This window comes from Mustela nivalis (genome assembly GCF_964662115.1).
Source record: "Mustela nivalis genome assembly, chromosome: 2".
In the NCBI taxonomy this organism is placed as follows: Eukaryota; Metazoa; Chordata; class Mammalia; order Carnivora; family Mustelidae; genus Mustela; species Mustela nivalis.
Window position 1 is genome coordinate 8,331,362 of NC_139021.1, and position 141,062 is coordinate 8,472,423.

Sequence of the window (141,062 nt, forward strand, 5' to 3'; positions counted from 1 at the left end):
ATCACTTCATTTAAGGACATGGTAGTCTTGGACTGAGAGATCTGCAGGTAGATACGTGGATGGGTTTATTGTTTTATTTAATACATATATCTTCTTAAGCTCTCATGTTAAGCACTGGAGACCTAGCAGGAGGAAAGGAAGACAGTCTCTGCCCTCCTTATGCATTGTTTAAAGAGAAATGCAGAAATGGAACTAGTGCTCTCCCCCACCAACCAAATTCCAGCTGGGATTATGCCCTCCCAGGATGCACAGGAAAGGGCGCATCAGAGGAGAGCGTGGTCTAGGGGAGACCGTGCTGAGTAAATGTTCCAATCACCAGCTCTGGGTCAGGGACAAGGCCGGGTGTGCACAAAGTGATGGAGGCAACATGCACCCTGCCTGCAAGAGAGTCACATCTGCCGAGCAAAAGGGAGATTATGTGTAAGGTGCAAGGGGCACGAGGAAAAGGGATTCAAGAACATTCCACTGGGGCGCCTGGGTGGCTGAGTTGGTTAAGCGACTGCCTTTGGCCCTGGTCATGATCCTGGAGTCCCGGGGATTGAGTTCTGCATTGGACTCCCTGCTTGGCAGGGAGTCTGCTTCTCCCTCTGACCCTCCCCCTTCTCATGCTCTCTCTCTCTCATTCCCTCTCTCTCAAATAAATAAATAAAATCTTCAACCAAAAATTAAACAAACAAACAAACAAAAAAGTACATGCCTGGGAAAGCCAGGGGCTGTTTCAGGGACCACGGCCCGCCATCTGAGGCTTGAAGCCCAGCAGTCAGTGCTGGCTGGGCAAGATGGCAAGAAGGCAATACACAAAACTATGGCGGCCTGAGAAAGCAGAGAACACGCAGCATGCAACGGGAGTTTGGTACTTAGGAAATAAACTACAATGAGGAGAGAAGGAGCAGGATTTAGGATGGGGAGGAGGCCAAGGGCAGTCCAGGGAGGTCTCGGTGCCCTGCTGACGTGGCGTCACTTATATCCTGCTCATGAGGGGGATCACAGAAGAACACACTGAGTTGGGGATGCCCGAGGGGTCCCGAGATGCTGCTGCTGACGGTGTTCGCCTCCTCCTCCTCCTCCTCCTCCTCCCCCCTTCTCCTCCTCCGTTCTCCTTCCTTTTCCAATTGACCCTTCCCGAATATATTATAAAATTATAAGTTTATTCCATTGTCTTAACAAGAAGAGATTCTAGGGAACATCACAAATACATTTGCATATTTGTCCAGACTTTGAGGTCACGACTTAACACATAACTCTTAGGGCCAGGACTGCAGGTGTAACCGGAGAAAAAAAATATCAGAGCACCTAGACCGAGGAGCCCTTGACGTGACTGGATCTGGTAGGTCTCAAGTTGTGTCCATGATCTATGGGGAGGATGTAAGGAAGGTCCAAGAGCTCCCCTTCCCTTGCACTGAGGATATCTCTTTTTTTTCTACCAGGGTTGTCTCCACCAGAAAATGTTGCTTGCAAGTAACAGAAACAGTCCACAGTGAAAAAGTAAGGAGCGCAAAAGGAATTCAATGAAAAAAATGTGGGTTCACTCTACATAAATTAGAGGAAGGCTCAACAACTAACAATAATAATAAACCTATATTGAGCACCTACCATCTGTCTGTTCAAGAGCTTTACGTTTGTTAACATACTTAAGCTTTAGAATAATACTAAATACAAAAGTGGACACTATTTTAATGCCGATTTTATAGCTCATAAAACTGAGATTCAGAGAGGTTAAGTAATAAACCCAATGTCACACAGCTAGGTAGCTCCTGAACCACGATGTGAACACACACGAGATCTGGTTTCCGAATCAATGCTTTTGACCGCTATGCTGAAAAACAAGAAGCAGGAAGGCGATGTTTAGTGCTCTGGGTGGAAAAAAGTAAGGAACGGTGGTGTCTTCAGGGACGTGGCATGCATGACAAGCTTAGTGTGTGACGCCTGCCACCTGTAACTGAGGAAAGGGACGGTCTCATGGCTGGAAGTCTCTGAGAACTACTTGGAATGGGGGAGAGGCATTTCTCGGGACACAGGGCAACAGGGGGTTCCACAGAAGACTTAGTGTGAAGCAATGAGCAAACAAAAAAGAGTTCCACTACAAAAAAATAAAAAATAAAAAAGGAACTTGTCCCCAGAGCCTTCTTATTTTGTATATAAATAAATAAAAACAGGAAAAAGTTCAAGTTGGCATTGTGTTATTATTATTATATTATTATTGCTATGAGGCTTTTGTACATTGAAAAATGTATTTTTTAAATTTGTTAAAATTTTATTTGTGTTTCATTTATTCTTTTCCTACACCCCCAAACCCCTCATGTTGCCTCTCAACTTCCTCATATCAGGAAGATCATATGATAGTTGTCTTGCTCTGATTGACTTATTTCACTAAGCATAATACCCTCTAGTTCCATCCATGTCGTCACAAATGGCAAGATTTCATTCCTTTGGATGGCTGCATAGTATTCCATTGTATATATATACCACATCTTCTTCTTTTTTTTTTTTTGGAGATGAATATTTTATTTTATTTTATTTTTTTATTATCTTGTGGAAATTTTTTAATTTATTTTTTATTTTCAGCATAACAGTATTCATTATTTTTGCACCACACCCAGTGCTCCATGCAATCCGTGCCCTCTATAATACCCAGCACCTGGTACCCCAACCTCCCAACCCCCCCTAAGAAAATCATTCAAAAATCCATTTTGGGCGTGCCTAGCTGACTCAGTCAGAAGAGTTTGCCGCTCTTGATCTTAAGATCATGAGTTCCAGCCCAAATTGGGTAGAAATTACTTAAACAAAAAAACTTTTAAAAATTAATAAAAATGTTTTTTCCTTAGGTCTTTCTTTGAATTCAACCTACAAATCTCTTTCAAGATGGACTATATTTTAAGAACTACTTTCAAGGAGTCTCTTGTTCAGTGTTGGAAGGACCCTAACTAACTTCAAAGGACTGGCCCAGGTAAGAGCTCCATTCATTAAATCCCCTCCACTGTTTAAAGTGATGTGACAAAAGCCTGCCTAAGGATTGAAAACATCTAATGAAGTTATCATTCAACTTATAACTAAGTTAAGACTCTCCAATTCTTCTAAACAATCAAACATGGTAAACTTTCTAATTTTTAAAAAAACTTTTCAATGGAAATTTACAAGTCTAAATTACACCACTGCTCAGTTACATTTTAAAATGGCATTATCAGGCTAATTGGACTCCAATGTATCAAAACACTTTCTTTTTCTTCTTATTATACCACACACTTCAAATACCAAACATATGCTCATTTCCTCACAGACATTACTTCTGGGATTTCCTTTCTCTTCACTCTGTATAATGTGTTCCAAACCTTTGCCAGGGTGGAGAATGGTCAGCACTAGCAGAATAAACAAGTTGTTTCAACATCACAAGGAGGACCGATCTAAACTTACGAACTTATCGATCAGATTTCTGGCCAGAACACAGGGTCTGAGGGACAAGGACAATTTTTTTTTTTTTTTTTTTTGTCATGACAGTTGGCACCTTCAGGCTTTTTCTAGTTACTATAGCAACAAGCTATTCCAAGTCCACACTGAGCACCTGGGATTCGCTTCTGTGCTCTTGCCCCTGCATCTGGATTGAGTGCTCTAACCCCTTCTAACCTTGCTTCAGGGACTGCTAATTGTCCCCAAACATCCATTTCCCACAGCATGCATTCCCAGGATAAGGACTACATTTCCCAGTGTCCCTTGCAGGTAGGCAGCTGGGAGTGGCTTGGGGAATGAGCTGCTAAGTGGAAGTGCTGTGGGCTATCTGTAGGAAAATGTCCTTAAAGGTGAGGGCCTGTTCTTACCTCTTTCTGAATGACTGGAATACAGATTTGATGTCCAGAGCTGGAGCAGCCAACCTGGACTAGGAAGTCCTTTGGGGCTGGGTGGTGTTCCCTACTGTGGAACCAGATGGATGGAACCTAGGACTCTCACTGTAGAATGCCAGGTAAACCTTGTGTCCCAGGACTTAGAAAAAGGAAAGATTAACTTCTACCTGATTAAGTCACTGTGACGTGGTGTTTTCTGCCATGGAACCCAATCCTAACCACTAAACACACTCCTGCCTGGTTTGCATAGGTGAAATTCCAAATCTTTCCCCAGACAACAGGATTCTTTGCCAGCCAGCTGTTTTACCACCTGATGGAATTCTGCCTTCTCCCGTGTCTGGTTATAGACTAAAGTCCTAAGGTGCCCCAATGCCTTATAGGATCTTACCAAATCGACACCCCAAATCCATAGCAGATGTCGCATCTTTTAAAACTGAGGCCATGGGGCGCCTGGGTGGCTCAGTGTGTTAAGCCGCTGCCTTCGGCTCAGGTCATGATCTCAGGGTCCTGGGATCGAGCCCCGCATCGGTCTCTCTGCTCAGCAGGGAGCCTGCTTCCCTTCCTCTCTCTCTGCCTGCCTCTCTGCCTACTTGTGATCTCTCTCTGTCAAAATAAATAAATAAAATCTTTAAAAAAAAAAAAAAACTGAGGCCATAGGTCCCAACACAACATCAAGGTCGATTCAGCTGCCTCCAGAATCATTACATGCAGATCATTAAATGCAAGAAACTAACATTAATTTATATTTGATGAGTTTGCAGTTCGACATATACAACCAAACACCAAAATATCTAATACATCAATACACATGAAAATAGTGATAGTTAGCTTACTGTGCACTTATTATATGTGCATGACTGTCTAAAAGCCACCTTATTTAAGTTTTCTAACAGCCTAGGGGGGGACATCTGTCATTACTCTCATTTTAGACAAAAGGAAGCTGCAGCCCCATGTTTCACCCAAGCTCAGATGTGCAGCTGCTCTCCACAAACCGGTAAGTGTTAGAGGGACCCCCCACCTGGGTGCAGTCTCCCTATGGCTTTAATGATCAAGAGAAAAGAGAACAAAAAGATGCTTGCTGGTTTAGTCTTAAGGCAAGTTAGCCTATTCGTCTCCAGAAAAATACAAAGAAATTATTTCAGGGCTTCTTTGCAATTTCTCAACAGTCTATAAGGCTGTCATCGTTATTCTTATTAAATATGGAAACCCCACTATCTCAAATTTGGATACAGGCTTGGTTTTTACTGAGCAAAATAACTTGCTCTCCTTGGTGGGGGGAGGGGAGGATGTGCAGGCAAATTCAAAATTGTAAGGCCAGCTCCAGGGGCATGTAATTTAGAAAAGAGGGAATTATAAGGCTTTCTTCCCCCAGAGATGCTATTGGCCTGGCAGAGCCCTGATATTTGGCAGCTCCCACACTGAGTACTTTTCCATTCGCATCTATAAAACATTTGCAGGAATGTTGACAAGTATAATATGCATAAGAAAGATACTTAAATTAATAATGGCCATCATTTATTGAATACTTACTAAGTATCTCACACCGAACTAATAATTTTTATATATAATCTTTCTCCTTAAAACGACTCTGGAGGCAGGTACCATCTGCCCATTCTGCAGACAAAAACTAGAAGGCTCAGAAAGTGCAGATCATCTGTCCGGCTGGAGCCCCTGTCCTACCCTCCCTGCTTTGCTGTTTCCTCCAGCAAGCACACAGAGCTTCCTTTCAGTTTCGCTGTCACTTCTTTCCTTCAATTTCCCAGGTAAAGGAGCTGGTTCTTCAATATCAGAAAACCATGATATAGACCATTTTCAATCCCTAAAGAGCCCACAATTTCTTTTCGAGAATGAAAGTGTTAACCTTGGGGTCCTTGACATATTTCAAATACAGTAAATGCATTCTGCTTGTTTCAACTTTACTCAGAAATAAGTTCTTTGAAAAACATCATGGAACAAAAGGTTTCTGGTTATGAGGACACTTAAGATTATCTAAGCCAGTAGTTTCCATCCTGACAACAGTTCGCCCAAATGGCATCCCAAGTGGAAGGGCACGCACAATTTAAGTCATCTTTGTCAGCTCCCTCGTTCAGCCCGTCTTGTGCTTCTCTTTGGAAATAACTACCATAATGATAATTAATCATGGGTACTATAATATTTCCAGGATCCAGCCAGTCAATAAATATTTGCTAAATGGATTAATGGAGGTGGATACCCAGCATGCAATCCCCTTGGGTCCGACAGAGCAGGAATTGAAAACATTGCTCCGGGCACCTGGGTGGCTCAGTGGGTTAAAGCCTCTGCCTTCTGCTCAGGTCATGATCTCAGGGTCCTGGGATCGAGCCCCACATTGGGCTCTCTGCTCAGCGGGGAGCCTGCTTCTCTTCCTCTCTCTCTACCTGCCTCTATACCTACTTGTGATCTCTGTCAAATAAATAAAATCTTAAAAAGAAAGAAAACATTGCTCCAACTCAATCTCCTAATGGTACAGATAAGAAAGTCATCAGAAAAAGGAAAGTGTCCAAAGTCAGATGGTTACAAAGTAGCAGAGCCGACACTTGGGACCAGAACGTCTTATCAAAAACGCTTGGTCCGCAGCTCTGTTGGGATGTCGCCGGTTGAGTGCTGTCCCCCAGCCCCTGTGGCCATTATTACAAAAGGGATTTGTTTAAAAAGTCAGAGTCCTGGACCCCACCGCAGGTCTAGTGAGTTTCAAATCACCGTGAGTGAGACGCAGGACTCTTTGTTTAGAATAAATGCCTGCTGGAGGCATCCTTGTGCACACTGGAGTTTGAGAAGTAGACTCGAAGGACTCCTTTTCTGGCTCCGGGAAGTAACTGGAGACTCCCTTAGCTGTGATCCTTCTCCTGTTTGGGGTCAGAAGGAAGAACCACTGACCTGGGGGGCTATCTATAAAGGTATATTCTTGAATGAATTACTGATTCCATAACCATTTACTGACAAGCACCCCGTCCTCAGGCCTCCGACCTTGTCCCTTTTCCTTTTCCTCAACGTCCCCAGGTGATCTCCCATTCATATCTGGTTTCCACCACCACCTGTTGCCTGCGAATCTAACAGCCTCAGCCATTCCAGTTAACCTCAGCTTCCCAGACACGTGGGGCAGAGGTTAGCCCACCCTGTGCGGTTCCATCCAAACTCCTGACCCCCCCCGAACCCTAAGATCCAATGCAGTGCTTCTACCGTTTCATGCCTCTGGTTTGGGGGACGATTTTTGCAGGATAGGTGAGCAGAACAAACCACAAAGGAAGGTCCCACAAACACGGAAATGTGACAGGTGGGAAAAGTACTCCTTTCTCCTCCCTGAGGTGCGGTGTTTTGGAGATGGCTGCCATCCGCCATCCACAAATCTCACTATGGTACTTTCAAGAAATAGGGCCAGGATTGCTGTGTGTTTTCCTTTCATAGACCGAGGGATCCGAGGGAAGAAGATGTTGCCAGCACTGAATCCGTTCCTCAGCATTGCCTTCAGGGACCAGAGATTTTTTTCTAGCTTTTAGCCCTATCACATGCATGCTGGTCTTCCCATGAAAGATAGCTGTCATCTCCTCAGATGTCCTGTGCCCCTCCGTGTGTGTGTGTGTGTGTGTGTGTGTGTGTGTGTGTGTTAACTATGTAACTCTTGCAAGAAAGAAGTAGGGGATGGACGTTGGGAGAGCGTACTGTCCCTGCCGGATTTGTCGCCAACGCAGAGATGGAAGGGCTCCTCTCTTCTCATGGCCCCTGACCTGTCGTGGGAGTGTCCTGCTTGTTTTCTCTCCTCTGAAACGTATCTGCCTCTGCCCAGGCTTTTGCACCTTCTCAGGTCAGAGGCCGGACACCTGGATTATTGGAACTTTTCCTCCAGTCTGAACAAGGCTGCCCGAGTGGTCTGGCCGGCATGCTGACATCCCTGTGTCCTCAGTGCCTCTTTCCAAACGTGAAGTCTCCGAGATGCCAATGGCTCTCTGGATAAAGCCCAGACGACTCCGCCTGGTTTTCAAGGCTGTGGGTGACTGGAGGAGCTTATGCGTTCCGCACACCGCATACACCCTAGTTCACCCGGAGATCTCAGAACACCTGTCTCCAGGAGCTACCCCCGGGTGGAGGAGGTCATCCAGGGGACATGACCGCCGGCTGAAAGGACAGCTGGCCCAGGACAGGTGGAGGATCTTCACCCCGCCCTTGTCCTCGGAATGTACACCCCGCCTCAACCACACCCTGTTCCCATAATGGGAGCTCTTTTCCGGGGCACAGCCGTCAGAGGTGTTGCTGAGACCACCTGGACAGTGTCCTTCACTGAACCTAATTAAAGAAGTTTATAGACTTCTAAGATTCTAGAAGGTAGGTTCAGAGGTCTACTCATCTCAAGGCCCCCAAGATAAGATTTACAAGTAAATTCTCTTGCTTATTAAACCCGACACTCACCAGCCTCTTTCTTTCATCTGTCCCTGGCTTCTGTGCATGGGGCCAGTTTCAGATTTCACTCCAAATGCTCTCGATCTTGTGAACCAACACCCTGTAAGTGCCCACCTGTTAGCCTATCACAGCGCAGCCCGAATGTGTTGGAATTTCCCCGCAACTCCAGTCCCCTGACAGATCATTGGCTCCTGGAGGCTGGGGACTATGTTGTGTCCACCTCCATGTCCCCAACATTTAGCACAGTGTCTGGTGGATTATGGTGGGCCCAAAGTATCCAATGACTGCTGTCCTCACCACAGAAGACAGATAGACGGAAAGACAGACAGACAGACAGACACACACACACACACACACACACGCAACCATGTGAAGAGGGAGCCAGATATCAAAGAGATCATCTACAAGCCAAAGAAAGCCAAGGACAGCCGGGAGCCACCAGAAACTGGGAGAGAGGCTCGGATTCTCTCTCAGAGATTTCTCTCTATCTGAGCTCCCAGAAAGAGCCAAGTCTGGAGGCACCTTGATTTCAGACATCTGGCCTCCTGAACTGTGAGCAAACACATTTCTGCTGGTTTGGGTCCCCCAGTTTGTAATAATTTGTTATCACAGTGCTAGGAAATGATCACATCCAAGAAGACTGAACCCCGGGACGAACATGTTTAGGAGTCAGGATCCTCTATGGGTCCCATTGTCCAGAACAAAGAGGCTCAGCTGATATAGTGAGGATGGCTAGGAAGCAGAGACAACAGGGCTTGCATGAGACCCCTAGATCTTTATATAGTGCAGGGGCTGGGGAGCCCCATGATGGCTGTTAGTGAAATCTTCAGGACCCAGCAAGATGGGGATCCATGTTGATTTCAAGGACATAACAAATGTCATTTAACCAGAGCTCCTGGACTGAATCATGTCTGCTATACAGGACTCAAAAAGAAAAATACTGGGAGGAAACGAAATGAGAAACCTACACTGGACCACATCAAGGAGGACCTTCACTGCTAGGCTCAGAAGTTTGGATTTTCATCCTCAGCCATTAGGAACCATTGAAGTTTTAAGGATTTTGAGCTTGGGAATGCCTTGTGGCTTCAGGAAAAATGAATCTGGCTATAGTCAGATCTTCTGTATCAGTTTTCAAGCCTCTGGCAGCAAGTAACAGGACTGTGACCCAAAGTGGCTTAAACAAAAGAACTGTACTGACTCATACAACAGAAAGTCTAGAAGTATGCTTCAGGTATGGTGTGATCAGGGCTCTGGATCTACTAAGCTTTGATTTGGCTCCTCTCATCAGCACAAGATGTTTTCCAGAGGAACTGAGTTACTGAGTTAAAAATACTTGCATGTTCATGTACGGTTGGAAGTAAAAAGAAGATTCCCAGGATTCAAGAGGACTCCTTTCCTAGAAGACACAGCATATTTCTCTCTTTATCTTGTTGATCCAAACAGGGATTAAATCTACGTTTTCCTGAGCTGAATTCTGGCGCAAAAGAGAGGGCGTTCATGATTGGACAAGATTAATCAGCTGCTTTAGTATGGATGTGGGGTATAATATACATTAGTGTAGAGTGTGGTTGTGTGTCTGTTCTGCTGGCTCAAATGCCCCCAAGATTCCCAGGGATGGAAGGGTCCGGCGTCCCGCATTCCCTGTGATGTAAAATGTACAGCTCTCCTTCCACATGCTTACTCTTGAGATGGGCACATGCTGCCTGGGCAGCCTGTTCATGGTTGGGATTGTTGATGACCCATGATCCAGGGAGCCCTGCCAATCAGACTCCTCTCCTGGAAAAACTAAAACCCGAAATAAATGAACAGTGGGAAGTGAAACTGGCAGGAGCGTTCTGACAGTCATCAGGACTTAGAAGGGCTGCGGCTGCAACCACCAGGAAAATAGTAGGGCAGACCCCAGGGCTTAACAGAGAATGACTGTGGGCAGGGAGAGAACAGAGCAGAGAGCGGGAGAGAGGAAGAGGAGAAAGATGAGGAAGAGAAGGTGAGCTACGGAGCCAGAGCTAGAGTGAGAAAGACTGGCTGTCTGTCTCCTTCCAGCTTCCCTCAGTACATCCCTCTGTTACTCCTTTTATCTAAGGAAAAGTGGGGCCTCCCAAACCATGGTAAGGAAAACACTGCCCCCAAACAAGCCACCAAGTACACAGCAGCTCTGAACTTAACCGCTGACGAACGAGGCGGCCCCTTTCTGCCTAATCACCCAGATGGCATCAGGGCCCATTAGGATCCTTCCATCTGATGCGTGAAGAAAGGGGGTTGGGGGAGGACGAGATCAATTTCCTTCGCCATTATTACTGACAGATTTGCAGTTGCTCATAGTACGTGGGGGAGGGTGTGTGTGTGAGCATTAAATCGATGTCGGGGCTCCCTGGGGGCACTCACTGTGCAGACACTCCCAGCAATGACTAGGACGGCTGTTCTTGGGCAGGGCATGTCGGGAGACACACTCAGCGTGACAACGGGGAATGCTGTGACACACAGTCCTCGATGTGGGCTCCCGGAAAGGTCCAGGGGCCTATCACAACCTTAGAGTAAACAGGAGGGTGGGGAAGCCTTCTCTCCTACTTCCCAAGAACTATATTACAACAGAAAGGATGTGGGCCAGAAAAAAAGCCTTGCCAGGTTACCCCATCGGAGCCTGGGATGCTCATCTTTACAGAGACGGTGATGATTTATGCATGCTTCACCACAGAGTCATTTAATTAGGAATTCCCATGTCACTGTGGAGTCACCTAGGGGAACTGCCAAGAACCTGGGGCTGAAATTAAGTGCTGACTTTGGTTCTTGGCTGCAAGTGGAAAAAACAGCTGGTTGATCGGGGCCACTTACTTGCCCAATCTGGTCTCTTCTCCAGACTGCTAGGATATGATGGTACAGTCCTAACTACTAAGTAGTTAATTTCCTAGAGGTGAATTTCTCCCTCTCTCCTCCCCCTCTTTTTCAATCTGCTCCTTTCTACTTCTCTCTGCTCTGAAGAGCTCCTGTTTCCTTCCAAGGCCAAGAGCTCTCCTGGACCAACCTTTACCCATTCCCTGGGGCAGGCCACCTCCCTGCCCAGGGGTGGAGGCGCAGGCAGGAGGCCCACCATCGAAACAGCTAACTTCCACTAGGTACTTATTATATGACTGGCATAGTTTTAAGGTTCAACATGTATAGATTCAGTTGATTATTACAACCACCTTCCGGGCTAGACAATTATTAGGCCCGTTTTCACAGAAGAGGAAACTGGGGCAGAGGGCTACCTTATCTAGTCTAAGATCACACATCCAACGAAGGCAAGGCAGGATCAGAGGCAGAAAGTCCCATCCAGCTGGCCCTAATCTGAAGCACACACTACAGCGTCCCTCTGAAGAACGATGGGCTAGGGAGCTATCCCCCTTCCACGGCAAAAGACTGACCTCTCCAAGGTAAGCAATGGAAGCTGGAAGAATTCAATGTCCCTGAGGCCACACTGTGCCTCTTTCCTCTTAGCACTGCTCAGAAAAACTTGTAAAAGAGGTACAATCCCTGTGAGGGGATAAAAGCTGTACAGCCACATTTTTTTAATGCCTCTTAAACCTTGTGTCCAGCATTCAATCTCTAAGCCTGGCATTCTGCCATTGAGCAAGATGTCTCCAATGCCCCCACTTCCCTCTAACGGAGAAAGGGCAAACCCGAGCCCCAAACCTGAGCCAGAAAAGGGATCCGGTCTCAGGAACCCCAGCACCAGGCCTCCCCGGGGCCGGCCCCTGCCTGGAGTCCCGCTACCTGGCGCTCGCCCTCCTCTGGACCGCGGCGGTGCAGCCTCCGCATCTAGGAGGAAAAACCCGCGGCGGGCAGGCGAGCCGGGGCGGGGGCCGCTCTGCGGCTCGGAACGGGGCCAGGGTTCGGCCCTGACCCGGGCCCCAGCCCCGCCGCGGTCCTCCCCTCCCCGAATCCCACCTCGAGTCCCGCGCCCTTAGAGGAAGTCGGCGGCTTTGCCCGGTCGCCAGCGGGGGATCGGCCTCTTCTTGCTACGGTGCGCGCCCCTCTCGGGCTCTTCGGGGGCACCGCCACGTCCTCTCGGTGGGCGCCCGTCGCCTCCTCCCCGGGGCTGACCCCACAGGTCCCCCGGCGGCTCTTCCCTTGTCTCGCCAGCCTGTGGGCGGCGGCCTCGCCGCGGAGAGTGGCGGAGCTGTCCCTGCAGAGCCCTCTCTGGGCGGCGATCCTGTCCCCGCGCCGCCTCCGGCGTCTCCCCAGCCTGGCCTCCGCTAGCCGGCTGCGGTCCACGTGGCTCCGGAGCTCGCTGGAAGCCCAGAGCGAGCGGAAAGCCGAGCCGAGAGCGGGCGGAGGGGGCGCGGGGGGAGCGCGGGCCCGGGGGGCGGGCGCTGGGCGGAGGAAGGGGAGGGCCGCGCGCCGCCGAGGCGCCCGCCCCCCTCCGGCGCGCCCCGCTCCCGGCCCCGGCCGGTCAGGGAAGCGGCCCCTCCCCGGCCGCCCGCCCGCCCCTCCCGTTACACCCGGGGGAAGGTGTTCCCGAGACCGCTCCCATCCTCACCCGCTTCCCCGCTTCCCCGGCTCCAGCCTCTGCCGGCGGAGCTCCACTATGCCAGACAGTTTCGACACTTTGCAAAGACAAAGACCAGAGGGAGGAGGAAGAGGAGGACGACGGAGCGCTGTGAGCTGGAAGGGGGTCGAGTGTTCGGGACACCCCCCTCTTATTCTCCTCGGAGCCCCTCATCCCCAAAGCCGCGGAAACTCCCGCGTGTCTTCAGCTGCGGTGAGTGAGCGCGCCGAGCCCAGCGCTGCCGGGGTGCGGAGTTGGGGCTCGGGCAGTTTCGAGTGTGTTCTCCGAGTGGAGGGGTGATTGCCCGGAGCCGGGAACAGAAGTGGTCGGGAGGGGTCTAGGAGGCTGTGACAGTGGAAGTGGGACTGAAGACCCCCGGCGCCTGGAGGAAGACAGACGTAGGGAGACCCCTTCCCCAGCCACGGCGTCACTGGGGTCTTTGGGAGAGGGAGGAGGCCCCAGCTGGTTGATCTTCAGCCGGGATCTTCAGCCGTTATTAGAAGAGCTGCTGGGACCTCAGCGGGGAGCCTGCGCCGGTCCGGGGCAGCGGTCCCCGGGGTGGCACTGCACCGGCGCCAGGCTGGAATCTCCCGGGTCGGGGCCGCCAGAGGGCGAAGCGGCCAGCGGGGCCGCGGCTGGGATGGGTCTCTTCTGGGCGGCCCGCTCCGGCGCCTCCGAGTGGGAGCGAGGGGCGCGGGGGCGCGAGGAGGCTGCGGGTGATCGGGTGCAGCGGCAGCGGGACGGTGTTGCGATCGAGCCTCCAAATCCGCTGCGAGCAGGAGCACATCCGGGAGGTGGCCATCGCCCCCGGGGACGCCGCCGGCCCACGTTGCTCCGGAGACGGTGGAGAAGTTGGCGCGGTAGCTGGACGTGGCGCGCTGGGCAGGGAGGGGTTGGGTGGGCGCAGGGCAGCGGGGCGGGGGTGGTGCTGGTGGCAACTGGAAACTCTTGAGTTCGCCCCAACCCCGTTAGGCGCCGCAGCTGCAGCGAATAATCTGACAAAAGTTAGCAACTTGTCTGCGTTTCTCGGGTGTGTGACCCGCGTGGGGCAGGGGCCGCTCTTTGCCAGAGCGCGGGGGCGGGCGGCCGCTGCTCTGGGGCAGAGCCCCCGGATGGGACCACCGCTAGATTCGGAATCGGGACCGTGGCGCAACTTTGAGCTCCTCCTTTTGCCCAGCGTGAGTGTGTTTGAGCGTGACCTTGCGGGAGGAAGTGCGGCTGAACTTGAGATGGGGGTTGAGACTGCGCCCGGTCTGCCTTCTCCTTGCCCCAGGCCCGGTGTCTGGGGAACGGCGTCTGCAGAGTCTGGGTTCTGCGCGGCGGCGGGGCCGGGAGTCCCTCCAGCCTGCCGCCCGAAGGTCCTGGCCAGCGCCGGCCGCTCGCGGGGCTTGCTGGGGGCGCTCGGCGGGTGGACACGTGCGCGCCCAGAAGTGAGCGGGTGGTGGGGGCTGGGCGGGTCACTGCGTCTCGCGGGCTCTGCGTGTCCCGCAGCCGGAGACAGCCCCGTCTCTGAGGGCAGTGACCCCCTTGCCCCGGGGCCGCCTCAGGCATCCCCCTGGCTTTCACGTGCCCACCTCTGGGGACTCCTCGCCTCTTCTGACTCACCCTCCTCGCAGGCCCCGCAGATTTGGGCTGAGATGGTCCCCCAGGGAGACAGCGAGCGCCCACCCCTGCTCTGAGGCCGAGTGTGTGTGTTGGGGCGGGGAGGGGGGAGCGCGGGGGGAGCGAGATTAGCAGGGAATTAGGTTGTCCAGGAGTCGTCGCCGCCGCGCCTGACACACAGTAGGTAAAGGCTGTTGGCAAAGGCCTGTGGATGAAACGCGCAGGCAGGGGCCGGACGGCCCCTTCTCTCCTTGTCCTCCCTACTGCCTCTACGGAATCCATGTTCATCCACCTAATCCAGACCTTCAGGTTTCTAGACGTGCCTTGCGCACCTACTACGTGCGGGGTTCAAAGCTGCGCTTTCTTAGAAGCTGAGGGCGGAGTCGCCTGGTGGTCTTGCCCCCGGGAGCTGCGTTGGGGTGCCGGGACTTTCGCAAAAGGCAAGGAGCACTGCCCCCTGCCGGCTGTTTTGGAAACTGCCGCTTGGCTCGGAGGTGGGGAGGGGGCCCCAGAGGCAGGGTGTCTGGTCTCTCTCAAGATCCTGCACCTTCCCCTCCTGCCCCAGACACCGCGGCCCGGACGTGTTCTGAAATCCCGTGGTGGACTAAAAATACCCACCAGAGTTCACCATTCCAGCCTCCGCCGCCCTTGCCCAGATCCGGGTCTCCCACCGTCTCCCTCTCTGATGTTCCCGCAGCGGACTCGAACTCTCTGAATCTCAGTTTCGGTGTCTGTAAAACCGGGTCCTTATTGTTACCTTCCAGATGTGTGGCACAGAGTGTTACATGTAATTGTGTGAATGTGTGTGCATGTAGGGATATGCACGTTTACACACTCACCCTCCACGTGCATGTCCGCGTGACCTTTGACTTCAAATCTGGGAAAGGGAATCTCATCTTACAAAGAATTTGTTTTTGCTGAATAAATAAATAACAGAATGAGTAGGGGGCTCCCTCCTCTGTCTTTGGACGACCCCACGAGCCTGGAAATGTGCCGCCTCTGCCTTCTCCCAGTCCCGCATTTACCATCCAGGCTTTACCCCTGGACAGAAGCAGGCTCTTGCTCCCACCTTACTGGGTTGGCAGGCCACAGGGTGCCTCTTGAATGCTGCCCTGAGAATGGAAACAGGAAGTGTTGCCAGCAGTGAGGGCCAAGGGCTCTCTGGGGGCGTGGATTCTGTTGCTCCAGGCTCTGCCTCAGCAGCTGAGGAGGCTGACTTCTGACCAGCCTTCTCGCTGACCTCAGGGCTGGGTTCCCTCTTGGAGGCACAGACTGGCCATTCCCCCAGCTGGGTTTACCAGCACCCTGCTGAAGTCGGGGACCTCCACAGAATTGGCTATCTGGAGCCTTTGGTCCCCAAGGTATGAGGGCTGGATCCATCTGTGGTTCTGGCCTTGAGGGATCCTTTTGGGTCCTGGAGCTTCAGGGGTCTGTATGGCTTTGTGCCAGGTGGGTCTCTGTGGCCCTCTGCACCAAGCAGCCCCCCAGGCTAGGATAGCTTCTGGAAGCAAACTCTCAGCAGCCCTCCCTCCCCAACCCCCAGGAAAGGGCTTCTTTGAATCACCCGGTCAGTTCACCTTGCTTGAGTCCCTTACTTTGTGGTTGCTGACTCAGAAAAGTTATATTTGGACAGGGCTTTTTGTCTTACGGGAGCTAAACCCTAACCCTCTCTCCAGGCTCCCTCCCACACCATGTAAAGCAACCAAAGTAAAAAAAAAAAAAAAAAAAAAAAAGAAGAGGAAAAGAAAAGAAAAGAAAAGAACCTACCAGTCATCTCCTTATCCTGCTTCACAGTAAATCCTATATGCACCAAGGACGGACCCAACTGGCCACTGGAGTTGTTGCTTGGCCCAGTCACAGAAAATTCTGGAATAAGTTTCACAGGCACTTTGTTCAGTTGTGGAGCATGTGTGGAAACTTCATACCCCCCTTGCAGACCCAAGGATCTGAAAGCTCTCTCCTCTAATTTGGGCACACAAGACCAGCCTTGGGCCCCAGAGGAAGCCTGCTCTAGTCCCCTAGGGCCAGCACTCAAATGCTTTGTAACTTGGCACCCACACTGTTCCAGGCTCTGGTCTCAGTTTCACTCTCTGCAAAATGAGAGGTTTGCAGTTCTGCTGACATGGCCTTGGGGCCATTAAAGCCTTTCTTCATGAAGGCAGCCTGCACCCTGCTTGCTTTTGCTCCAGCTCCATCCTCAGAACCGTCCAGATATTCCTGGTGTCACAGAAACAGGGCCATCCATGCGGGGCCTCCTCCCTTCCCTTACAGAGAGTGCTCCAGACTCCAGAGCCCTCGCCCAATCAGTGAAGTCATTCACTGGCAATTCTCAGCACTGGACATTGAGTTGGCCCAGAAGTTTCAGAGTCTGGGTTCTGAACTTGGGCAGAGCTGAGGTGATGTTTGTGGAGACTCCCAGTGATGCATGTGGCCAAGAAGAGCTTTGATGCCCTCACTAGGACTAATTTTACTCCCACTCCAGGAGCTGAAAATTTTCATAGAAATCATTTTATTCAATCTTTCATATTAATGAAAACAATACTGAGGCCAAGAGGGAAAATCATGGGACACTGGGTGACAGAGCTAACCTGGAACACTCCCCGCTCTCCTAAGCTCCCAACTAGGTGAGCCCTCTCTGTTTGCCCTCCCCACACCCATATTCTTTTCTGCAGGTTTACATCTCAGTTTCCTCATTGGAAACCAGCATTCCTTGGGAGTCCTGGGGTTTTATGGTTTCTTGGGTCTTGTTATTGGTTTCTTTATTTTCATTTCAGTTGAACCAATATTTATTAGGTATTAATTATGTTCTGGTCATCATGCAAGATGCTGAAAATACAGGGTTGAAAGAACATGTGATCCATCCTTCCCCCCAACCCCTGACCCCTGCCTGCCCCCAGACGTCACCATGTGCTGCAGAGGCACCCAGGGGCGTGAAGAGTATGTTGCAGTGGTTTGTACAGGTGGAACACGTGCGTGTGCAGTGAGAGGCTAGGACAGAGAAGGGAACGGATTTATTTGCCTCATGAGACCCACAGGAGGACTCACTGAGAAGGTAGAGTCTGAATACCTAGGAGAACCAGACTTTCGAAAGCAAAGGTATTTTCTTCCATGCACTGAACCGGTATCTAATTAAAATGGTGTATGCTCCACGTGCCCCAGAAAAATAAAGTAAAATAAAATAACAGACCAGGCATAGGTCTGTCTGTTCTTCATGGTTCTCAGCCAGAGTACAGGACCTTGAATTGGGATCTTCCCAGGGTCATGGGCATCACAGTGATAGCATGTACGATAGAGACTACCTGCTTTGCTATGCTTTAAGAAAAATAAAATTTGGTGCTTTATCTCTAATGCTTGTTCTTATGCTTGATCTCAGATTTAAATGGCCGTCTCGGGAGATGGGGTTAAAGGATGGCGGGCAGCGTGTGCGGGGACAGTGCCCAAGTTTTCAGGCACAGGACTGCATCTTACTGTGTGAGCTCAGCAAGCCTTGCACCTCTGGGGCTGGGGCTGAAGTGCCAGTGGGTCATTTTCTCTGGATGCTCAGTGAGGATCAAAGATCCTGCTCAGGAGCCTGCCCCTGGAGGGGCCTCCTCATAGCCCAAGCTAAGAGCCTGTGCAGGAGAGTTGGCATGGAAAGTGCTCAATGCTCGAGGCACGGTATCCAAACAGAGCATGTGAGAAATAGAGAAGTTGACAGAAGGTGGAATGTTCTAGAATCCTTCCACTTGACATACAAGGCTGGTGTTAATGTTAAATGGTTGTCAATAACCCCCACTGGAAAGAGCCTAATGACGGGATTAGAGTACAGCTTGCTTTTCTCATTGCTGAGGATTGATAAAGAAACTCAAAGGTTATCTCTAGGGCACAGCACAGGGAATTACTAGGAACAGAGATGTCTGGGTTCTGAGGGGAGTACACAGGTGAGGGTGCGGCATGCCCCGGGCCCCTCCTGCATGGTCTTGTTGACTGAGTAACAGGTGTGATCTGTGACCAAGTTGGAGGCACTAGGAGGGAACTATCTATCATGGTTTACACTGGGACAAGTGTTAGATAAGACATTGGCATTGGAATACTGCTATCTACATGAACTTCAATCTATATCTATATCTATATCTATATCTATAGTCAGGAACCATCTATCATGGTTTACACTGGAAAGACTGTCAGATAAGTCGCTGGGGTCAGGATACTTCCTTCTGAGTCCAGTGGATCCAGGCAGGGCTACCACTGGCCTCGGACTCCGAACTCCTCGCTCCTGGTCCTGTCCCACTCCGCCTGCTCCTGGCCAAGGACCTTGGCTGTGTCCCTCAAGTCCCTGAACTTCTTCAGAATCTCCCGTTTCCTCAGTTGGTAGATGGCACCTTACAATTCCCACCCTGCCCAGGGGGGGTTGGGAGGGGCCCAAAGGATGAAGCCATGAACCTGCCTCATTGGTAATAAATTCAGGAGCTTCTAATTTTTATTAAGTATTTAGGGTATGCCCAGAACAGGGGCAAGTATTTTAAAAAATTGACTCATTCCGGGTTCTGGGAGGAAACAAATGGAGCAGAGATTTTAAAAAAGGGAATGTCTCCAGAGCAGCCAGGAATGTAGCAGGACCTGAGCAGGTTCCCACCCTCAACCACCAAAGCCCCCATGAGGCAGATGGAGGGATGGGTAGGGGGAACCAGGAGGGTGGCAATCAGAGCTCATCAAAGCCTCTGAGGAAAGCCTCTGTCCTCAGCCTGGCAGGTAACAGCCCTAAGGATAGGCTGCCCCCTTGCTGTGTCCTGCCTGCTTTTCACTATCCTGTGCCACCAAGAGCTGCACTCACTCACCCAGCTGCCCGAAGCCAGGGAGTTCCTTTGCTGGAGTCTCTCAGCAGCTGGACAGGTCTGCACTCACCTTGCACTCACCTGTCATCTCGTTTGATCCTTCAGCAGCCAGGGGCCTGGCTGGTCCCAGGATCCTGGAAGAACAGAGCTGGAGGTGGGAAGGAGCTCCCTTGCTCAGGGCCACACCACTGGTCAGAGCCCAAGTTTGAACCCTTGTGTTCTGTTCCCCTAGTAAGATGCAAGAATCAAGAGGAAGATGCTATTACTGAGACCTTTATGTTTTCAGCGCACCGGGTTGGCCCAGTCGGTTCAGCTTCTGCCTTTGGCTCAGGTCCTGCTCCTGGGTCCTGCATCACCAGGCTCCCTGCTCAGCGGGGAGTCTGTTTCTCCCTCTGCCTCTGCCCCTTCCCCGTTAGTGCTTCCTCCACCCCAAATGAATAAAAAAATCTTCAAAAATTAAAAGAAAAAAAAGACCTTTACATTTTAGGAAGCATCTTTGAGAAGCAGAAAACTTCAGTATTAAGGTTTTGCAGTCTGAGGCTTATCACTTACTGCTCAGTGATCCTATCACCTACCTTCCCTGGCTCTCAGTTTCCTCTTTTGTCATGGGGATGATACTCTGTACAGTTGATGGGGAAAATGAACGAGTCACTCAATAGACATTAGCTTTTTTTCCCGAGAGGACCAAGGTTCCAACTTGGGGTGTGGGGGCTGGCTGTACCCCCTCTTGTCCTTCTGGCCTATTCCGTAATCAGATAGTACTGTTTGAATATTTTGATCTTAAAAGCTTTTCCTTCCAAAGATACCTGGGGATGTTTGGACCATTTCTTCTGACTCTCTTTGTGTGTGTGTCTGTGTACATGTGTGTATGTGTGTACTTTTTCTTCCTCCTCTAAAATATGTAAAAGTTATCTAACTAGGAGCCCTTAAAAGAATATGAAATATAAGTTAAAAATCTCAGTAATCCAGAGAAGTCGAGAAGGAAAAAACATACATTCCAAATTATTGGCGGAATTAAAAAAGGGGTTTTTCAGATGACTTTGGGTAGGTCCCCATGTGGGTCTGCAAAGAAAATTCTTTCTTTGAATTTCACCGGCTACCTTCAAAAGCTTCAAAACGCAAATAGATATCATTGTGATAGATTATGCTACATTTTAAAAAAATCCATTTGAGTCCACATTGAACTAACAAACTAGAGTGGCTAAAAATTCCCTTCATGAATATTTACTTAGCAGAAGGCTCTTGAGAAAAACTCAACCAAAAAAAAAAAAAAAAAAAAAAAGAGAGAGAGAGAGAGAGAGAGAGAGAAGAAGAACCACAACGAGAGCAAACCCAGCTTCCTCTCTAAATGAGAGGGTGGAATGACTCCAAAATATTGTTTCATGCTCAAAGAGCCTAAAACAACTCCACATGACAGATGAAAATCCATCTAATTGGGCATTTACCTTTTCAGAGATAAAAGGCTCAGCGGAAAGGAAAGAAAAGGAAAGAAGAAAAGAAAACCTCTTTCCTTGGAAGGCTCGACTGGAGCCCAAAATAAAGCCCACGAGTGGCTTAGCCTGGTGACGAAGGGCTGTGTCCCCCCCCCCCTTGCCTTTCTTGAGTGTCATGTCCTCAGAGAGCCGTCCATGGTCTGAGAACGGAAACCCCTGAGTTGGCGTTCACAGCCATCGGCATCTGCAACCCTGACTCTGCTTGGACTCCAGCTCGTCCAAGTGCTGGGCTAGGATGAGGGTCTTCCCCATGTTGCAGTGGAAGTGACGAGCCCAAGATCACAGGGTCCCCGCATGCAGATTTTCCTTCTGTGTGCCCAAAATTACGTCTCTGTTGAGTGGGAGGGCAAAAGCCCATGCTTCCAATTCGTCTTCTTCAGCTCACCCCTCCCAGCCCCCACCTTCTCACCTTGAACTGTCCCTACAGTTTACCGTTCCCCTCGAGTAGGTCCGCATGAACCGGAACCAGAAGCCGACTTGGCTGAGAACCAGCTTTGGTATTAGGAAGTCAGATCGCTCCATCCCCAGGGGAGGCCTGGCGGGGAGGGGCCCAGGGAAGGTTCTGCTGGTGAAGGGGTGTGGGCCCAGGGAGGCAGATCACCCCAGAAGCCCCCGAAAGAAGCTGTCAACAAATAACTCGGACATGGACATTCGGTTAGTTGATTTCCCAACCCTGTAGTTATTTTGTATGAAAATAATCTTGTTAAGGTGAGGAAGTCAGCAAGCACGCGAAGTCAAAGGCAAGGAATAAAGGCAGAAACAGAATTTAAAAGAGAAAGGGAGAGACACAACTGGCAGATCCTGGGAACCGGGAGTCTTGCTTCTAAGTCTTTTGCAGGTGAACTGGTGAACTGGCAGGGAGCTGGGAGGTTGTGTGCATTCTGTCCTTGACACGGAGTTCAAAGAATATCCTTTCCATTGGTGGATTTCCTAGAAAACCCCAAGAGTTGAACTGTAGAGGCTAGAGTGATGGCTATCTTGGGTTACCTGTGGCTGGGGTCTACTCTCAGCATCTCCACATGGGGCTGGGCCAGGAGGCGTGCTTTCCATCAGCAGACTTGACCTTTCCTCTAATAGGACTTTCCTAGTCTCCATAACAGCCCTATAAAATTGCTGCTCATACTTTGTCCCTAATCCCATTTTACAGATGCGGAAACTGAGGCTCAGAGAAGCGAAGCCACTTGCCCCGAGTCACATAGCTAGAAAGTTGGCAGAGCCCAAATTCCTAACGACCAGATCTCCACCCATGTAATTCCTGGGATCATCACATATCTCTACATCAGGGAGACTGGGAAGGGTGAGGCAGCTTCCCTAAGGGGTGCGGATGGAGAACACATCACACCGGGTATCCGTCCCAGTCCACGGGTGGGGCTCCAAGCCTCTTCCCATATTCCCCACTTGTGCTGGTTGGATGGGTTTCTTTAGCTAACCCGTGGCTGTCTGACGGGAGTTTAAATCTGCGCGGAGTCCCCGTGTTGCTGGTTGGAAACCCTCACCCTCTGCGTTGTTGTCATACATGGAATTCAGAGAGCCCCACGGTGCCTGGGGATTGAGAAAGGGCTGGGAGCCAGTCGCAGAGCACAGACAGGGCTGTGAGCAGGAAGGCTCAGTCTGTTTGTCACCAGACGTGTAAACCCACCCACCTCCAGCGCCTGCTCCGAGTAAAGTGATGAGTAAAAGTTGCTCTGGCAACATTGAAAAATTCCCTTTTAATAACATCGTCACAATGGAGAGAAAGGTCTGCTTGTTGTTCCTCCTTGAAAACACTGTTTTTTGGTTTTTGTGGGTTTTTTTTAATTTCAGTTTTTTAGTGTTCCAAGATTCATTGTTTATGCACCACACCCAGTGCTCCATGCAATACGTGCCCTCCCTAATACCCACCTCCAAGCTCACCCATCACCCCCTCCCCTCCCTCCGAAACCCTCCGTTTGTTTCCTACCACCTGGTGGAGAGTGTGATGAAGAAAGACGGTTGCTTGGGAAACATAGGCGCTACCACAAACAAGAATGTCCTTGTTGGGGGGGGGTGGTAGGGCAGTATTCCTGGTCGTTCCTAAAGCAAAAATCTGAAATTTCAAACCTCAGTCTTTTGGTGAAAAAGGAAATTAAATCAAAAGAGGACTTGAGAAGCCCGTGAGATCATGCACCACCGCCTAAGAGAAATTTCAAATGAAAAACAAGCCTCTCAGAGTTGTTTGAAGAATTCGTGCCAACAGAAGGTCTGCTGTTAGTTTTCCTTCTCTACCTGTGGCCGGGAACAAACTGAGCCGAAGAAAACCGATCTGGGAACTCTAGGATTAGAAAAATTAAGCCAATGTCTCTCCCAAACCAAACAACAGTTTTGGGTATGAGTATGTCTGCCTCCTTGCGGACCTGCTCCGGGGATGAAGTAAAGGAAGTTTCTCTTATTCTCTGAGTGGGGGGCCGTGGTGTCAAAAGCTGTGACCTTTACAGGAGTGGGTGGAGGGAAGGGGTGTGTGAGTAGACTGAATGATAACCAAGTGACAGAGGTGGCGTATTTGCAGAGCACGAAACAAGAAAGAATCGTAGAATCCCAGCATTTGCAAAGAGGCTTAGCGGTGCCCTTGTTTCAACCTTCCCCTAGTCCAAGATTTCAATTATTCATTCTCTGACTCACTCATTGATTTGCCCAATAAAAAACACTGGCTCTGCCCCTCCTTAGCTGTGTGACCTTGAGGGAGCTGCTTTACCTCTCTGTGCCCTGCAGGGTGTCCACCCTAAGGGCTTTCTAAGTGCGTGCTCCCATCATCTGCAACATCATGCACGGTTAGAGGCCTCTTGCTTGATCTCCCATGAATTGGCTCCTCACTTGCACTCTCCTATGTGGTGGTTTTTCTGTCCACTTGATCACTAGATCTGTGCCCCACACAGTGACCCTTTGTCCTCTGGACACCTCTGTGGATGAGGCAGCTCTTCCTTACACAGAGCTTCCAACCATGGAGGGCTTCCCGGAGAAGGTGGTAGGGTGCAACTTTCGGGGATATCTGAATTTAAGGCTGAAAGCGTGGGCTGGGCTGTGATGTGCCCACTGGACCCTAGGGTCAGGTGAGCACACCTAGGACAAGGCATTGTGGGTATTCCCTGCCCCCTGTTTCATAGCTGAGCAGACGGCTCAGACAGAGGCCCGACCTGTGCGGTTCCTCAGCCCGTTAATAGGCAGAGCCAGGGCTGGAAGCCAGCCCGCAGTTTCAAGCTGCCAAGCCCTGCCTCCCCGCTGGGTTTCCTCTCGGCTTGGGAAGCTCAGGATGTCCTAGAGAGCGAGACGCCCGCTCCCTGCCCAGGCCGGCAGCCAGGGACCCCAGCGGCTGGGTCTCCCACAGACCCCTGCACCGGGCTGCTGGTGGGCTCTTACACCCCCACGTCCCAGACCACCGGTGCCCCCAGGCTCCTGCAGACCTCCCTCCGAGCAAGCCCGCGCTGGGTTTTGTGAATTCTGGCTGCTGTCTGCCCTTTTCTCCTTCCTGAGTTTCTGCCCAGGAAATACCATGTCCTGGACGTTTTGGACTCCTTTAACCTCAACAGGGCTCTGTGGTCATTCCTCTTATTGGTGTTTTGACAGTTGGGAAAACCGAAGCTCATTGGCATTGGCCGTTTGACCTAAGGTCCCCCAGGTTGGGTCGAGTCGGGGGCTGGGACGACCCCTCCCACCCCACCACGACTGTCTCCCCATGGGCACATGGGCCAGAAGTTTCCTGGGTCCAGTGTGTCTGCTCCCACTGCCCACACCAACAGCTGGTCAGAGCCTCCCTCCTACACCTCCCTCCCCTTTGTTCTTGAGAATCAGATAAGAAGCCAAAAGAACAAAGTCCCCCCTTCCCAAGCCATATTTCAAAGGACTATAAATAGGACGGTTCAGGGTGGTGTCCCAGGTCACGTTGGGCATGGACAGATTTTGTGTGAGGCCAGCCCTGCCCTCTGGCTCCAGGTTTTCCTTGTTCAGCACAAGCTTCCCTCCTCCCTCTCATCCACAGAATCTTGTTCGAAAGTCCCTAGTCAGGCCTCCGGAATTAGGCCTGTGCTTGCCTGGCAAACAAACCCGCGCGTCGCGGTTCCCCGTTCCTCCCAGCTCTGTGTGTGGTTCTGGGCAGCACCGAGGAACCCGTGGGGCCCGGAGGAGGCGGAGGCAGCCCAGAGACCTGCGTCTCCCTGCTCTGAAGGCACGTTCCGTTTCCCCAGCAGGGAAGGCCTGGGGGCAGAGGGGGAGGGCAGGGCCCGCAGAACATGGGCTCTGGGGCAGCTGTGGGACTGGGGCAGGTGACTTCCATGTCAGAGCCTCAGTCTCCCCACTTGTGCTCTGGGGTAAAACCATCCAGTATTCTGGTTGGGAGTTGAGAGAAATAAAACAGGAGAGGATGAGGGGGGAGCCCCAGAGAACAGACAGTCTTCCTGATGAAAGACCTGGTGACAGTGGCGGTCAGGGTAGAGAGGCCCAGTGCCCTCTCTGGAGGAACCCTGAGATGGAACCGGGCCCCTCCCTGTCATGTGCTCAGAGGAAGGGGGTGTCAAGAGAGGAAATGGCCAAGGCTGCGGTTTGGGAGCCCTGCATGGCCTGCATTGTTTCAGTAATGAGGGGCGGCGCAGGTCTCCCCGTAGGAGGGGTTCAGCCAGACCCACGTGGGAGGAACCCCAGCGTATGGAGGCTGGCAGCGGCCAGGAGAAAGTGGCCCGAGCCCCGCAACTGGGACATGTGGGGGAGATCACCAGCCATGTCGGGGTGTCCCCCATGTGAGCAGCACCCATGTCTTTGTCTCTCTGGGCTCTGAGAGCTGACCACGCTCGGTGCTGGGAACCCAAAGCTGAAGCCGCTTGGAAAGAGCTGGGAACTCAGAGCACAGATACAAACCAGTAAACTGCGCCGCCCCCCACTCGTGGATCTGTGGGGGGGTGTGTGCGCGAGGGAACACGGACTGAAGACCTTCTAGGGCCCAGTCAGGCTGGAGAAGGAGGAAAATGGCTGTGGACTTGTAGGAGGTGGCCCTGGCTTTGAACAGCTCCTCGGCAGCTTTCAGTCTTCTGCCCGTGGCCTTGGGCAGAAGACCCGACTCTTGCAGAGCCGCAGTTTGCACATCTGTGAAATGGGGATCTGCCCCCACCAGAGGACTGCTGCAAAGGCTGCGTGAAGTCAGGTGCACGAGATGCTTAGCTCCAGGCTGGCGTCCTTGTGCGCTCATCCATTCGCCCTTGGTAGTGATAACCTCTCCCAGAGAAGCACCTGCCCTCCGCGTTCAGAAACCCCCTCACTCCGAGGGCTGCTCCCAGTTGAAGCCCTCCTGGTGGGGGCGGGTCCGCGTCGGAGGACTGTTCCCACCAGCAAGCGGCTGTGCTCCCTGCCCCGTCTGGCGTGTTTCCCCTCAGCTGTCGGGGCCAGAAGGGGAGATGCAGCCCCATCAAGAAGGGGCCGCTCAGGCCCTGCACCCTCCGTCAGCCCCAGCACCGGGGCTCCCCCGCCCTGCGCCCCTCACCGAGCCTGGCCAGCAGCCCTGCTCCAGGCATGCCGGCTCCTACTCCAGGTGTTTCTGGGTCATCTCACCACCGGGTTCTGATTGGCCCCTGCACCTGCCTACATCTGGGCCACCTGTCCCCTCCGCAGACAGATCTGCCAGACAGTCTCCGTGCTGAGCTCACTCTCCGAGATCACTGTGTTCTGGACAGGAATTCAGATTAAGAAACCACCCACCTGTGTGCTGACCGTCTCCGCCCTGACCCCTGCACAGGGTGGTGCAGCTGCTGGCTCGTGTGCCCGCACCCCTCCCCACACGGTGGGCTCCTCGCCAGCTGACCCCTGAGAGTGTGCTGTTGTCCCACCAGGGCAGGGCACCGCAGAGGGGCTCAGTGAGCGCCCATGTGAAGTACACTGCACTCGTCCTGGGAGGAATTGGTTTATCATCCAAGGCTCCGATCTTGACCGTGACCTTGAGCAAGTTGCTTACCCTCCTCAAGCCTCCACTTGCTCATCCGCAAAATGATACACATGACAGCTGGCGTCACATCACTGTGAAGAAGAGCAGAGATTTTGAGGACAAAGGGCTTAGTTTGGGAAAGTGCCAGCCAGCCCTTTAAAGTGGTATCTGCCCCAATTTCTACTACTAGTTTTACTTTGCTTTTTTTGTTTTTAAGTGATCCCATGTTGGTTTTGTCCACTTTTGTTCGGTACACCTTGCAAAATAGTTGAAGCCGGAACGGTGCCTGTGTTAACAAGGAGCCAACTCAGACTCCGAGGAAGACTGTTTGCCGTCACACATCCTGGCTTACACAGTGTCTCCTGGTCGACACAGCAGCCGCGGGGCACCCTGTTTCAAGATAATACGTGGCCACAGGCCTCTGAGAGGAGACGTCCTTGTATTGAAGGGGCAGCACTATTATTCAGCGGGGCCCTGCGTTCACAATTCTCCAGATGATCGCTTCTCAAGCAGAGGGAAAGGCCGGGATTTCTTAAGCAATGTAGAAGTGGTGAGGAATTTCGGGTCCGGTCCTCTGCTCTGCTCCCCAAAGAACCCAAATCGGAGAACAGCCTCTCTCAGGAGATTTATCACGTTCTCATGCATGATGGTGCAGGGGCTGCCGATGGTGACGTTCTGTTAGGGGCGAAGGAGTGGCTTATGGGCCCTCACCTCCTGTGCGGTAGGTAGAGCTGGTGGACGTGTTTCCTGTGGCTTAGTCTCCTGGTTTAGCCCAGCAGTTGGCTGCTGGGGGCCTGGACCAGTACCTGGTGGCTGCCAGTCCTCCGGATAGAAAGGAAGGGGTCAATGCCCAGGGGGAGGGGGAGGTGGGGGAAGCAGGTGGGATCCAGGGAGACCGGGCAAGATAGCAGAGCGTGGGAAGAGAGCCGCGGGGTCACATTCCAGAAGAAACTTTCAGGGTGCAGGTTAAAAAGCAAAAGGCAGGGGCATCTGAGTGGCTCAGTCAGTTAAGCTTTGGCCTTTGGCTCAGGTCATGGTCTCAGGGTCCTGGGGGTCAGGCTCCCTGCTCAGAAGGTAATCTGCTTCTCCCTCTTCTTCCTGCTTGTGCTGTCTCTCTCTCTCTCTCTCGCAAATAAATAAATAAAATCTTAAGAAAAAGAAAAAAAACATAAAAGCCAAGGAGGGTCTCGGTAGATCGTTAAGCAGATACGGAATATGAGATAAGTATGTTTTCTGTGTATTTAGCACCCCAGCTTTGTGTCAGGAGCCAGGGCACCAGAGCCTGGAGGGTGGGTGACACCTGGGGAACGGTTCTAGCTTGTGGAAGTCCCCTAGTTGCCAGTGTGCCAGTCGGGGCTGGGAATCCCAGCGCAGAGGGACGGAGAGACATACAGGAAGCCTTGGGCAGCTGAAGGGAAGGTGGTGACTCGGCTTGGCGTGTGGAACGGAGCAGGTGGAAGGAAACATCTGGGACGAGTGATAGGTGAACGGATTGTTTTGTTCATTCTCTCATTCAGGAGCTAGAAACTGACTTTCTCCCACGTGGCCGGCGGTGCGCAGCAGGCAGTGTGGTGGCAGCATGCGGTGTGGGACAGGCACCCTTGTGCTCCCAGGTGGCTATCAGGCCGGTGACACCTGCTCTCTGGGAGTGCAAGGAATCCTGGGCAGTGACGCTGCCTGGCCTCCTCTGGGCAGTCCGTGAAGATGTCCCTGGGAAGGGCCATCACTAGTGAAATCTAATGCGTGAGGAGGCAGTGCACAGGGAAAGGGGACAGTGTGAGTGGGGAGGGGAGGGAGGGAGGTCTGGGTTACAGCTTACAAGGGTCCCTCCGCGGGCTGCTACGAGCAGACGCTGGCCTCAGAGGAGGTGACGGCAGGTCCGAGGCTGGGGCAGTGAGCACTCCACCTTAATTCTTCTTTCAGATGTCAGGGACTGAAAAGAAAGTTTCATTCGGGAGCTTGCCTTTGCCGTGACACTGAGCCCTGACTTCTCCAGCTCAGGTCACGTTGTGTGTCTCCTGTGGAAACATCCTGCACCCCCACCTGCCGGCGAGCTCCAAATAGAATCTATTTATTGTCGACACCAGGCACCTTAGACAAATCTTGGGTCAGTCTGTAACTAAATCCTGTTGATTTTATATCTAAAATAGCTCTTGAGGGACGCCTGGGTGGCTCAGTCAGTGAAGCGTCTGCCGTCAGCTCAGGTCATGATCCAGGGTCCTGGGATCGAGTCCAGCACCGGGCTCCCTGCTCAGCGGGGAGCCTGCTTCTCCCTCTGCCTGCTGCTCCCCCTGCTTCTGCTCTCTCTGTCTCTCTCTCTCAAATAAATAAGTAAAATATTTAAATACAATAAAATAGCTCTTGAATCTTCCATCTCTCCGCCATCCACAGCCACCCCACCTCGGTCCTGGCTCTCCACATCTCAGGGCTATCATCAGCTCCTGGAAGATCTTTCTAGGTTGCAAGTTTATTGTGTTTTATCACCATTGTTGGCCATGTAAGGATTCCTTGGTGGTGATATCAGTGAGCTTTCACTGCATAACAGGTAGCTCCGGGCCTTAGTGCCTTCAATAACAAGCGTTCATTATTTCTCCTGATTCTCTGGGTTGATCGGACACTTCTTGTGTCTGGGAAGCATGGCTGGGGCTCAGGGGTGTGGCCCGTGCCTCCTGGGGACCAGCTTAGCTGCAGTGATGCGGCTGCAGAAGATTCCAGGCTCGAGAAAGGAGGATATTCTGTGCCTAAGCATTGTCGAAGCTTTTATTTGTGTCTTTTGTTATTGACCCACTGGCCAAAGCAGGTTATGTGGCCAAGTTCAGATTCAGAGGGTGGAGAAGTGGACCTCAGTCCCTGTGGGGAGGCAGAGCAAAGCCATGTTGCTGAGGTGGCCCAAGCCGGTGGGGGCCGTTACTCTCTGCACCTGCCCCAGGGGCTGAGATGAGGACTGCGGAGCTGGACAGAACGCGTCCAGGCCCCGGGTGGCTCCTCCATAAAGCGGGACTAGTCATTGAGACCACCTCAGGGATTTTGTGAGGAAACGTGCGTCAGTATATCCCTCAGTGTGTGGGACGTAGTTAAGAGCTCAACTGGGGGTCTCTGTTTTTACGCTTCAGGTGGGGTCTTCCAGAGCCTTCTCCCACCCGGCCTCGGCCTGGTTGTGCTTCCTAGCCCTGATCTCTCATGTTCACTAGTTACATTTTCCCCTATCCTCTTCCTCAGAGATATTTTCTTTTTTAAAAAAAATATTTTTTTTATTTATTCATGAGATACAGAGAGAGAGAGGGAGGCAGAGGCAGAGGGAGAAGCAGGCTTCCCATGGGGCAGGGGCCATGATGCGGCACTCGATCTCAGGACCCCGGAATCATGACCTGAGCCAAAGGCAGATGCTTAACCGACTGAGCCACACGGACGCCCCTCAGAGACACTTTCTCCAAACCTTTTCTTTTTGCCACACAGCATTTCCCTTGAGCGAAGAACAACTAAAAACCCACGTGCTCTTCTCCTACTGGCTTGGTCATTCCTCCTTTAGCTCTCCCAAATATCACTCCCATCCTCGTGTCACATTACCCTGAGTTATTCGTTTATCTGTCTGTTTTCTCCACGAGGCTGAGCTTCTTGAGGGTCGGAACTATGGTCTCCTCATCTTTCTGTCTCTGGTACTTGGCTGCATGCATGGAACAGGATAGGTGTTTATTGAAAAAAAAAAAAAAAAAAAAAAAACCTTGACGTGTAAATCACTGGGTGAGTGAGTGGAGTGATGGGCGAATGCCTTCGAATTGTCTTTCGTCATCTTCAAAATGCAGTGGATGGGGCGCCTGGGTGGCTCAGCAGGTTAAGCGACTGCCTTCGGCGCAGGTCATGATCCTAGAGTCCTGGGATCCAGCCCCGCTCTTTGCTCAGCAGGGAGCCTGCTTCCCCCTCTGACCCTCCCCTTCTCGTTCTCTCTCTCTCTCTCAAATAAGTAAATAAAATCATCAAAAGGCAGTGGATGAACTAAATGTCAAAACTGACTTGAACTTTTCTCCTCTTCCCTTCCAGCCGGGACCACTTTCAGGATCAACTTCTCTGACCCGGAAATGCCAATAGAAGTCATAATCATCGCCAGGAGCTGTGGTGAGCAAACACTTTGAGCTTTGTGACCAGGACGGTTTCCTCTGAGTGCCAGAGATGGACAGTCCCTCAGCCTCCTGAGGTAAAGGACCACCCTCTCCCTCCAGCAATGAGTGAGATGTGTTGTCTTTTCTGGTTTCTTCCATAGATTAACTTTGAGTAGGCGGGGAGAGGTGTTCCCTTGTATCTTGGTATCTTTGTAATTTGGCCTTCTTTCCCAGGGATATGCCATTAAGAGGGGACACTTTCTACCTCAGGAAAAATGCAGGGTCATTAGCATATCAAGCAGCCTCATTTTCTTAAGAGGAAGGCCTTCTGTGTTCTCATTAAACAAGTAAGTAAAACCTGGATTAGAAACAGCCTCTTGTGACCAGTGCCTGCCATCCCAGAGAAGTCTGAAATGACACCGTACTGTAGTGACTGTCAGTAAACAACTCTGACCCATAGGACAAAAGTGGCCCAGTCATTTTTTTTATAAATAAAGTTTTATTGGTACCCAGCCACACTCCTTCCTTCAGATATGTGTCACACCACAACGGCAGTGGTGACAGAGGGCTGTGTGCCCTGAAAGCCGAAAATACTCACGGTCTGGTCCTTCATGGGAAGAGTGTGCCTGCTCCTGATCTAGAGCTAAGCTGTCCACATGAGGCCACTCTATGTGTGGCTATTTAAATTTTAATTCATTGAAATTAGTCACAAGGAGAAATGCAGCCCTCAGTCACACTCACCGTATTTCAAGTGCTCAATAACCGTATGTGACTGGTGGCTCCCTTTTGAACAGTGTACATTGAGAATGTTTCCATCAGCAAGGAAAGCTGTCTTGGGAAACCTATGGTCATCCTGGGGTGTCTCTTTGCTCTGAGAGTCTGACTCAGCTTGGATATAATTACGGCCATTGTAGAAGAAGGAGGGTTTGTCCGTGTGTGTGTGTGTATGACTGTTCTATAGAATTATTGGTGAGTACATCTATTTATTTATCTACTTACCTATCCATAAAAATGGAATTACTTCTAGAATTTCTTTGGCCAGCCAACTTATGGCCACTGTATGTGAGTCTGTGTAAAAACTAAGCCACTTGGACCTTGAGATTTATCAGTTTTACATATGCAGGTACCTTGATACAAATAAGAGCCTTCCCATGGTCACAGGAAGATCAGACACAGTATTGGGTCTCCTGTAAAGGGAATGAAGCAATGGCCATAGTGTTCCCCATCGGCTGAAGATGGAGCAAGAGAGATGAGAAACAGTGAGAGGAAGAAAGTGAGCTAAAGATACAGGGCCTGTGAGTCTTGGAAGAAGGAGGAATGCTAGAGACAAAAGATGACAGGGAGACACCATGGATTTACTCTCAAAGAATGTGTTAAACAGAATCATGACGATTGGGAACTTATCCCACCTCAGAATCAGGCTGAGTACAGCCAGTTCTATACAGCAGACCCATGGGGAGAAGCTTGGACTTGGCAATAGTCCCGCCATCTTGGGTGGGTCAGGACTGGAACCATAATCGAAGATTTTACTTGCTGAATAAGGGAATGTGCAGTGCTGAAGAAGAGGGCCAGTCACTGAGCTGCACGGTGCTTAGGGACAGGTCAGAAAAGAAACTCTAGGTGGCCAGGAGGACTATAGGCAAAGGCCCCACGTTGTGTCTTTAGGATCTGGGCTTTTTTTGGCCTCGGGTTCCCCCAGAACTAGCAAGAACGAAGCAGAGTTTCAGATGATGGAAAAGAATTGAACTGATGTGTATCTGTACCTCTGGATTGGAAATGGGCCCTGCCTCTCTCCTCTTGGTTGGGTTTTAAGTTTTCACCATTGCCGGTGAGTGTTGGAGTCACTTGAAACAGGTGTTTCCACAGCAGACTTTCAAACAGTGGAGTTTAAGCAGATATGAAGTAATTAGAAGTAACAATTAGAAAAGATACTGGTTTTTGCTACATAGTATCGAGCACACCAGGGACAACAGAGGTGGTGGTGACGATGATGTTAACAGCGATGATATCGTCCATCCATTTCAAGCTCATTGTGTGCCACATACACCATTCTGGTAATAATAATTGTTATTATACTAGCTTCAGATTATTGTGCTAAGCACTGTAGTCACTTTTTCTCAGCACATGAACCCAGAGCATGTTTTTCAATTACATTTTTTCCAATTGCTCAAGTTTGATATAATTACAGATTTACAGATAAGTTGCAAGAAGAACCAAAAAATTCCTGGATACCCCTCACTTGGATTCCTTAAGTCCTAACATTTTACTATATTTGTTCTATCCTGTCCTCTCTATTTTTTCTGAAACCCAAAGATTCTTAAAACTGTGATACAACCAAGTCAGAAACTTAGCACGGGTCCGCGGCTGTTATCTGAGCCTCGGAACTTCTTCTGATTTCACCAGAGGCCCCCAAGTGAGGTCCTATCCAGCAAAAGAAAACCTACTGGGCACACGGCCTTTTTGGAAAACTTCTTCACTCTTGCATTTCGTGACGTTCATGTTTTTGACATGTTAAGCCAGTCATTTTTCAGAGTGTCCCTTGGTTGGTGCTTGCCTGATGCTCCCTCGTGATTCCATTTACATTCCTGCTTTTGCCCAGCATCCCACAGAATTCAGGGGGTGTCCTCCATGCCTCATAAGTGGAGGGCCGGGGCTGGTCTGTCCCATTACTGTAGTGTTGGCCTTATTCCTTGGTTAATGATGGCATCAGCCAACGGTCAAGGGGCCTGGCTCCTTTCAGTGGAGAATGGTGTCTAGAAATACCATCTGGTCATGGATATGTCCGTGGCTGCTGAGATAGCCTCCCCCTGGGCCCTCTGAGCAGACAGAGCTGGGGTGTGTGTGCATGCATCCGTGTGTGCATATATATTATGCGTATACACATATCTGTATTTATAGACCTGTGTATATGTATCAGCATATACGTGCGTACCCATCATATATATGTGTGAATACGCCTATAGAGGCACGTCGTCTAGATCGTTTCTAAAGCAGCACACATGCATATTAAAACCACGGTGAGCGCCCACTGGCGAAGCTAGCCGCAACATTCTTGAAATCCACGTCTGTCTCAGTGATGCTGGCCCAGTCTCACGGCCAATACCACCGAGCACCGCGTTTATTAAACCACGGGTCAGACCCTATTCCAGACCCTTCCCTTGCTGCTACTGCTCCTCAAGCAGCCCAAGTACCAATGAGGAAACAAGACTCCAAAAAGATAATTAACTTCTGCAACGTTGTACAACGAGCCAGTGAGGCAAACGTACCCTGAGTGCCCGTTGGCCTGTTGGCGTCAGAGCCGATGGCCTGTGGGGAGGCTGGTGCCCCAGAGGAAAACCCAAGCCAAGGGTGACGGGGAGCGTTTGTCCCACAGACCCGAGACGGCTGAGGCTCCTAGCGGCGGCAGGAAGGAGATGGCGCGTTGGTGAGGCCCACGTCCGTCACTCCCGGCAAGTGTTTACCGGCTGCCTCTCGGGCATCTGCATGGGGCTGTGTGTGCTCGAGCCTTTTCCTGGCAGGGGTGGGCGGCTGCGGTCCCGTGCTTTCAAGCCCTCGATCAGGTTCAGGTTGCGGGCATAAAAGCAGAAGTGGGCCTCTCTGGGGAGAGGGCATTTCCTCTCTTGCCGTGGGGCATGCCGGGCTGAGCTGCTCCAGCCCGGAGGCTTTAACTGGAAACACATGTGTGTCTCGGCTCCCAGCAGAGCACTTGTAGGAGGTGAACTTGACAAATACTACTTCTGGTCGTGCATCAGTAGCTGTTTCTGAGCTCTTTCTGTGTGCCAGGCACTGTCCTGGGCAGACAGAGCCCCAGGGAGCTCACGCGTTAGCCGGAAGCCGGAGAAGGGCAAGGGGAAGAGAGATGGACAGGAAGCCAGAACGTAAATAAACATCAGTAGGGTGGGGCGGGGTGGGACGGAGAGCCTGTGTGGCCTGCTGGTCCTGGAGGGGCACTCGGAGGAGCCCTGGGTGGAATCCCGTCACACTGCCCAGAGGAGAGAGCACAGCAGCAAAGACAGAGAGCCCGGGCTGCTGATCAGATCACGCATGGGGGACTCATTACCCTCCCCGAGGGGCTTCACCCTGGAAAGCGAAGCCTGTCTGCTCCTGTGCATCTTTTCAGGCCTGAGGAGTCACACACATGGGCTCTCTCTCCCTCAGAACTCAAGCATTTCCTCCAAAAAATGTAAATGTTATCAGCTGGCCCAGAGGCGAACTGGAGGCCAAGGCACTCCCTGGATAAGAGGCGGTCTTAGGTCACAGATATGGAAATGGGCTAGGTCACAGATATGGAAATGGGCTAGGTCACAGATATGGAAATGGGCTAGGTCACAGATATGGAAATGGGCTAGGTCACAGATATGGAAATGGGCCGCAGGGTGGGATTTCTGTTGCTGATAACCTTAAACTTTCTTTAAGGTTTTTTGCTCTTTCAGCAACAGTTGTGGGCACAGGGGCCCTGGGAGAGAGACCGGGGAGCCAGCTTCGAGGAGCTGCATGGATGGCAGGTGCAGAAGGGCGAGCCTGCACGGGGCGATTTGAAGGAGGGAATCCATGGGAGCAAGTGGAATTCACAGAGAGGTCTCGGTTGGGGCCGTGGGGTTCCTGCCTGCCTTCTCATCCACTCAAGCATTCATTCGTTCGCTCAGGCAGCAGACACTCCTGGGTCCCTGGCACCGTGCCGAGGACGGGATAAAACCGAGTGAGACAAGAGCTCTGTCCTCAAGACGGTGGTAATTCAGTGGGAGAAACAGACAAATTAACAGATCGGTGCTAGGCACAGATGCGCCTCTGAACTACAGGGAGGCCTATAGCTAATGCAGTTTGGGCGTTCTCTTTAAGAAATAATGATACGAGTTATGGATTTAAAATGAAAGATGAGCCCTAGGGGCACGTGGGTGGCTCAGTTGCTTGAGGATCTGCCGTTGGCTCAGGTCATGTTCCTGGGGTCCTGGGATCAAGCCCCACGTCGGGCTCCCTGCTCAGCGGAGAGCCTGCTTCTCCCTCTCCCTCTGCCTGCTGCTCCCCTTTCTTGTGCTCTCTCTCTGTCAAATAAATAAAATCAGAAAGAAAGGAAGGAAGGAAGGAAGGAAGGAAGGAAGGAAGGAAGGAAGGAAGGAAGGAAGGAAGGAAGAAAAGGAAAAGAAAAGAAGAAAGGAAAAAGGAAAAGGAAAGAAAAGACAAGACCAGACCAGACGAGCCCTAGGAAAGTGGCTTGCAGCCCAGGGCTGGAACTTAAGCCTCCCTGGGCTGGGCCAGGCTTCCTGCTGGGTCGGGAAGAATGCCTTCTCTCCTGGGGACCCTAGGGCCGCAGGGGTGACTGGGCACCAGGGCTTCATTACAGCAGGAGGCTGAGGATGGAGACTTGGTGGGAAGGCTGGCAGCGGGGATCCTGGGGCTCTAGGAGGGTGGACTTGCCCTCCGGTTCCTCCGAGCTCTCGGAGCCCTTGTTCTTGGACTAACCGATGAGACCTAAAGACTTTTGCTCTTCTTAGTGCTGCTGGGACTTTGAAAGGCACTTTCCCGGCCATTCCACAAGAGTTCTACCTTGTGATCCCACTCCCGGGAGTGTGTTCTGAGCAATCACACAAACTTCGGGAGTGCAGGTGCTGGCAGAGCATTCGCCAACAATTATAAAGGTCTGCCTGTGGGCCACGTGCTCTTCTTAGAGCCCCAAGCATCAACACATTTAGCCCGTCCCCCCTCTCCTCCAGCCCAGCCACCCTGGGAGCCGGCTGCTGTCATGCTCCGTGTTTCTTCGCCGGTGGAGGCACAGAGAGGTTAAGTAACTCAGCCACAGATTGCTCAGCCGTCAGTAAGCAGAGGAGCCGGGATCTCCAGGCACGTGGTCTGCCTCTGGCACCCAGGCCCCTGGCCATGCTGCCTGTCCGTGATCCTTGCTGCCTGATTCTTTTAGAGCAGTGAGTCGGAGACAGCCCGAGTGGCCAAGGTCAGAAGGGCCAAAGGACATCGCCAGCACGAGCTTTACCTGGGCTCACTAGCAGGTGGAGGTGGACACACAGAAAACCAGAGGGGATGGTAACTGCGTGGTCACAGTGTTTGAGCCCCAATACCCCCGCCAGTCCCAGATAGTCCCCCAGGCTCATCCGTCCACACATCATTTGCAAGCGGTGTCTGAGAGCCGGCACAGGAGAGCCAGCGGTGAGGAATGGAGACCTGGTGACAGCGCAGGTTTCTGCCTGCTCCCTCTGCTCGCACCTTCTCCCACCCGGCTGCAGACCCGTGTCTTCCAGCAGCAGCCCTCCTCGGTCCCTCACTGGTCCCAGTGCCCTCGGAGCCCTGGGCTCCCTGCACCTGTTGCCTCGTCTGTAGAACAGAGTGGGGAACCCACGGATGCTCTGGACGTCAAATCACATGCTCTTCACCGTGGTTGCAGGAGTTTAGCATCTTCCAGAAAGGTCCGGCACCCACCTGAGACCGGGGCAGTGGGCAGTGGTGCATGCCCTCCCTAAGGGGCTCAAAGGTCCAGCCCTGGCTGACAACCCGGCTGGAAGTGGGGAAGCAGCAAGCATTGGCGCGGTCCCTAACCTGCTGAGCCTCGTTCCCCTGGGAAGATGGGGCCAGTCCCACCCAGCAGGGGTGGGGGACCCCCCGGGATCTACGGGCTCTGAGGGTTCATCATAATAGGTCTTGCCTGAGGTGGGTCTGGGGGTTCCTCCGTCTGTGTCTCTCTAGCTCTGCCTCCCAGATTCCCAGCCATAAGGGAGACCGTCTCCCGTGAGGGCCTGTCAGGGTGAGACGCGGCGCACAAAGCCAGGCCCGGTGCCTGGCCGGTAGTCAGTGTGACACGTCACCGCGTTGTTATTCCTAGCCAAGCCACACTGGCCTCCCTGCTGGCTTGGGACAGGTGTCCGGCTGAGGCGGAGACCTTTCCTCCACAGGAGGACGCACGTTCGGAATAACCACAGTGGCCGGGCCCAGAGGCCTTGGTGACACTCGTGCCCCAAGAGGCAGGGAGGGTGGGCACCAGACCACCAGAAGCATGGAAGTTTCCTTTGTGCTTGGGAAGCCAAGCCCACAGACTGAGTCGGCCTCAAATGACTAATTTTTATTCCAGTCATGTCTGGATGAGAAGCGTTTGGACATTGACCAATAAACTTTGTTCCCGGAGGGCGTCCAGTCATGTCGTTCCTGTCTTCAGTGTCCATGCCTCTCCTGGGACAGAGTCCAAACGCCACAGCAGGACAGGACAAGGCCCACCCAGGATCCTGGCCTTAACACCACTCTCCTGCGAGCCACGGAGGAGTTTTAAGAGCAGGATGAAGAGTGTAAGCAGAAGGCTTGAGTTCAGATCACACTTCTGTGGCCCACTGTAATGTACCATGTCGGGCAAGGTGCTGGGCCTGCCTTGATCCGTGTTTTCTCGTGGGCAAAACGCACCAAAGACAGCAGTAGTGACATCCTCATCCGGATGTCATGCGGGTCAGATGAGCTGCTTTACGTGAGGGTGCTTAGGACCCTGTGGACACAGAGCAGTCCGGACCTCCAGCGCTGAGTTGCAAATACTGTTCTGGGTAGGGCTTCGCCCTGGGACAACTTCCAGGGACACACCCTAGGAACACCCCCCTTCCTGGCTTCTTATGCTGAGCCCTCGGGACCCAGATCTGAGCCAGTGAGGATACTGGGGTCCCGCCTTTTCTGGGGTTGAGGGGTGGGGTGCCCGGCTTTGGCAGGCTTCCTCTTTATTGGTGAACTGAAAACGTAAAAGCAAGAATGAGGCCTTGGGAAGGGAAGAGTGGGGTCACTTCGAGTTGTCCCCCCACCCCCCGGCTTTCTAAAAGGGGACTTCTGTGGGGGGGGGGCATTGCTGTTTATCTAGTGTCTCTGGTGATGCTTGTCTTGGAGACAGATGTCTTTGTTATTTATGTATTTATTTATTTATTTATAATGTAAATTTTACTTAGTTACCATACAGGGCAATATTGGTTTCTGGAGTAGAATTCAGGGGCTCATCCGTTCCCTACTATGTCCGATGCTCACCGCAGCAGGCCCTCCTGAATGCCCGTCACCCGTCTAGCCAGAGAGAGAGAGAGAAAGATCTTCAAAGTGAATATTTTGGCAATCAGAAGTTTGATGTCAGGGACTTCGTTATATCACAGTTGAAAAAACTAATCGTCAGGCACCGGAGCTACAGGTCTTCCGTACGGATGTGGCTTCTGCGGGGGCTCTAGATACGCCTGTGTAGATCTCGATCATCCTGTGTTTATCAGGAATAGCCATTCATTCTAAATGGAGTCCGTTTCACGTCTCCAGGACTCGGAACGAGCTCGTCCCTCCACCCGGACACCCTCCTCTTCGTACCTTCCTGTTGAAATCATCCCTCTTCAAAACTCAAGTGTCACCTTTGCTGGGAGTCCCTTCCCCCGACACGCCCCCTTCTCCGGCTTCCCCGCTGGATCCTCCAGAGCACCCCTGTGTGTGGCTTGACCACACTTGACCCGTCAGGCGGGGCCTGTGTGTGTTTTCCTTGTTCGACTGGCAGCTCCTTGGGGAGCATGAGTGGGGCTCACTCTTCACGGGGACTTACTGAAAATCCGCCTGTGCCGGGTCCCACTCTGCATCTGCAAGGACACGGATGCACGAAGGCAGGCACAGCTGACCGCCTGTCGCGGCCACACAGGACCAGCCCCAGCCGCTGGGCTGATACCCATGTTGTCCAGCCAGCTGATGGCTCTGCGGGGCTAGGTGCAGGCTTGGGCCCTCTTGGGGACTATTTCTCTCATCTTCAGTTTCCCGGGGCATCAGCCAGCCTTCCACACCTCTTGTGACTTCTGCCTCCAGCTTCTGAAGAACTGGAAATGGGGGGGGATCCCATTTCTGGGAGCTCGTGGTCCTTTCACTTTGGGACTACCTGCTGTCCCCTTGCTGCTCACTGCTCAGCCCAGACGAGCTGTTGTGCCTGCCTCAGGTTAAGTAAAGCAAGTGCACCTGCTGAGAGAGCAAGCCACCCCTCTGATCTGGATAATGGGGAGAAGGAAGAAAGGTGTGACCGGGAATCAAAGCCAGCCGGTGGACAACGTCCCAGGGCCATGTCGCTGTGTTGCTCAATGGCATCCACCAGGTGCTAAAAATGCCCCCTGTGTTGGGGGATTGGCTAGCGGAAAACAAGAAGGGAGGGAAGGCTTTGGGGGCAGGAGCCACGGATTGGCTTCTGTCTTCTGTCGGTTGAATAGAATGGAATTGGCTCTCGTTACTTCAGAGACAGGCAGAGGGACAGTTAACCGAAATCCCCATGAGGGTTGGGCCGGGTCATTCCCCATTTGCGTCCCCAGTACCTGACTGGGGACTCTCTCAGGGAGCGCTTCTGGAGGCTATGTGAAGGACTGGCGCGTCGCGGCTATGTGCTGTTCCGTCAGGTGGTGGTACCGAGTGACTTAGCCATTTCCCTTACTACGTATTTCTCTGTAATACAGGCACATGATATAGGTATCATTATCGTTATAAACAGCGCTCTGTTGAACATCTTTATGCTTTAGGATTTTCCTTCATTTGAACTACCCTGAAAATGTTTTGGCTGCCTGTGACTTTGTTGTGGGACAAAGGCAGGAAGGCAGACTGGAAGGCCATCCCTGCTAGGACTCAGGGGAAGATGGGGCCAGGGCGTGGAGGCAGCAGCAGGCGGGGTCTAACCTTAGCAAGGCAGTTGGTCTGCTGTCAGCGGGGCCCTGAGTCCAGGCCCGGGAGCGGGAGCGGCAGATGGGACAGGAAGTTGGGACAGAAACATGTGCCTCTGTTAGGAGAGGGAGCTGGTCCTCAGCCCTCCCCTTCTAGGGAGCAGCGAGCGGCATGACAGGGGAAGCAGGTGCTCTCAGCTATGTGCGGGTGGGACTGGAGCTGGAGTCCCAGTTTACACCCAGTTCATGCTCATCTGTAAAACTGGGATATTGGTAATTCACGGGGAAGACTATATTCCTGCAGCACGAACCGGGATGCTGACATTCTGGGTGTTGGCAATATCTGCAAATCCTTTGCTCTGGTTCCTGGATCCTATAGGCTGCAGGAATTTTGCAGAACTCCAGGGTTTGCAAGTCCCATGGGCTTCCTTGGAACTCAGAGCGCCCTGGGACCCTGAGGGGCATAGGATGCCCACATCCTATGGAACTTTAGGTGTCCCCAGCATTCCAGCATCCAGGGGGAAGCCAGAGAGCTGTGGCTTGGAAGTTATCCCTCCACAATAAAAATGGTCGGGAGCGGCAGATTAATCGACAGCAGCGGCACCAGGTCCTACCCGGCTCTTAATTAGTTCCTCGGTGGTTTGAACGGATGGATATGAGGAAGAGAAGATGGCCTTCCAAAGCTGTGCTTCCCAGCTCCCCACAACGTAAGCACTGGTGACCACACACGTGAGCACCGGTGAACGCACACACGGGAACATCAGTGAACACACACACACACATGCACACACACACACACACACACACACACACAGTGGGGAGAGGCATATTGGCTGGCATGGTGCCTGGGGAATCTTTGAGCATTTTGCATTTCGGGGCCTGGAGTGCTCTACCTCCTGTACCATGCAGAAGGAGTCCCGACCAAACTGCCAGACCCTCCCCAGGACCCTGCGGTTGGGCTGTGGAGCCGCGTTGCCTGGTGGCTTGCTGTGGTTCTCAAGCTGCTTGTGTTCCTCACTCCTTTGCCGTCTTAAACATTACCCATGGCCCCAAACATCTTTCCTGTACATGGCTTCTCTCTCGTAACATGTGTCATGATAGTCATGAACCCTGAGAAGTGCTTTTCAGATATGTGCCTTCTTTGAAAAATAACAATAATAGGTGAATCACCTGGTCACATACGGATGACGAGGACCGACTACGTGCCAGAATAGAACATGAGAGAGAAGACTCGTGTTGGTTTTACAGATCTGTCTGGTGTCTGGCTTAAATGAAAACAGGCAGGGTCTCCCGTCTGCTTCTGCCTTTGATCGGTGCTGACATCCCTCGTCCCTTGCCTCTGAACACTCGCCCGTGCCTTCGTAAGACAGGGAAAAGGAAATGATGTCTTAGGAGTAGTATGAAACTGGTTTGCATCATGAACTCCCTGGAAGGACCTCAGTGACCCCCGGGGGTCCCGGGAACACAATTTCAGGAGTGTAGGTGCAGTGTTTGAGAAGATGGCTTTTCTAACAGGCTGCCTAAGGGAGAAGTGAGCTCACATCCCAGGTCCACCTGCCACCAGCTGAGTGGCCTTGGACTAGAGACTTGACTTTTCTCTGCCTCATTTCCATCCTCTATGGAATGGGATAATAGAACCCACTACATAAGATTCCTATGGGCATTAAATGAGTGGATATGCGCAACGCTCAGAACAGTGCCAGGCATGTATTAAATGCTATTTGTGCTGTCTGTGCGCACATATGCTGATGTGTGCTCTTTGTGCGCATATATGCACATACCCTATGTGAATGTGCATATATTTGTGTGTATATATACTTCCTATCACATATACTATGCATATTCTAATGCCAATAAAATATTTTTTAAAGTTACTGCCACAGAAGTCACCCACTATACATCATTTCTACGAAATTGAATTTTCAATACCGCCATGACTTAAGCCGGCATATCTGTCCTCCTGCCAGGTGGGGGAACCTTTGGACACAGCTAGGGTTGTGTGCAGGGAGTGCCTCATGGAGCAGGACCTTAAGCCTGGGACACATATGAGAGGACACTGCCCCCCCCCTCACTTCCCTGGAAACCAGATCAAGGGCTGGGTGACAAGTTTGGACTACGCTCCTCATTTTTCCTTCCTATGTTTGCTGGTGACGTAACCGTCTTCATTTAGCCACCAGAGCGAGAACATCTGGCCCCTTAGGCAGGGCCGATATCAAAGAAGGAGCCCACAGCGCCTGGGCCCAGGGATTTCCTGAAACCCTGGCTGCAGGGGACGGGCTGCACTGTGTCTGTCAGGGACAACGCTCAGGCTGGGAGCCTTTGTCCTGAAATACTTCTGTCTGGAAGCCGGTGGTATGAACACTACAAAGGCACATGCATCCTCTTAGCCTTTGAAAAGACACAGAAGTTCAAAAAATAAAAAGACAAAAGGTTGGCTTCGATTCGGTCACTAGCATGGGACCCGCGTGAAGGAATCTGGGAGATGTCTCGCTGAAATGCAGGCTCCCCTTCCTGCTGCTCCGGTGGGGACTGTGGCTCCCCACTCCGGCTGATTCCTTAAATCAATTGACAAGTATTGAATGAATGCCTCTTTTCACCAGTGGACTTCAGAGAGCTGGCAATGCCTCGGTAACTCACAAGCCATCCCTCGTGAATTATACCTCCGGGTGGGGGGGGCTTCTGGTTAACTCCGAAGTTAGCAAATGGAGTCCGGCATTCATAGGAGGGTGAGAAGTGGTGAGAGTTAGAGTGGCCAGTGGAGGGTGGCTGGGGCTGGCTGCCCTCAGGAGACTTGGAGGAGGTGACAGCCTTGTCCTTGTGTTACCTGGGGGACAGCTGTCACCACACCCTAAGAGGGCAGGAGCATGCCTGGAGCATCTGAGCAGCAGACAGAGGGGGACCCCTACAGAGGAAGTGAGGGGCCAGCAGATGGTCAGGGAGCAAGGGGAAGGCCTGTCGTGGTAGCCTCCTTGGCCTTGAGGTAACAGACATTTCCCAAGTGTGACATTGTGCCTCTCAATGGACAGTAGTGACATCCTACGGCTAATTCCCTAAGCCCTTCCAGTGACAACGTTCCCTCCTCTGGGAAACCACGCCTGCACCCCTCACTGGCCTTATCCCTCCTCTGGGAGCCCGTGTCATCCTGCGTAGGCCTCCAACTTCAAGGTTACCTGCCTGCCCACCTTTCTCCCTGTAGCTGGGTCTCTCACTTCTCTACCTGCCAAGTGGGACCGTCCACCGGTCCTGAGTTTTGTGACCTCTTCTCTTTGTTCAGGAGCACCCGTTCCCAACATGTGAGCTCCTAGGGCTCTCCAAAAATGCTGGCTTTCCCCTGGGACCCTTTTCAGCCTTTTCCCAGAGGGACCGATCTCCTCCTTCCACAGAACCCCGCTCCCGTCCTGTCTGTGCCCTTCCCGGGCACTCAGCTCCTCCGACCTGGTGTTTGCCTGTCAGATTCCCCTGCTAGATGCTAAATTCTATGGCTCAAGGACTGGGAGAACCTCTGAAAAGATGACCTGAACTCCAGGCGTGTCACCTGTACCAGGCTAGAGAACTAGGAAGTCCTTCACTGGCTGCTCTGTTCCATCCGGATTGGGACCGATGGCTACGGATTTGCCCCAGAAGCCTTGGTGTCCCCCGTGTGCCCCCCTCCACCTGCACTGCACGTACGACCAACTCAGTGTTTCACTCTCCGTGTGTCGTCACACGTGCCGTCCGTCCGCCGAGAGCACCCACTCCTATTTCTTCACCAAGCAGGGAGTTCTGCCAAGCCCTTTTTACCTCAGCAGGAGGGCCACCACCCTGGGCAACTGTCCCCCGTGCCCCATCTGCTTTCATGCTGGCCTCTGCCCTTGTCCCTATCCCCGTGGGACATTCTCATCTCACCACGACTGAGTGTGCCAGAGGGATCCAGGTGGCCCGGGCCCGCAGGGACAGCCCACTTGATCTCTAAAGGGCCAGATCGTAAATATGATCAGTTTTGTGGGTCTCGGTTTGACTGTTGGTCTCTGCCATCGTGGAGCGAAAACAGCCACGGGCTGTGCTTCAGTGACGGGCGCAGGTGTGTTCCTGCAGAACTTCGTTTACAAAAACTAGAGGCAGGCCAGCTTTGCCCCGTGGGCTGTTGTTTACTGACCCTTGGTCTCGACTCCTCCTAGGCTGTAGAGGGAAAGAGCTGGGTTAGCACATGTACGCACTGTCTACGGATTCCCACGGCCCCTCGCGGGACAGCGGCTCTTGGGGGGTCCCACTGTGCTACATTCAGCTCTGCGCCCTCGTGACTAGCCTGGAGCCCAGCACAGTGAGCCAGGGGATGGGTCAGTGAGCGCAGGGATGACCTTTCCACAGCTGCTGAGCCTGGTCTTCTGGACTAGACCCGTGCCTTCCCTCTAAGCATCTCAGCTGAGCACCACCCTCTTCCACCCCGGGGATAATAGACACCATCCCCTCCTCCAGATGGACCTTTCTGGAATGAGTTTAATGAGCTCAGGGTGGGGGTGGGCACTGTCCCCTCTAGGGTCCTATGGGAGGATTCGGCGCAGCCCTCTAGACGCTGACATCCTGCGAATGCCTCCCTTCTGGAAGCCAGTGGGCAACCCCACAGATTTCTAAGCACCCAATCATGACCAGGGCCCACCGGGATTGACGTGTCTGTGAGCTGGGGTGGAGGTTGGGGCATGTGGAGCTTCCTGGCTGCCGTTAGTCCTCCAGAAAGAAGGCACTGAGGAGCGAGACTACCCCTGTCCCAAGCAGGAAAGCTGTTTCCTTCTCGCAGTGAGGTTGTCCTGCGCTCTGCATGGCTATGGCTTGAGTCTTGATATCCACTGAGGCAGAGCACCCCCCAACGTGCTCCACACACATTATTTGCACTTAATTGTCATAGGAGCCTATGCCCTGGTATCATTATCCTCATTTTATGCAGGGCAGCATGAGTCACAGAAAACAGACATGCCTGAGTTCATGGAATGCAGGACCGCATTGAGACTCGAACTTAGCAATCCTGCGCTGGAGGCTTTGCTCCTAACCCCCACGCTGAGCTGACATGTGGCAGTCTGATCCAGAGCTGGAGGGAAGCACGTGGATCAAACAAGCTACCACCCCAGCCCCCCCTCTTCCCAGCTGAGGATACCATTGCACAGAGAACTGAAGTCATCTCCCCAAGATCACACAGCATTCATAGGAGAGGCAAGATTTTTTTTTTTTAAGGTTTTATCTATTTATTGGAGAGGGAGAGAGAGCATGAGCAGGGGGAGAGAGAGAAGCAGACCCTCCGCTGAGCAGGGAGCCCAACCTGGGACTCGATACCAGGACCCTGAGAGTGTGACCTCAGCGGAAGGCAGACGCTTAAATGGCTGAGCCCCCCCCACACACACCCCTCATTGTAGAGGCAAGATTTAAACCTGGGTGATTCAGTTCCCAATCCAGTGCTTTATCCACACCCTCAAACCCCTTCTTGAACTTTTGACCTATAAATAAATAGAGGCAAACTCCCTTTCTCCACCTGGAGTAAAACAACACCTCACCTCCTCCTTTGTTAGAAAGCAGCCCCTTCTCCTGGGGGTGACTGAGCAAACATGAGCCTTAGCGGTCATGGATGGGTGTGCTGGGATTAGCCAGATCTGAGTTCAAGAATCAGTACTCAGGTGGGCTTGGGCAGGTCTGCTTGCCTCTCTGACCCTCTGTTTTCTCTTCTGGCTCCTGGGACTTCCAGGCCCAGCTTGCCTGAAGGGTCCTGAGAATTCAGTCCAGCCATGTACCTGAGTGTCCTGCCATCCCCACGCCCTGGGTTCTCAGGAGATGTGGTCCCTTGTCCCCACGTCCTAACTCCTTCCCACCCGTAGTGCTCCCGGGAACCACAGCACCTCCCGTCCACTGCCCTCGGCTGCAGAACTTCACGCACGGACTCCTTGGGAGCTCCCCCTCCAACCTCGTGCTGGGTGGTGTTGCAAGTCTAGGAAAACACGTTGAGCTCCCTCCACCCCGGAAGCCTGGAAGCTCCATTTTTTTTTTTTTTTTTGGTTGAACCCCCTAATTGGCAGGGTTTTACAATTGCCCGAAAGTCCCAGTCTTCTCTCATTTCTCTCCGACATGTAATCTATCTCAGGAGCCCAACAGTAGCGAGGCTCCTGGCCCCTCCGTGGAAGCCTTTTTCTCTGGAAACAAATGGCCAGGTAAAAAGGAAGACATTCACTGCTTGAAGCAAACACTATGATAAGACAGACCCTTTTAGTGAGAACCCCACACAAATTGGCTGGCTCTGGAGGTGGGGGACCTTAAAGTTCTTCCTCGAGGCTGTCTTCCTCCTGATCTAGAACAATGTACAGGGGCACATCCCCTGGGTGCCGGCTGCGAAGTGGATGACGGGAGAGGGAACCGCGGGGGGCGACGGTTTCCGGCGTCTCTCCGGGACTGGGGCCAGTTGGCACGTGTGAAGCCAGCAGGGGGTCCTCCGCTCTGGAGCTCACCTGGCTGCAGGCTCCCCAGATTCCAGACCGGCCTTCCCACTCAGCGCTGCCTTTGGGAGAAGCTACAAAATCTGTTCGCCTGCGGAATGGCGCTGTCTGCTGGAGGCAGGCGCGCTGCCTGGTGGTGAAGGGCTCTCCCCTGGGGGGAGCCTCCTGAGTCCTGGCTGGGCCTCGTCCAGGCCAGGTGACCTCGGATGAGTTCTTCACTTCTTTGTGTTTCCAAGTCTCATCTGAAAAACTGGGATGATTACGACTTCTTTGGCCCTCGTTGAAGATCAGTATTTTGGGAGCGATCCACAGTCCATGGGTAAAGCCTACCATGCTGCCCGCCGTAGGGAGGTCCTGGGGATCCCAGGGGACTGGACTGTGCATATGACACAGAGCAGGAGAGGCGACAGCAGAGCCCATCTCTGCCCCCCATGGCGTGCCTCTTTTAAGTCTTTGCATGAACCCTTAGGTCCATTAAAATGTGGCTTTTTTAAGTCTTTGCATGAACCCTCGGGTCCATTAAAATGTGGCTTTTTTAAGTCTTTGCATGAACCCTCGGGTCCATTAAAATGTGGCTTTTTTAAGTCTTTGCGTGAACCCTCGGGTCCATTAAAATGTGGCTTTTTTAAGTCTTTGCGTGAACCCTCGGGTCCATTAAAATGTGGCTTTGGTTCAGCCTGGCTATGCCTGCTTTACAGGGGACACAGAGAGGGGAAGACCTTTGCCCAGTGGTCCCAGCCAAGATTTGACAGAGCCAGAATCAGACTCCGGTGGTTGTGACTGACGTGTGCTGGGACAGAGGTGTCCCCAGGGGATGGGGTCTGCTCCTCCTCTGGCTAGTGTGGGTCTAGACGCCCAGTCTCTGCCTCTGTGGTGTTAGGAAGAACCAGCAAGCCCTCAGCTCCTCCCTCTGGCCCTGTCAGAGGCAGGAGGCCCCTGAAGCAAGGGGAGGGGGGTGGGCAGGAGGCGGTGGAGGAAGAGTGGGGGGCAGGGCGCAGACCCATCTGTTTGGAATTAGACAGACATTGAGCACAGTTGGCCAGAAACCGGCTCTCTTGGGCCAGAAAGCAGTGTGGAAACATTCTGCCAAATGTCTAAGCAGAGCCAGCTCTCCTCCTGGGAGTCCATGCTGATCTCTTTGCTCTAACGCCCGTTTGCCTGGCACCTTGTCTGTGCTGGATGGGGCAGGGACGTTGGGGGGGACCTCCAGTTCACAGATGAAACCTGATCTCCTCCGGCTGACCGTCGAGACCCGCAGCGGCCGAGTGACTCTCTGACGTGGATTGGAACCCAGACTTTTGGATGCCAGCACATGGCTCCTGGGCCAGCTGTGCTCTGGGGTAGAGCGCTGCAGATCTGGAGGCCTGAGTCCCACTCCCTGCTACGTCCCTGACCAGCTGTGTGGCCTCGGGCAAGTGGATGACCTCTCTGAGCCGGACCTTCAGCCCTGATGTATATGATACAAGACATTGTGTTACCTTCCCACCGGGAGGGGTAGGAGGAGATAGAACCACAGTGAGCCTGGGCCACAGCTTTCCGAGTCCAGGAAGGACCTGTCTATGTTCCTGAGTGACATTGCCACCATCCACGGGCTTTCCAGGAGAGGAGTGTGGGCCTGGTGAGGCCTTCGGGAGCATGGGGGTCCAGGACAGTCTTTCTAAGCCGTCATTCCTGGGAGCCATTTGTATTTTTTTTTTCCAATTTACATATTTTGCTGGGTCTGCACGGTTACACAATCCTTACCTGCAGTCCCTGTTGGTCTTCTTTATTGCTCCCTATTTTCCTCCTTTCCAGAGGCCTAAGCCTCTGGAAGTGAAATCCCCAATCCTGAGAGACTCTCTCGTTACATACAGCCCCGGAGAGATCACTAGGTCAAGGTTCTGGGGAGACGCCAACCCAGCCAGCCCAGCACTGGGCCGCAAGAGAAAATTTTAAAGGTGCCATTACTACTGGTTTAGGGTTTGTTTTGTTTTTAATTGTCTTATTTGACTACCACGAAAGTGACCATGGCCTCTGAAGAAAATCCTGAGAACAGAGAAAAAGTATAATGACCCGGAGGAAACAAAACAGAGCAAAAAAAACTAACAAAACAAAACAAAAAAAAAACAAAAATCGTCCCGGAAAGTACTGATTTTAGCATTTTAGAGTATTTCCTTTCTCTGCATTTTTGATTCCTGTATTGTTAAGACTGTAGTTTTGATTCTGGTATTGTTTCTTTGGTTTGTTTTTTTCCAATTTAACAGTACAGCAGATGTTTCCCCGTGTTATCTTAAATTCTTCAAGGGCTTTACTAACGATGGAGACTTCTTCGTCATAGAATGGCTGCTTGAACACACCTCGCTGTTCTTAATACCCTCCTTAAGGTGGGGCACGCTGCAGCTCTCTTGCATCTTGCTATTCAAAATAACACGGTGATAAACCTCTTTGGGCACAAAACCGTGCGGCAAGCCATTTCCTGGAGTAGGATTGCAGAGTGGAAGCAAAGTTACTGTTTGAGGCCTTCGATGCCCCACAGGAATGTCCTTTCGTTCTAGAAGGCTGTAGCCCCGCACAGCCGGCCTCCTTTGCGGGGTGGTGGGGGGGGTCTCTTGTTGCCCCTGAAACGGGCAGAATCCAAGAGCTCCCAGGGAAGGTTCCAGGTGGGCCAGGCTCAACCTCTTTTCTCGAAGCCGCACTGGGCGTCTAGGCGCGTCATGGTAGTCTAGGTTAAGGTCCTCCTGAAGCTGCGACAACTGGCAGCCGTTGGAACGCAGAAGCGTCAGGACATGGAAGGTTCTGTGATCCTGGCACTGGCTTGCCCTAGGGGCTCCCCGTAGGATATGCCGGGCATGGCATGCACACCTCTGCTGCCGGCTCCTTCAGGGCCCTCCTCTCCACTCTTCATCACGGGCCTCTGCACCTCTCACCAAGAACGCGGTTCGTGCTTTGCTGATTCCCTGGAGCACCTCGGACCGCAGCGGCTTCCTCCGCGTGGTCCCTGCCTCGGCCTCCGGCCCGGCAGGTTACCGGGCGCGCGGCAAGTGTTCAAGGCAGACATGCTGAATGAATGAATGCTGAGTGGGGGCAAATAGAAAGAGCTTCTCGCAGGTCCCAAAGCAGGATCGCTGGCAGTAGCGATTCTGGCCTGCATTCCTTGCCCGAGTTCTTCATCTGCGCTGCTCTCTAATCCCGGACTCCTCCCGGGCCGTCCTGCTAATCAGCCCGTTTCCTGACTCCTTGCACCTTGACATTATAACAGAAACAGTTCCCTCATTTTTTAAAAAAATTAATATGAGCCGGGATTTTTCTTCCTCTTGCACATATAAGAACATTCTGGAAGGCGCTCCTTACTTTCCTTGATAACATTGGATGGCTCTGGTGTTCGCCTTGGAGTAGTGTTGGTGGGGCATGGAGCCTGCCTATATGTCTCTTGCCCTAGTACTTCCGGTGGTTCCTCGTATGGCTGACAAGTCTACTTTGCCTTAGCACAGCGTGAGGTTCTGGGACTACACGTACACCGGACACTTGGCATCATGGTGCCTGCGAATTTGTGCCAGGCTTATCGGGGTCAAGGGATGCCTCCTCCTGTTTGCATGTGAATTTCTTGGATTGCTAAGGAGGCCCCAGACTTCTGTGCCTGTCCTGCCCTCCCCAACCCCAGGCTCGCTCTCTCTTCTGCTTATCCCTCAAGAGAAAGGTAGGCATTTGCCCCTTCAGCAGGCTCTGGTCCCAGGCCTCTCCAGGATCAAAGTCTGCCCCAGCATCCTACCGCTGTGCAACTTCCTCCAAGGGCCTTAACCTCTCTGAGCCTTAGAGTCCTCCCTTGCAAACGGTATGAGAAACAGCACCTCCTGGGAGAGTTGTCCGGAGAATTAGGGAAGATTATTTACACGCTGTTTACTCAGCCCCTCTTACGGCTGAGTGCCAGTAGCTGTGGGGTCCCGGAGCCCTTGCGATCCTGCGTTGTCATTACCTGCTTCCTCTCCTGGCCTCCGCAGCCTGGGAGGATGCCCGGGTGGGGCTGCTTTTGCCACGTCTTGTATTTTCAGTTCCCAGCAGTGCTGGGCCAACAGCAAGACAGTAATGATGGGTTCGTCTAGATGCCATTTTAAAGTCCCTTCCAACCCTGAAATTGTACGATCAGGAAATTGCCTGGGGAAAAAGCCCTCCTTCCTTAGGTCTCTCCATGGGGCTAGATTACACACTGCAGGTCATTACGGAGGGCGGTGCAAGCTCAGTGTGGCCTGGTGGCTGCTCAGTACCCCCCAGGAGCTATCATCTTTCCGCTGACCGGATCGGAACCCTGGCAAAGGCAGGGCCTCTCCCTTCACAGAGCCAGGAGAGGCAGCTCTCCACTCCCTACCCCAGGGGATGGCAGGGCGGCCTCTAATAGCATGTGAATATCAGGAAAGTCATGGAAAGCCAGAGCAGAGGGGGCCCTTAGAATATCCAGTCCAGGGGTCACCGTTTCCTGGATCTACAGGGGCCTTGCGGGGAGTGCAGGTGTGATAAAGAGGCCTGGGTCAACACTAGGGAATAGTGGAGTCTGCAGCAGACCGGCAGACTGGCCAGGTCCTGACCAAAGGATGTGGCTATTGCCTAGCCCCGGGGGAATGTGAGCCCCGGGTTCCTGGATCATCTGTTCCTCCAGCAAAGGAAGCCAGAGGTTCAGATTTTCATGTGAAGGCTTTCTGATTTTAAAAGTGTTATCTAATTCAGAGTTTTGGCACAGACAAAACAGGCCGATGAGGCAGCAGTTTCAACCCCCTCTGATTTCACACCAGCTTAGACAGATCGGGAAACCAAGGCTAAGAATTCGGGAACTTGTCAAGGGTCCCCCAGGGACTGGTGATCCGAAGTTCTTTGTGGCTTAGTATGGTATGTTGTCCACCACCCTGAGGGGCTCCTTGGTACTGCCTTTCTCCAAAGTAGGAACTAAAGCCCAGAGAGGGTTAAGGCCTTTCTCTAAGTCACACATCTTTGTAATGACAGATGGGGTTTCTGAGCCCTCCTGCATGGGATTGCCCAGCTACTGTGCTGCCAGAAGTGACCCTGGAATGGTTTCAGCAAAAGCCTGGCTGGGTGCTTGGCACAGGGTACATTCTGAGTGGCAGCCACTTCCTGTGGACTGGCTGCCCCACCCGTGGCCAGTAATGGCGAGGCCCCCTGCTGCCGGGAGGGCAGCTTGTGGGCAGTCTGTAAGCTCGCTGACCTAATAAATCTCAGCCCGATGGTGCAGAGAACACCTTTGGCCTCTTGCCAGAGGGTCCCGCCCACTGAGTGCCTGGAGTCTGATTGAAGGACGTGTCCTTACCCTTGAACCAGCGTTCTTAAAAGAGACTGCTTGTGACATCTCAGACCGAGTGGGGGATGTTTATTCTCCCTTGTGGTCAACCTTGTGGCCTAGGAAAATGAACCTGGGCTTGAAATTACGAGAGTCTGAGCTGTTCCAGTTCATGATGTCCTAGCCATGACACTGGCTGGCCATTTTAGTAATTGTGCTGCTAGCCTTCACAGAGCTATTTATTGTGAGGGTGTATTCCGGCAGATAGATCCAGATTGCCAAAGAAAATGTTAGAGAAATGGGAATTACTTTTGGCCTTAAACTTTTCTTGAACTAAAGCAGGAATGATGGGGAGGGGTCGGCATTCAGCAGGTGCAAAGGCCCTGAGGCAGGAACGAGCTTGGAGAATTCAAGACCAGATGTGGCGTTAGTAGGATGAGAACAGAGAGAACAAGAGAGAATGTGGGAGGCAAAGCAGAAAGAGGTGGCCCGGGGAGGCAAAGCAGGGTGCGGTCTCTGGAGGGTGGGCCAGCTGGCTGGTGGTGTCTTGTGGGAAGGTTTTGTTCCCCAAGAGGGTGGAGGAAGAACTCACCGCTCAGAGGCATATATTTCTACCAAGGCCTGCTGGGCAGGAGAACAGAGAATTCCAGAAAATGGAGACGACAGTAGGGTGAGGGAGCAGATTACCCTGAAAGGCATGGGGTCTGCTCTGTACGCCATGCTGATGACACGATAGACAGCCAGGGTATGTGGCTCTCGGGTACTCTGAGCTTCCTGGTGACCCCGAAACCACAGCAAAGCACACCCATTCCCCTTGGCCTGGGAACATGCTACATCTGGTGGGAGAGAGGCAGAAGGACGAACTATGGGTCGGTCAGTCCTGTGGTTCCTTCTTCAACCCCTGAGATTCCAATAGGGAAGAAATGACATCTCTTTGTCCTGTGTATCACTTCAATTATCAGTGACCTGGAGCCACTCTTTATAGCTAGTTGGTGACTTGCATTTCTTCTCCGTTGATTTGCCTTTTTTGTTGTTAACCATTTTTAGAAATTAAGTGTGTGTGTGTCCTTATTTTATAAGTGCTCTTTATATATTGTGGCTACTAGGTGCCTGGCATGCTGCACATCTGCTTCTTAGTTCACCTTGATTTTTCACTGTCGCTCAGGATATTTGATCCCATCCAGCTGGTGTCAGACACCTGTTTCCTTGAGGGTTGGTCGTGGATACTTAAGGCTCTGAGAGCCACAGCCTTTGTGTCGCAGCTACTTGCCTGTCATCGTAGCCCAAAAGCCACTGCAGGCAGTATGGAAATAAGTGTGCACGACTCTGTTCCAGTAAAACTTTATTTACAAAAATCGGGGGCCGGACTCGAGTTTCCCAGCTCCTGCTTTAGGAAAGTTTGCGCTTCTAATGTGTTCTGTCTTTTCCTTTATGTAAATACAGAATTTTATGCTCAAAAGAGGACTTTCCCACTCCAAGATTAAGTGGGAAAGGGGGGGGGAGCTAGAATAAGAAAAAAGTACTCAAAAGTAGCGGGAGCAAAATGCCCCCACGAGTGATTAATTCTGCCAGTTGGTTCTAGACGGGGCATCCTGGACGTGCCGCCGCCGCCGCCCTGCACCTTGGTAGGTCCCAAGTCCCCTGCAGGAGAAGTGAGAGAGGGCGCTGCTGCAGGGAGAGGCACAGGACGGGGTCAAGGCCAGAGGCATCGGGACGCCGAACATGGTGGCCTAGAATAGAGGGTGGCATTCCAGAGGGGTGTCCGCTGCACCGTGCCCTCCTCTCTGACCTGTGTTCTCACTGCTGACCTTGAAAGCTGTGTTCTCAGGAAACACTTGAAAGACCTGTGCAGTCAACCAGCTAGTCCCAGGCAGCCCCCATGGGACCCTAAACCAGGACCCCCAACTCCCATGGAACCACCTTTGCCCCCCACTTTGCCCCCTCCCCCCGCCCCCCCACCTCAGCTCTGGACCCTTGCATGGACCGGGCTGTCAGCTCAATGTTAAAGAGTCGCATGTGAATTTTGTACCAAGCCAGAGGAGACTGACTGACCCCTCGGGCCTCTTCCGATCCCTTCTCGCAGGTGTTCTCATACCCAGTGCGGCGTGTAGGATGCAGCTTGTCTGTCAAAAATTTTAATTAAAAACTCATAAACCCCACCTGGTGCTGCGAAGGGCAAGCGGGGAGATGGCTTTCCTTCTCTGGGTCTGCGCGCCCAGTGGCTTTTCTCCTCCTTCCCTTCTGCTTCCCTCCCAACCCCTTGGCTTGCTTAGCCTCAAGGTCCCCTGCAGATGCGAGACTTGGGCTGAGTCTCCAAGGACACACAGACAGACCCTTCCCCTTCCTGAACCTCAGTGGGTGCTCCCTAAGAGTTCATGTGGTCCTGTGGAATGCTCAAGGTCTGGAGACCAAGGGAAGGGAGATGAACGGACGGTGTGTGTCACTCCCAGCCTCAGCCCCAGAACCTGACAATCTGGATTCAGGCACTGACTCTGCTACCTTCTGGCTGTGTGACCTTGGACTGGCGACTTCCCTTCTCTGCGCTTGCCTAGGTGTGGGGTGCCACTAGGCCCCTAATGCGGGGTTGTTTGCTGGATGAGATGGCTTAGTCCACATCAGGGTTTTTTTTTTAACAGTGCAGGTGTGCCTGGTTAGTGAATAGCAGCCGTTGGATGCGACCTACTGGGCACATAGTAGCTGTTCACTAAAGACAGTCACCCTTCTGTATTATCAGATGTGCCGGGACGTTTCCATCACATTCATCTTTGCCACCTCCCCAAGGATTTCCGATCCCCTGTGCATCCACCTCCGCACACCCCCAGATGACCTTGCTTCTCTGTCCTGAGCAGGCTTTGGCTCGATGATAATTTCCAGACTGTGTCTGCTGATCTTTTAAAACCCTCGAGATGAGTATTGACTACCAGAATGGGCAAGTATATCACAAGGATTTAATTCGGGCACGGGATAATCGTGCTGGAGACCGAAGGAGGGAGAATGACAAGGTTTTCCTTCCTTGCCTCTATCCGCTCTGGCCACAAGCCCCTCTGTCGATCACTTAAAATCCCGTTTGAAAAGGTCACTGGTTATTATGGAAGAATAGCCCAGCGTAAGGACTTAGGGAGAAAGAGCCAAAGGCTGGCCTCCTCACAGTCCTTCTACATTCCCCGTGTTCCGTCATAAGGGATTTCACCCTGTGTCCCCAAGCTGCTCCCAGCCACAGTGGCCACCCCGGGAGGAGGAGGACCCTCCATCCCCAGACCCCGGGCCCAGGCAGGCGACGCTGTCAGTGGTGCTGAGACCAGACACCTGTGCCCTGTGTGCCAAGTCCCAGAGCTGCCTTCACTCCCTCTCTCATGGCCTCGGGCGCGCCCATTTTCCAGAGGAGGAGACTGAGGCTCCTGACACTCTCGGCACTGGTTTCAGGTTGCCTGGTGAGCACGTGGCAGGAGGTCCAGCGAGCTGCCTCCTGAGAGCCTTGGCCTCTCCAAAAGCCCACCCTCTGCCTCAGCTCCTCTCTGATGACCTCCCACCCATCTGCCCAACCCCTCCTGCAGCTGGGTCTCATTTGATGTGGGATGAAATGAAGGACGATGAACTATTTATCGGCCTCGTGTCTGATGGGCGCCTTCCCGGGGAAGCACAGAGAAGCCAGCAGTTTGGAACATGGAGCTGGTGCTCAAAAGGCCACTCTTCGGTTCATTCACGAAGCTTGATCTCTGGTATTGGCATTGAAAACCCGATGTGAGATGTGGTCTTGACCTGGGAGCTCGGGTGGGAACAGGTGTGTCGCCTGGCTTCCCAAGGATGGAGCCAACCCCGGGGAAGTGACTGGGAAAGGGAATCCAGAAGAGTCACCTCGGCCCATTTGATGACCCACTTCTCTCTGCCCTTTGATCTCGCTCTGCCTCTCCCCTTGGGCTGAACTCTGCTTCCCTCACCCCTGCCTTTGTATGGGTGACTCATTTGGTGGCTTGGCTGAGAGGTCACGCCAGGGTCGCCTCCAAACAGGGCTATCATCCGCAGTCTCCCTGCCCACTTTTTTCTCTGCAGAAGTGTTCGCGGTGCTCTGCTGTTTGATTTGATGCATGAGCTTCAAGAGGAGGGGACCTTGGCCTGTTAGTGAGTGTTCACCATTGTATCACCAGGATCTAAACAGGGCCTAGCACGATCTGGGCCCCAAGGAGTCCTTGTTAAATGACTGGTGGTCCCTGGCCGCTCACTCCTGTGGAGCCAAGGGTTTGGGCCAGCGGGTTGCTGAAGACATGCCTTGCTCTTGAAGAGTTCTCTGCACTTGAGAGCATTCCAGAGGACTTCTCTAACTGGCAGTCACTGCGCAGATCAGCCTCACGCAGGGATCTCTGTTCCTGGCTAGCAGAGCCTGAGGCAGGCATTTGGTGTGTGTGGATTACTAAGGAGGTGCTCCAGGAGAATGGGGTGGGGGTGAGGGAGACAGGGTGGGCAGGGGGAGGAGAGAAGCTAAGCAGAGATGTGCCTCTAGCTATAGTCAACCCTCAGCGGACTCCATGGGTACCTGGAGCACAAAGTGTGCCCGTGACAAGGCTGGCTTCACAGGGAGGCAAAGGATGCCAGCATCATGTAATCCCAGGCACCTCAGTCATTCCGGGGAGACTGGGGGCTAGGCTGTGGGCTCCTTCCCTGCAAGGTGGCTCCTGTCTAGCCAGGGCAGTCCTCTGGAGCCAAAAGCCACAGCAGCTAAGGGGGAACGGCCATCCAGGCTGGGTGCCCACAGCATCTCTGTTCTACAGGGACCCAGAGCCTTCCAAGTAGCCTGACCCCAGCTAAGAAAATGAAAACCTGAAACCTGCCTCTCCAGGTGAAGGTCCGTAGGTCACTGGGAGTAATCTGCTACCTAAGGAAAGCCCAGCACTTCTTGATTACCAATGCCTGCCCCTCCGAGCCACTCAGGTTTCCTGCTCGTCCTCTGGGCCAGCCTTCCTTTCCGGAGAGGAGAAAAAGGAATGGAGCTGCTTCCCTTAGCTTCCCTACCGTGTGCCAGGAACTGTTCTGGGAGCTTTGCACGTGTTACCTCACTTAACCCTCTCAATAACCCTGTGAGGTGGGTCTCATGATGCCGGCATCGGCAAGGTGTCAGCTCTGGCTCTCGAGGCCCAACGCCTTGCCCAGGGCCTCACGACTCGTAGGCGGCAGGAGGAGAATCTCACCCATGTCTTCTGTCCCAAAGCCTGTGATCTTCCTTCTCTCCACGCTGTCTCTGTGAGCTTGGGTAGCGGGAGACGAGGCATCCCTCTGCCTATGGTCTTCGAAGGCTCCCACTTGCCTTTGGGGTAAGGCCGAACCTCTAGGCCCGGCTTCCTACTGTGCCCCTCTGTGTTTTGCTCCCTTCCTGTTCGTAGCATCCCTGATGATGCCCGCCCCCCTCCCTGCGGTGTGAAGGGGGGAATTAGCATTTGCTCGGGGGCCTAAAAATGTTAGCTTTTGTTTGGGGAGCCCTTCCCCCAGGGCCAGACTAGATATACTTTGTATGGGTTATTGTGGAATCCTCATAAGAACCTACAAGGTCAGCCGTTTTCCTGTTCTTAGAGATGAGGAAGAGGAACTTGAAGAGGAAGTAACTTGCTCACATTCTCGGAGCCAGTACGCGTTAGGAGGAAGGATGGAACCCACACCCTGTGCTCATATCTCCTAGATCAGGTCTTGCCAAGAGAACCTCCCCAGTGAGGGGAACGGTCCATATCTGAACTGTCCAAACCCATAGCCACCAGCCACCTAAAGCCTCTAAGTGCTAGAAATTTGGTTGATACAACGGAGGAGCTATGTTTACATTGTATTTAATTTTAATCAAAAGTTGTCACATGTGGCCAGCGGCCCTGCAGGACTGAGGAAGTCTTCAGGTGCTACTCTACTTGCTAGCTGGGAGAGTGGTCATGAGGTTAGCGAGCACTTAGCCTGATGGCAGATGCTGGCAGAAAACATGAGTTTCCTGGGTCAGAGACAAAGGACTTTATCACTCCCAGCACAGCTGGGCAGCCTGCGCTTCATGTTTGCATCATTTCGACTTGTAGCCCATGTCCCGTGGCTTTGCTTCACATCTGAGGGACTGTGGTCTTTTATAATGGACCACAAGCAGACCTCCCCAGCTTTTGCCTGGAGGGAGACATTATGATCTTGGATGGTAAGCAGATCTGAATTCTGCTCCAGGGGGACCCACTACCTCTACTTTCCGCTCTCTCTACATCTTGGAGTTGGCCTCAGTTTTCCCCCGTTTTTCAGATGAATAAACCGAAGCTTCCTTCAGTTACGCTTTCTGAAAGTTGAAATTGTGAACTGTTCTGTCACTCAGTGTCAGTTCTGCCCCATACCCTGCAAAATAAAAATGAAAACAAAAACTTGAGACCTTTGTCCTCTTGGATCCTTTTCACAACTTCACCCTCCAAGACTCTGAAATTCTTCTTCTTTTCTGCCTTATCATCTTCTTCCCGTATTTCTAGAGCTGGCGCAGGGTCGCCTCCTCCCTGAAGCCCTCCCTGTTTGGCACGGTTTGTTTCTTCTCTAAAATAGAGCCTCCAGACTCATTTTCCCGACTGGCAGCTCTGGAAGGCAGAGCCTTACCTTCGTGCTGAATTTCCTCACACAGTGCCTGTTGGAAGGTTTGGGCAAAAGTGGACCAATAAACAGGGAACCCCCAAATCTTGCAACCATTAACCCTGACTTTGTGCCCTGAACTGTATTCACACAGCACATTACCCCACTGCCCACTCCAGGAGCCAGGGGGTGTGACTAGGACTGAGCTTCCCAGAAAGAGAAGGGGGTGTTTTGAAGTGACTCAAAGGAAAGCTTGTTGAATTGTGGAGTTTTGGTAAATCTACCCACAAAGATAGAGAAACTTGACCTTTGCCTTCCTAGGTAGCCTGAAGAATGAGTCTCATTTCATCATCAGTGAGCAAGAGGCAGTGCAATGTTGCCTGAGTTGGTCTTGGGAGATCAAGGTTCTAGTCCAAGTTCTGATGATAACCAGCTGTGTGACCTTGGGGAAGACACTCCCCTTTCCAGGCCTCAGTTTCTCATCTGTGAAGTGGGACAGGAATGGGAGAAGGGGAACCAGCCCCTCAAGGTACCTTCTTCCCACCCTTCTTTGTAGACTGTGCTTCCACAGCTCTGGGCCTACGGAAGCCCATCTTCCCCTTCACAAGAATCAAGTGCCTCCCGCCTCCTCACTCATCCTACTTCCTGCTGCCTCCCCGAGCAGGACCAGCCTCTGGGCCTCCTCCTGTAAAATGTGGACCTCCACACTGACTGGCCGAGGGAGCACTAGCTATAAGATGGGCTGAAAAAGGAGCACTTGATTTGAACTCTTACAGCTTCAACACATCGCATCATCATCCTAGGTGGCAACCATGGGCATAGTAGGCCTTTACTATGTTAGGCACCATGCTGAGAACTTCCTATCACCTCTCGTGGACTCCTTGCAAGAACCCAGAATGCAGTGCTGTTATGATTCCTATTTTCACAGATGAAGAAACCGAGGCCCAGAGAAATGAAAGCCATGGGGAGCTGGTGAAGGACAGAGCCGGTTCTGGAAGTCAGATCTCCTGAGCACCTACTCCATTCTTATAGACAGAATGTGGGCTGGTTGGTTGGTTGTTTGGAGATAGGATCATTACAAAATGAGCCCTACTTGTGTCCACTCTGCTGCATAACAAACAATCCCCAAATCTTGGTGACTTACCACAAATGTGTAATTCTTTTTTGTATGACAAGTAAACTGTGGGCCAAGTGCAGTAAACCGTGGGCCAAGTGCAGGCCAATGATATGCCTTGAGTCATCTCTAAGTCCCAGGCTAAGGGAATCATTATCTAGGACATCACACACTTTACTCCAGAGCTGAAAAATCCCCATTAAAAAAAACCCCACATAATCAAATTTAAATCTTCTGCTTAGAGATGGTACACATTGTACCTGTTCACATCCTGCTGGGCAAAGCAAGAGACAGGAGGGCCAAAGCCAACATCAATGGAGCAGGGAGGGATAGCTCTCTCACAGTGAAAGGGAGGGGTCAGGGAGGGGGAAACTACATAGTTGCATAATGCAGTCAGCCATCAAGTGTTGGGTTCTGCAGCCAGATGCATGGGTCTGACCCCCTGGGTCTACCACTTAGGAACTGCTTGGCCTTCAGGAAGGTACGTCTCCTCCTGGTGGCTCAGTCTCTTCATCTGTAAAATGAGGATGGTAATTACAGCACTGCATCAGTCTTCTGGGGCTTCCATCCCAAAGTTCTACAGCTGGGTGACTTAAAAAACAGAAGCTTATTTACTCCCAGTCCTGGAAGGCAGAAGTCCAAGGTCAAGGTGCTCCAAGTTGGTGTCTCCTAAGACTTCTCGTCCTGGCTTGCGGACCGCTACCTTCCCACTGTGTCCTCGCTGGCCTTTCTTGCATGGGTGCGCTCTGAGTGCTCTTCTGTATCTCTTCTCTTTCTTACAAGGCTGCCAGTCTGTGGGCTTAGGACCCGCCCCCCCTTATGACTTCATATAACCTCAGTTACCTCCCCATGGGCCCTGTCTCCAAACGTAGTGATGTTGGGGAGTAGGGCTTCACAAGGACATGCTGAACAGCAGCTAGGCTGCTCTTAGTACTTGGTTGTAGCTTGTCCCACATTAGACTTGAGTATTTCCCTATAGTGGTGATTCCTCAAAACATTTATCTCTAAGTCTTTGGCACCTACCCCTTGGTGCAGACCAGGTGCTCAGAAAGTATGTTTTTGGAATCCCAAAGCAAAGCAGGGGGCGGTTAAGGGGGGCCAACCGGGTTTGGGGAGCCCTGGACATTGCTAACCTGCTGTGACTTTAGTCATATCACCAGGGTCCATCAGTTCAGGACAAGTATTTTGCAATGGCAAGATTTCATTCACTGTATAGCTGAAGAGTATTCCCTAGTGTGTATGCACCGCATCTTTCTCCAATCTTCTATTGAGGGACCCTTGGGCTGCTCCCATAATTTGGCTATTGTAAATAACGCTGTACGGAGTAATGTAGAGAATTGTTGAATCACAACATTGTACACCTGAAACTGATAAAACACTGGGTGGTAACTACACTGAAATTAAAAAAAGAAGAAAGAAAGAAAGAAAGAAAGAAAGAAAGAAAGAAAGAAAGAAAGAAAGAAAGGAAGGAAGGAAGGAAGGAAGGAAGGAAGGAAGGAAGGAAGGAAGGAAGGAAGGAAGAAAGAAAAGAAAAAGGCCAAAAATTGTGCCAGCAAAATCTCAGCAGATTTCACTTGCTCAGGGCCTTACATGCTGATGCCAAGGTAATTGGGCAATATTGAGAACCAAAATCGACTCCAAGAGATCTTTTTACAAAGATGCTATGTGGAAGTCCGAAGTGGAAGTGATTCTCCAAACCCCCTCCCACATGTACTGTCTCCACCAGTAAAGCACCGTGATGACCCCACCTGACACGGCTGGGTGTGGCTGGGTATCAGGAGAACTCACTCCTACTGCCTTGTGTCTGGGAAAGGTTCTGGGTCTTGTTCATGAGTCTGGGTGTTCAGCTCAAATGGCCACTCAGAGAGAACAATCAGGCTCAGAGCCAGTGGTGGGATTCGGTGGTGACCCTCCAAACTCCATGTTTGTTTCTTTTTCTCAATCACATCTTTTTCTCAATCCCTTTGTTTAGCAAAGGGATCCACCAGCTAAGGAGAAAAAGATTGGGGACATAGGGACAGCCTGCCTTTCGTAGTCACCGCCTGATGTGGTTCATCTCAGGTCAACAGTGTCCGGAGTGGTGGCACCATGTACACATTCTGGGCCTCCTCCCAGCTCACTGCTAGTTAATTATTGGCACGATGAATAATGCAGTGCATTTGGGCTCTCACAGGCTCAAGTTCCTCATCTGGGCAATGGGACCAAAATGACACTTTCCATAAGATGTGTCATATCTGGGCTGGAGTAGATGATGATGATGGTGATGGTGATTATGGTGACGATATGATGATGTTGGTGATATGATGATAGTGATGGTGTTTGGTGATGATGGTGATGATATGGTATGGTATGGTATGGATATGATAATGTTGGTTGAGATGGTGAGGATGATGGTGATGGTAATGACGGTGATGGCAGTGATGATGGTGTTGATGGTGAGGATGATGAGGATGATGATGGTGATGGAGATGATGACGACAATGATGCTGATGGTGGTGGTGATGATGATGGTGGTGATGATATGATGATAGTGATGGTGGTATGGTGTTTATGGTGACAATACGGTGATGATGTTGATAGAGACAGTGAGGATGATGGTGTTGGTGAGGATGATGATGATGATGAAGACAGTGATGATGATGATGATGATGGAGATGATGATGATGGTGATGGTGATGAAGATGAAGATGATGACGGAGATGGTGGTGGTGGTAGTGATGGTGACGATAGTTGCTTAGCCCTTAGAGAGCGCTTACTATCTGCCAGGTATTCCTTAAACACTTCACATATGTTGACTTTAATTGCCTCAGCAACCTGGGAACTAGGCATTATCATCCTCCCCACCTTACAGATGACGAGACTGAGGCACACAGAAGATGCACAGCCAGGAGTGACATGCTGGTGGTTTTCCAGCCATGGCTGCGATGGCCTTGAGGCTCAGCCCATGTTAGTAACACAGGACTATGTCACCCTTCATGCTCCCATGCAGGCAGTGGGAGAGAGGGTGCCTGCAACCCATGCTGCTTATTCTGGAAAGTTATTACTTTAATTAATTAAACTACTTTATACTTCTCAAAAATTTCTCCTTTTATGTTGTTCCCATGGAGATTCGGAGGCAGGCCATCCCGTCCTGAGCACTGCGTCCCTCCTGCTGGCTGGGGTGGCCTCTATGTAATATTAGCACCCATGGGCCTCTGGGTCATCCATTATTGACGTGCAGAGGTCAGCAAGCTCAGGTCCTCGGGCGCAGGTACGCTCAGGTGAGAGGGAGGGAAAGAAGCCCAGGTGGTCTTGACTATTCAGAAATTTCTTTTCTTTCTGCCTTGGCAGCACACATGCTAAAATTGGAATGCTACAGAAACTTCTCTGCATCCCCACTCCCAGGGGGAAAGCATTTTGCATGCCTCACAGGTGGTAAGAGCCAAGACAGCAAGCGACTGAAGCTCTACAAGCTGGGGGTTGTTATTCATGCCACGGGCGGACGGGGGGCATTTTCATCCATCCTTATTACTGTTTAGAAAGCCCCCCCCCCAGCATCTAGGGGAAAAAAAGGTAAAACAATAACAACACCTCCCTAATTCTCAGATTCACGTAAACTCTCCCTTTGCAAAATGCCCAGCTGTCTGATTCCTGCCAGTTAGAATGTTCTAGAATCAGACTCTTGCCCCACCTCTGTGTGATATGGGACTCACCACTAGCCCTGTTGCAAGTGCACCTGAAAAGTCCTCTGTCCTCTGCCGTTGGGGCAGAATGGCTTCCAGCCCCGGCGCTCTGCTGCTCGCTGCTCCTGAGGCCCAACCAGGACACTCTGCGTGAGCCTCAGTTTCCTCCCCGGTCTGACAGGAGGCTGGAACTGCCTTGGGCTGCCATGAAAGGCTGTGGGGGTAGTGGCTAATCCTGCCAGGCGCATGAGGGATCCCGGAAAGAGCGCCCCCCCACCCCCGGTATGGGTCTCGGGCAGGAAGTGGTCTCAGAGATCAGGAGGTCCGAGGCTTTCACTTCAGGGTTTGGAGCACAGAGCCTTGCCACTCGCTCCTCTGACTCTGACCCAGCACTCTGAAGGTGACTATTGTTCTCTCCCCTCAGCAGGCTCAGACAGGGCTCTGCCCTCATAGGAGTACTTCCTGGGTACGTGCCTGGCACTCTCTCGGGAGATCTTCATGCCTCCCCGCTGTCATAAGTCTGAGTATTCTTTTTTTCCTATTTTTCAGATAAAGAAACGGGGTCTCAGAGAGGTTAAGGAATTCCCCCGAGGTGGCACAGCTGGTAAGTGGCAAAGCTGGGATTCAAACCCTGCTCTCTGTGACTTGACTTCAGAATCTGTGCTCTTAACTGCCTGCTCTCTCTGCCTTGAACTGTGTTGAAATGGTTGTCCCCCCACCACACGAGTGGGGGAGACCTGTGACCTGGGTTTTGTATCTCTCGCTATGCCTCCTGCGGTATCCAGGACACAGTAGGCTCTCCAGACATCCAGGATTTTTCGAAGGCGGTCCTTTCTAATCCCAGGCGGTGGGGCAGTGTTCAGGGGATTCCTCTCATCTTCAGAAAGTTCTGCTTAACCAAGTGCCTTCCCTTTTTGCCACATTCAAACACATCAACAGGTCGCCAACACGTACGGCACGAGAAATGCATTCTGTGCCTGATTATAAAGCCTGTCTCCTGTCGTACAGGCAGACCATACGGACAGATTATTTTGACAGTGGACGTGTCTTTGTGATTCAGAAAGTAGGACACTTGACTTCTCAGTGGGAAGAGGGGAGGGAAGGTGGCGGAGGTGGAGTCCAACGTGGGCCTGACGCCAGCCCGGGCCCCCGGCGCCCTCCTCCACCCATGCCCTTGGTGGCCTGCCGGGGGCTAACCCACCCCCGCAGCCTCTTCTGCAACCTCACTGTGGCTCGTGGCTCGGACCAGCCCTGTTTTCTCCTGGTCCCCCTGCTTCTCCTGCCCCCTCCCTCCCGTCCTGAGAGTGCCAATCCCCACTTCCTCGTCCTTGAAACCCACTCGGTTGTTTTCACAAGTTTTCCTAGAACCTGTTTGTGAAAACGCTTTGAGAACGAACAAGCCCCGTTTAGTAACGTGACCGCAGATTAACTGCCTGATTAGGCCTCTGGAGCTCTCAGAGAGCACTTCGGGGCGGGGGCGGAGTGGGAGTGACTTGGCTTTGCAAACTAGCTTCCGGGGTGGTGAGACCCAAGGGCCGGCCTCCGGGATCTCCCCCACCACCTTGCCGGGAAAAGCGGTTGAAGTAGCAAGTTTCTGCTTGGGGAAGGCTCGAGTTTCAAGAAAATTTGAAATCCACTAGCTAAAAAAATGTCCTCGTCCTGAAGTCTGGAGAGCTGGTTCTAGGCCTGGCTCTACCACGTGACACTGTGTGAATTTAAAAAAGAAAAAAAAACTATTTTCTATTTTATTTTGTATTATTATTTTATTTTATTGCATGCATGCATATTTTTATTTCTCTATTTTTTTTTTTTTTTTTGCTAAGTGTGTTCCCATTGCTGGGCCTCAGTTTGTCCTTCTGTACAGTGGGGATGCTTGGCTGTGGTTTCCCAGCCAGAGCGGCAGTGAGGTTTTGATGATACTCACACAGATGCTCCTGTTCCTGAGTTGACAAAGAAAAGCCATCAGGACAGGGAACTGAGAAGGGGGTGGTATTTGATAAAACACCCCCATCCTCCGTGGGTACCCTGGTCGGGACAGACCCGGAGCCACACACACACACACCTGTGGGACACTGAGCCCCTCCATCCCCATGGCTGACATTCCCCCCTTCTCTGGAAGTCACTGCAAGGCTCCAGACTGTCTGGGAACCAGGCCCGTGTGCCCCACCGAGCAGAGCCTGGTGTCCCCGTCCCACGCCGTGTGCCCCACATCCTGCCTCGGCCACAGAGGACCAACTCCCCAGGGCAGAACCCATGCCTGCATGCCGCAGCTTTCGACAGATGCACAGAGGCACAGTGTGGTTTTATGGTATTTTTGGTTTTGTTGTTTTTTCAAAAGCCAACGGAAGTCTGTAGGCCGAGCTCAGCCTTCCCTTCTTAAGGGTGGCTGATCTGCCCAGTTGGAGACAAAGAGGCCCCCAAGACAAGGGTCAGTGTTGAGAGGGCACCTGCCCCGAGCTGCTCGCTGCCCTGGGCCATCCGTGGGCGGGGCTGCCTTGAGGTTCTCAGCGTCGCCATCCCATTTCCAGTATGAGGACCCCGAGACCCCACAATGATCAAGGACCACCTCCTTCCACCTCTCCCTATGCACAAACCCACAGGAATCTCTGCTTTCTGAGCTCTGAGCACTTTCACCCTACCGCTGGCTCGCACATATTGTAGGAGCCCACTGTTGTCCCCTGCATGGGAGACGCAGCAGGCAGGGTCATAGGTGACATTTCTGCCCTCCTGGTGCAGGGAGACAAAGCCAGAAAGAAGGAATTCTGTATATAATGAAGTGTCATCTTGTGATTAAGTCTGTGATGGGAAGTGTAGTCGAACCTGGGGACAGTGACAGGTATGCTATTTTAGGGTGATCAGGTAAGATCCCTCCAAGGAGCGTTTTTGGGCAGAACCATAAATATAGCCAGGGAGCAAACGGTGTGGATTCTAGGGTAAGAACATTCTACACAGGAGAGAACAGCATGTGCAAAGGCCCTGGGACCAACAAAGCTACCAGCCTCGATTATCTTCTCCATCTGCCTCCCTCCACGTGTCTGCAGGGGTGAGGCGGGTGGTTGTGGCTGTGTAGTGAGAAAAATCGAACGGAACTGAACGGGGCAGAAGGAAGGTGTGTATCTAATAGGAAACTACTTGTCTTGTTCCTTAATCATTGCACTGTCCACTCTTGGGTGACATTTGAAATAGTTCCATACCTCCAATTGTTCCTTGCTTTGTATTTTTTTCTCAAACCACATGTTTGAGCCAGACTCTGTTCCACTACTTCAGGCTTGTTTGTTTTTCTAAGCCGGACAGGAGCCTGGATTTCAAAACAACAGACATAGAGCAAGAAATTGTGCTGGGGCTGTACCACAGACCCCAATCTGATCTCAGGAGAGGGAAGTCCCATCAGGCAGAGCCTGGGGTGGGGGTGGGGCTAGGGCAAGGGCCAAGGCAGGCACACGGGTGTCCCGCCAGGGCCATTAGTGGGCTGTGATCTCCGGCCGACTCATCCTGCCTAGGGGTTACTTCTGCTGCGATCTGTGAGGATACTGACCCCTGTCTGGCACCTGCTGGAACAGCTCATGGAGCAGGTGTGCTGGAAGGAACATATTTGGAGAGTTAGGGACTCCTGCTTCTAGTCTTAGAGCCAACACAGAACTCATACACAGTTTTCGGCAAGTCACGTCCCCTCCCTGAGCCTTAGTTTCCCCACCTGAAAAAGGAAGCAGAGAGACGTGGTCCTCCCTATGTTCCTATGTGATCCTGAAACACCGCAAGCCTTTGCCTCTGAGGTAGGCGGCAGCCAGACGTTGAGATAGAGCCTTCCAGCAGCTCCCCTTTGATAATGTAGGCCTGGGGCTCTCAGCAGAGGGATGCCCAATGCCAGGGGCATGACCTTGGAGGTCCTGCCTCAGGCATTCAGTTAAGAAATTCAAGCAGCCGTCACCTCTCCCTGATCTGGGCTCTGTGGCTGTGGCACCAGAAATTCATTTCCAGGAGCAGAGGAATGTCTCTCTTTGCTTGGGGCCCAGAAGGACTTATTAAGTGTTCCATTAACTGAATCTCATTCAGCTGGAAAAAGAATAATCAGAAAGCTGTTCTGCCTGGTTACTGGCCTGTGAACCCCTTGAAAGTTTCCCAGAAGGAATGCTCCAAAAAGCTCCCATACATAAGACAGCCCAGGCCTTCCTGCAGTCTCCCCGAGGGGCAGGCAGCATGGGGGTCGACCAGCAAGCCCATCGTGAGTCAGCATCATTGGTGCATCCCTCTGTCCATCTACCCATTAAGCAGGCCCCCATGTGGGTACAGTACCAGAGAACTTGAACTAAATGAGACACAGCCTATGCTCTCAGTGGCAAGTCAGGCTCTGCCTGTCCACCTTCCTGGTTTGGTCAAACTCCAGAGAGTTCATGGCTGAGCTGACTATCAAGGTCACAAAAACATAAACATTCAGAAACGTTCTTCTCTCTGTGTTAATCTGTCTTCTGTAGTGTCTGCCCCAAATGCATTGGCTTGGCTTTCTTCAATCACATCAAATTCTCTTTTGCTTCCTTCCTTCCAGTACATTCTCATCTCACAAGGATTAGGTGGGGGAGGAAGGAGAGGAATCCAGGGAAGCGTTCCTGGGCAGGTGGCACTTGAGACACACAGTTCACCTGCTGGGGGACCTGTGGGCCAGAAAAATCGCTCCATCAGCAAGGGCATTATCCTGATGATAAAATACAGCGTTTTGTAGCAGACAATAAGTGAGCCATCTTTTGGTCCCAGAAAGACATTACCTCATGTTTTACAGTCATTTGCTGCAGGCACAATGATGAAGAATGATCCAGATAAAGGACTGATGGGGCCTTGCATGCTTAGCCTGCCCAGTAAGACACCTGGGAGTGCCAGAGACACGTAGAGTAGCGCTCTTGACAATAGGGTGGTATTGAAAATGCCAGGATTTGAATCCTAGGTCTGTCACCTTCTAATCGTGAGATGAGGTAAATTTGCAATTGCTCAATGTCTTTTAGCCTCAGTTTTGTTACCTGTGAAATGGGATAGTACCTACCTTTCAGATGATTATTCAAGATTATATAAGATCGCTATTCCAGGAACACGGTGGGGAACAGAGTCTGCATTCAAGGAACCTAGTTGTATGGAGAATCTTCTCAGCTGTTCCTAAGTATATCATGTTGGAAAACAACTGGGTGAAATGCAGAGTGTGACAAACATCATGATTCAGGGTGCAGACAGTGCAGGGATAGTCTCTCCGAGGAGTTGACTTGGGACCCAGCATCCTAAGTGATGGCTAGTCTCCAGCCTGCCCATAGGTCCTGTGCTTGTCGTCTTGCGGAGGACACGTGGCTGGTGAGTAGCGTGACCAAAGAAAAGGCATGGAGAGTGGAGTCAAAGTAGCCAAGGACCAGGTCTAGAAGGATCTTGCAGGGCTGGGTAGAGCCTTGGATTTCATTTCCAGCATGAAGGGAACCGCTGGAGACTTTTGGGTAGTGGGAGGCATGCTTGGAGAGGACCATGGAGGGGCTGGAAAGCTACAGTCCTGACTGAGTTTATCCTGCTCCCCTCTTGCTGACTGAGAAGCTAGCCTGTTGGTGTGTCACGGATCCTGGCAGGTGCCGTGAGGCTCTGGGATGCAGGCCAGGGCTGTTGTGAAGAGCAGGTTGTGGCGGAGATCTCATGCCCGGAGCTAGGGCTCTGAGTTACCCCTTCTAAATCTGGGGGAAGATGACAACTCAGCCAACACTCGCAACTTCAGAGCTCTGGAAACAGGAAGGAGTGAAGGTTTTGGGGGCCGGCCCCAGGTCATGGCTTATCGGGAGGCCCTCATCTCTCTATGTCTACCTGTCACCCGGAGAAAATTTGCATCCAGGCAGAGCTGTGAACCTCGTAAATACAAGTTGAGTCTGAAGACAGTGTGCTTATTATCTGCATTAGCCAGAATATTTTACTTGAGGCAAATTATACTGAGAGACTGAGCTGGTCTTTGGCAATAATTTAACACAGGTTCACTGCAGGAATGATAATTTATAATAGTAATATTTCACAAGGCAGCAGTCTATAGGATAATGTCTCTTAATAAGCCATTAAAGAGATAACATGCTCCAAACCAATGATCGATTCCACTGTTGTTCCAGGCAGAGTGAAGTCCAGATTTAGTTGAGGTGTACTGTTCTGCGAGCCGGGGGTCTATGGAGTCAGTCCCTCCAAGCAAAAGCTGCTGGCTTGGGTCCCTCGATGCTGGGGCACGTAGCTAGCAGGCCACAGGACTAGCGTTGACAGGCAAGTGAGGTGCCCCTGAAGGTTAGTGCCCCTGGCAGGGGAAAGGCTCACCAAGGCAGGAACATGGGCCCTTCTCCCAAGACCGCTGAGTGGTTTAACAGCACTGCCAACAGGAAATGGCCTGGCCAAGGCAGGAGCAAGTGTCCCACGGTTTCCGGAGAGCGATTGAGGGCAGCAAAGAGAAGCCTCACCCAGAGCAAACACTCCGTGAGTCCTCCCAATTCTTGGTATTTAAAGTTCAAATGTCCACTATGTCACAGCTGCCACTCTACGTGTCCTTATCGCCACGTCCCCAGTAACGTGGCCACCAGCCCCGGGGCCCCCGAGTGCTCATGGAAACAGATGTTCGTGGCGATACCCTGACACATCCTGATGTAGCTTCCTCTGGAAGTAGCTCACCCTAAGATCAGAGCAACTTTGCTGAAGTCTTAAAGAAGTGCAGTTGAAATTCTAACAAACCAACACGCAGCGAAGAGGAAGCAAGCTCAGCCCGATGGTCACTGTTCTAGGTTTTTGTTTTCTTTTCTTTTTTTTTTTTTTTTAAGATTTTATTTATTTGACATAGAGAAAGATCACAAGTAGACAGAGAGGTAGGCAAAGAGAGAGGGGGAAGCAGGCTTCCTGCTGAGCAGACAGCCTGATGCGGGGCTCGATCCCAGGACCCTGAGATCATGACCTGAGCCAAAGGCAGAGGCCTAACCCACTGAGCCACCCAGGCGCCCCTGTTCTAGGTTTTTGATTATTCCTTTTCTTGGCAGAACATAGCAATGTTTGATATGTAGCTCTGGTGCACACACACACACAGACACAGACACACACAGACAGACAGACAGACACTCACACCCTGACCACCCGCCAGTGTCTTCCTGGTGAAAGATGCTATTGGTCACTCACTAAGGCAGGGAAGGAGAAGGTGTGAAGGGGCAGGACCTCAGAAGTCCAAAGAAAGGAGCAGAAGGAAGCATGTGGGATGCCCTTTCTCGGGATCTCGTTCCTCATCCCAGCCCGTGCTGTATATCTAGAGGGAACAGTGGCTTATCTCAGTGTCCCTCCCACACAGGGAGCCCGTGTGCTCCCTGCATTGGCCCAGGACACACAAAGACAAGGAAGTCTTCGTGGGGTCCCTCAGCAGGCAAAATAGTCTTTCCTTTGCCATGACTTCAGCACCACCCAAATCAGGGGAACCCCCCCTTTTTTCTGCGGGCAGAGGTGGGGTCAGTCTGTGCAGATGTGGTCCTGACCCCTGACCACATTACCTGCCTCGCATATTGTGTGGATGTCTTCCGACTCTGAATTTAGCACAGCTCAATCTACACACATAAGAAGATTTGCGGATTTAAATTCCTTTTGTGCGGCTCAAAATATGAAAATATATCCACTGCTTCTCATATGACCCTAATCCTGCTTAATCACGTTTCTCAGACGTGCTTCCCCAAAGCGCCCGCTCTGAACCTCGCTCACTCTTTGTGCTGCGAGGAATCTCTGTTTTCCCTTCCAGCGAGCATGAAGTACCCGGGTAAGGAGAGGAGGACTGTCGAGCCCAAGAAAGGGGCTCTCTCCAGCTGTCAGCGCCGCCTGGGTGTGGGGGACCTGGGCAGACAGATGGTCAAGTCAGCACAGGAAGGAGTGGGGAAACTGATCCCGATGGAGATGGGCTTCCCAAGGCACGAGGATGGAGACAGGGCTGGTCTCAGGCTTCAGGGGCCGCATGTGCACCCCAGTCTGGCTTCTTGATGCTGGTTGCAACACTACTGTGTGCTGCTCACAGACCATTAGCAGTGGCTCCCCGGTGCCTTTAGCCCAAAGCCCACGTTCCTAAAGACTCCGAGAGCTGGCCCCCCCCACTCAGGGCACCCTGATTTCTCTAGCTGTGCCAGGTGTCCCCATCAGCCACCACGACCCTGCATTTTACGGAGCTCTCTGCTCTACTCTACCCTCTCCACCCCACTTAGTCTCCACAAACACCTCCTCCACGGAGCCTTCCATCTTCCTTCTAAGTTGCTGGGGCTCTTAGCCAGTGTTCACGCCTTGGAGGTGCATGTGACTTGGGAGAAGGCAGGTCCGTGTGTGAACTGTCATGTGCTGGATCCTGGAGCTGGCCCAGTCTGGCTTCCTTCGAGGCGAGGAGAGACACATCACTGGGGTGTGCAGGGCAGTACAGGTGTCCTCACAGGTGAGAGGTAAGAGCCAGGTAAGAGATGCCTAGATGAGGGGCCAGTCAGAGCAGCGCTGAAGAGCAGACTCGGGAATCAGCCCAGCCCTTCCAGCCCTGTGACCCTGAGAAAGTATCCTGAGACCGTGGGCCTCAGCTTTCCCATCTATAAATTGGGACCGATCGGTACCACCTTCCCCATAAGACCTGTGACCGCCTCTCTCACGCCCTGGCTAGTGCCTGAGAAGTTGTGTCGTCTCAGAGCCCAAAGACCTCCCTACTGCACAGCAGAGGGACGGGTACCTGTCCCAAAGATCCTCTGGGCCCCTTCCAGGAACCCAGCACAAAAACGTGCCAGATACTGAACTGCCAGATGAGCAGACTGTGCGTGGGGAAGATGGGGAGGCGGTTGAGGCTGCCAAGCCATTATCGAGATAAGGAGGAGACCCCGCCAGTGTTAGAGATGTTCTGTGGGCTTTTGTCCGCGGACGGAACCATGAGGATTCTCTCTGACAGCTCCATACTGAAGCCGAGCAGGAGTCAGAGGGCCGGCGAATGGCAGAGGCGGGTGAGTCAGTGACAGGGAGGGGCTGCACGGTGGCTGGGGGTCAGGCGGCAGCCAGCACTGGGGGCAGCCGTGGGCTGTAGGGGCCTGGCCCTGTGGCTTGCCCACACCCGCGGCTGCTTCCTGTGGGGGGCGGGGCCGGGAGGTGGCTCCGGTTTTCACCTGGGAGCCTGGGGCCCGGCCCGTAGAGCGCCCCCTAGTGGGAGCTGGAATGTGGGGAGCCTGGAGCCTGAAGAGAGCCCAGGAGGAGCCTCTGGCTCTGGGGCCGGCGCGGGCCATTTCAGTGGGAGACCTCCTGATGGGGGAGTTCCTGGGCAGCGGGGCTGGGAAGTTTCCAGAAAGATCAGCTACCCAAGGTGGGAGAGCAGCCAGGGCTCTGGGCGTCCTAGCTGGCCCAAACCAGCTCTTCGCCAGAATCCTCTGAGGCCGCCCCAGGGCCGTTCCTCGAGGTGCGGGGCAGGGCCCTGGGGCCACCGGTGCTGCCCAGCAGGACGCACATGGTGTTGGGGGGGGGGCGCTGGTGGCAGCTTGTGAAAGGGCTGTTTATAAGGATGTCGTTGGGCAGAGAAGCCACGGGGACCGGGCCATCCCTAGGGACGGAGACTGTGGAATGTTTTGAGCTCGAGGGCTAAGGAGGCAAGAGGATGAGATCAGAGATGGTGCTGAGACCCCGAGACAGAGCCAGTGGAGGCGGGGAGCGGCCAGAGCCCCCAGCGTCTGCCCCCTTTCTCTCCAGCCTCCCACCTGCGTTCCCACGGGCCAGACCCACAGGAAGCCTGGCAGCGTGGGAGCCTGTGCAGGCCCTAAGGCCAGCCCCTGGGCACGGAGCAAGGTGGGACAGGCGGAGGGAATACCAGATGCCCAGCTCCCCGCCTAGCCCCCCGGAAGACTTGGGTGCACCCATTCAGCAGCCCCGACAGGCAGGGGAAGCAGGGATGACGCGGGGAGGTGCCATCTCCTCAGGCCTGACTTTGCGTCCTACCAGTGTGGCTTGGGCAAGCCTCGACCTCCCTGAGCCTAATCTGGAAACATCACTGTGTCAAACCCCGCTGGGGCTGCCTGAGGCTCCCAGGATGTGGCCCCAGCTCGCCTGCCAGCTCCATCTTGCATCGCTCTCTCGGGCGTTCTGCTTGGCTTGGTCTCTCTTTCAGTTCCTTCAGACTCACCTGCTGTTTCCTGCAGACCTCTTGCCCCTGAAGCTTCCCCAGCCCAGAGGCTCTTGTCTTCTCTGCCTAGTTACCCGTCTGCCATGCAGGCCTCAGGCCATTACCACTTCCTAGGGATACCTGCTAGCTGCACTTGATGCCCACTTCTCTGTAATGCTGAAGGTGGTTGTACCAGTCAGGATTCTCTAGGGAAAAAGTTCCCATAGAGTACAGGTATACACATGTTTCAGGAACTGGCTTATGTTTTGTGGAATGGGCAACTTCAAAATCCATAGGGCAGGACAGCAGGCTGTAGACTCAGGCAGGATTTGATTTCTCTGTTACAGTTTTGAGAGAAAATTCTTTCTCCGGGAAGCCTTGGTTTTTGCCCTTACGCCGTCAACTGATTAGATGGGGCCCACTCACATTTTGGCAGATCATCTCTTTCACTTAAAGTCAGCTGATTATAAGTGGCCACCAGATCTATTAAATGCCTTCACAGCCGCACCTAAACTAGTGTTGGACCAAACAACAGGGCACCATGGCCTTGCTGAGTCGACGCATAGAACTGATCCATCACGGCCTTTCTCAAGTCTTCGCGTGATTCCTTAATAACCTCAGCCTCGGCCCCACTCTGTAAGGTGAGGTTTCAGGAGGGCCCAGCACTGGACAGAGCGGCTGCTGCCTGGCTGTGCCCTGCAATGGTTGGGTGAGAGAACCACGGGGAGAGAGAGGATCTGCGGGGGGGGTGGCAGGGCACGGATCAGAGGGACGTGTCTGTCTGGGGCGCGGTAACCGTGTGTGGTGAGCGCTTCGCTTTGCACAGGCTGCGCCTTCCTGCTGCACCCCACCCTCTCCCCCCCCCAGTGGACACACCTGCATTTTAGTTCCTCAAATGTACGGTGACACCAGGGCAAGGTGAAATTCCCCCAACATCCGTGTTGATGTCAGCTATCTTTGACTGAAGGTCAGGATCACTCTAGACACTTTCCTAGATCCATAAACCCTTAGCATTGATCCCGAAACATGTTATATATTCCATATGCTAGATAACGCTTTTATAATGTGGGGGCTGCCTGTTGTAGTCTGTTTGGAAACTGACCATCAGCGCTAACCACATTGTATGCATTCGTTTTTTTCTCTGAATAGAGTCTGGGGTAAGCAGGGGCTGGCCTCGCTGTCGCATTGTACGGAGGACGAACTGAGGCCCAGAGATGTGGACTGGCCTAACGTCCTGAGGTGGCGCTGTGTCCCTGTAGGACCAGAGGGTTGCTGCCCCAGGGAGGAGGCTGTCCATCCCCTGGGGGGCACAGGGAGGAGAGAGGCCTCAGGGTCAGAGGCCTCTGGCTGCGTTAATTAGAGACCTGGTTTTTACTCTGAAGGAGAGAAGCAGCCACTCCCCACTCTACAGTGTCGGGGAGCCTGGCATTCCTACTCACCTCTGCATGTCCGGGGCCCGTCTCAGGCATCCCCTCAGTGTGAACAGGCTCCTCTCAGGTGATGTTTTGTGCCAGCGACAGGGTCCAGTTGCAGCGCGGCTGTTCCTTCCTGGCCCAGGGGAAGAGTAAGACATTGAGGGTGTCCAGGTCTGGGCCTGGCCGTGGGCGTCTGGCTGCCAGCTTTGGGGCTAACTTGGAGCGGGTGGAGCTGAGCTGGAGTGAGCGCGCTGGGAGAGAACCAGACAAGCAGGGAGGGCTCACGCTCACCCCATTGGGACTGCCCTGTGGGGTCCCTCACCTCGCTTGAGGTTCAGATGCCAGGCTCAGGGCAGGGCAGACCCCTGGACACCCCCCACTGGGCTCGACCTCACCTGCCACCCCTCTTCATCACTTACCAGTGGAGGGTTTTGGGCAGGGAACTTGACCACTGGGACCTCTGTTCCCGCCTCCAAACGATGGAGGTGACTCCCGGTTCCAGCATCATGATTGTTGTGGGCTCCGGGCTCTGATCCACTGTCCTGCTTAGAATAGGGTCCACCAGAGAGAACCCCTCCTTGCTGTTAAAAGATCACCTCTTGCCCTATGGCCCCTTCAGAGGCAAGGGCGGTGTTTACCCCCCATTTATAGATGAGGGACTCGAAGCTTAGGCGGCCCAGGTTTCGTCCCTGGGGTCACACTGCCAGGGGCTCAGGGACTTTGGAATTTCCTGCAGGGCCTCACCCCTGGCAGAAGCAGCTGGACCAGCTCTCCGACCTCGTCACCTCGGCCTCTGCTGGTTCTTGCTCCATTTCAGCTTAGTTGGAGGCACCTTCCGAGCTCCTTCCTGGGGAAGTGTAGAAACTGCCGGGCTAGGTGCAGCTGTGTGACCAGAGAGGTTCCATCTCTGAGAACAGGCATGCACTTGGACTCTGGGGCCTGGTTCCCCTCTCAACTCTGGCGCCTTATCTCTGGGTCATCGGAGGAGTCACTTCCCCTCTCTGAGCTCGGCTTCCACATCTGTTAGCAAAAATGGGACAGAAGCATAGGGGTGGGCGTGTTGGTGCTCCGTGCAGGACACTGAACCCACGGCGCTAATAACACACAAAATTCAGGGAGCACTCAGGGAGTGCCATGCACCTCTCTGTGCCACTGACCTACCTTGACTCGTGTTTTTCTTGATCCAACCCCGGGAAGTAGGTATCATATTTATCCCCAGGCTATGGATGAAGAAACAGAAACAGAAACTTGTAGCAAAAGGATTAGATTCCGGGGATCCGGTGCTTGCAAATTTATTGGAAAGGTAACAAGAGCGGAGTTCTTGTCCCATGGCTCCAGGCCGAGGTCCAGAGGCCGAAACTACAGGAAGCCAGCCCGGGGGTGAGGGAGGCAGGTGCTTCTGGGTCCAGGGCTCAGACCACGAAGCAGCCTCCACCGCTGTGGGAGGGAGGACGGCCCTGCCTCCCTTTTTTTTTATAATTTATTTTTTATTTATTTTCGGCATAACAGTATTCATTGTTTTTTCACCACACCCAGTGCTCCATGCAATCCATGCCCTCTATAATACCCACCACCTGGTACCCCAACCTCCCACCCCCCGCCCCTTCAAACCCCTCAGATTGTTTTTCAGAGTCCATAGTCTCTCATGGTTCACCTCCCCTTCCAATTTCCCTCAACTCAACTCCCTTCTCCTCTCTAACTCCCCTTGTCCTCCATGCTATTTGTTATGCCCCACAAATCAGTGAAACCATATGATAATTGACTCTCTCTGCTTGACTTATTTCACTCAGCATAATCTCTTCCAGTCCCGTCCATGTTGCTACAAAAGTTGGGTATTCATCCTTTCTGATGGAGGCATCATACTCCATAGTGTATATGGACCACATCTTCCTTATCCATGCGTCCATTGAAGGGCATCTTTGTTCTTTCCACAGTTTGGCGACCGTGGCCATTGTTGCTATAAACATTGGGGTACAGATGGCCCTTCTTTTCACTACATCTGTATCTTTGGGGTAAATACCCAGGAGTGCAATGGCAGGGTCATAGGGAAGCTCTATTTTTAATTTCTTGAGGAATCTCCACACTGTCTTTTGCCTGCCCAGCGATTACTGGCCAAATTGCAGCAGTATCCAGAGCCCCACAGGCAGGGGAAGCTGGGAAATGTGGTTTGCAGACTTTCCGGCCCTGCAGTAGGAGAGAGGACCCAGAGGAGGGAGGGAAGAGTCCTCACACCCCCAGACTGTATCCAACCTAAGGGGCCTTGTAAGCTGCAAGAAACGGGACGTCCCAGTGCCCCCCATGCAGACACAGTAGGCACTCTGAGCTACAACCTTTGCACAGAGAACTTGGACCACATGGACTGCAACAGTACTCTGCTAGCCTCTAGCCCCTTCATTGCTTTGGGGCCCCTTCCCTGCAGGTTCTCAGAGGTCATGGCCAGTAGAAAGGCAGGCGGTCCCTCAACGGATGGAAGCCACTCGTGCGGCAAGTTGGGATGGTCATTGCCTTAACGCCCCTTGGTGCTTTCGTGCCTGATTTCATTTGTTCTTTTAAATAACCCTGCCAGGAAGGCAAACCAGGGCTTCTGCTGGATTTTTTCCTTTTTTTCTTTCTTTCTCTCTCTCTCTCTCTCTTTTTTTCCCCCCCAAATGAGGGCTTGGGCCTGGGGGAGGGTTGAGAATTGACATTTATAACCAACCCTGTGCCGAAGACTGGCTGGTCGCTTCTGTGCACATCCTTTCAATCTACCGGGACCCTCAGGGGTGGGCGCTTTTCATCCCACTTCTTGAATTCAGAAACTGATATCGGAGCGACGGAGTGCCTTTCCCACGAGCCCACAGCTGGGAATGGACGGAATCAGGATTTAAACCCTGGTCTGTCTGTGCCATTTTCTCTTCCGTCAGCTGTTGACCATGACCCGATAGCAGGTGCCTTACGCAACTGGTCTAGGCAGATGCCACATGTCCAGAGAAGAGGTCGGGGCTGGGTAGCCGTGCAGGAAAGAATGGCTCTTCTTTGACAGAAGGCTTGAGGCCCTTCCAGTCAGTTCTTATCCCATGCCACCCTGGGCCACCATGTGAAGCAGTCAGGGCACCCAAAGCCAGGACAGAGGGGATCTCGTTTTCAAAAACCAGAAGACTCCTGGATGCCGGATCCTGAGCACACGATGAGCAGCGTTGAGCTGGGAAGTCATCCTCGCTGCGTGTCCTGAAGCTGGTGTGTGTGGACGCCGCGAGAAAGCAGATGGAGCCGGGGCGGGGGCGGGGAGGTCGTGGCAGAGGAGCGAGGCTGCGGCTGCCACCCTCTGCCTGCGGATTTACCACCCTCTTTCCCTCCATCTGCTCGCTCGGCCGCTATGAGGCCATTTGTTTGGCACCTGTGGGGCTTCTCTGGGCCTGCCGTCTTCTCCAGATTTTCTGAGCTCCCCCCACACCCAGGACTCCAGGCCGGGCACCGGAAAGACCTGTGGCCTCCATGTCCAGCGGTGGCAGAGGCCTATAGACCATTCCTCCCTCCAAGAACCAAAAAAGTGGAATGAGCTAGAAACCCAGCTCATGAAGAGGACAGCTACAGCAGCCGGGCGGTGAGAGGCGAAGATCCCAGAGAGGAAGGAGATGGGTGGGGGCAGGGAGCCTGGTACTCCAGCTCCCTTCCTGCGGGGGGGCTGTGCCGGCTCAGAAAAGGCTCCAGAAGCAAGTGGAAAGCAGCAGCAGCAGCTCCGTGTTGGGCCATCTCACAAACTGAAAGTAAAACAAATTAAATTCAATTAAAAATAGAACTCAGGGCCGCCGGGTCAGCCTAAACTTAAGCGACCAAGAACCTGGAGCAAAGGGAATGACAGAGAAAAGAAGAAATACTCTGCATCCTTTCTTCCTTCCAAGCATCTGTCAGTAGTTCAGCTGCCTGGGACCAGAGCCTGAGAGACCAAGCTGCAAATAGCAGCTGAGCGACTAAAAGGCTAGACCCAGCTTTGGATAACCTCGCGGGGCAGGGGAGATCAGAGGTGAGAGCATGCAAAGAAGACAGGCCTTGGTAGACATCCCAGAGAGCCTTTGAGAAGGGCCGTAGTCTGTAAGTGGGGGTAAACCAGAAACAAGTGGGGGTAAACCGGAAATAACCAGTCGCTGTGAAAACTGCAACATGGCCCCAAGGCACCTGCTCACCACCTGGAACAAAGTCACATGTCCCTGCTCCACCTGCTGACCAGGAGAAAGCACCTTCCTCTCTGAATAAGGACAGCCTGCTCGGGAATCTCTGGACTTTTGGCACACAGTATGCACCATTGCCAGTCATGCCACGGGACAGAACCAAATGACCAAAGGGAGGTAAAGAGAGAAAGCAGACAACAGAAATAGACCCACATGTTCCCCAGATGTCACAAGGTGCAGACAGAGTCTTTGAAATAACTGGAGTGCATAATTGCAGGAAGAGGGACAAGGTGGGGAATTTTACCTGAAAAGAACAGAGCTTATAAAAATTTTGCTCAGATGGAAATTCTAGAAGTGAGCAATACAGTAACCAAAATTAACAACACCCTAATTCAAACAACAGAAGAGGATGTGAACAGGTAGGGTCCATCTCAAGAAACTGGAAAGATTGCCCAAAGGAATGACAGGGAGACAATGAAGATGAGACCAGGTATTAATGAATTACAGGGTTGGCTGTGGCTACACAGAAAGATCCGGGAAGAGGTAGAAGGCTGGGTCAAAGTGCTGGCTCCGCCACCGTCTCACTGTGTGACCTGAGACAAGTCAATTGCCTTCTCTGTGCTTCCATTTCCAATGTCAGGGAAGTAAACATGATTATCCATTTTGCCCAGTTGATGTGAAGATCACGTGGAGGACAGTTGAGGCCCCTCCTTATTGGATGTGCTGATGTTACTAGCAGCCCTCCTGCAGGAGACTGTGCAGAGAGCTAGGAGGGCATCCCAGCCTGGGGAGAATTGTGCACCTCAGCAGGTGTGAACATTCAGAAACCCATACTGTTCATTCACCTCATTCCCCAAGCATTTGAAACAGTTCATCTGTCAGTGGCTGGCCATTGCCAGCATCTCCTTGTGACCAGGTAGGCTTATCTTTGTTAGGGACCTTCTTTAGAGAAACCTTGACTTTCTGGACTCTTGAAAGGGTGCTGATGTGTATTTAACATTGTTCCGGCGACCCCCGTAGATGGTCACAGATGCATTCTCGGTGCCCACTCCAGGACAGGTGGACCTTGGAGATAATGCTGGGTTCAGTTCCAGACCACTGCAATAAAGTGGATATTGTAACGAAGTGAGTTAGAAGAATTTTCTGGTTTCTCAGTGCCTACAGAAGTTGTGTTTATATGGTAGGAATCTATTAAATGTGCAATAGCATTATATCTTTAAAAATCAAAGATGGGTACCTTACTTTGAAAATACTTTATTGCTGAAAAGTGTTTACCATCCCCTGAGCTTAAAGCCTGTCATCATCACCAGTCACAGATCATCTTCACAAATACAGTAATGAAAACCTCAGAAATACTGCGAGAATTACCAGATACCACGTGGAGACGCCAAGTGGGCATATTGGGAAAATGCTGCCAGTAGATGTGCCCGACACAGGTAGGGTTGCCTCAAATCTGTCTGTAAAAAGCCCCAATCCACAGAGCAGGACAAACAGGATATGCTTGTCCTCCAGGATGTGGCTGCGAGACTTCAGCCACTCTGCTGGCGGGACAGGGAGCCGTGTCCTTCCCCGGCTTTGTTTTGCAGGGGCGTGTCTGTCCTCCCTCCCCGTGCACTAGGCATCCTGGACTCAGTTCCGTTTCAGGGAACCAGGGCTGGTGTTGCCTCTGGTGCTACAGGCTGCCTCAGTTACTGGAGCGCAGGGAAGTCATGAATTCCTCGTTTCTCCCCAGGGGCCGGAAAAGAGGGTGGAAGGGTGTTGTTGCTTTTCCACTGCAGCTTATTTCAAGGCTTTGGAAAACACTAATGGATTCCAGCTCAGAAGCCTCTGATGGCCAGTGGGATCCGAGGGCATGCTCTGGTCTCGGAGATGCAGCTCCCAGCATGTGCTGAGTGGACAGGAGTAGGGTGTCGCGGTTTCCTTGCCTCTGCAGCCCAGGCTTGCCCTCTGTCTCTACTCTCACCCCACCGCAGCACCAGCTTAGACCATGAATACCTCCCTCGAGGAGCCAGGACATTATCAGGAACCCCTCATTCAGAATTGTATTTGGTCCGTGTGGTTCAAGAACAGTCATTTATTTGAGTGACCTTGTCTCTGCCTTTGGCTTCAGGATTCAGAGTCATTGAAAGCGTCTGGGGCCATGCTCGTTACTGAGACAGATGCAGGAAGACTGTGTTGCTCTTCTGCTCAGACCCTTCCTCGGGTCCCTGGGTCACACAGAGCAAACTTGGTCTTGCGTAATGAGCCCCATGTTCTCTGCCCCACCCCCCACACACCTATTTTTCTTCTTCCCATTGATCCAAGGGTACCGCCCTCGTTTCTCCCAAAGGCATCCTTCTGAAGATGCCTACTCCTAGGCATCTTCTCCCAACGTAGAATCTTCCATGATTCTACGACAATAAAGGGGATTTATTATCTCATGTCATTAAACTGTTGAGATGTGGGGTGGGCTGCAGGTATGGCTAGATCAGGGAGTCAGTACCACTTATCTTGGCCCTGTTCAGCAGTCACCTCTTCCACATGAACTATTAAAATGGCCATGATGTGTCCCAACCACCTGTTCCAGAGGCTGACCCATCACAGGCCCCTAGAAAATAGGTAGTGAGTGAATCAGATGACTGGACAGAGTTTACCTGGTTGAAAGCCCAGAAAAGTGGACAGAATTGGTATTTCCTCATTTCTCAATTGAAGAAATGGTTCAGAGAGGGCAGGCTTACATCTCTGCTCTGAATCGTTGGCCCTTGCCTTTCCCTTCATTCGGTTCTGGATTCCTTCATGCCCTCTGGATACCAGGTGACAGGGCCCCAGCAATGAATGAGAGTGAGCTCCTATCCTCACAGCTCTCCCAGCCCAGGGAGGAGGCAGATAAGTGAACAGTACTGGTGGGATGGAGCCACCACACTGTGGAGGCCAGGAGGGGACCCTTCTCCTGCCAGGAGAGGGCAGGCCTTTCTCCAGGAGTCAGCACCAGCTGATCCCTGAGGAATGAGAAAGAGCAGGCTGGGTGAGTTGAACTTTCCTCACTGTGGGGTCAGCCTGGGCAGGAGCAGCTGTGACCTGTGGGTCAGTCATATTGCTTCAAGTTTTATATAGGTAGTCTGCTTTACGCAATAAAGGGGATTTATTATCTCATGTCATTAAACTGTTGAGATGTGGGGTGGGCTGCAGGTATGGCTAGATCAGGGAGTCAGCACCACTTATCTTGGCCCTCTTCCACATGAACTATTAAAATGGCCAGTAGATATTATATGTTGCCTAATTGAATTTAAATAAAAACAAATTACACAGTAAAAATAATAATGATAATAAAAATAGAAAATGGGCAGCATGATCCTGACTTTTATATGCAAAAATCAAACAGCCAGAGCAAAATAAAGTTTCTTCCCTCCCTACAAGTCAGGAGGTTTAGTGTGATTAGTTGACTTAGGACACGTGCCCATCCCAGGACCCAGAGGGCTGGGAATCTTCTGCCAGACACATTCAGTCAGCGGCCAGCCTGGAAGATAACCAGGTCAGTCTCACTCTAGTGATGGAGCTGCTTCTTGCTAGAGGAGCAGGGGTGGCTGGAAGGGATGACTCTGGGCACCGCTGAATGCCAAGGGGGCAGAAGCTTACAATTCCCACTGAAATTCCGAATCTGAAGGAGAGTGAAGGAGGGATTAGCACATCCTTGGCGGGTACTCAGCAGCCGCTGTGTCCATTCCACTGGGTGTGCATCACTGACCCGTTGCACGGATTTTGATGGACTGCTTTAAATGGACCTGGTTCTGATTGCGGGAAAGATGGTGGGGTGGCCCCTGTGTCCCTTAGCAAACCTTGAAGAATGGGTGTTAACATCCCATCATACACATGCACAGACCAAGGCTCAAGAGGGTGAAGAAATGGTCCAGAGCCACCTGCCCCGTTGGCTTGACTCCAGAGGAGATCACGGAGTTCATCCTGGAGGAGGCGGGGAGACAGAAAGGCAATATACCAAGGTAATAGAATTTCATTCTGTTTTCTTCCTCCTTTTCTGTGCAGATGACGGACAAGCCTCAGTGCCTCCCTCCGGCGTGCTGCTGCGTGGCCACATCTCTGGTCACAGCAGGGGAAAGACCCGGTTCTGATTAAGCATCATCACCCATCACCCTTTCTGGAACACAGTGGCAAAGACAGCATCCATCTGTCCCGCACCGTGACCCTTCCTCCGAGGTCTTCACCCCAAAGAGTCCTTGCACTGTCTCCAAGATTAATTACCCCTCAACCCCTGTGGATGTGAAAGGAGGTCATTTTACTAAGTTTGATTAAAGCTTTAAGAGATATTGTCGGCTGTTTCAGGACTGCTGACAGAGCCGCCTACTTTGTTTCCAGAAAGGACAAATTATATGCAAGAAGCCGCAACCCCCCAGAGGGGTCCACTTAGCCTCTGACTGTCACGGGGTGATGTCCCACACCCTGGGGTGGCCATCGCCGGGCAGGAGTGAAGTTAGCCCTCGCAGGCCTGGAGGCCCCCCTGGGAATCCCTGTCTCGCCTTGTGAGCGGGCCTCCATCTCTGGGACTTTCTTCCGAATTCCCCCTCGACCAGGCGTGATTTCCTCCAGCCCCGCCAGCCCCGGGAGGCGCCGGTCCGGACAGCAGAAATGGTGACCCTGAGAAAGAGGACGCTCAAAGTGCTCACCTTCCTCGTCCTCCTCATCTTCCTCACCTCCTTCTTCCTGAACTACTCCCACACCATGGTGACCGCCACCTGGTTTCCCAAGCAGATGGTCGTAGAGCTCTCGGAGAACTTCAAGAAGTTCATGAAGTACACGCACAGGCCTTGCTCCTGCGCCCACTGCGTGGGTCAGGAGAGGGTGTCGGCCTGGTTCGACGAGAGGTTCAACCGGTCCATGCAGCCGCTGCTGACCGCGCAAAACGCGCTCCTGGAGGAGGACACCTACAGCTGGTGGCTGGTGAGAGCCGGGCTGGGGGGTGCGTCTGGGGGCCCAGTGGGGCGCGGCTGTGGGCTGCACGGGGGGGTGAGGGCGGGGTGCTTAGCAGGGGTCGGGATGGAGGCATCCTTTGTTCGTGCGACAGCTGTTCGTGGAAGACCCACTCTGTGTAAATCAGAGCCGAGCGTTCCTAGGCGTTCCCCGTGTCTACTGGAGCAGATGGCCGGCCACCAACTGGGTGACTTAAAACAACAGACAGACCACGCCAGGCTCTGCCTCCCTCTCCACCTGACCCCTCCTCTGGGTCTCTCTCCACCTATGTCGGCAGGACCACCTGTTCCTCCATTCAGGGCCCCCTAAATCCGGGTTGATCCATCTCATGATGTTTCAACTTAACGCGGTAAAGACCCGTTCCCACCAGGTCCCGTTCACGGGGAGTTGGGGCTTGGACATACCTTTGTGGAGACCACTGGTTCCCTGCACTACAGATTCCGAGATGCAGAAAAGAGACCAGGTCCTCATTCTCAGGGAACGGTTTCCTGGCTGAGGGAGAGAGATGAAAAACCTCGAAGACTGACTCAGCTGGAAATGCCCTGATGGAGGTCACATGAGGTTTGTGATAGAGCCTGGGGGCCCCGGGCCTCTGTAAATGGGGTCATCGGGAAAGGGCTCTGAGGAAGCAGGACTTGAGCTAAGACCCTGGAGGTAGAAGGCACTGGGCATAGAAGGGTCCAGAGAATGTGCTCCGGGTCATGGCAGCAGCCAGCATAGGAGCCCTAGGGAGGCCTCCGCGGGGTTCTATTGGAGGAGCAGGGCCCCAGCAGTGGGCAACCCCCACAGTAGGGTTTCTGGTTTGTTTTTTGTGCAACAGGAAGCTGCTGTGAATCTGAGGGGAGTCCCAGGATCCGATTGAGGGGTTTGAAAGATTATTTAGGGGGTTGAACTCCAAAATAGAGTGAAGGGGGTGAGAAAGAATTAACTCCTTGCGGATTTATTGGGCATTTACTATATGCCAAGTGTCAATATAATGAAATTGAAAAAATAGTCTTCCCTTTCTTGGGTTGCCAGGGTGGCTAGAGAGGAGGAGACAGCCAGCCACAGGCTGGGGTCATAGGTGTTGCTTCGGAAGGGAAGAGAGGATCCAGAGGCGCAGAGCAGGGGCTCCAAACCCTACCTTAGGGCTGGAGTGGGAGCTCTCAGAGAAGGCTTCCCAGAAGGGACAGTGGTGGAGCTCCTCCTAAAGGACTCAGAGAGGTTGTCCCAGTGGGGAGCACAGGAAGGGCTCTCTAGGCCGAGGGACCAGCTGTGCATCAGCCTGGCAATGTGAACAAGGTTATGTTAAGAAGTTAGAATTGTGTGTAGGCTGAGAAAATCAGGGGGGGCTTCCTGCAGGAGGCTGGCTTTCCCAGTCAGCAACTCTAAGCAATTCTCGCACTCTGGGGAGCTTCCCGTCTCTTGGAGCAGATGGAAGAGTTTGCAGTGACTCAGAAGATGGGAGTCGGAATGCGCAGGCTCAGTCTTGGTTCGCTGAACTGTGTTGAGCCCCTCGGTGTGCAGGTCCTGGGGTGGGTCCTGGGGAGGTGGGAGAGAGAATAGGCAGGGTCTTCACTCCCTCGAAGATTCCAGTGTCTGCTCTGGGAGGCAGCGGACCAGGCTTGACGAAGATTTGGGCGGGATTTCCACCTCGCACTGGTGACTCTGGGGTGGCTACATCTCTGTTCCTGGGGCTGCCCCGCCCATCGTGAGATGTCTAGCAGCATCCTCAGTTTCTACCGACGAGATGCTGGCGTCACCCACCCCCCTGCTGTGAGCCCCAGAATGTCTCCAGATATTGCCGGCTGACCCTGGCAGGAGACAAGGGGCTGCAGAATTGCCCCCATAACCTCCGTGGGTGGGGAAGGAAAGTGAAAACCCAGAAAAGAAGGGTGACTTGCTCCAAACAGCACGTGCCATCCAGCCTTCCGTACCTGGAGGTACTAGTGAGAAACTTCTAGAGTGGGTAGCCAGGACGACTTCATGTACTCCCCTCCCAAAGGTCCTCGGGGAGAGCCGCTTCTAACGCTCTCAGGCTGACTTAGGCTGTGATGGATAAAAAAGTATATATATTTAAAAAAAATCAATTTCCTGCTATAATCTGTGTATCTTTGCAGAAACTGCTCTGTGCCTTCTAGACTTAGGAGGTGGGATGTGCCCTCACCGTTCCTGGCTTTTGCTCCCGACTTTCTTGGTCTCATCAAGAGAGCTCTCGAGGAACCTCTTCATCTGAGTCCTCAGACGCAGGCTCTAACAGCTGCGTCACGAACATTAGTTTGTAACACTTGCATTTATTCTTGCTGGCGGAATGGGCAAGTGATAATGAATTTGCTTCCCCCTGCCCCAGCGCTTATCAAGGCTGAACATTTTTCCAAGTGACTGTTGGTATTTTATCAACTTGTCTCCCACGTCCCAAACCCAGCCCTCCTCGGTAGCCCCTCTCTCCTGGAGCTCAGCGCCGGTGGCCGCTTGGAAGGGGTGTGTGGTGGGGATAGAGAGCCCTTGGGAACAGAAATTGATAGAAAGGAGTAGGGCTTTAAAGCTTCTGGGTGCCTAGATGACACAGAGACCACACGTCCTGAGTGGAGAATCAGGATACCACATCGGACGAGCTCTCCTGTTCTCCAGGTGGAGACACAGAATATTTGAAATCAAAACCACCCTGGGGGACACCTGGGTGGCTCAGTGGGTTAAAGCCTCTGCCTTCAGCTCAGGTCATGATCCCAGGGTCCTGGGATCAAGCCCCGCATCGGGCTCTCTGCTCAGCAGGGAGCCTGCTTCCTCCACTCTCTCTGCCTGCCTCTCTGCCTACTTGTGATCTCTGTCTGTCAAATAAAAATATTTAAAAAAAAAAAAAAAAAACCACCCTGGGAATTCCAAGATGCATCACAGCTCTGCCTGCAGCCACCCCCCCCACCCCAGGGAACCGGGACAACCTTGTGGACAGATCCAGACCCAGGACCCCAACCATAGGGCCCCCCCCTGCCTTTCACACATTCGGAGCCTGGCGGGAGCCCGCCGGGAGCCCCGCTGTAGGGCACTCAGCGGGCAGAGAGCCAGCGGCACGTGGCTGGTGCCACGGGGCCCAGGAGGCAAGCCCACACTCTCCCTAGGCTCACTCCCTAGGCTCACTCTGCGCTAGGCCCCTGGGAGCCCTGGGGTAGAGCAGATGACCAGAGTCGTGTTCTCCTACTTAGACCGTGCGAGGGAGCTCCAGCCCAGTGAAGGAGGGGTGCTTTCTTTGGGAAACAGGTGGCTGCAGTGTCAAGGAGACCGGCCAGCCCGCTGAGCCAAGAGGATTCTGAGGCCAGAACTGCGGGGTCTCGAGCTCCCACCCTGCCTCTGAGCTTCAAGGTTGCCATCAATGGGCATCACAGTCCCGGTAGGCAAAGGAGACAGGGCAGGTGTAAGCTCCAGCGGGAGGACAGGAGTAATCACACGGGGCCACCCCTGGGCTGGCCCCAACCTGCCCATGACCCTCTCCTCCTGCCTGTGTCCCAGTCACGAGAACAAGGGTCCCCTCTGCCGCAGCCACATTTCCACACACTGTTGGACCCACCCGCTCCGTCTGCCCCTGTCTTCTGCCCCGCCCACGTCTTCCTGCCCCAAGCATGGTGCTCAGTGCACAAGACAGTAATACCCCCTGCCTGACGCCGGGTGCCGCTCTGTTCGGGGCCCAGGCCTCGCCTCCAGGCACCGCCCTCCCACCCCCCAGCTTCACCACACCCTGTGAGGACCCCTCACCTCGTTTTCCACTGGTCAGGCTTGCCTCACTGGTGAGGGGCACAGTCGGATCACGTTCCAGTGCAGAGACAAGCTCTGGAGTCAGGCCGGGGGATTCAGGCTATCTTGGGGCTTCTGGGCCATCCACTCCACCTCGCTGATCCTCAGTTTGCTCAGCTGTAAAATGGGCACGTCATACCACCTTGCTCATAGGACAGTTCTGGGGAGTGAATGAGGAAATGCCTGTGAAGTTCTTTGAGTGGGGCCTGGCATGGAAGGACCACGGGGGGCTCCTGGGTGGCTTCTACTCAGGTCATGATCCCAGGGTCCTGGGTTCGAGCCCCACGTCAGGCTCCCTGCTCAGCCAGGGTCTGCTTCTCCCTTCCTCTTTGCGCTCTCTTTCTCTCTCACTCTCCCTCCCTCTTGAACAAAAACACAAAATCTTAAAAAAAATAAGAAAAAGAAGAAGAAGAACCACAGAACACAGGCTTCTACCTATGACGAGGGCTCACGGCGGGCACACGAGCCTGCTGTAACTTGCCCACCGCATGCACATGGCATCTAGAGCATGGGGGGGGGGTGCTCTGCTGTGTTGGGTCTGGTGGGTGTCAACCCCGGCGGAGCTCAGCACCCTGAGTGGGTGTCTGTCTGTCCGTCTCTGCTTGCTGCTCAGACACCCAGGGCCGGACAGACAAGCCCACAGCAGCCGGACATTACACGATGCCTGTGGCGAGGGTCCTGCATGCCGAGCACATGCGTAAGGCAGAGACCAGTATTTTGGGGGACTGTGGGAAGCCTCACAGGTGCCGCAGGGCGAGCTGGACTTGGAAGGAGGAGCAAGGTTCACTGGCGGAGCAGAAAGGCAGGACAGGGGTGGGGGCAGGATACGTCCTTCCAACTCACTCGGTTGGGGGGTTGGGACAGGAGGTGCAGAAGGCCAGACCTCATGCCTCGAGGCTCCCCTATAGTCCTTCCCCATCTGTGGCCCGAGTGTGAGTGTGCCAGGACGTGTGCTTCCCTGGCCCCTGCCCGCTGAAGTGGACCCTGCCATGGAGATCATGTCCCCCGCCCTACCCCGTCCCTCGATGCAGTCGCCCCATGCAGCTGCAGCCCTGACTCCAGCGTCTGCTTCCCAGCCCTGCCTGAAGTCACAGGGCGGCCTCCAGGAGCCCTGACCCCAGCAGGCAGGCTCCTGCAGGGCGCTGACCCCCAGCGGGCAGGCTCCTGTGGGGCGCTGACCAAGAAGGATACTTGGAAGTTCCTGCAGAGGAGTGAGTGAGACAGAGAGGTTGTCTTTGAACTTCTCAGTACTCCCTCCTGCGGGCGAGTTAGCAGCCTAGTGGTCCCTTTGCTGTCCCTGACGAGAGGGAAATTGGAGTATCCCTTCCCAAGGGAAACGGGCACAGGGACACAGATGAGCATTGAGGGCCCTGCCCCATCCGACCTCGCGGGCAGGTGCACAAGTTAGGATTCTCCTGCAGAAGTTTCCCGCCCAAGCTCTGGCTGGTTCCGCTGCGGACATGTGGGTGCACATGCCCGATGGCCTCACCATTCTCCCCTCTGGGCCTCCGTCTCCGCTCCTGACGGCAAAGCACTACAGCAGATTCGAGGTCACTGACGGGATGTAGCCGGCCTCGAGATTCCAGGTGATGGCGGGGCCGGGCATTCAAGACCCTCACATCCCAGCACGAGGAAGGGAGTCCACGGAGTCTGCAGTGGTTCTCCTGCTGTGCAGTTGCAAGGACTTTAATCCGCCCCCGTGCTTGGTGACGCACTTGTCCAGTCCCGTGCCGCCTTCCTTCCAGCGAAGCGTGGGCAGCGCGCCCGGGCCAGTGACAGTCTGAGCGGGAATCAGATAACATTGTTTGGTGTGATTACGTTTTTTAACTTCTGCCAAGTAATTCTTGCTTTTCACTTGCGGTAGGGATGGGAGATTTCTTTTTAAAATGAACTTTTTTTTTTTTTTTTTTTCTTGAAGTGAGCCATTAAAAATGAGTAAGACAGTCGTAGCCGGGTTAAGACACCGCAGTGCTGTGCTCCCTAAGTCCCATCTCCCAGGGCCTCAAGACTTCAGACCATGGGGACGTGCCTCCAGGACAGTGTGGACGGGGTCCTCCACCTGCACCGCAGCACCACCCAGGAGCCCGTTGGAAGTGTGGGATCCTGGGTTCAGCCCAGTCCCACTGAGTCAGGCCATTTGAATTAGCAAGATCCTGGGTGGCCACCCATCCGGGAGCTTGGAGCTGCCCCAGGAGATCTTACCGCAAGCAGGTGTTTAATCTGGGGATTGTTCTGTTTTATTGTGTTGAAATGTACATAACATAGTGTTGACCGTTGTGACCATTTGTACGTGTATAGCTCAGTGGCATTGAGGATGTTCCCACTGTTACTCAACCAACCCCGCCTTCCAGAGCCAGCGTTTCTTCTGTTGTGCCTGCAAACCCCGCCCCTGTTCAACGCAAACTCCCCCCCACCCCGCCAAGCTAACTGCCTTTCCACCTTCCATACTATGTATGCATTTGGCTCCCCTAGGGGACCTCATACAGTGGAATCCTACCGTATTTATCCTCCCGTGTCTGGCGTAGGTCAGTAAGCGTGTTTCCAAGTCCCAGCGCTTCCTTTATGATTTTTTTTCTTTTTTGAGATTTTATGTATTTGTGAGAAAGAGGAGTCACAAGCAGAGGGAGGGGCAGAGGCAGAGCGAGAAGCACAGACTCCCACTGAGTCAGCTCATGAGCTGAATTCCCTTCTTGTTCATGACTGCGCGACGTGCCACACCTATTTCATCCGGTCCCCTGCCAGTGGACACGTGGGTCGCTTTCCAGCTTTTGGCTCTGGTGAATAACGCGGTCGTGAACGTGGGTGTGCGGGGCTCTGTGCGGGACCCTGCTTCCAGTCCTTTCAGGTGTAGACGTGGGAGCGGAAACTGTGGCTTCCATGGTGTTCTATGTGGGTTCTCCACGTGGCCACACCATTTTCCATGCCTACCAGCAATGCCCGATTGTGCCCCTTTCTCGCATCCTCTCCAACACTTGTTTCACTTTCTCTCATTTACTGTACCTTCCTGGGGGTGTGGCGAGTGGTCCAGACCCTGTTGCCTGCAGCTCTCCCGCGGCTTGTCTGAGGAGACGCTGAAGGTTTTCACTACAGGAACCACACCCCTGGTGTGCCCCTCCTTTGGAGATCTGATTCCTTCCATCACAGGGTAGGGGCTGCATGCCTGTATCCCCCCATGGGCCCCGCCACAAATCCCCTGGACAATGGCCACAGCGAGCTGTAACCTCTTCTCTCCCAGCCACTACCCTGGGGCTGGGGCTGGGGCTGGGAGAGGCTGGTGGGACTCACCCCACAGCCCCTCTCCTGCCCAACACACCCCCGCCCCAGCCCCTGCAGCTCCAGGGACTGAACTTTCTGAAGGTCAAGGTTCCAATGGTCTGAGACAGGGGCAGTATTGTGGGAGGGACTTTTAAGTGGGTTTCTGAAAGCCTGGGTTCCAATCCTGCTTTGGATGTGGGACACATGGTTCACCCAGTCTGGGCCCCACAGTGTCCTCCTCGTCTGCTGTTCAGATGGGATGTGGTGTGCCCGAGGTTGGTCACAGGGTCAGAGGCGACACTGCTTAATCAGGAAAGGTCTCCAGGTTTTACCATGGGTGAGGAAGTCGGAAATGCGGAGCTCGGTCTCAGAAGATGCAAACAATGTGCTAGACAGACGTCGAAAGCCTTGATGCATCCAGCAAAGGGCTGGTTTTTTGGTCTTGCTGGAGCCCAGTGGTCCCCCGGCGGTGGGCAGGAGGATGAAGGGAGCCAAGGCCAGGGAGGTGGCCTTGGAGGGTCACCTGACCCTTCTCCTCTCACCCAGTGTCATTGACTAAGTGGCCAGTGGAGTCACGGGCACGTAGCTGGTGCTCAGAAAGCATTTGCAGAACGAGGGAGTGATCTCTTTCCCGTTCCCTTGAGTGGCTCCGGGGCTTCTGGTGGGTCTCCAGGTGCCCAGCAGAAAGGAAGGTACCAAGGAGGGGTCCATTGAGCGCAAGTGGGGAACTTGGGGCCCAGCATGGGGGCGGCTGAGTGGCCCCAGCCAGAGGCAGCACAGACAGGCTGACCTTTCTCCTCTGTTCTCGGCCCGCAGAAGCTCCAGCGGGAGAAGCAGCCCAATAACTTGAACGATACCATCAGGGAGCTGTTCCAGGTGGTGCCCGGGAACGTGGACCCCCTGCTGGAGAAGAGGTCTGTGGGCTGCCGGCGCTGTGCCGTGGTGGGCAACTCCGGCAACCTGAAGGAATCGTGGTATGGGGCTCAGATCGACAGCCACGACTTCGTGCTCAGGTGAGTGCCTGGACCCTCGGAGCCACTAAAGACACCTCGGCTCAGGACCAGGAGGTCAGGACTCCCGTGCTAGCATGCCCAGACTTCCCCATGGACCCAGCACCCCTACTGCCTCCCATAGTCCTCAGTTTCCCCGGTGGTGCATCGTAGGAAGGAGGCGGACCGACCATGCCTCTCGGGACCCAGCTGGGAAATCCTACAAGGGAGGAAGCCAGCAGGCCAGGAGGTTGGCTCATAGGGGCCTGGAGAGAGGGCAAGATTTCTATGAAGACTGGTTTAATCTCTAAAATTCAGCCCCATTTTGGAATCTAAGCCATAATAAAACTATACACTTTTTTAACAAATACGTTTCCTTATCTCCAAATAAAATAGATCCCCCAGGAAGGTGTGTATCCTGGGTTTCTTGTAATCTCAACCCCACTGTTCACTCGGCAGTGGGGCTGCCGTTCCCAAGCCACCTTCTAGAATCATCCCCTGTTCCTGGGCTCTCCGCATTTATGTGCTCAGAGCATGAGCCTGGCTTCTCGGAGCCTCGGTGAGCCTGGCGTGCACCCTTGGGTTCCGGGTCAGACAGACCCGCGATCAAGGCTGCCACCTGCTAGTTCTGTGTCCTGGGACAAATTCTTGGCATTCCGGTTTCTTCCATCAAGGAATAGGAGCACAGGATACCTCCCGGGCGTGGTTGTCATTAAGGTGCAACACAGCACCTTCCTGGGTCGGAAGGGTGCCTTGTGCACGGTAGGTCCGCGACAGTGGCAATGACCGGGCTCGCTGGAGATCCTGGAAGAGACAGAGATAGCAAAAGCTTTCCAGCGGCCTCTTAATCATCTCTGTTTCACAGCTGAGGGAGCTGGGCCCCGAAGCAGCGCCCATGCGATGCGATGCGTGTCTCTCTGTCCCTTCTCCCCCAGGATGAACAAGGCCCCCACGGTGGGCTTTGAGATGGACGTTGGGAGCAAGACCACTCACCATCTGGTGTACCCCGAGAGCTTCAGGGAGCTGGCGGAGAATGTCAGCATGGTCCTGGTCCCCTTCAAGACCACCGACCTGGAGTGGGTGGTCAGTGCCACCACCACGGGCACCATCTCTCAGTGAGTCCCAAGGCTCCCAAGGGGGTTGGGGGCCGGGGAGGGGTTTGGCATGGGAGCCGTTGTCTACACCCCCACGGACCCTCAGTTTCTCCCACCACGCTGTTCCTACACCAGAACGCCCCCCACCCCCATCACCAGACTTGCTTCTGGAATGCACCCAGCCTGCAGCAGCTCCTGGTCCCTTCTCTCTCTGAGCTCCAAACACCCATGGGTACCCGCGATCCCCCTGGTCACGACTCCGGGACAGCCTCCAAGGCTTCCTGGAAACTCCTGGGGAGGAGGGGCCCCCCTGGGAAGAACTTGGAAAGAACTCCCCACACATGAGAGTCCTGTTCTGCCCCTTCCTGCCTCTGCCTTGCGCCCTGAGGGGGACAGCGCCCCTGCTTTTGAAGCTATCAAAGTAGTCATGGGTGGCGGTGGAGGCAGGCTGGGAGGCAGCGTGCCGGCCCGTCCTGGGGCTCATATCGGAGTGGCTTTTTTTTGTCCCAGGCAGTGCCCTGCACCTTGGGCTCTGGCTGTCTACTCGAATTCCCACACTGCTCATTCCTTCGCCTCCCTTCCCCCAGGGGGACCCAGAGGCCTGCCCCCAGCACGCAGCCCTACCTGGGAGCCAGGCTGGCATCTGGGCCATATTCCTAGTTCCCTACTCTTCCTGGAAAGAAGGGGCTTTGCCGTCCAAATGGCCAGACGCCTCCCAGTCTGAGGCCAGCAAGCCTGACGGACTGGGGTGCGGGAAGCTGGGGGCCGCCCTCTCCGGAAGGCAGCGAGGGAAGTGGGCTTGGGCAGGGGTGAGGGGGCCAGGCCTGCGCTCGGCTGCTCACCCCTCCCACCCCAGGATCAGGAGCGGGAATTGCCCCCATAGATCGGACTTAAGGCCAGGGGGCTGGGCATTTGCACCTTCGTCTTGGGGCACATGTAACCTCGCAGATGGAAAGGGGGTCTTTGTAGGGCTCATCATTCAGCGCCGCAGCCCTGAGCTGTGCTTCTTCAGGCTTGCTAGGAGCAAGTCCCCCAGTCCTCAACTTCTTGGGGGGGGGGGTGGAGGGGGAAGCAGCAGTTTGAAAATTTTCTCGAGTTAGCCAAGAGCGCCCTCTGGTGTCCACGATGGGCTACTGCTACAGGAGGAGGTGGCGTCCCTATGCCCTGTCCAGGATCCATCCCCCCAGGGGCATGCGGGCAGCCTGGGCCCCTAGCCACATTGACCACCCCCTCTTTCTCCACCTGCAGCACCTACGTTCCTGTCCCCGCAAAGATCAAAGTGAAAAAGAATAAGGTAAGTCGAGGCTCAGGCCCTTGTCCTCTGAGCTGAGGCTCAGTTCCACGGCGGAGAGCCCCATCCCCCTTCCGCCGGCACTTGGCTGCCAAGAGCCCCCGGGGCCCATGGGCTGGTGGATGCCGGAGCCCCCAGGCAGCTTCCCTGATCCACAGACAGACCCTGGGACAGTTCTCCATGGGGGACCCTGGCCCAGGAGCCTTGCTAGGATACAGCCCTAGCTTCAGACGCTCGGGCCCAGCCCAGACCTGCTGTGTCAGAAACTCTGCAGGGAGGGGGTGGCCCAGCCACCCTGGCTTCTGCCAGCCCTCCAGCGATGCGGGTGCCCGTGGCCTTACAGTACACACCGGTGCTGTACATACGGTGTGCGCTTCTCAAGGCCAGACCTCACCTCTCGGCCCCCAACTCCATCTTCCCCAGTGGCACCCCTGGGATGGGGCTAGCCAGGACCTGGGCAAAAGGCAGAAGGAGGAAAGAAGTGTGAAGTGTCTACCACACTGTTCTTGGCATACCCTGTGTGCTTTTCACCTGGTGAGATCAGGGTCAGAGAGGCCAAGTGACTTGCTCGGGAACACACAGCTCTTTCACGGTGTGTCTGGAGTTGGAGCACTCCCAGCGCCTCCAGCTCCTGCCCTTCATGCCCGGCGCACGGCCCTGGGGAGGAGCCACGTGGGAATCCCTGGAGGGCTGAGTGGGAAGAGGGGAGAGCCTCCCAGATGCCCGTGGCTGAAGGCCAGGCTGAGAGGAACAGTTCGGCAGAGCCCTCACGGTCCTCTGCTCCCGTCTCTTCCTAGGGTCTGGCACTGGGCTTCGTGGACACACATGCGCACCATCTACTGCCTGAGGTCTCCTTCCCTGACCTCCTGGCAGCGCTGGGGATGGGGGGCGTGGTGTTAAGGTCTGGTCTGATACCAGACCCCTCCCGGCTCAGCCAGCCTGACTGTGTCACTCTGGGCACCTCGCTAGCCTCTCTGAGTTCAGTTTCCTCGCACATGGGGCCCTGTTACAGCGTGGAGACCGTTCAGTCCCATCGCTGGCAGAACGGGTGTCCCCGTGCCTGTGTTTCCTGCTGGGTGACAGGGCTGTCTCTGTCCCTACCTCATGCTGTTCCCTGGAACCTTCATGGCCTGACTGGAATGTTACCCGGATGTCTCCTCCTCAGCGAGGCTTCTCTCTTCAGGGGCTGTACTGTCTCGCTGCTTTATTTCTCTCCATCTCACAGTTGTGGTTGAGCCTCCCGGGCCCCGTGATGAGGTTACTGCCCGTCCTTCCCACTACGTGTCAGGCCCAGAGTTTGGGGGCGCTCATCCTGGGCACGGCTCCGTCCCCCAAGGCCACAACATTGCGGGGTTGGGGGACACTCGCAGGCGCGCAGGGGTCCTTCGCAGCAGCTCAGGAAGGGCTGTGTCCTCCCGCAGATCCTGATCTACCACCCGGCCTTCATCAAGTACGTCTTCGACAGCTGGCTGCAGGGCCACGGGCGGTACCCGTCCACGGGCATCCTCTCTGTCATCTTCTCGCTGCACATCTGCGATGAGGTACGTCCAGCCACCCATGAGGGCTTCTCCTGCCACGTTTCCGAGAGCGTCCGTGAGAGCCTCTGCCATCGGGCTGACCTCCATTCCCCCGCCGGGGCCTTGACACAGCTCTTGTTCCAGAAGCTCCGATGCCGATCGCCACGCTGGAGGCTGCCGTGACTCTCCAGTGCTGCTCTCAGAGTGGGCTGCATGGGGTAGCAGTGTTCGCTGGATACGTTCTCGGGAGCGAGGGTCCCGGGTCCCTCCACGCGGGCTTTTGAGGCAGAGGCAGAACCAGTGGGTGGAATCTCAGACATGGGGGCAGAATCACGAATCACGGGGCAGATCCTACCCTGGAGGGCCCTCGAATATTCCTTCCTGCACATCTTCATCTCATCTCCCAAGACCCAGTTCAAGTGGCACCGGCTCTCACAGATGCCTGGAGTCCTTGGCCTCCGCCTTCCTGTGTGGGCGGGAGCCCGGACGTTCGCCCCGCCCCTCCCCTCCCCTCCCTGGTGCTCAAGGTCAGTCAGAGCTCCGAGGTCTGACCCCGGACTCCTGCGTCCCCCAGGTGGCCGCGATGAAGGTCTGCCTGAGCTCTGATGTACTTTGCGCAGTGCTGGGCATGGAGGAAGTGCTCAGTACATGCTTGTCACATCCTGGAAAGCCCCCACCCCTGCCCACAGGCCAGGGAGGGCCCCTGGACCATGAGGAAATTAGCCTCAGGGAAGAAGACGACCCGCACCTACCACCTGCCTCCATGGGGTCGGTCCTCTCGGCCCCATTTTCCAGATGAGGGAAGTGAGGCTCCGAGCAGGGGTTTGGCAGTTTCAGGCTCTACCAGCGAGTAGGACAGAGCTGGAAGCCTTGCTCTCACCACCACCCCCCTTCGGCCCCCCTTCCCGCTCTCCTCCCCCTGCCCCCACCTCCTGGAGGCCTGGGGTGGCGGTCCCCCAGCCCCAGCTCCCTCAGGGCCTCCCGTCGTGCCTTCTGGCATCACACTAGACTTTCCCAGAGCTTGCTGTTACTTCAGAAAGCCCCTGCAGGTCCAGGAAGGAACTGGAAGGGTGTACGAGGAGAGGGGTTTATGTGACTCTCCGGACGCTGTGTTTGCAGATTTGGGGGTTACCCACGGGCACCCCTTCTTAGAGGTGCCACCTGTCTCACTGCTGTCTGGTTCTGACCCGTGCTTTGCCCCCGCAGGTGGACTTGTACGGCTTCGGGGCGGACAGTAAGGGGAACTGGCATCACTACTGGGAGAACAACCCTTCGGCGGGGGCTTTTCGCAAGACCGGGGTGCACGATGGAGACTTCGAGTCCAACGTGACGGCCACCTTGGCGTCCATCAATAAAATCCGGATATTTAAGGGGAGATGATGCTGCCGAGAAGCCCCGGAACCCGCCTCTCCGTGGCCAGCCCCAGCCTCGCGCTGGAACCGCTCTGCCCAGGGGGCTTTGAGGGCCATTCTCGGAGGTGTGTTCCGGGGCCCCTCGTGGCCTCTCGCACCCAGCATTTGGCAGCATCTGCAGAGCGAGTCTCAGGACTGGTCCTCGATGGGGAGACCCCACCCCAGGGCTGTCCTGGAGCTGGCAGAAGGTGGGGAGACGCGGGGGAGGTCCAGCCTCCAAATGCTCAAGTCATTTTGTTTTCTGGTGGAGCTGGGGGCAGACACCAAAGACTCCAAGCTCCCAAGTGAAGGACAGTTTCCCAGGGAGAATGGGCAGAGACTTTCCTCTGCCTAGGGTCCGGGGCTGAGTCCCAGATTCTGATTCTCTCTGGGATCTCCCCGAGTGAGGAGGACCTCGGGACAGAGCCCCATCGGACCACATGGACCCTGGGGGCGAGACGGCGCCTTTCTTTGCACGCTGCCTGCCCCTCCCTCACTTGGCACGACCACCCCACCTGTGCTGTCTTCCCCGAGCTGGTTTCTGGTGGCCGGGAGGGGCTCCCCAGCCCGAAGGTCTTCATGGCCAAGTGCTGCAGACTCCGCAGAGGACTTCTTCCCAAGCTGACATCTCCTGGAGTGATGGATCTTGGTTGCGATCATCATGGCTGACAGCAGATCTGACTACTTCCATGTGCCTTTGTGTTTGGGGGAGAAATGTGCGCATTGGCTGAAATGAGGCAAAAGCCTTGACTCGGGAACTGGGGGACCCCCGGTCTCATAACCCCCTGCTCCAGAGCCGGGGATATCTTTTCTAGTTTCCTGGGGTGGTGCCGGATCTGGAACAAAGTTAGGATGACACTCGACACTGTCCAGAGAGACATCCTCCGCAGGAGGTCATTCTTACGTTCACCGATGGTTGGATTCGGTGCCCATGACCTTCCACGCCCAGAACCTCCACCAGCCAGCACTTTCCCCTTGAGCCCACGCTGTGGGCCAAGTCCCTCCTGGTCACCTGCACCGTGTCCTGGGGGAGGCAGGGCCATCCTGGGAACGTGACCCTCAGAGTGGGAGAAGACATACCTCACCCTCTCACCCCCACGCTGCTCTGGTTCGTCCTCATCAGCCTACCTGATTATTTATTGATTCTTTTTTTTTTTTTAATTCAGCTGAGATTGTGTGCACTTTGGGGCTCTGTGGCTGGTCCTGATGTTTTAATTAAGCTTGCTCTTGCTTCAGCTGGCAGCCGGGGCACAGGGAGCTTCAATCTATTCTCATGGGAATCCTCAGCTTTGGGGTGGGAGGCATCTAGGGCTTGGGGGTTTGCCCCTGGGCAGATCCCGGGGTTCCGGGTTGGTAGGTTCATGGAGGCTCTGAACCTCCTTCCCTTCAGCTCCGCCTTCTTTCTCTGTCCTTGCGGACTGGGTTCAGTCTCAGGCGAAGAGTCTCCAAAACGCAGTGGGATTCCCTTAGGGCCAGGTGGGGAGTGGGGTCGCACCTGCTGGAGGACGGTGATGGTCGGTCGGCTCCCGCTACTGATGTTGAATCAGAGAAAGCACTTTTTTTGTCGAGAGCTTTTCCTACTAGGCCACTGTGACTTTGAGGACGCGTGACAGTGTCCCCGGGGAGAGGGAAGCGGGCCGGTCTCTGGAGCCACGGGGCCTGTCTCCTGAGCTCCTTGCTGTCCTCTGGCGAGCTCTGTTCTCCCGGCTGCCGCCTGTCCTTCTGTAAACAGGGAAGGAGGCATCTGGGGAACTCAGGGGCCACAGAGGGTGTCAGGCAGTTCACAGGTGCCCCCAGAAATAGCATGCCCCATTTATATGTTTCCCCCAAGCCTGTGCGTAGGAGCATTTTCCTGGGGAGAGGCTCTGTCGTTTTCAGTAGATGCTCAAAGATGCAGAATCCAGGCAGTTGTTTACAAAAAGCAAAGTAACAGCGAGCCGACAAACAAAAACCCGTTCCAGCTTGAAAATCCTCCAAAATGTAAGACTCTCCTGACCGATCAAGGCTCCTACGTCACGATGAGGTCATCGTTCTGATCATAAGTCCCCGAAGACTAAAGCAGGTGTCTGCTGGTTGGCTGATTCATCCCTTGAGAAAAGTGTCCCCTGAGACAGGGAGCAGAAAGGACTCCTGAGCCCCCCTCCCGAGTCCCGGGAGCTGAGTCCACTCAGAGACGACACGTTCAGGACGCGCCATCTGCCTCTGGGCTTGGCGGAGTCAGAACGGGTCCCCAGAGCGAGGAGAGGTCCGGCTCAGCTGCCTGATCCTGGCCGTCTCTCCCTCCCTCCCGCTGGGCCCTTCGAGCTGTTGAGAGGCCTTCCCGGCTTCCCATTTCACAGAGGAGAAAAGCGAGGCCCAGAGAAGGAATGTGACTTGCAAAAGTGAACCGGTTGGGACGGAAAGCACAAGTCAAACACTTGGAGCAGAAATACAGTGTCGTTGCTCTCTGTTTGAGGCATCCCAGGGTGGCCTTTCCCTGCTGGGTTCCGCCCAGCATCTCTGAGAATGGTGACCTGGTGGAGGTTTCTGGTAGCTCAGCCTCTCACCGCTGGGCTCCTCCTGAGGCTGCCGGTGGTGGTGGCCCTGGCCAGCTCCGGGGTCTGCCCCTCCCGCCATCCCTCCCGTGGGGGAGACAGGCTTGCTCTCCACCCCACCCCCGCCCCAGCACACACCTCTTTGTGTTCCTTGGCTTAGCCAGGGGGCAGGGTCTTCACCGAAGAGCGCCCATCATCATGGCTGGGACTGAAGGCGTGGGTGGGCTTAAGACCACTGGTGTCCTCCCCAGGGGTCTGAGAATCCAGCCAGAGTATTTCCCACAGAGCACTTGGTGGGAGGTCCCCAGGGAAGGCTCTCAAGGGCCCACTGCAGTGCTGGGCTCCCAGCCCAGGGCTCTCCATCTGCTCCTCAGGTCCAGAGCTCCCTGGAGACCAGTCCTGGGCCGGAGGCAGAGAGCAGAGGTGTCCCTACCTGTGGTCAGTGTGAGCCTGAAGCCAGAAAGACTGGGGCCAAGAAGAAGGAGAGATCACAGCACCCTCCCCAACCCTGTGGGGCCAGGAGACTGATTTTTCTCGAGCTGCAGTCACCTTTGCAAAATCAGCACCTGGGTCCACATCCCCACTCCCATCCCCATCCCCCACACCATCACCCCCCCCCCCATCTACCTGCCAGGGCAGAGAGCAGGGAGGGTTCGGTTTGTAGCATCTGCCTTCCAGAGCCATAGGGCAGACAAGAAAGTTCTTAAAGTGATGCTTTTCCGGGCATGCGCTTAGTGGGAGAAGCCAGGTTGAAGAAAATAGGACTGAAAATGGAGAAGCCAGACAAGAAGGTGGGGAGAACGATCCTTGCAAGTTAGAACTTACCAGAAGGACAGGGCCTCTGGCTCCGGGGTGCAGTGGAATCACAGGGAATATTAGAACCATGATGTTTGCGTCTAACAATTCTCTTCGAGGCAGCCTGAACACAAAAATGGAAAACAGAAAAGAACTCACCGTCCGTCCACTTTCTCCAGGGAAGCGCAAGCCAAAGATGGCTGGCCGCGGGCCATCGGGGACGAGCCGCTGTCCTTGCCCCTCTGCAGAGCTCAAGGTCATTGTCATGTCCATCATGGACCTCTGGTTGGAAGCAAACGTGCCCATGGGCCACCAGCTAGTCATCCTCTCCCGTGGTCTGGGCTGACCGGTTTCAAGAGAGAGTCCGCTTTCACCGGCCCTGGTGTTGAACTTGACCCCGCTGCTCCCTTCTCTCAAAGGGCAGGACTGCCCTCGGTGCCCTCCTGCGGGCAGCCCTGAGCCAGACACCAGCTTCCCCCTGGGTTCGTATCAGGAGGGGCCGCCCTGGGGGACAGACACGGCTGCCCACCGGCGCCTGGCCCTCACCAGATTCACCTCAAAGCCAAAGTTTCTTGAGCACTTTCTGTTCTTTGCAATCATGTTTGGTTCCTTGTTGGTGTTTTTAAGAAATTTACTTTCTTTTCCCTCTTGCCTCGTTCCCGTGTCCGTGTGGTAGCCGAACGCCGACCGGGGTGCATTTTGAAGGAAGGTAGCAAGAGTCGGCCTGCCCCAGCCTCTGCTCTGTTTTATTTATTGTGGAATATTTCCAATGATTCAAATCAGAGTGAATTAAAACAAAGCTATTTTATCGTTGGGGGGTGGTCGTCGTCTTTCTGCGAGGGTCGCGCCTTCCTCCTTCCCTCACAGCTTCCAGTGGGCTTACTCTCAGTCCTAAGAAAAGGCCCCCAATGGCTCACCTGCCAGGGGGCCGCCTCGGTTAGTGTCTGCCCCGACCGACCGCAGGCCCAGAGGTTCAGAGCATGAGCCTCTCAGATACCGCAGCGCCCCTTGTGGCTGTGTGACTCCGATGGGTCCCCAAACCTCTCTGGATCTCGGCTGCCCCCTCTGCCAAACGGGACACGATGGTACCGGCCGTCAGAGGGGTGTGAGATCAAGAAGAAAAGGAGCTGAGGGAGCCTGGGGGCTCGGTCGGTGGGGAATTGTCTGCTTTGGGCTCAGGCCACGGTTCTGGCTTCCTGGGATGGAGTCTCGCATCGGGCTCCCTGCTCAGCAGGAAGCCTTCTTCTCCCTCTCTGTCTGCCTCCCTGCCTCCCCCCAAGTTCATACTTACTGGATCTCAAATAAGTAAGTAAAATCTTTAAAAAAAAAAAAAAAGGCAACTCAGGAGACCCGCCCTAGGACATGTGCGCCAGCTGCTCCAAGCTTTTGCTGAGTGAAATAGCCTTGTCCAGGGCCCCATGTGGGCTGAGTTAGGGTTCAGCTTTTCCTCCAATAAATGGGTACATCCGTGGATGAATCCAAGTTTGATCCAAAGTGGGCACAGATCTCTTGTGAGAAGATCCAGAAATCCAGGACTGGGATTCTGCAATGTGCATTTGGTGGATATAGTACCACCCCCCAATCGGTGTGGCCGGTCGCACTTTGCAGGATGCCTCCCTAGACAACGATCTTGAATTCTCAAAGCAGCCCTAGGAGGGCCACCTGGGTTTCCAGGTGTGCAAAGGAGTGGAGAATTAAAGCCAGCTGAGGGCAGAGGTGGGGTTGAAAGCAAGCCTCCCCTCGGCAGATCCGGGGCTCCCTGTCCCTCTGCTGCCTCCCAAGAGGACATCTCCCAGGCTCATCTGGGAAGCTGGTCTGCGGTGACCCTGTGAGGGCAGCCCTCAGAGCGGAGGGGGGCAGAGAGGAACATGGGCGCCCTGGAGTCACGCCGCCTGTGTTCCTTCTTATTAGCTCTGTGAGTTTAAGGAAGTTCCTTAACCTCTCTGTGCCTGAGCTCCTTTTGGACAGTCAGGGGGATGGGGTACGCCCCTTAGAAACATGCTTGAAGGTGGAGTGTGTTAACACACACCGCAGGCTAAGACGACTCTGGTGACCACGAAGCCCCCAGTGGATGTCAGCTGTTATCAAACCCAATTCAGGCATGAAGAAGGAGATGATAGCAAACCGTGAGGCCCGCTGGGGCACCCAGGCTGATTTCGTTCGCCCCCTCCCTTTCTGGCACCTCTTCCCTGGCCCCTACTCCCTTTGCTGGGGGCTTTGGTGTAACTTCTGATTGCTTCCCAAGTGGTTTCTTCAACTCTTAGCTTTCCCTTTCCTCTTCGGCGTCATCACTTCATTATCCTCCCGCTCTCGGCGCCTGCTCTCAGACAGTGTTAGCACACTCCTCTCCCGCCATCCCCCTCCATTAGAGACCCAGCTTCCCCCAAATTCCCTCCGGGGGGAGCTCTCATTACGGCCCCAAGATGGGGAAGTGGCCACCAGGTGGCGACGCATGCAAGCAGACCCCATTGGGAAGGCTCAGCCGGTTGGGCCCCCGACGACCCTGCCCCACGCAGGAAGGAGCCTGGGAAGGAAAAAGAACTAGCCAGGGCCCTCCACAGAGAGACCTGAGGACCTAAAGATATTTCTTTAGGACCCTCTGGCACCTGCCAAGAGCCAGCGTTCCCCGCCCCCACCCCCGCCCCCCACACCCCCCTCCTCCCCATGCATCCCACAAACGCAGGTCCTCCAGGATCTGTTTGTGGGAACCCTAGGAAGGTCCTCCCAGGCGCCCCCCTCAGGCTGCTTCAAACACACACCTGACTGTTCAGCAAAGAGCTCATGGAATCCAAAAGACGTTTCCGGGAAGAAGTGTTCTAATTGCCTCTTGTTTTAAAACATGAGGGTTTAAAACATGAGGGGCTCCGGTTCTGAGACCACTACTTCACAATATCCATCTGTAGGACGATACTGATGTATTCGTGTGCCCCTGTCGCTCTGTTCCCTCTGAAGCCCACCCTGGACCCGGCCACGCCCTGGAGCCCCGCAGAACAATAGAGGCCCTCCTGGCCGTCTCCAGCGGAAACACTGGGTCCTCCCAGGAGGGGTGAATCCCAGGTAACCTGCTTCTCAGAAATGCGGGCCACACCTGACATTCTGCGAGCCATGGAAGGATCCAGAGACTGGCTGTACTCAACTCCAACCCGCTGCTACAGACCGAATTGTGTCCCCTAGATTCCTTTGTTGGAGCCCTAGCCCAAATTCATATGTTAATGCTACTTGGAGGGGAGTCTTTGGGAGGTGATCAGGTTTAGAGCAGGTCGTGAAGGTAGGACCCTGGATGAGATTAGTGCTGTCCTAAGAAGACACAACAGAAACCGCCGCCTCCACTACCAGGTGAACACAACCACCAGGAGCTCAGGAAGCCACCGCCATATTGGTTCTGGGAAGTGCAGTGTTCCCCAACGTCTCCCACCTCTGGGTCTCCACGGCGCTCACTCCAGGCTGGCCTGCCACCGGCAGGGGGGAGGTCACAGCCTGGGAGAGAAAAGTCAGTTCAGCTGGATGAGATAAGCAAGAGCCAACGGGATATTTTGCTGCAATTCTCAGCCTCTTCCTCCAGTTCAGCCGGACCCAAAGTGCAAGTAGCAACAGGCTCCCAAATCAGTCTCTCTGTTAGCTCAGAGCTCATGGCAAGAAGGCAGGATTGTGGCCCGAGGACCCCCACCACTTAGACACAGCGACTTGGACCTTGCCAGGTTATAGACCAAGGAGGCTGTGGGTCTGGATGAGAAACTGCAGGAGGTGAATGGGGACAGTCTCAGGAGGAGGAACAGGACAAGGAGGCTTGAAGGAGTGAGTGAAAAAGCCACAGGTCCATGGGGCTGTGGGCCCCCCCACCACCAAGGCTAGGGCCAAGATGACTTCAGGGAGGAATGAGGCACGAGGTGTCTGAGTGGCCTTCAGGATGGAAGAGCTCCAGGTGATGGCGAGCCAGAAGGTGGAGGAAGGAAGTGGGCGGAGAGTAGACACCCACGGCCCTGAAGGGCAGGTTCTATACATGAGCTCCACCGGGACAGGGAAGTCACTGGGATACAAACAAAAATTGGATAGAACCACACTTAACAAATTTGCAAAGTCCACCAGGAATGAGGGAAAGTAGGCACCAAGATGGCAGATGCCAGGGCGCAAAGGGACGTGGTATAACCAGATGGCAGGTGCGGCAAGAGAAAGGTTTGGGGAGAAAGGACGGGGGCTGAAGTCCAGAAGCAGGAGTGTGGGCCCCGCGGGATGTGGTCCTCACCCCAGCTGCTGCTGCTGGGAGCCAGAGAGAAGCGGCCAGAGGCTCGGATGGCAGAGGCTCGGATGGCTCCGGACCCCCAGGCAGGCCTCCAAGGTCCGGGCAGCGAGCCTGCCCTTGGCACGGCCAGGGAGCTCCCTGCGTGCGCCTGGTACACTTCCTGGAGCACAGAAGACTGAAGCCAGGGGCTGGGAGTGCTACCAACTGAGAACCTCTTTTCTCAGCCTTCCAGAAGTTTACAGATTGTATAAACCCGAAAGCTGAGTGCCTGAGGGTTTGCGGAGCCCCAGACGTCCAGCTTCACCTTCCCGTGGTGGCTCGTGACTTCTGCGAACGCCTCCCCTTCCATGTTCTATAGCCTCTGGACTGGCTTTCCAGAGCCTTTATTCAAAACAGGGAGCTCTGGTTAGTGTAGGTCTGTAAATTGCTGGAAGCTTTCTTCCCCCGGGAGGCCTCCCATGAGGAGGGCTTGGTTGGATCATGGGCCCTCACATGCCTTTACAGGCCGACCTAGATCCAGGCATGGGGCTTCTCTGCAAAATGGGAATGATTCCTGATCTGCCTGCCCCATGGGATACTGGGGAAAACGAATACACTTGATGTTTACATACATTTCATTTGATAAATACTCAGCAAGGGCTCCTGGGGGCTGAGGTGGGGCAAGACAAGGGGCTTCAGGCAGGTAGCCAGACAGCAGCAACACCAGGAAGAAGAATGGGAGATTGGTAATAATGACCTTGGGTTCCTTCTGCACCAGGGTCCACATGGGCCAAGGGGTTTGGCTACCTTAATCTCATTTAATTATTCAACAATCCTGCCAAGACACTCCCCCACTGGAGGAGAATGTAATGAGGAGCCTGAACCTCTAGGAGGTGGAGTAAAGTCTCCACAAGGAAGGGGTGTGCCCAGGACTTAAAAGAAAGGTACTGAGTTCCTGAGTCCTGGCGGAGTCCCACAAAAGTCTGGGGCCAGGACACTGCCAGCTTTGCTCCAGAATGAAGCAATTTGGAGATGAGCCCCCCGCAGGCTGCTTCCAGGTGGTAGAACAGGTCCTGCCCTGGGAAAGCCCAAGCCCCCCAAAAGGTTCCTATTCTGACCTCCACTAAGAGCGCAGACCAGCCGCCTAGCAGTGGTGGCCACTAGAGGGCACAACGGACCCACCTGCCACCAGAGCTCGCTCTCTGCAGGGTTTGCTCAGGCCGGGGAAAGCAGATGAAAACTGCAGGAGAAAACACACACGCCCCTGTATAAGGTCAGAACTTCAAAAGACAAAAAAAAAAAAAAAAAAAAAAAAAAAAAAATGGCATTCAGTATCAATTCCACCGCCCTCCAGATAAGGAAACGAATATCTCTGTGCTTGGCCAAGAGAAGTGGGTCAGGAGGAAGAGCCTTGGTGCAGCTGGAAAAGGTCAAAACCCCCAAGCCAGCGTGGAGTGGCTGGAAGGGTTCTGCGCGGTCACTGCACAGGACATTGCTGGCCTGGCGCGCCAGACAGACCTCCAGATCTTGGAATTTTCCTGGCTTCCCGCGGCGGCCCTTCTCCGTGACTCGTTAGCTTTGTGAGCTGGGTGAAAACCTGATTTCTGGGAACCTTCGTGTCTTAATCTGTAAAATGGGCATGTGTGTATATGAGCGAAAGCGTGCCTAGAAGGCAAACAGGGCCCCGCTACCTTTTCTGAGTCCTCTCTGTTTGCCCGGCATTTATCAGGCATTTTCTCCTCGAAGTCTCCCCACAGCCACGTGAAAAAGAGAGTAGTACCCTCTGCATGAGGCTCAGAGACGGATAGTTCCTTGGACAGAGGCGTGACTTGAATTCCCTCTTTCTGGAGCCCACACGCGACGTGACCTGGAAAGCCAGGATCGAAGGCCGGCCGGCCATTGAGATTAGCACACATTTAATATACACAACAGAGCAGGCAGGGGAGATGGGCTGCATGCTTCCTTCGGGGCCTGGCCTGGCCAGAGGAGGGGCAGACAGTGTCCAGGGGATCCTGACCCTGGCCCCGTGTGACAGACTGAGCAGGCCAGGGCACACGGGCGTGAGCGCAGAGTACAGACAGGAGGGCTCCAGGACGGTCGATGAGAAGAGGGCCAGATTGGGCTCCTGCCAGCTGGCTCCTTTAGCATCATACCTCAGTCTGGCCCCTGCCTGGGGGCACAGATGTTCCAGCAAGCCTGGGGGCAGGGACCTTAGTGATTCATCCATCCATGTTTGTGGAGTATAAAGCACCGTGACAGACAAAGGAGGACATTCCTTTACTTCCCTAATGTAACCGTCTTGTTTTTCTAGTGGACATGGTCAAACCAGCCATTGGAAAACAGTGTGACACGTGGCTACAGAGGCTCAGAGTTCTGTAGCATCCTGGGGCTGAGCTTGTCTAGGGAGATCAAGAGAGACGTCCTGGAGGAAGAGGCCACTCGGCTGAGATGGAGGGGTAAAGATCGTGACTCAAGCAAGGAAGGGGTGGGAGGGGTGTGCCAGACAGAGGGACAAGCAGGTGCAAAGGCCCTGAGGTGAGGAGGGCGTGGCACAATCGCAAAGCGGAAGGTGTTGTGACACTGAGGCAGGGCAGCAGGATCCCATTGTTTTGGGAATCTGGGTGGCATTGGGCTTTCCCCTCAGGAAAATGTAGAGCACTGGAGGGTGTAGACCGGGGTGAGCAGGGAAATCTAAAGTGCCATCTCACCCAAACAATACGGGGTGTGGTGGTCCAGCGTACATTCACACAAAATGCACATTTTGTAAGGGGCTTCACGTCCTCGCTGTCCTTGAGCAGCTCTGAGCCAGGAACAGGTAATCCAAGTCGAGCTGACTAGTGACAAACCTGGCTGAGACAGAGACAGACGGGGAGGGACTTGGGACCGCGGAGCCCAGCTTAACAATGCCCTCTGTGCTCCACAGCTCCGCGCACAGTCCCACCAGTATCTCCCCAGTTGCACGGTGAGCCCCCTGTGACTGGGACCACCCAGCAGTCCCACGATGCATGTGTGAGGAACCACCTGGTTTGAATGGAAAGGATCTGTGACAGTAAGGCCCGGCTTTCCACGGCCGGGGCCCGCTCCTGGCCAAGACCCCGTCTAGGGCTTTTCTGCACTCCCAGGCACGGGGTCCTCCGAGTGAGTGGGAGGCAAGGATCACTCCAAGGATGAGCAGCTCCATTATTCTACCGAAGAACAGTTTGGGATGCTCTCTGTGAACCCTCCAGGCATCCCAAAGGAGTTGAAAAGTTCTGAAGGTTATGACTGGAATCTCTTACTGGAGTGTAAAGTCATTTCTCTTTCTCTGTGGAGAGAGGTGGAGGAAGGGGAAGAGAGAGAGAGAGAGAAGAAGAAGAAGAAGAAGGAGGAGGAGGAGGAGGAGGAAGGAGAAACACAAGGAGGGAAAAAGGGGGAGGAAAGGAGAAAGACAGATGAGACAAGGTTAAGGCTATAAGTACATAAAATGCTTCTTCTAAATTATTTCTAACTAGTACTAATGGAAGAAATTATTTCCAAATCATCTACCTGATAATTTCCAGAATATATAAAGAACTCCTACCACTCAACAACTAAAAGGCAAACAACCCGATCATCCATTTAAAAACGGTCAAAGGATTTGAACAGATTATTTACCCAGAGAAGTTATATAAACGGACATCGTGCTCAGGAAAAGACGCTCAGCATCCTCAGTGACGATTTTGATGAGATTTGACTGGACGCCCACTCGGACCGCCGTAATCAAAAAGACAGAAAACGGCAAACGTGGGCAAAGATGTGGAGGAAACAGAACGCTTGTCCCCGACAGTTGGAAGCAGAACTGCCGTGTAGTAAAGCTTTGTGGTTTCTCAGAAAGTTCCACGAAATTACCGTAGGGCCCAGGAATCCTTGTCATAGGTATATACCCCCAAATAACTGAAAGCGTATTCAGACCCGTGGACATGAGTGTTCCCAGAAGCACTAATCACAAGGGCCAAAAGGCCCAAGCCGCCCAAGTGTCTCTCAACAGCAGAGTGGACAGACTACGGTACGTCCAGACAACAGAATATTCTTCAGCCGTCACAAGGAATGACGCACTGATAAACGTTCTGATATGGATACATCCCATAGTTAAACATCATCTGAAGTGAACACAGCCAGACACAAAAGGCCACATGCTATAGGATTCTACTTGTGTGAAATAGCCAGAATTTGTGAATCCACAGAGACAGAAAGCCGAGCAGCGGTGGCCAGGGCTGGCGGGCTCTGTGAGGCCCACGGGTGGGCCATGGGAGTAACAGCGTCATGGGCCCAGGGTTAGATTCTGGGCGGATGCAAAGGTTCTGGAACCATATAGAAGTGGTGGCTGCATGGGTAATACCTCTTAAAATGTTGATTATTTGTTACATGGATTTCACTTAAATGTTTTAAAAGCTAAAAAAATTAAAATACTAAGACATAATTTTTTTCCTCTGTATCTTCTCATCTGATCAGAGGAGCTCTAGGAAATGGCAAAATGTGTATTAATAATAATCCCTTTTTATGGATGTGGAAACTAGGGCTCAGGGTGACTAGATGACTTGCTCAGTCTCTAGGGTCTTAGCATCAGGGGAAAGAGCAGATTGTCCTGCTTTGGCAAAAATCTAGGGGCCAGTGTCTGTATACTCTTGGGGTCATGGCCAGAGGTCAGAGAGGCATGAGCACCCTCTGGGACAGGTCTCGGGCAGTTGTCCAGCCCCGTGTCTGACGGATGGGGATTCCTCTGGAAGCCCCGAACTCAGGGGTGTGGGTTACACGTTCCCCACAGTCTGGCCTTTGGGATAAAAGGACCAAGAGCAACAAAGGAGAAAAGCTGAACCCTTCCGTTGTCTGCTGGCCTGCGGGGTTTTGCTGGAGTTCTCTAAGGAAATTGGAACCCGTAGAATTGTTCCAGAAATAGGGCTGTGATTGCATTGCACATCCTGGAAATCAGGCTTCCTGTTACATAAACGTGGCTTCCCTTTACCAGCTGAACTTTCTTATTAAAGATGGCAAATGCGTGCATGACCTCCCCGGCTCGGTGCTACAAGGCGGTGGCCGTGTCCTGGTCCGCTGCGCGGAGGCCCGGCTGAGCGAGAGTGTCAGAAAAAGCAGGGCTGGGCAGGTGATGCCTCTGGTCACGCTCTTCCCTACACCCGGCTCCCTGGAAAACCGAGTCCCAGCTCCTGCCCCTACCTCCAACCTCCAGCTTGGGCCACACATGGCTTGCCTTCTCGCTTGCTATTAGGCTCGCTGGCTAGACTGGGATGGAGCAGCCCTCTGGACCACTGGAGAGCCATCTGCTGCCCTCTCAACCTTGGCTGGAGGGCGGATCACCCTCCCCACCTGCCATCCCCCTCCGGTGGCTCATCAGGCTTCCAGAGCCCCCAGGAGCTGGCATGACTATTCTATTAGCATTATTCCTCTGCCTTCCTGTCTACCTCGTTCCACGGGGAGCTCTTAATCAGACATTGGTGAGTTCTTGTGTTCTCCGTGTCCAGCGTGGTACCTGGCAGCGAGCAGGTGCTCTATCATGCGAGCTGAGTGGAGAAAAAAAAAAATACTGGATGGTTGGGCAGCAGGGTGAAGGGAAGTGATGTTGCAGAGTGTGAAGGCAAGGGCAGGGCCCTAGGTCGGGAGATCGGAGAGCCCTCCCTGTCATCCCCACCCCCCCGGCACGAGGAATGCCCTGTCCCTTCACCGGCCCCCATTTTTTCATCTATAAAATAAGAAATCTAGGTGATCTGATGCCCCATGACTTTCTTGTTCAGCTCCTCTGTGGGGCTTGGAGCATGTGGTCTTGGGTCGAATGGAGGAGACAGACCCTCCCAAGGTCACTCAGGTCAGCAGAGCTTTGGACCAGGGCCTCACATGGCGTCAGCCTAGAACAGTGGGCACTCTGGGCTAGGGTTCAGGCATGCCCAGAAATCACGAGCGCCGTGCCCGATCTGCTTTTCCCCTTCCACATCTATGCCCACAGTCATATCTGCTGCTTATAGCTCTTGCACAAGTCTCTGCCCAAATACAAGACTGACCCAGTGCAAGGGTCACCATTGTGGGGGTGCTCGGGAAGCGCTCGTTACCTGGCGTGCCAGCCTGGGCCCACGGAAGTGACAGGTGGGTGGGTGGCGATGGTGGTGGGAGAGGGGTGAGGTTGGTGTCGCTGGGCTAAGACTGGCTTCTCCTGGTGGAGGGCAATTCTCTCCAGCCAGCTCCCTCCCGCGCTCCCCGGCCCCTGTGAGAGGCCCACACATCAGCTCTGTACAACCAGCCCCTGACTTTAAAATCTTCCGTGCCAACCACGACAGCAAAGTTGCTAGTGAGACCCATGGTATTGGCCTCTGGCCAACCTCTCCAGCCTTTTTTGTCTCAAATTACCCCTTCTCCCTTCTTTCCCTCTGCCACACGCCTCTCTGTCCCCAACATCTCACCATGGCCTCCAAGTGTGGATCTGCTCTTCCCCATGCCCTTGTCCTGACTCTTTGATGCCCTTGCTGTGTCCTCTACAAGACTGACTCCTCCTCAAATAATGTGCTTGCCTGTCCCCCTCATCTCCCTATTGTTCAGTATGCAGAGACTGTTAACTTTGCACACTGTCCCATGCTTAGCTGATTCTGGAATGTATAGAATAACAGGGTACCGACTACAGGCCAGGCTTTGTACCAGTGCTCCCCATGGATGAATTCCCTCGACATTCACATCCACAGGCAGGGTTCCTGCTGGCCCAGTACACGCAGAAGCAGTCTAGAGCAATGAGCAGTCTGCGTGACGGTCCCGTAGACCTCCCCATCGCCGTCAGGGAGATCATCATCTCCGTGGTTGCCATCAGCCCCCTTGCGTAAATGAAGACTAACAGGCAGAGAGAGCTTCAAGAACTTGGCCAGAGTTACAGAGCTAGTCAATGCCAGAGCCAGGATTTGAACACGCCACCTTACAGGGCTCAGGTGTTTAATGATTATATTCTGCTGTTTTCTCCCCTGTGTGGCTGCCAACATGTATGTTTTGGGTGTCGGACGGAAAGAGCAAACAGATCGGATGCCTTTGGGAAGAGCGAGAATGAGAAGGCATTTCGGGCATTAGCAGAAGCATGTGGACACGGATCAAGATGGCGGCCCTCCCAGACCCAGCAGGCTGGGTGGATGGAAGTTGGCCTCCCACCCCCCTCGTTCGTTCTCTCGCTTCTGCCCTTCTCCCTACCAGCCTGGAGGGCTGAAGCCCCTCCTGCTGCTGTAGGAAAGACGACAGCCTGACACATACTTCCTGGGCAGCATGTGGGCACATTTCTTCATCTCTCTGAGGATCCACATCCTCATTGGTAAAATGTAGAAAAGAATCGCGCCTTCCTTATAGTCTGGTTAAGGATCGAATGACAAAATGCCTTCGAATTGCTCAATATGGTGCCACAAACATTGTGAGGGCTCGAGAAATGGTTGAAAAAGTCTGCTATATTTTTTATATGTATGACGAAACGTGTAGCGCACACACTTTGTCTACCCTGTCCCCGATGGCTGACCCTTGCAAACTACATTTCCCAGGCTCCCTGGCCAGTGTTTCTGGATGCGTTTGGCCATGGGAGGTCTTGGCAGGGGAAAGAGAGCAGGAGCAAGGAAGGAGCTAGGGCGTTTCTCCCTCTGCTCCAGGCAGCTTCTCATATCCCTACCCTGGTCCCAGCCCTAGCCTGGAGGTCCCTGACAGGATGCCAGCTCCAGGGGGTAGCCTCAGCTCCTGGATCCCGGTGTCAGCCCCTCCTCCCTTGCCCCAACCGCAGGAGGAGATGCTTTCCTTGTTGCTAAGCTCCAAGATGCATCCAAGAGCCCCAGGATTAGTCAATAAAGACGCAGGATGTCCAGTTCAATGTTCATTTCAGATAAACGACGTAACCTTAAGAATCAGTGTTCCCAAATATGCAGGGGACATTCTTACAAGAAAAAAAATTATTATTTATCTGAAATGCAAATTTAACTAGACTTCTTGTCTTTTATCTGGCAGCCCTCCTTGGAAGTCTTCTCAACTCTTCAGACAGCATTGTGCCTGTTTCTCTGTATTAATTGTCTCTCTTAAACTTTCTGATAAGGGCTCTTTTGTTGTGAGATCCTGCGTCCTACAATGCCAGGGCCAAATGCACGAGCCAAACGCCTATATCTGGAATCCAAAAGTTACTCCCTTACCCCAGCCTTTTCTTCACCTTCCAGCTCCCCGGGAATTCAATAAAGAATACCGAATTTCAAACTAACATTAACTGAGCAAATGTATGCGCCAAGCACTCAGACGCTTGGCAGAGATAAAACGCTTTGCTATCTTAATTGCTGGCATCAGAACACCTCTCAGAGAGAAGTTTTGTTTAGAAAAATACCTTAACAAGCCACTTGGGGTGGAATCTGAGACTCTGAGGCCAGAGACAAGCAACAAAAGAAATGACTAACTTGCCAGACTTAAGAAAATCAGGGGAAACTTTTTTTTTTTTTTTTGCCTGTGAGCAGGAAAGAGCCATTCCAGTTTCTACATTACTGGATGGTAAAACACCCCCAAACCTGGTGGTGGAAACCCCCAATTTTATTATGCTTCGTAATTCTGTGAGTCGGGAATTGGGACGGAGCCCAGCTAGGGTGGCTTGGGCCGGATCCACGATGCCTGGGCCTCCGCTGGGAAGTCTCAGTGGAATGTCACACCATCGGGGAGCTGGAAACATCAAAAGGCATCTGCACAAGCCAGCTTGGTGGCTTCAGCTGGGGCTGAGACCAGAGTCTCGGGCAGGCTTCGTTAGGTGATCTTGGCTTCTTCTCGGGATGCTGGCCTCGAGAGAGCCGGACTTGTCGCCCACGAGCCAAGGGTCCCTGCAGGAGAGGGAGAAGCCATCTTGCCTTTGATGCTCCTGGCTCAGAAAAGACTACTACTCCTTCCTGGCTCTCCCTGGGGGATGCAGTCACGGGCCTGCCTGGAGTCAGGGAGCAGAGACCCCATGCTCCTCTGGACGGGAGGGAGACAAGGTCACAGAGTAGAAGAGTGTGCACAATGGGAGATATTGTCGCAACTGCGGTAAAAAGACAGCATGCGGCAGGCAGAGAGAAGAAGAGGAAGAGGAAACAGAAACCAGGAAATCACAGACAGTGGGGACAGGAGGCTGAAATGGCTGTGGAAATGTCTGGATGGAGATGGGGGTGGCGGGAGGGTAGAAACTGAAACCGGGTGTTGACTCCCTCTGGGAGCGGGGCGCCTGGCTGTGGGGTGAATGCCGACCTCTGCGTTCCGCAGACCTCAGTGAAGGCCTCGGGCCGCGTGTGTGTGTGTCACACGGGCTCACAGAAGGGGATGGGCTTCCCCGTGCGACCTGTCCTAATGTTGAGTAAGACGGAATGAAGATGCCTAGACATAAGGAACCCGGCAGAGAAGGCGGCAAAATGCCACAATTCTGAGCCCTGGATCCCAGGGGCCTGGGGATTTGCAAAAACTTGAGGTTAGCTTTGGATTTTTTTAGAGTGTAGAAAGGGGACTCAGGCCAATTTTATTTATTCACTCATCTATTCCTTTGCTCAGCAGGCTTCGGTCGTGCACCACCTTGTGCCAGAGATGGTGCCAGGAGCTGAGGTGTCAAGGGGGGCCCAGACAGGCCCAGGCTCTGCCTCACGGAGCGGGCCTTTTAGCGAGATGGACAGTAAACCCATAAATACAAACACGTCAGCCTTGGTAGACAACTCCACAATCCCAGCACCTCACACAGTAGAAACGCATTTCTTACTTCCAGAGAAATCCAGCGTGGGTAATTTCTGAGCTCTTCCCAGATCTGCGGGCCCAGGCTTACAGTCACGCGATGGGCCTCCCCATCGGCTAGGATCTACCGGCCTTACAGATAGGGACGGGGGAACACAGAGGGAGCTCCTTCTCAGCCGGCCCTGCAAACAGAGCACATCACCCCTGCCTGCGCCATTATCGAGGGCACAGTCACATGGCCACACCCCAGGGCTGGGAAGTGGGCAGTTGTGGTCAGTTGGGTGTCCAGGAGGAGGAGGAATGTGACAAAGGGGACAAAGGAATGAAGCGAGGTGTGGTGACGGTGACAGGGAATAAGTGGGAAGCCGATCACACTGTCTGGGCAAGTCAGGCTTCTCTGAAGTGATGGGACCAGAGCTAAGATCTAAAGGGCAAGAAGGTCGACACGGGTGGGTCCACACTGCTGGGTCCACACCGCTGGGTCCACACCGCAGGTGACACGTGCTCTGCACAGGAAGGAAAGCAAGCACAGATCCCAGGAGGCGGCCCTGGCTGGTGTGTTCAAGGAACTGGAGCAGCCAGTGTGGACAAGCTGGGGTGAGGGTTGTGAGGTGCCCGGGGCCGGACAGTGCCGTGTCTGCGGGCATCGGGAGGGTGGCTGAGCTCTGCCGGAAGTGCTGCCGAAGCCCCTGGTGGGTATAAGCCGGGAAGTGCCAAGACTCTGGGCTGCTTTCTCTGGGAATCTTATCTTCGTTCCAAAGGGCAAGGAGGGCTCTGTGGGTATCTGAGTTATCTGAGTTATAGTTTACCGTTTCAGCCCATCTTCAGGATCGCTTTGGGGAGGAGATGGCGTTGACCCTTTGTGCAAGGGGAAACCGGGTCAAAGGCAGCAGTAGATTTTTCCAAGGTCCCTTGTGACCCTGGTCTAGCCAAGTCTAGTTCCAAACCTGAGGCTGAGAAGGAGTCATGGTGGACAGTAGAAGCCCAAGCTCAGTTAGCACCCAAGGGTGAGGAAGCCCTCCCCCCACCCCAGAAGACTGGCAGGTGCATCTCAGTCACCCTCACGAATGGCCCTATGGAAGAAGAAGCTCAGAATGCCGGTACCTGTGCGTCAGGGGGAAGGAAGCTTGGTGACCTTAGGGCATAGTGTCTGTCAGGGAACATGTCAAAGACCGTCCAAACTCACCAGGCTCAGTGGAAAAACAGACTCTTCCCCAGAGATATCCGTGTCTTAACCCCCAGAAACTGGGACCTTGTTACCGTTCGTGGAAAGGGGCTTTTGCAGAAATGATAAAGCTCAGGATCTTGAGATGGGAAGATCATCCCACCTGACCCAGATGGGCCCAGTGGAGTCACAAGGGCACCTATAGGAGGGACATAGGCAAGTGCGAGTCCCAGACACAGAGGTGACCCCACAGTGAGGTCACCCTGAGCTCAGCAGTAGCAGACATCCTTTGGAAGCTGGAGACAGCAGCCGAATGCGTTCTCCCCTGCAGCCCCCCAGAAGGAAGGGTGTCCTGCTGACGTCCTGATTTTAGCCCAGAAAACCCATTTCAAACTCCTGACTCCCCAGCAACAAATTCACGTTGTGTGAAGCTCCTAAGTGTGGCGCTTTGTTACAGCAGCCGCAGGACATGGGCGCACGCGTTAGCTAAGACAGAGCTGTGGGGCCCTGAAGCTCCCAGCACTGCTCAGTGGTAGTTCCCTTCTCCCGATAATCAGTTTCCTCCCCTTTTTCCTTTTCTCCACACACAGGATGCACGAAAACTTTGAAGCCGAGACTTGTGGGCTCATGATGGGCACCCAAGAGGACGTTGGCCGGTGTCCCTGACTCCATCCAGCTTGAATGCTGGGGTGGACCTGGTGGCTGAGACAGCCAAGCCCCCACCCGCTCAGGGAGGAAAGCCGGTTTCCCCACAGGGAGAGTCTCCTGGGGTCAGAAGAAGCAGGACTCCAAGCCTTCCCTGGAAAACACCCTCAGTCGGGACATTTAGAGGCTCCAGGAGTTGGCACTGAAGTCAAGGGGCCCATGACATTGCTGGTTTTCATGATTCCTGACAGCTGGGCCTAAAAACAAGCCCCCCCCTTTGAGCCTTGGTCCCCTTGGCCGAGGTGGCAGTTTTGGCCTCTCCCGGGGCGACTGAGCAGCTGGTAGGCCTGGAAAGCTGGGCTGGTTAATCAGTAAGGTTTTTGTTTGTCTGGCCTGGACTTTTGGTGACTTAGCACCCCTTGGTCCATCTATGAGGATTTGCGATATCAGCACTTAATAAAAGGTAATGAGTAACCATGGTCCTGAGGCTTCCACGCCTGCTTTTTCCAAACACAGCCGACTGGCCCCGGTCTCCCCAGCGACTTCGGGCTGGGGGCGAATCGGACATTGTTGAGAACAGGCAGCCCCCTGTGGAGACAGGCCTGAGCCCTGAGCCTGCTGGCCTCGGGGTCAGAGCCCAGCGCTCCTTACCCACTGTGGGTCACCCCGCCTCTCAGAGCCTCCCGGTCTGTGTCTGCAAGGGACGTGCCTTTGTCCTTTCAACAAATGCTTCTTACCCATTAACTCTAGGGCCTGTGATGAGCAAGGGGTATGTGATACAATGGAAAGAGAGCAGTGGCGAGAACTCGGGGTGCCTAGGAAGTACCCAGTAAACTGGAGGGTCCCTTCCCCTTAGTCTCAGGACAACAAAAGTGGCGTGAGTGTGCCCTCAGGTTTCCCAAAGGCCCGGAGCCTCTAAGAGAGGTGTGCAGGTGGGAAGAGCGGTCCATTCAAGGTAGATGTGGCCCAGGGAATGTTACCTCGGTGGTGACAGATGCACCAAGCATCTGTGTGTCCTCAAACAAGTATCTCGGGTCCCAGAGCATCAGTTTCCTTGTGTCTAAAGTGAGAATAATTATTATTGTGTGATAATATTATATTATATGAGAATAATAATTAGCCATGCCTCCCCAAGCCAGGAGATGATTTTTCTAGAAATCTGTGTCCATGTGGCCGGCACAGAGGAAGTGTTCAGGACAGGTTGGCTCCCGGCTCTGCTGTCCAGCTCCACGGCCTCACCCCCTGTGCTCAGTGTTCCCCAACAATGGGGGATACCCTGTAAGGTAGGGAGCTGCCCACAGGTCGGTGTCGTCCAGCAGAGACAGGACTTCTACACACTGGGTAGTAAGAAAATACCGATGTCGGGGACCCTGGAAGGCTCAGTCCATGCAGCATCTGACTTCAGCCCAGGTGATGATCTCAGGGTCTTGGGATCGAGCTCGGCCTCAGCTCCGCACTCAGCACGGAGTCTGCTTCAGATTCTCTCTCCCTCTGGCCCTCCCGCTTATACTCTTTCTCTAAAATAAACAAATAAATCTTAAAAAAAAAAAAAAAGATTGGTGTATAGGGGCTTGCTCAGTGGCTTGAGGTGTGCTGGGAGGCGCTTGGAGGGGGCAGTGTGCTCAGGGGAGGCTGAACATAGATGAGATGGGGAGCATTGGGGGGAAAAGTAAGAGAGATGGTAGGGTCGGGAGGACCTCCCCCTGCCTCAAACCTGTCTTCTAGCAGGACACAGGGGTCTAGACTGTGTGTTCTGGCCAGAGGCTCTTTCTGTGGCCACAAGCAAAGCTCATAAGATCCTGAAAGCCACTGGTTAAATATGCAGGAGTCTTGCCAACCCGCTTAACTGTTCATAGCCTGAACTCGATGACGGTGGGATATTCACACCACGGAAACTGGCGAGGGACATGGATTAGAGTTTTTTTTTTTTTTCTTTTACCAAGTGTCATTTATGGGCACAGCCTCTTCTGTGTCTTGCTGGCCGCACATAGTAAAAATCGGGAAATACTCAAATTAGTGAGCACTCACAAATTCCTTTCCTTGAAAGGAGCATGGATTATACCCATTTTTCAGACAAGGAAACTGAGCTTTAAAGGGGGTGAGTAATGTGCTCAAAGACCGTAGAGCTTGCAGGCACCAAGGCTGGATTCAGACTCGGGTCTCCAGATCCTACGGCCGGCTCTCAGCCTTCCACGGGCAGGGCTGGGCCTTCCAGGAAAAGAAAGCCATCACACTGAAGGAGCAGGCGACAGGAGGAGGGCCTGGTGGTGGGACGCCTAGGGCTGCCCAGGTAGGCGAGGGAGGCGTCCGTGATGGAGACTTATGAGATCAGAGCCAGGTTTCTAAAAGTCAGGACCAGGTCCCCTGAAGAGCAGAAGCAGAAAATGCTTTTGCCTGTTGTTGATGGGTTTTGTTTCCAAAAATATAAAGGCCCACCCTAGGGGCCTGGATTCCTTCCTGGGAAGCCATGTCTGAGGCGCATTCCAAGGGGAGGTCAGCTGGCCCACCCCAGGGCTAGTCGCTTAATGGGCTGCTGTTGGCAGAGCTCATGGACAGACCTGTTCCTTTTTTTTTTTTTTTTTTAAGATTTTTATTTATTTATTTATTTGATAGACAGAGAGAGATCACAAGTAGGCAGAGAGGCAGGCAGAGAGAGAGGGGGAAGCAGGCTCCCCGCTGAGCAGAGAGCCCAATGTGGGGCTCGATCCCAGGACCCTGAGATCATGACCTGAGCTGAAGGCAGAGGCTTAAACCACTGAGCCACCCAGGCGCCCCCAGACCTGTTTCTTTTTATCAGAAAAAACATTCATTAAAGGTTCCAGGTCACCAGGTCCACTGTAGCTGCTGCCTCCTCCAAAAACCCAAGAGCTTCTGGAAGGGGTTCATACTAGGGTTTCGCCTCTGACTGGCTCCTGACCTGATCAGTGTTCATCACACTGGATGCATTTGGTAGATGTTGTCAACGAATGAGACTGTGCATCTCTAACACGGGTTAAGTTAATAATACCTGTTTACTCTGGTTATAAGTAGCATAAACTTTGGGGCACCTGGGTGGCTTAGTCAGTCAAGTATCCAACTTTTGGTCTCAGCTCAGGTCTTAATCTCAGGGTCGTGAGTTCAAGCTCTGTGTTGGGCTCCCCACTGGGCATGGTGTCTACTTAAAAAAAAAAAATTAAATATTGATTTTGGCTCAGGTCATGATCTCAGGGTCAAGATCTCAGGTCGGGATCCCAGCTAGGGCGTGGACACTGGTTGAGATTCTCTCTCTCTCTCTCTCTCTCTCCTTCTTTTGCCTGTCCCACACGTGAGGAATCTTTCTCTTTAAAAAAAAAAAAAAAAAAGGAATAAATAATAAAGTAAAAAATAATAAAGTCCTATAAAAATCTGCACTAGAGCATACTGAGATTACCCGGATTTATGTAACTGAGCCCTTAATTTTTGACATTTCTTTTGTTCCTTTTTTTATTCTTTTTTTTTTTTTTAAGATTTTATTTATTTATTTGACAGACAAAGACCACAAGCAGGCAGAGAGGCAGGAAGAGAGAGAGGAGGAAGCAAGTTTCCTGCCGAGCAGAGAGCCTGATTCAGGACTCGATTCCAGGACCCTGGGATCATGACCTGAGCCAAAGGCAGAGACTTTAACCCACTGAACCACCCAGGCGCCCCCCTTTTTTTATTCTTATAAATCACACTGTGGTGATGATTCTTCTACATAAATCATTATCCAGATGCCTATTTTGGTTTTGCTTCCCTTTTTATTATGATTCCCTGGAGGTGGAATTAGTGGGTCAGAGAGTAAGAAGCTTTCAAAATAATATGTGAGTGTTACATAATAAATACATTTTAAAAATAATATAGAATAAATCAATACTAACTTGATCTCTAGAAAATGTGTTCCAGGACGTTCAACAGCTGTGAGTCCTAGCATTTTGAACTTAGCGAATCCAGTGGGTAACCGATGTGTGTTTCTTTGATTGCTGGAGCGGGGAGACCCCATTGTCCTTGTGTTCGTGAGCCCGTCACCCTTCCTCCCGGTCCACCATGCTCCCGCGCGCTGCGGATGCAGGTCTCCATCACTGGCTCTGGGGCAGGTATGGGCAGGTGCTTCCCGGTGGCCCCCTCCTACTCCGAGGCCCCAGGGGCTGCCGGCTCTCACAGAGGCTGGTCAGAGCAGCAGAATTACCACGTTGTCTGGCACAGTGGGCAGCCCGGATTCCCGGAGAAGATTGGCACAGTGTGAAAATTTCTGGGAAAAGCCACACAGCCCACCTGGCCAGTGCCCGGGGCCAACTTGGCACCCTAACGCCTCCGCTCCTCAGTGGGAGGCCAGGCCTGGGGGGCAGGGGGGCCCAACGCAAGGGTGAGGTTGCAGGCTCTGTGACATGTCTCCAGGCTCACTTGGTTCCCAGCAGGGACAGGCGGCCACAGCTCCGGGCTGCCGGCTTCCTCTGTGGGAAGAAGATACGAAGTGGTAGAGGCGAGGAGAGGTTCCTGCCTCTAGGGTCTGTGTTAGGAAGGAACCTGAACCATTTTAGATTCTCCCTGAGAACACTGAACCAGTCAGCCAGGGCAGCTCTGGAGCACAGTGACAAAGGTCCCTTGCACCGTGTTCTCCCAGGGGAGCAGCTACACACCAGGCACTGGAGCTGGACTGCCTGGGCTGCAGTCCCCGCCTGCCACTTGCTGCCCGCGTGACAGTCACTTCTTGTAGCCCTCAGGCCCTCCATGAGACAGCAGCCGTGGCGGGCTGAGCACAGCGGAGGCAGACGGGGAAAGTGACCCAGAAGTATTAGCTGCTACTCCTACACCAGAGTCCTATTGCGGCTGTGACAAACGACAGACAAGTTAGTGCCTTCAAAGTTAGGATCTCCTAGGGGCTGGGTGGCTCAGTCAGTTGGGCGTCTGTCTTCAGCTCAGGTCATGATCTCAGGGTCCTGGGATCGAGCCCCATGTCTGGGAGTCTGCTTCTCCCTTTCATTCTTTCTCTGTGCTTTCTCTCTCCAATAAATAAATATAATCTTTAAAAAAACAAAAACTTAGGATCTTATAGTCCCTGGGAAACAAAGTCCTAAATGGGGCTCAATGAGCTAAAGGCAGGGCTGGGTTCCTTCTGGCCCTTCCTCCATCTTCAGAGCCCACAGCCTCAGCCCTCTAAGCCCTGGTCCCATCCTCACAGGCCTGGCTGGGGTGCCTCCCTCTTCCAGCAGTTAAGGACCCATGTGATTGATTGCCAGGGTCCAGCCCAGATCTCCCAGGATAATCTCTTTATCTTAAAACCCTCAACTTAATTGCATCTGGGAAGTCTCTTTTTGCCAGGTGAAGTCAGACGGTCAGAGGCTAGGGGGATTAGGATGTGGACATCTTTAAGGAGCATTGTTGAGTACCTAGTACTTACTCCTTGTCGGGTGTAGCATCTTGCTCTGCTCTAAGATTTAGGACGATTTTCTCCAGGAACCCACAGACTGGGGCCGGGGACCTATAGATAAACACAAAACCAAACTAAAGAGCTGGAGATGGAAAGATGCACCATTATACAGGGAAGGGAGGGCCAAGGGAGAAGAAGATCTCGCGGGAGAGATAAATCCCACGCGGAGGGAGCAAGATAAGCAAACACAGAAAGCTGAGAAAAGGCCACATCAAGGGGTTTGCTGTAATTCTAGTTTCAAGCCTATAGACAGTGTTGAATCAGAGGCTGAAATGGCTCTGAGACTTGAGCCTAGAGAGGAAGAAGACACTAGATCACAGAGTGCATGCATGTCCCGGTGAAGGGCTTGGACTTTATTGAGTGGGAGGACCATGGAGAGAAGAAAGATCTAGCTCACGTGACACGGTTAGGCTTCTAGTTTACAGTAATGAGACGGAGTGTGAACTGCCGAGGGTGGTAAGTGCACAAGGGGGATGAGCTTACCTGCCACCATCCTTCCTTCCCCCCAGCCAGCCCACCATTTACCCACCCATCCATTAAATGTATTTAACACCTATTTTTCTGCCCAGCACTGTGCTCAGAATGCTGGGACAGAAGCCAAGGACGATAAATGTGATAAATATCAAGATTGCAAAAGTTCTCAGGGTGGGGAGGAGAGGTGGCTAAAGAGGGCACATTAGAAGGATACCTAATCCTGCTCGAGTATGAGATCAGGGAGGTCTCCCTGGAAGAGGTAGTGCTTAAACTGAGTATTTAAAGTTGAGTGGACATTAACACAGCAAAACAGAAGGCTGGGACTAGCATTCTTGGCAGAGAGGACACTTAAAAGCACAAACAAGCTTGGTGGGTTCTGAAGCTCCCTCAATGAACAAGGTCCTGAACTCAGCGGGTCATGGGAATTATTGTCCCAATGTCCAGCAGGATGTGAGGTGCCCAAGGGCCGCAGTTTTACCTTGACCCATTCTCTGTCCCCTGAAACTAGAAAAGGGTCTGACACATAGTAAGGGCTTGACTAATATTTATTGATTAAAGGAATGATGAATGAGTTAACGACGAAAAGGATATGTGTGCCCTTAGGTATGTTTCCAACATTCCTCCATTGTCACCAGCTGGCCATGACTCTTACCAGTTTTCAATAGTAAGTTTCCTACAACTTGCTTTCTATTTAATTTATTATTTATTTATTTGTTTGTTTTTTTAAAGATTTTATTTATTTATTTGACAGAGAGAAACCACAAGTAGATGGAGAGGCAGGCAGCGAGGGAGAGAGGGAAGCAGGCTCCCTGCTGAGCAGAGAGCCCGATGCGGGACTCGATCCCAGGACCCTGAGATCATGACCTGAGCCAAAGGCAGCGGCTTAACCCACTGAGCCACCCAGGCGCCCAACTTGCTTTCTATTTTAGAACCATAACTCCCACCTTTGTTTTGAACTACTTTGACATTGAAATGGACTCAATGCTCACCATCAGGCTGTTCTTACCAGCTTGTCCATCTCCCGGTGGAGCTCTCTCAGAAGACAGGAATTCCTATCAGCTAAGTTTTCTCTTATTCTCATTTTCTTTCCCTACGGAGAGCTCATGGACACTCTGGTTCCTAATTTCTTGCTTGGCTGCAAAGGTCTGTCCGTTGCCTTCCTATCTGAAGGTTAGCTTGGCTGGAATTTACATGTTTGGGCCTCCCTTCCTTCCTTCAAAATTTCACTGCCATTGTTTCTAGCAATTAAAAGTGCTGGAGAAAAATTGAGAGTCAGCCTGGCTTTGTCTCTCTTTTACTTAATTGCTTTTTCTACCTGAATGTCTCCAAGGTCCTTTGCTTATCAGGAAAGTTCAGGAACTGTATCTTGGCATGGATTATTTTGCAGGCTTTATGTGTGTTGGTGGGGCAGGGCAGGAAGTGGGAGTTGGGGGGACTTTGCCCATAGAATCTGCATATTTTTTTTAGGAAAGTTTCTCTAATACATATGTGAGTAATTTTTCTCCTGTTTTTCTGTTTTTCTTCTCAGAAACCCTAATTACAGGATGCTGGCTGTCTTCTGTTTGCCTTCCTCCTTTCTCTCTCCCCTGTGTGACCTTATGTTTCTCTGCTGAAGTCAGGAAAGAGGGGAGAAGATAGGATCAGCAAGAAAAGAACGCCAGCGCACATCACTTTGTAGCCACTGGTTTTTGGCTTTCCCTTTGAGCGAGATGGAAAGCCATTAGAAGGTCAAGAAACAACTGTTATGATTACTGCTGTCTTTGTTGTTGTTGTCAGCAAAATGGTGCTCTATCGTGGACCACTCCAAGTTGACTGTTGGCTGTCTGGTTGAGTTAAACATGACCCTATCTGGGGGCTACGGGGAATCCATCCAATGGTATGACATCTGTGAATGGATCTTGGGTCGTAACCCTTCGCCCATAAAAGCCAAGCTGTGATGCCTCCACAACCCCCCTTCCAGTCCCCCATCCCGAGTAAGCAGCTGGATTCAATCCAACTAGTGGGCACCTGGTCACACTGGCCCTGTGCTTGGCTGGCCCATCCATTATCTTCTTGAATGTTCCAGCAAACTCGTTGCAAGCATCCAATCTCATGACTCGGCTTAAAGGAAGAGGGAGTGCAGGGAGGCAGAGGAGGGGTGGAGGGCAGCATCTGACGGCCTCTGGTGCAAAGTGAGGATGTCTGGCCTCCGGGAAGTGGCTGGAGCAGAGAAGCTGGGTACGATGGCCGCCAATTTGGCAAAACTGGACAAGACAACGCAGGCAGGTCTTTGCACAAAGATTAGGGCCATGGGGGAAATGGGTGCTCGTGCTAGGAGCTGGAGACCTGAGGGCAGGCCAGGCCAGAGACATGGGACAAGAGTGAGTGGGACAAGATGGCTGCCTGTGCTGGGCCCCTGGTGTAAAATGTAGGAGGAGCCCAGGATGTTCAAAATGCCATAGCAGAGCCATTGAGTTTCCCAGAATCAGACCTTAACACAAGGATTTATGTGCGGGTACTTTACTGGGGAACCAACCTCAGGAAGCCCCAGGGACTGGGAAGTTGAGGCAGAGAAGAGGACGGATGTCGGGTACATCCATGAGCAGTCTACCACAGTGGGCACCCGGGGCTCACTTGGACTGGGGTTCCCCCGAGAGACTGTAAAGAGCGACTGGCACCATCTCACGGAGGGGTGAGATGGTGGGACATCACCCACCAGCCGTCATGGTTGTGGGGTGGCTCCTGGACCTCCCCGGGTCCTCCCCAGCTTTCCTCAAGCACAGGCTGAGCCTGATTTTGCTCAGGGGGCTCAGTAGGTCCCAGGAAAAGAAGCCATCATGGGGGAAACCACGTGGGCTCTGTAGGATGCATACAGCCCTGCGCCAAACCCTGGCCCCCTATTTAACTCCTGATCATCATGGGAAGCTGAGGGAGATCAACTCTGGTCTAAGGGGCCCAGAGTACCACTCCCTCCACTGTATACAGTTTTCTGGAAAGGACATTCCTTTTAATTTTTTTTTAAATTTATTTGGCAGAGAGAGAGATCACAAGTAGGCAGAGCAGCGGGCAGAGAGGGGGAAGCAGCTCCCTGCTGAGCAGAGAGTCTGATGTGGGGCTCGATCCCAGGACCCTGAGATCATGACCTGAGCAGAAGGCAGAAGCTTAACCAACTGAGCCACGCAGGCACCAAAAGGCCCAAAGCATGCCTCTTCTCAGCTTGAGCAGGAGAATCTAAACCCACCCCCCAACCACGCCCCATCCAGGCAATTCAGCCCAAAGCCCTGTCTCCTGCCACTGTGGCAGACACGTGCGCTTCTCTCCCCTTTTTCTGACTCTAGGAGCAGCACTTTGACATGAACTAGCATCTGGGAAATACAGAAATGTGGAAAGAAGGAAATGAAGGACCCCCGAAATCCCATCCGCTGGGGACAAACATTTTTAACGTTTTTGTCATTTCCTTTCAGATTGTTCCTATGACACAATTTTTAGAGGATGGAAGTCATCATTGTATATACATAATTATCCTTCCCGCTTTTTTGAAACCTAACATATCCTGAGCTTTTTATTTTCTCCTAGTTAAATAAGCATTTGCAAACATGACTTTTATGACGGCCTATCAGCCCGCCGTGTGGTTTATCGTTATCTTGTCCTTTCGACAAGTTATAGATGGTCATCAGGGTTGTACCAAATATTTGCATTCTAGCAAACACTCGGCTGCCTCTCCTTGTGCCGGGAGCTATTGTTGCATCTCAGATTATTTCCTGCTTCCCTCTGCCCCTCCCCCCAACCCGTGCTTGCACTCTCTCTCTCTCTATCAAATAAATGAACAAAATCTTAAAATAAAATATTAAATTAATATTATTAGGTACAAAGCATGCTGAGGGAAAGAAGAAAATGAGCTATCAACAATTTTTTTTTTTTTTGCATGTTCTCTTATGGGTAATAGAAGGAGAGGCTGGAAATGACTTCTAGCTGCTAATATCCATCCCTTTGAAGATATGTCCCCAGTCTTTACGTGGACACATTGCTGAGCAGTTAGGAAACTACATTCCCGGCGTTCCTTTGCACTATGGTGACTATGAGACCAGGTTTTAGCCTGTGGGACGCTAGTACAAGTGTTATAGGCGACGTGGTCGACAGACTGTCCTGTCATGGTGGCGAACCCTTGCAATCCTGGGGTTTGCACCTGTGGTGATCCCTTCCCCTGGAGAAGGGCAGAACTCTGACTTGCTTCTAGACATGGAGAATGCAGCAAAGGTCATAGGATGTCCTTGATTGTGTGTGGGATCCCATGTACACACGCACATATCTACGTACATAAGATGGTAATGTCTGTCTTATGAGGAGTCTCTTCCTCGCTCATTTGATGAAGTAAATATGGCAGTTAAAGAAGCCCACATGACAAGAAACTATGGGTGGTTTCTAGGAGTTGAGGGAAGCCAGAAAGAAACGGAGGCCCTCTATCCTACAGCCACAGGATTGGAATTCTATCAACAAAGCCCCCTTAGCTTGGAAGTGGGTTGTTCCCTAGTTGAGCCTACAATGAAAAGGTAGCCCTTAGCAGCTCCTAGTTAGAGGGGTCATGAGACCCGGAAGTAGAAAACGCAGCTAAGCCATGCCTAGGCTCCCGACCCACAGAAACTCTGGAGTGATAGATGCATGGTGTTTCAAGGAGGTAACATTTTAGTAATACAAGCATGACACTTGCAGGAATTGTCTTGAAGAGAGAATTGTCTTCTTCTGACCCACCTCTTCCTGCTGGTGACTTAGAATTTGAGTGGTTCTGTGGCCGGAGCTGTAGCAACCCTCCTGGGCCATGAGACCTTGAGATTGAAGCTGTGTGCTGAGGATGGAGCAGAGAAATCAGAACCCTGAGTTTCTGGGGAGACTGCTTCAGTGCCTTGCTGGCCCAGGCTGCCTGCGTCTGGCCTTCTTTTATGAGAGAGAGATAACTGCCCTCCTATTTAAGCCACTGTCACTTGGGACTTTCTGGCCCATGCAGCCAGACCTAAGTCTAACTGATGCAGAAATACAGTGGGTAATGACCCAGACTTGGAGCTGACCAACCAGGACTTGAAGCCTGGTCTGCTATTTCCATGCGGGGGAGTCTGAAATTTTCTTTACTCCTCTGGATTCTCCCATCTGCAAAATGCAGATAAGCATAGTCCCTACTTCATAGTTTATTTAAAAGGACACGAGTAAAGAGCTTAACACAGCACCTGGTTCCATGTAAGTGTTCAATAAATGTTAGCTATTACTATTCTCAGCCATATTATTCACTCAACGAGATGCATATAATGCTCGCTAAAGGCATCGTGCAGGTGGCAGAGAAGAGCAAAATCCCTGTTTCCTAACGGCCTGCGGGCATTAGTGAAATATTAAGATACAAGTGAATGTGGAGTGCCACACCGGGGAGATACAGGCTTCCCGGGACCAAGGAGGAGGCACCAACCCTCCTTGTAGAAAGGACTACTCAAAGCAGCCCCACGATAGATTAAATTCCTGCATTAAAAGATGTAGATTGCTGAATACATAAACAAACCAACAGTTTTCCAAGGATGTGCTGCCTACAAAGACTCATTTTATTTATTTTTTTTTTTTAAAGATCTTATTACTTATTTGACAGGGCGAGAGAGCCAGAGAGCATTAGTGGGGGTGGGGGAAGGCAGCCAGAGAGGGAGAAGCGGGCTCCCTGTTCAGCCCGGATTGAATCCAGGACCCGGGGATCATGACCTGAGCCCAAGGCAGATGCTGAGCCAACTTACCACCCAGGCGCCCCCAGAGACTCATTCTTGATGTGAGACACATGTAACTTGATAATGAAAGGAAGGAAAAAGATATTCTGTGCAGATGGGAGCTGAAGGAGACCAGGATAGGCCGCACTAATATCAGACAAGAGAGACTTTAAGTCCAAACTGACGACATCTGGATTAATTCACCAGGGAGAGAGAACAGTTGTAAATGTTGATGCACCCAACACCAGAGTTCCTAAATATCTGAAGCAAACACTGACAGAATTGAAGGAGAAACAGCCACACAAAAGGAGTAAGAGATTTCAAAGAAGGCTCCATGGGAGGATTAACACTGGAGCTGAGATGTGAAATACCAGAAAAGTTTCTCTCAGCTAAAGAAATGAGATGGGGCTTATTTTTTTAAGGCCACCAGTTGATTTTTGGGGGGTGTATTTTTTAATTTTTATTTTATGATTGGTTTTTTAAATTAGCTTCAGAGGTGGAGTTTAGTGATTCATCATTGTATAGATACCCAGAGCTCATTCCATCCAGCGCCTTCCTTCATGCCCATCCCCCACCTAGCCCATCTCCTACCCACCCCTCCCCCAGCAACCCTCAGTGTGTTTCCTAGAGTTAAGAGTCTCCTATGGTTTGCCTCCCTCTTTCTCTCCCTCTCTCTCATTTTTTTTTTCTTTGCTTATTTTATTTTTCCTTCCTTTCCCCTCTGATCAGCTGTTTTTCTTCCTAAATTCCACTTATGAGTGGAATTCACTTTTCTCTGACTGACTTATTTCACTTCACACAATACCCTCTTGTTCCAGCCACATCGTTGCAAATGGCAAGAGCTAATTGTTTTTGATGGCTGAGTAATATTCCATTGTATATATGGACCATATTTTCTTTATCCATTCATCTGTTGTTGAGCATCAGGGCTCTTTCCATAGTTTGGCAATTGTGGACGTTGCTGCTATGAACACTGGGGGGCAGGTGCCCCTTCTTTTCACTACATCTGTATCTTTGGGGCAAATACCCAGTAGTGCAATTGCTGGGTCATAGGGTAGCTCTGTTTTTAACTTTCTGAGGAACCTTCATACTGTTTTCCAGAGTGACTGCACCAGCTTGCATTCCCACCAAGAGTGTAGGAGGGTTCCCCTTTCTCTGCATTCTCAAAAACATCTGTCGTTTCCTGACTGGTTAATTTTAGCCATTCCGACAAGTGTGAGATGATAGCTCATTGTGGTTTTGATTTGTATTTCCCTGATGCCAACTGCTGCTGAGCATTTTTTCATGTGTTTTGTCGTAAGCCCTATGTCCAACAAGGGGCTTAGACTCCTATGCTCTGCTGACTGAGCCAGCCAGGCACCCCAGCATGTCACACCTATACCAAGCACTTTTCCCTAAACTCTACCTGTAAAAATTCATTAAATCATCCCAGTGCCCTTCAGAAGGAGGCATCTGATTTCCCCACCGGACCAATGAGGAAAACAGAAGCTCAGAGAGGCTGGGCCATGTGCTCATGGCCACACGATTAGGAGGTAGAAGAACTGGCATTAGGACCCCGTCGGAACCCACCCCATAACCACTGCCCTCCACACCTACACAGGCTGGCGTGGCAGGCAGAGTCGGAGGGGTGGGGAGTGTGGAAGGAAAGGCACAGACACCTAAATATGGCAAGGTGGTATTCCAGGTGGCCCGAGCAAGGGGGACATAGGGGCCTATTCTCTTCCTCTGTTCATTTCTGGCAAGTCCAAACAGACCATCATCTGCACATGTGTTACCAGCTCTTATGAGTCAGAACTGCCAACCGAGGTGGGGAATAAACGGCCAGAGGAGCATCCGCCCGTGGAGTAAACAGCCCCACACGTGGCAGAGAGCACGTCCCACTGGGAGCCCAGGGGAGCCTGGGCTGGTCGCCGAGCGCGTGGGAAGCGCAGACTGTCAGGAAGCTCTCAGAAGAGACAGACAAGAAGCCAGGAGGTGCAGAGTCAGGACGAGGGAGTCAGGAAGCCAGGGAGCTCCCGGGGCGTCTCCTCAAGGCTCATGCCAGGGTCCTGGGGCTGCCATCACAACTTGCCTCAAACTCAGTATATTGAGGCAATTCATGTTCACTGTCCTAGGGCTCTGCAGGTCAGAAGTCTAAAATCAAGGTGTCGGCAGACTGTTTCTTCTAGAGTTTCCAGGGGAAAAATCTAATTTCTGCCTCTTCCACTTTCCAGGGGCCGCCCACATTCCTTGGCTCGTTGCCCGGTGTCTCGCGGCCTTATCTCCCTTTTCATCCCCATAACATCATCTCCTTCCACCTCTGCCCCCTTCTCTAAAGGAATCCTATGATTATATCCGCCCATTCTGAGGTCCTTAACCTAATCCCACCTGCAAAGTTCCTTTTGCCATTGCAAAGCACACAGGGCCAGGTTCCTGGATGAGGAATACGGACATCTTTGCTGGGGTGTGAAGCTGATGCTAGGGAAGGGTCACCCAGGGAAACACTGGCCATCCCTGTCACACTCTCGTCCCGTGCCAAGGACCATTCTCCAGGACTGACCTCTCGTTCTGTTCTCCAACATACTACAGAGCCTTCATTACAATACCCTTTTTATACACAAGAAGCAAGGAAACTGGGGCTCAGAAACATTAAAATATCTTGCCCCCGGGCACCCACGGAGTAGGTGGTCAAGTGCAGAAACCCAACCTTAGGAGACGTGACATTCCCTGCAATAATTGAATGAGTGGTAGCTGACTTTGTTTTTTGTTTTTTTGGGGAGGAAAAACTCTGTTTTGTTTTCCATGAAATTCAAGGCTGGGTGGGTAAAGAAAGGAATCTGATAAACTTGCTCAGGCCTGGAACTTTTCCCAGATCCTTGAGGGCAGAGAACCAAATTGAACAGACACACCCTCTAGTCCGAGAGTTCAACAGCGGCTCTGGCAGCTCAGTTCCTGTTTGTAACTCTGGCAGAGGACTGCCTTGTGGTCAGAGGAGAGGGAGCAACTAGCTCTCATGGAAGGCAGGATGCGACCTCACTCCTGCGCATCCCTGGGCTGAACCTGCCTGAGATACAGAGCAGAGAGAGGTCAAGCAACCTGCCTGAGGTCACACAGCAGGGAGGAGGCTGCTCAGGTACAGATTCTGCCAGGCCGCACAGCACCCATGACCCGCCCCTCTGAAGCGACTCTGGGAATCGAAGTAGCTTTGGAATCAAGGCTCACGAGCCAAGGATACCTCCTCAGGGGCTGGAGGAACACACTCTCATTCTAACCTGGACCCAGAGAAGAAACCTGTTTCTCCTTTTCTCCGGCTTTCAGAGACCTAAAGTTCCAAACAGGAACTTCATGCCCAGAATCAGGAACTCGGACGGACCCAGCAGACTCTGTCCCAGGAGAAATCAGCTTGGGAGCTAAACCAGAGTCTACATTACATGTTGTTTTTATTGTTTTGTTCCCAGCCCTCTGCGGGCAGCGCCAGCTTGCTCATCTGTAAAAGGAGAATTTCGGGGCTGGGAGGATTCCAGGGAAAGGCTGAACCCGTGCTCAAGGAGCTCAGGGCACCTGGAGGCCACTCTGGGCAGTGTGACTTCAGGCAAGTGGGTCCCTTCTCTGGCTCCAGATGCCTTGTCTGTCGGAGGAAGGGGATAGGAGGAGGGTCAGGAGTTTGCTACAGGTGACACCAGTGGTCTCAGAGTCCTCACCTAAAGAAAAATGTTTCTGTGAAGAGGTCAACCATGACCTTCCCCATCACCCTTTGTGCCTTGGTGTGAAGAAGCTCCTGGCATCTCCCGCAGAAGCAGCCTCTGATCCAGGAAGGTGGGCAGGGTCAGCCCCAGGGCAGATCACAGGGCAGGAAGCCCGCCCTGGAACAGGGGCTCCTCCTCTCCCCCTGGGTACAGACACGTTTCCCTGTAGCAGCCTTTCCCCTGGCCTGCCTGCAGACTCCCTCAACGCCCACGGCCTCCCGGGCCACACTGGCCTCCTTTCAGTTTCTCAAACCAGGCAACTCCCTCCTCACTTCTGGGTCCTTTCCTCCATGATGCAAAGGTCTAGAACCCAAGCCCCTGACCAGGCTCTTAGCTTGGTCAGTGACTCCCTACATGCCTTGAGCTAACTGCACTGGAGCCTCAGTTTCCTCTTCTGCTCCCAGGGGGCTGCTGCAACTAAGACCCCTCTATCCTCCAGTTGGAGGACCCCATCACCCAAGGGGAGGAGGCACAAGAGAGCATTGTCATCGCTGCTGAGTTGGCTGAGGGCCATCTGTCCCTTCTGCTTGGCATCTCCTAGGGCTCTGGGAAGGGGAGACTGATTGTTCTGCTCCTGTTAGAGGGGTGGGCGGGTTGTCAGAGATGTGAGCCGAAGTCACACTGCCCATGTTCAAAGACTCCCTTGAGGAGCTGGGGAAGCCCAGGGACCCTGTGGTGGGTTGAATGGTGTTGCCCACACCCAAGCGATCCATCCACCAGGAACCTGGGAATGGGACCTTGTTTGGAGGAAGGTCTTCCTATGTGTAATTAAGGATTTCTAGATGAGAGACATGGCACTGAATCTTACCTCGGTTGTTCTTAGAAGAAGAGGGGGGTTTGCAACACAGAGATATGGGAAGAGGCACATGCAGACCGGGGCATACGCTGGAGTGGTGTGTCTAAAAACCATACAGCACCTGGGAGGGGGTGCAGGCAGCCCAGGAGGCGAGTGGGAGGCGTGGCATGGATTCTCCGGAGGAGCCTCCAGGAAGGACCAACCCTGCCCGTACTCTGCGTCACGTTCCGGCCTCCAGAACTAGGCAAGAACACGCTTGCTTTAAGCCACCGGGTTTGTGGCACGTGTTATGGTAGATAGCCCTGGGAAACTAAGGCAGACCCCTCATCTGAAGTCGGCCAAAACAGGCCATCAGATGCCTTGGAGGATAAAGGAAGCCAGATGTAAGAAATTTCCGTGTGCCTCCCTTGTAGGTGCCCTGGTAATTGCCATATCCCCTGCTGCAACCCTGAGGCTAAAGAGGAGGGGTGTGTGTGTGTGTGTGTGTGTGTGTGTGTGTGTAAGACAGAGATGTGTGAGATGGTGTGTGTGTGATGTGTGTGTATATATACTGTTTGTGGTATGGGTGGTGTGTATGTGTGTGTGCACGGTGTGAGTGTAGTATGCACCTCTACAGTGTGTATGGGTGTGTACCGTGTGTGTATGTGTGTGTGACCTGTGTGGTATGTATATGCATGGTGTGGGGTGTGTGTGTGTGAGATGTGTGTGTGGTGTGTACAGATGCTCTAGGTGTGGGTATGTGCATAGAACTGAGAAGAAAGGCCTCTGAAGGTGAGCCCAGCTTTTGCTCCGTCTGTGTTTCTCCTACCTCTCCCTGCTCCCATCTACCCAGCATCTGGGAGTCAAAGCAGTCTCCCTAAACCCAGGGCCAGGCCATTGTCACCAATCAGTAGTTGTCACAAGGGGCAAAATAGAGGCTGGGGCCGGTGGAGGAAACGATGAGTCCTCACAGCCCCATCATAGGCACTGAGCCCCGCTGCCCTGTGTCTCCACGGGCACCACACCACCTCGCTCACAGCCCTTTGGGGAAGATGCCATCATGGTTCCCGGAGGTCTGGCCTGTCCCTGCTCAGGGTCTCTCCCAAGGACATCTGTGTCCTTCCAGCGGATCTGGCAGCAGGTGGGAGGAGCAGGTGCTTGGTGTCCTGGCCACTCCTTACCCCCAGGTCCCCCCTGCCCAGGGCTGGGCCAGGGGGTTAGGAAGGGACCTGATGTCTGCCAGGACTTGCCCCAGGGCCTTGTCCTGTAGAAGGAGAGGACTGGTGGTTATGTTGTTAAAAATATTGCAGGGAATCACACTTCCCTTTCGTGGTTACAGCTGAGAGGCCTGACCTGAGCTTCTGAGTCTCAGGGCTTATGCCCAGGAGATAAGGGCTGTGACCGGCCCCGACCCCCTCCAGCTTAGGGTTCAGTCCCACAGTCCCACCCACACTGGGGGCTTGCAGATGCCCCAAATCAAAGCTCTGTTCTTCCCCGCCAGCCCTGGGGCCCCAGCAGGCTGGCCTTCTGGCCCTCTTCATCCTCAGCACCCCCACACTCCCCTGGCCACTTCTCTCCTGCCACACCGGGCCTCTTTCCAAACCCTCCAGCCAAGCTCCTTTCCTCCTCCAACCTCTCACCTGTGACCCCCCCTGAAATGCCCTGCTTTCACTGCCATGTGGCCTTTGCTTCGTGCACCGTGTCTCTGTATTCATTCCGTACTCATTTGTGAGTTCACGTCCATATTGTGTTTAGCCCTCACAAGACCACAAGCTCACCCAGGGCACTGATCCTTCTTTCCTGTTCACAAATCTAGACCGAGTGAGTAGTTTCTGATAGGTAGCAGAGACTCATGTCAGTCAGGAAAAATTAGGTTACACTGCAGGGACAAATATCCCCAGAGCACCAGGACTTAAAGCAACAACACTCAGTGGTTCAGGCTGGTAGGAGCGCTGACCTTAACTTTCTGCTTTCCATAGCAGAAAGAGGGGAATGTGTGGAATCAGACACTGGAGTTTCAAATGTTCACCCAGAAATGACATGCCTCACTTCCTATCACTGACCCACGCTGCTCATACAGTCCTAAAGAATGAGGAGGAAATGGAAGCAGAATATTTCAGAACAGCCCCAAGGAAAATGGCAGACATGGCCCAAGTTGTCCAGACATTCTGCATCCATGACCCTCCCACCGGGATTTTGCAACGTTGCCATCAGGACATGGAGCCCGTGTCTCCCTCCTGGCCTCTGGGAACGCCTATGACATGCTCTGGGGAACAGAATGTGGCAGAAGTCATACTGTAGAGGCTCAGATGCCTCCACCCCTTACACGTGTTCTCTCAGAACTTTGGCCACCCTGCTGGGAAAAGACACATGGATGGCATCGGTCACAGCAGCAAGCCAAAGCCTGGATATATGAGGGGGTCCTTGGAATACCAGCCAGCCTCCAGAAAATCCGCCAGAGATCCCAGCCAAGTTCAGCTGACGCCTGACCTGATGATCACCACTACCTCCTGACCCATCAGCTTACAAGCAGTAATAAATGCTTTATTGTTTCAAGCCACTGATTTGTGGGTGCTTTGTTACACAGCAGCAGCAAACTGTTAGAAACCCTAATGACAATATGGCATTTGGTAAATATTTGTTGAATGAAAGAGGGACAGCAAAGCAGCCTCTTTCCCTCCCTTGCTTGCTCTGCCAAGTCCAGACTGGGCTTCTAGGAACTGGGAATCCTGACCTAAAATGGCAAGCCTTTTGTGAGTTGGTGGTGAGATTTACTGGAAGGTCTGGATTACATTCTAACTCTGCCATTCCCTTGAGTGGGTCATTGGCTGAGTTCTTCTTCCTTGTGTCTTAGTTTCCCTAGAAGGAAAGTGAGGGGCTCGACTTGTTTTCCAACGGCTCCACCAACCCTGCGGGCTTGAACTTCTGGAAGACAGAGACCACTGAGGGAAAACGAGATTCAGCTGCTTCCCAGTGGTGTCTCAGGGCAGCTGGATTGAACTGGAAACCATGGCACCAATCAAGGGAGATGGGTCTGTGTTGCCCTTGAGTATGGGGAAGACAGGGGAGAGACAGGGAAGATTTCTAATTCCTTGAGGGTTTCCTCTGCTCCTCAAAAGCTCACAGCCCAAATCAGAACCCACTGCCACTTAAGCAAGCCCCTCTTCTGAACCCACAGGGTACAGAGATGGTCTTCCAGCCTCCCAGACTTCCATGAGCCCTTGGTGTATGCAAGAGGCAGAGAGGACTGTACCTGGAATTAGGATTATATTTCAGTTCTTCTGTGGAGCCCATCCACTGGGCTTTTTATTCCATATATTGTAGTTTTTGGTTCTAAACATTCCATTGGCTTCCTTTCTATCTCCTTCCCCTCCTTTTTTTTTTTTCTGAGATTTTATGTTCTTTGATGAGGCTTTCTATTTTTTTTCTTTTTTTCATTTGTTTCAAGTGTGTTCACAGTTACTCGCTGAAGTATGCTTAAGATTTCAGCCTTAAGATTTTTCAGATAATTCTAAAACCTCTGTGTTCATGGTATTGGAATCAATGGATAACCTTCTCTTGTTCAGTTTGAGAGCTTCTTGGTTCATCCTGATTCTTGACATGAGGGACTTCCAGTTAAACACTGGACACTTTGTGTATTATGTTACGGAGCCTCTGGATCTCATGCATACCATCCATTTTGCTTGGCTTTTTCGGATACCACTGCAGTGAAGAATGGTGGGGGTCCTGCCTGATGGAGGGCCAAGTTTAGTTTCACTCTTTGGTCTCTAGTCAGGGACAACTAGGAGTTCCTTATTAATTATTTCTGAGTTAGTCCTGCTAAGACCCTACAGGAGAGGGCAGGTGGATGCAATTCCTGCCCCAGCTATGGACTTGAAACTGAGGAACAGGGTGGTTCATTACTTGCTCAGTCACATACAGCCTCAATGTATCCATGTGACTCCAAAGCATGAACTCTGTCCCATTCTTCTCCATGGTCTCTCCATAGAGTCTGCGATCATGCCTTACTCATCTCTGTGTCCCAAGGGATTGGGACAGGGCCGGGCTCAGTACTTATGACTCACTGAACCATCTTCACTGGAAATACTGAAGGAAGTTGATACTCAGGGAGCAAAGAGAAGCCCTAATGCAGGGCCAACCCACAGAGTCAGTGTGTGCTCTGTCGAGCACTGAACAGCCCTGAACAGCTCACTCCAGCTCTCCTAGCCTCAGTTTTCCTCTCTGAACATTGGGATTAAGGAGCCTTCAAGTTTCAATAACGTTATTTGTGTAAGAGCATAGCAGTTCCTGAGGTTGCAGTTGGCCATCAGTGTCTCTTCCTGTCCCATGGTGTGAAGTCCCATGGTGTCTAGAGGGAAAACTGTGGGCTCAATGGACAATCACCCACCAAGGAGATGGGGCTCTGAGAGCCTGGGAGGAGATTCAGGGTTAGATCAGAGAAAGCTGTGGGTGGAGGTCATGGGGCAGAGGAGGAGAACATCAAAGCAGGAGTGGAGAAAGATCCTCTCTGGGGGCAGGCTCTGGATTCTGACCTCACTCTGAAAAGAGCACAGGACAGGACCTGGGTGGCTCAGTCAGTAGGCGTTTGCCTTTGGCTCGGGTCATGATCTCAGGGTCCTAGAATCCAGCCCCATATTGGATTCCCCATTCACCAGAGGCCTGCTTCTCCCTCTGCCTGCCGCTCCCCCTGCTTCTGCACGTGCTCTCTCTGTCTATCAAATGAACAGATTAAAAGAAGAAGAGGAAGAGGAGGAGTCGGAGCTTAGGACAAGGCAACCTGGGAGGTAGACCCTGTAGGAAGGAGAGACTTTTATGCAGAGAAAGAAGAGACAGGCAGGTTTTCCAGTCCCTGACTCCTGTGCCCTTGGGGTTGTTATACCAGAGTGAGGTGAGTGCTGGGGGGCGTGGTGTCACCACAGTGGGGAGCCTCAGGCCCATTTCCTCCAGGGACCTGCATGCCTCCTTGGAGTTTCTGGGAAGATTTTCAAGAGCCTAGAGCAGTTTTTGAAGGAGATCTGGGCTCAGGTCAGGAGAAATAACAGTAGTTAGCTGCTTCTATGGAAGCCAAGGAATGAGGAAGATCATACACACGATGGCACATGCCTATTTAACAGCATTTAAGAAAGCTTGATTTTCAGTAGTGTCCCAGAATCGTTGACAGTCCTGCGGCCTCCAGGGATCACTGTCTCTGCTGCTCCTCTTCTGACTCTCACAGATTCCTGGGCCCCACCTCAAGGGCCTTCTCTTACTTCCTCTGAGCAGGTCAGCTCCTTTCAGCTGAAGACCTTCGGTTATCCTCCTCCTGCCTGAAATGCTGCCCCTGACTTTCCAGGGATGAGTCCTTGTCCACCTAAGATTTCAGCCACCATGCAGGCCCAGCAGGCTTCATCCACATCCTCACCACTGCCCTCTGCAGACTCCTGCTTGGCCTTCGGGTCACTGTGAATTCTGTGACTGCTTTTCTTTTCTTGTTGTTCTTACGAGATGTGGTCTGGCTCCAAGTTCCTTGAAATCAGAGACCTTGCATATTTCGGCTCACCAGTGTATCCCCACCAACCAGCATGGTGCCAGGCCCCTCGCAGATGCCCATAGACATTTCTTTTTATTTTTTTTAGATTTATTTATTTATTTATTTGAGGGGGGGAGAAGATGAGGAAGAGTGAGAAAGAGAATCTTAAGCAGACTCTCTGCAGAGCATGGAGCCTGGCGTGGGGCTCGATCCCATGACCCCAAGATCATGACCTGAGCTGAAATAGCCAGACGCTCAACGGACTGAGCTATGCAGTTATCCCTGCCCATAGATTTTTGTTGAACAAATGAAGGAATTGTGTGTGGAAGATCTGCTTTTTTCCTAGAAGGGAGGGAACTAAAAAGAACTTGCTAGAAGGGGAAATAAAGTAGGCTAAATAGATAAATACATTCAAAGTCAGGAATCTAATCCAATTCATAAACTCTCTTTTTCCTCCTAACTTTGTACCTTTTGACCACCTCCACCCATTTTATCCACCACCCCAACCCCCACCTTACCTCTGGCAACCACCAATCTGTTCTCTGTATCTGTGAGTTTTGGGTTCTCTTTTCAGATTGCACATCTACATGAGATCACAAAGTATTTGAGTTTCTCTGTCTTATTTCACTTAGAGTAATGCCCTCAAGTTCCACCCGTGTCATCACAAGGCCGTGTTTCTTTCTTGTGATGGCTGAATGGTATCCCGCCGTGTACACAGACCACATTCTCTTCCTCCGTTCATTCACCAAAGGAAGTTTAGGTGGTATCCAAATCTTGGCTACAGTAAATAACCTGCAACAAACATGAGAGTGTAGATATCTTTTCAATTTTGTTTTTTGTTTCCTTACAATAAATATCCAGAAGTGAAATTGCTGGACCAGACAATGGTTGTATTTTACATTTCTGAGGAAACTCCATCCTGCTTTTCATCATGGCTGCACCAATTTACATTCCTAACCCTGCTTTGCAGGGGTCCCTTTTCTCCACATCCTCGCCAACACGTGTTATTTCCTGTCTTTTTGATAATTCTAACATCCCCATCCTAAAGTCCCCATTCTGACAGGTGTAAAGCAATATCTCATTGTGGTTTTGATTTACATTTCCCTGATTATGACTGATGTGGAGCATCTATCCAGGTACCTGTCAGCCATCCGTATGTCTGCAGAAATCTCTATTCAGATTCTCTGCCCATTTTTTAAGGGGATTGTTTGGATTTTTTGCTATTGAGTTGTACATGAATCATTTCTTAAAATTAATTAAAGGCCTATTGTATTTCTGCTATATGACGGGGAAGAATGATTAGTTCAGTGGCCAAGGCTTCTCTCTAGCTGGGACATTCCCAAAGATGGCTACATATTTTGACTATCTGCCCTGACACCTATCCTGTGTATATAATTAAGGAAGCCAGAGTCCTTGATCTCTAGTCAAGAGGAAAGAAATCGATACATGAATAACCATTTATCAGGAGAGTAGTGATAAGGTATATGAGAGAGGTTCAAAGGGCTACCAAGACCTGGGAAGAGAGGGTGAATTTGGAGTGTGGGCTTTTGGAAGGTTACTGGGGAGAAGGTTAATCCCAGCTGGACTTTAGCAGGACATGGAGCTGAATGGGGGTGTAAGAGGGGAATCCTTAGAAGTTGGCCTATAGAGTTCAAAATGATATAAGTCTAGGTACAGATCCATCTGTGACATGGAATATAAATTGAGAACTGATTTTCCTCCTGATTTGTCATGTTTTTTTGGCTCTGTGCCAGAGGAAGCCATAGAAGACCCTAGAGCAGGGGAATGGGTGTGTTCCAAGCTGCCTTTAAGAGAAATCTTTGGGGGGTTGAGCTGGAGCATGAGGTGCCAAAGCCAGAAAGACTGCCAGAGAAGGGAAATAGGGCCAATTCAGGAGACAAGGCACAAAGAGTTTGGATAGGATGTGACATCTGGTTGGATGAGGGGTAAAAATGCAGGGAGAGGGGTCTCAGCAGCTGATCATGAAAATAACACAGGACAAAGCCAGTCCTGCAGGCAGTTTTGTGCAGGAGTGAGACTGAGGAGGCCCATTTGGGGCATGCTGGGTTTGCAGCAGCACCTGCAGAACGTTCCAGAAGGAGATGTCCAAACCTGAGCCAACACCTGTACCCAAAGCTCAAGAAAGCATAGTCAGCTACTTCCAAAGGAGGTTTTATGGTTGCTACTTGCCTCTGGCTTCTTGGCCATGACAAGCGAAGCTCTGTGTCTTGCCAGTAGCTGGAAGATGGGTAACCTCCAGCTCAAGCCAAGCAGGGTCTCCATCTCCAGCCCCTGTCTCTAGGGGGTCCTTTTGCTTCTTGGTCTTGCTCACACTCATTACCAGCTGGAACACTGAGGTCTTGCATGACCCCAGTTTCTGATTCCCTATCTGAAGGGTTTCTCCATTCTTTCTGCCCTTCAGTTCTGTCCTTTGCCCTTGACTTCTCATATATTGGGCCACCTGGGCTTTGTGTCCACTGAGCCCTGGATGAGCTTCAGGACAGACTTTCTGTGAGTGGGCATAGCACCCACATTTTGCAGATGAAGAAAACTGAAGATTCCATAATTGAACTGCCTTACTAAGGCTCCCAATCTCTGTCCTGAAGAAACTCATCTAGTAGACAGAAACAAATCCATAAACACCTACAACATTGTCACATTCTAAGTAAACATGAACTCTGTGATTTTGAAGATGGGCAATGTAAAAACACAAAACATTTTCCATCAATGTGCCAGATGTGAAATAATTCAAATTCCTCAGCCCCATTCAAACACATATCAATCTCAGAATTTCCCAGTTGGCAGATGGAGTGAGCTTCAAATTGTGTTTATGCTCTTGGTATGTACCTGTGCTACTTTAGCTGGAGAAAAGAAATGTTCTTCACAACCCTTGGTGGAATTGGTCTTACATTAATTACACACGTTCACAATCATGGGCAATCTTCAGCAGCACATTCCTCTAATGATCTTGACAGTAGGTACTGCAGAAGTATCTGTGTTACACAGGCCACTGATGGTCCCAAGGGAGAACAGGGTTACATCT

At 52.8% G+C, this 141,062-nt stretch overlaps 1 protein-coding gene and 2 long non-coding RNA genes across 11 annotated transcripts; 1 reads left to right on the forward strand and 2 right to left on the reverse strand.

Annotated features, from left to right (window-relative positions):
* The first annotated feature begins 12,612 nt into the window (after positions 1 to 12,612).
* Positions 12,613 to 101,479, forward strand: ST3GAL1 (ST3 beta-galactoside alpha-2,3-sialyltransferase 1). 8 transcript variants are annotated; one of them, XM_082719597.1, is made up of 10 exons: positions 12,613 to 12,987; positions 30,642 to 30,795; positions 63,937 to 63,991; positions 83,094 to 83,337; positions 83,424 to 84,005; positions 91,872 to 92,068; positions 92,980 to 93,159; positions 94,387 to 94,432; positions 95,851 to 95,970; positions 97,153 to 101,479. In XM_082719597.1, the coding sequence occupies exons 5-10, from the start codon at positions 83,694 to 83,696 to the stop codon at positions 97,324 to 97,326; spliced, it is 1,029 nt and encodes a 342-aa protein (XP_082575723.1). In that variant the 5' UTR covers positions 12,613 to 12,987; positions 30,642 to 30,795; positions 63,937 to 63,991; positions 83,094 to 83,337; positions 83,424 to 83,693; the 3' UTR covers positions 97,327 to 101,479. The 8 variants fall into 8 exon arrangements, with proteins under 8 accessions (XP_082575723.1, XP_082575726.1, XP_082575725.1 ...); XM_082719600.1 differs by having other exon boundaries at positions 12,649 to 12,987; positions 30,642 to 30,716; XM_082719599.1 differs by lacking the exon at positions 12,613 to 12,987 and adding an exon at positions 13,393 to 13,634.
* LOC309859129 lies at positions 83,429 to 88,212 on the reverse strand. Its single transcript, XR_014308552.1, has 2 exons — positions 86,884 to 88,212; positions 83,429 to 86,679 (listed from the first exon to the last, which is right to left on the reverse strand). It is a non-coding gene; the product is annotated as an uncharacterized lncRNA (long non-coding RNA).
* An 11,956-nt stretch (positions 101,480 to 113,435) lies between the features above and the next one.
* On the reverse strand, positions 113,436 to 120,541 carry LOC309858300. Of its 2 annotated transcripts, none has more exons than XR_014308140.1 (4): positions 120,273 to 120,541; positions 117,378 to 117,457; positions 114,616 to 114,769; positions 113,436 to 113,713 (listed from the first exon to the last, which is right to left on the reverse strand). It is a non-coding gene; the product is annotated as an uncharacterized lncRNA (long non-coding RNA). The 2 variants fall into 2 exon arrangements; XR_014308141.1 differs by lacking the exon at positions 120,273 to 120,541 and adding an exon at positions 117,754 to 117,907.
* Between the last annotated feature and the right edge of the window lie 20,521 nt (positions 120,542 to 141,062).

What these genes read in the sequence shown, in the direction of transcription:
- ST3GAL1 (XM_082719597.1), top strand. Translation starts at nt 83,694, where the DNA reads ATGGTGACCCTGAGAAAGAGGACGCTCAAAGTGCTCACCTTCCTCGTC. An exon ending in ACACCTACAGCTGGTGGCTG is followed by an intron (nt 84,006 to 91,871) that starts GTGAGAGCCGGG and finishes CTCGGCCCGCAG; the next exon opens with AAGCTCCAGCGGGAGAAGCA. An exon ending in ACCACGGGCACCATCTCTCA is followed by an intron (nt 93,160 to 94,386) that starts GTGAGTCCCAAG and finishes CTCCACCTGCAG; the next exon opens with CACCTACGTTCCTGTCCCCG.